The sequence below is a fragment of the Lontra canadensis genome, unplaced genomic scaffold, assembly GCF_010015895.1.
Source record: "Lontra canadensis isolate GAN:19392208 unplaced genomic scaffold, GSC_riverotter_1.0 scaffold7, whole genome shotgun sequence".
NCBI classification, from domain to species: Eukaryota; Metazoa; Chordata; class Mammalia; order Carnivora; family Mustelidae; genus Lontra; species Lontra canadensis.
In genome coordinates, this window is record NW_022631001.1 from 23667949 (window position 1) to 23809894 (window position 141946).

The window sequence follows — 141946 nt, forward strand, 5'->3', positions numbered from 1 at the left end:
AGCTGTGCTAGCAGAGACTGGAAAATCCCCAGCCCTGGTTCCCCCCCCTCAGCAACCCCAGTTACATTAGGCTGGGTCACCACTCTTGCAGGTCCTGTGGGACCAACGTTTTCTCGACCCCATCCGCCCACCATTCAGGGAAGAAAGCAACAACCCCTCCCCACGCCCCCAACTCCCCTCCAACTCACGGGCTGCTCTGCTGGGAGTTCTTCCATCTGGTTTCCTCCACCAGGCTGGACTCCTCCCCCAGGCACTCTCCTAGGCCCTAGGACCTGGTGGGTGTGGTGATTCAGCTCTTTGCGGTCCCCTCCCCTCCAGTACCTGGGCACCCCATTAGCTTGTTCCACCCGGTCTCAGGCCCCTGGGGTTGTTGGACTGCTCCTCCTCCCCTCCAGGGTATCCCACCTGTAAATGTTGAAAGGGTGGGAGTGTTTGGAGCTCTAGAGATTTGGAGAAGCTAACAGATTTTGAACATTGGGGGGGGTGGTCTCAGAGGGGACCAGGGCCTGAGCTGTTTATAGGTTTGTTTTGTTCTGGATTTTTTTTTTTTTTTTTCCAGAACCGGGAAGCTCCAGACTTGATTTAAAGAGATATGCTCCTGAGAAGGTAGCACTCCTGGTCTTGGCATGAATTATTCAGGCTGGAGAGGCTGACACTTGATCCACAGGCCATTCTGGTATCAGCAGAGCTGGTTGGGATGGAGGCTCCCCCCTCTTACCACCCCCCCCATAACAATCAGTCAGTCTTTTTCCTGAATTAGGGACAATTGTTGGGTTGACTTCTTCCCTGAGGTTATATTTAACAGATTGACCAAGAGATCAATACCACTTAAGGAGAAGAGGCAGACCCTGTGGTGGCCTGGGCCCCAGGCAAAGACCAACCTCACAGGCCAGATCTGTTGATGCTGGGGTGGGGGGCAGGGGCTCCTCTCCCCCCTCCCTTCCTTCTCTCTCCCCATCACCGTCATCACTCCTGGGTATTGGCAGATGAAAACTGTAATTTGCTCCTGCAGGATTGGACGTGTCTACAAAGGTGTACACGTAGGTTGTACACGCACACACGTGCCTGTATATGTGGAGGCATGTGTGACACATGAACAGTTCAAGATGCATCCACATATGAGGAAACACAGACTCCCAATTCCTTGGATGTGCATACACGTGCATGGGCCGGTGGGTACAGGCCCACACAGGGTTGTAGGCAAGCTCAGATATGCCTCACACAGGTATATGCAGGCTCGTTCATACAGGTGCACATGTTAACACAGATTCGAGTCCATCCTGGTATGTGTCTATACACTCATAAGCACGTAAATACTTGAACATCTGTATTTCTGGGACCACGTAGGTTCCTGGGGACATTCCCAGAGGGGCAAGCTTACAGACGCATGCATGCAAGCACGTGCATCCAGAGACTAGACGACATACTCTGAGCCCATTCCTGACCTCCACTATGCCCTTGGTCTGTATAAGTAACAGGCTGAGCTACCTTTGCTCGTATGGACTCAGGTGCTCAGACAGCCCCTGGGGCTGTGCCCTCAGCTATTGTGCTCCCCCCGAGCCCTGGCCCATGTCAGCTCCAAGCCCCAGCTCTGACATCTCCCTGGCAAGAGGCACCGGCTCCTTTTCCCTGTTGTTTCCAGCACAGGAACTAACATGAGTGAATGTGCAGTAAGTGCTTGTAGAAGGATGGATGGATGGATGGATGGATGGACGGACAAATGAATGGAAAGGTCTCTGCTTTCCTCTCCCACTGCATAGAGCCCCTTCTGCTTTCAGCATCCGGAGAATCAACAGACCAGCTGCCAAGGCCAGAGCCCCCTCTCCAGGGCCCCTTGTTGGCTGGTTCCTGGTGGGCTAATGGCCTCCTTGGGAAAGTGCTGCAGGGCAGCAGGCAGCCTTGACTGGGGGGGTACTAAACGAGATCAGGCATGTTCAGGGTGGTATGGCCATAAACTGACTGGGGGGTACTAGACATCTCAATTGGAGAAAGGAGATCCAGAGAGAACCTAGAACCATCAGGTACCAGAGAATAAGGCAGTGACTGTGTTTTATAAGTGGGGAGTCTGAAGCCAGAGGGCCAGGGAATTGCCTCAAAGCCAGTGGCTGTCAGGGCTTAGCCTAGCCCCAGGCTCCTTGCCCAAGGCGTTTTCCAAGATAGTGGCTGCATCTGAGAAGGGCCAGTGCACCAGGAAATCTCATCCTGACCCCAGGAAGCTGAACCCAGCAACAGATGCCAGGGTGAATGTGATGTTGCGTTGGACCTCTCTCCACCTCTGGGATGTCGACTTCTACTTCTGGAAAGTAGATGGGCTTCTGAAATCCTATCCTTCCTAATCTTCTCAAGGCCATCGTGACAAAGTGAATGGAAAGTGCTTTGAAACAAGAAAGGCCATGTCATCTGTGGTCTGAGGGCCTTTACCATGTCACTGGATGAGGCATTAAACTTTTCTGGGACTAATTAGCTCCCATGTCATTTTGTTCTCTGTTCCATCTTCCTCCCTCCCCCAGCATAGCAAGTTCGTGGTAGATGGTACAAAGAATAAGTCTCTACTCGCTGTCCCTGTGAATGCCTCTTCCCAGCCTCCCTGCCCTCCCTTCTTCATGCAGCTGTTCCCCTTCTCTGTTCTGGTTCCCCTGGAACAAAGTCTGTAAGCCATTTAGGGGTTTCTGTTCTCTGGAGAAACTTCCCTCAATCTTGTCAGTATTCTGTATGCAGTAGGTGTTCAATAAATGTATGTCTAATTGTGTCTGGGGCTGTGTTCATTCTCTGATGCATCCAGTGGAAGTATCTTTGCTCAGTTTGTTTGCCCCGCTTGGGGTTCTTTCTCCCCTTGACCGTTTCTTCAGCCCAGCCCACTGATCCTCAGGGCTTGGCTTGAGTTCTGTCCCTTTCAGGAAGCTTTCATGGCTCCTTCTTTCTCCTTTGAATTTCACTTAGCAACCAGAGGGCTGGAACTCCTCTGACCCCTCTAACTGTCAGCACCTGGGACTCAGGGCTGGCTGCTCTCCTGTGTCGTCAGCCCAGAGCTCAGCATGGAGAAGGTACCAGGGAACATTTATTGGATGAGACAACATTTTAAAAATCTCTGGCTTGCTCCTCTCATCTCTTTGAGGCAGACTAAGTGAGGAGCTCCTGTCTATACTTTATACCAGGAGGCAGCCTCCCAGAAAGGTGAAGTGCTTTCCTCAAGGTTGCACAACTGAGTGAGACTCAATCCTGACAGTAGCTCGGGTTTCCGGCTCATCTTCTATGCTGGAGCCCTCCCCATTCTAGGTTCTCTCTCTCTCGAGAGTGTGGCTGGGTCAGGCCCCAGGGGACCCTGTGCGCAAAGAGCTCAGGGCCTCAGGGCTGCCTTAGTACTCAGCAAACTAGTCACCCCAGCCCACCTAAGCAGAGTGATTTTCCTTTGCTGGGTTGAGAATCACCCCCATGTCAACTACACTAGACCCTGTTTTTCATTTGTTTGTTTGGTTTGTTTTGTTTTTCAGAGAGAGCACATGCTTACAAGCCGGGTGGGGGAGGGCAGAGAGAGAGAGAGAATCCTAAGCAGGCTCCACCCTCAGTGTGGACACAGGGCTCTGTCATGACCCTTAGATTGTGACCTGAGCTGAAATCAAGAGTCAGACACTTAACTGATTGAACCACCGATATGCCCCTGAACCCCAATTCTTGAATTTATTACCCCTCCTAGGTTCCAGAGCCCCTCTCTAAGCTTTCCAAGGTACTGCCCCTCCCTTAACTCCAGCTCCTTTGTTGGGGTCCTTTTCTCTCTACAAATGCCCTGCTTTCCGTAAGGTCCACTGAGCATTGACAGGGAGCCTGCAGAGGTCTGACAACTTCCCTGGGGCCACCCACCAGGGATCCCTTTCCCTATCTGCCTCCAGCTCCAACTTGTCCATCAGAGGTGCCTCAGTATTCCTCAAGTCCTTAGGCAAATCTGCTCTCCCAGATCTGTTTCCTGTCTGCAAAGACGTTAAATTGTGTGTAGACAGGATGATCTTGGAAGGCTTTTGGTCCTGTGCCCCTTGGCCTTTTAGGGATGGGGATCATGGAGGGGAAGGTAATACTGTGATTTGCTCCAATTGGTGTCCCCATCTCAATATACTATGACCTTGAACTTGGCCCCACCCCGACTAAAGTGTTGGTAGCATAGTCTGGTGGGGGAGGAGGGTCCTTCTGTCTATAGCAGCCTGTGATACCCAGGGTCCCTTTTTCTTGGCAGACTCCCTTTCCTTCTGACCCCCCTTCCTCTGAGGCCAGTGGAGGAGCAGCTGGACAGGGCTGACATGATGAAGCTCAGTTATTAGGTAGTGGGGGAGGCTCCAGGTTCTCTCCTCTAGTGTAACTTCTGCACTGGCAGCGAGGGGAAAACTCCACCACAGGCTTTGCTGCTCCCATTTCTCACTTCCCCTTCCCCCCTGCTGCACCGACCATGAGACTCAGGAAAATCCATAGACCCAAGATTCATTTTCTCCATTGAGTCAGCAGAGGCCACACCCTGCTTCTGAGGGGCCAGCAACCGGCTTTTAAATAACTCTCTGATATTTAATACCCTCCTCCACTCTGCAGCCTGGGCCTCTGGGGGAAAGTCTAGAATAAATGAGCTGGATGAGTCCTCTGAAAGTCGTAAGTGCTCCTGCCTCCACTTCAACCCACCCTCCCCCACCCAGACTCCCAGGCCATTGGGAAAAACCTGATTGCTTATTAGTTTTGCACTGTGCCTTTTGGTTTCTAAGTGGTGTCCCAGTCTGGGTCTCTTATCTCCAGGTTAGAATTGGAACCTGAAGTTTAGAAAAGAGAAGTGACCCCATCTCATTTTTGGTCTTGGTCTACTAGTTGCTGGCTCTGTGACTGTGAGCAGGTTCATGTCCCAGTCTGGGCTTCTAATTCCTTAACTGTGCTACAAGGTGGTTCAGCTGGTGGGTTGTGGCTGGTTCCTCTAGCTATAAAGTTTTCATGGGTTGCTGCCCTGATCTAGGTCCTCTCTCATGCAGCTACTTTTCAACTCCAATTCCTCTTCTTGGGGAAGCTGAAGGCAGAGGAGACTGAGGCTCAAGGCCAGGCAGGGTTTGGCTCCAGGGTTCCAGTGTAAACTCAGTTGAGTCTGGGGCAAGAGTTGATGAGGGAAAGGGGAAGGAGCAGCATTGGGGAATTTTCCTCTCCTCCGCTTCCCTCCTTTCCAATCTCCTTCCCTTCCTTCTTCCTTTCTTCTGCAAGTAGAGGGCAATAGCCTATTTAAATTTTGGCTTCCTTGAAAGGGTCTCTGCAGCTGTAGATGCAGTTTGAGGTGGTGGGAGTAAAACTCTAAGCTGCACCAGGTTCAGGGTCCTGATAATGGAAGTTGGTGGGCCCCGTTCTCCTGGATTTACCACTATTCTTGTCTTTCAGAAAATAGGAATTGATATCTCTGTTGGTTGTAAGAGAACATTGGGAATTTAAGAGTGGTGCTTGGGGCTACCCCAAATTCATGATGGAACAGGGCTTATATTTTAGGTTTTCTGATTCCCAATTTGGTGCTCATCCCACCATCCTGCTGCATGCAGGAATTTGGGGGCTGAGGGATGGGAACGGGAGAGGCAGGTGGGTTCTTGCTCAGGTCTGGGAGTAACTTTGAGATTTTTTTTTTTTTATTTGACAGAGATCACAAGTAGGCAGAGAGGCAGGCAGAGAGAGAGGAGGAAGCAGGCTCCACTCTGAGCAGAGAGCCCAATGCTGGGCTTGATCCCAGGACCCTGAGATCATGACCTGAGCCGAAGGCAGAGGCTTTAACCCACTGAGCCACTCAGATGCCCCAGATCTGGGAGTAACCTTAGTTTGCTTGACTTCCTTAGTATATTCTTGTTGAGTCCTCATGATCCTCCTTAGCCTTCTACTCCTAGAATTAACAGAATCTTGGAATCCAAACATTGAATTATAAGAACCACAGAGTTGGAAGGCCATAGAACCATGGTCTGTTTGAATAAGAGCCTAAGACTCTTAGAGTGGTAAATGAAACACTTAGAATTTGTGGAAGGTTGTTATATTAGTGTTCCCCCAATGAATCCTGTGTATTTGCATGTATACTTTTAGGCTGTCCCTTCCCATACTGACTGGTTTGGCCAAATGAATTCCTTTGGCTCATGAAACATCTGCAAATGTCATGCAAGCAAAGGATTTAAAAGTGCTTGTGCGTTGGGGCTTCCCTCTTTCTGTTCCCCTGAGATCTCCATGTGTAGAAACCCAGACAAGCTTCTTAGAGGAAGAAACCAGAAGTGAGACATCCCAGCTGAAACCCTCTAATCCAACCAGCTCTCAGGTGATCTTCTAGATGATGTCAGCTGCCTGAGTGACCCCAGAAAAGATCAGGAGAACTATTCAGCTGACCCAAGCTCAAAATTGCTGACTCACAGAATTGTGAATAAAATGGTTGGTGTTTTAAGTCATTAAGTTTGGAGGGGATGTGATTTGTTACACAGCAGTAGATAACTGACTCAGAGGCTTAGAGTTAGAATTGTTCTAATTAGTCATAGTTTCCATATACCCCTATGAGATGAATCTTGGTTCTTGGGACCAGAGACTGGAATCATTGATGTAGTTAGTACCTGAGGAATAGAAGGGCCCTTACTTCTTTAACTCCCACCCAGTGCTACAAGCTCTTTTACAGACTGATTGCTAGACCAATTGATCCACTCACCTTCTTCTAACCTGGAGCCCTCCCCCACCCACAGCATCCTTTATTCTTTGGCATTTTGTCCATTCTGTCACAAGGTCATCTTGCCCCACTCCTCAGCTGGCTTTTCAATCCCTTCCTTCCACTTTAGGAAGCCTTCCCATGTTGATCTGCTTGTTTTGGTCTTGGGAGCTAAATGTCGATGTGGGGATAACTTGTCTTGGTATTTATCCCAGTTCCTGGCACAATACCTGGCACAGAGTGTGGATTAATGAACATAAACTGAAGAAAACTACCACCACCATCAAACAACTAATTTTTTCCTGCTTTTGTACCGCAGGTGTCCCGGATCTGTCCATGGTGCTGAATGTCTTTTTCCTTCTTGCCATGGTCTGCCTCAGAATGGCTACTTCCAAAAGGTAGGAATCATTTCTGTGTCCTAGAATTAAATCAATGCCTCCACTTCTCCTTCCCTTCCTCTTCCTCATTCTCTGTCTTCCTCTCCTTCCTTCCTCCCTCTGCATCTCCCATTTCTCCCTCCCTGCAGCCCCCCAATCACTTATACAGATCTTTAGCCTGGAACATTTAAAGAAAGCCAATATGTAGTGATATACACTAATTAGGATTAGGTTCAGGGGTATGCATCAGAATGTCTTGAACAACAGTCTCTTAAATGATAAAAAATAGAACTTCATTTTTTCATAAAAAAATCAAAATGTAGCAGTTTAGAATCTGAACGGTTTCTACACAGTCATGAGAAGCCAATACTCCTTCCCACCTCCTACTCTGCCGTCCCTAGAAACACACCTCTAGAGTGTAGTCCTCATTCTTTGGTACAAAATGGCTGCTAGAGCACCACCCATCACATCAGATGGCAGATGGAGACACAAGATAAATAAGGGTGCTACTTCCCATAATTTTATTTAGAACTTTCACCTATATATGGCCACATCTAACTAACTTCAAAGAACATGGTAAATAATAGCCTTTGAACTGGGAGGTGATGTGCCCAGCAAAAAGTTGTAGTCCTTATTATTAAGAATGAAGGAGAAATAGCTACTGAAAAGTAACTAGAAATCTCCGACATTAGTAATAGAACAATGGCACTGATGGAAAGGGTGACTATGGTGTACTAGCTGTGGCGTTGATGGGACAGCAATGGTAATGGTGGTGTTGGTGGTATTAGAGGGGATAATAACAGTAGTGGTGGCGATGGTAGCCGTGTTGGTGATCAAGAAGACGGTGGTGAGAATGGTGATGATAAAACTGGTGGTCCATGTAAGCTCTGGTCCAGGAACACAGACTCACTCCAGCATCAGCCTGGACCAGAATACCAGAAGATGGACTCAGTGACACAAGGTGTTTGGAGTTTGGGGCCTTCCCCAAGCCACAGGGGCACTGATGCTTTGCAGTTCGTCAGCCTTGAGCCTCTTGCTGTCTTGAGTCCAAGTCACCCCCAGCAGAGCATGAATCAGATTCCTCCCATTTAGGCTGGAAATCACTCTGGAATGAAAACTTAAGGCCTGAGGGTGGTGAAGCAGCAAGGGAAGTCTTGAACTTCCATTTATTAGGCCGTAAACAGTGAGGGAATTTGTTGTTGCAGTCAAGGAAGGCTTTGCTGTGAAATACAGAGAGAAACACATGGACACGTAGTCTCAGAAATAGAGATAAATGGATACAAAGACAGACATACAGAGAGAGTTAGAGATATGAAGAAAGAAACAGCCCCATAGTCATGGAGACCCATAGACATACTTTGTCTCACAGGGAGGTACCAGGCCAACCCTTCTCCCCAGAAACACAGGACTTCCAGCCATCTTATTCCACAGGACAACTTTCATATTGTCCTGGTTCCCATGGCCTGAAGGTACCAAGGGCCAGAAATGCCACTGCTGAGGGGGCTTAGAGCTCAGTGTGACCTCTGATACTCCTCCCCGCTGGAGTGAGGTTGCACTAGTGCTCCATGGCCCACCCTAGGCCAGCCCAGGTTCTGCTGCTGAAGGTGACCAGAGGGGTCGGACTTAGGTTGGATAGGGTGTGTCCTCCAGGATGTCTCCCCCCAGGGGCCCAAGGACACACCTGGAAGCCATTAGCAGAGGAACCATCAGGCAGCAGTCTCTGGCTCCAGGTGAGAAGGCGTGATGAGAACATGTGGCAGACTCCCGCCCACTGGAGCTGGAGGGTGGAGGACACCTTGGCCTGAGTAATTTCCAGCATCACTGCCCTGGCCCCCACCTGGTATGCAAAGGTAACCCTGACCTTGGCGCTCAAGATGGTTGGCCTTCACTTCATCTCCTGAACTTTTGAGGCCAGGTTTCTTGACCTTCACAGTGATACTTTTCTTCCAGGAAGCCTTCCTGATGACTCCTCTGCTCTCTTTATTCTCTCCTTCTTCTCAAAGCTCCTATATTATATAACGTCGCCCTGACATGCCTACCCTTTCCATGGATCTGTGCTTCTTTGTAAGGGGCAGCCCTGCCTGGCTTCAGCCACTGTGGTCCTCCTCTCTGTGCACCTAGAGCAGCTTTATTTCACTGTGGTTTCAGTCTTGTCTTAGCGATTGAAGATATTTGGGTCCCACCTTGGGTCTCAGCCCCCTTGGCTGCTAATCCTTGACCCTGGGACTCACACCTGACTCATTTCCCATCTCTGGAGTGCAGGAGCTCCCAGCCTATGAAGGAACATGCAGAGAGCCCTGCTCTTTGTACTTAGATCATCTTTTGCCGCCAGACTAGACCTCAAGAACGGGAGGTTCTTGCCACCCTAGAGCTACTTCTTGCCTTTCTCACCTTAAATTGGCCAGGATGATCAAGTGCTGGCTTCCCCCAGCAGGTCAGGTTCTGAATTCCTAGATTTCCCCAGCTGTGTCCCAGAAAACATTCAGCTTCAGGTGCATTGGGGTAGCTCCCCCCAACTCTAAGGGCAAAGTTCCCTGGGAATCTCTAGGGGCTTATCACTCTCTGGAAGACCCTGGGTGGGTAGGAAGATATGGAATGCTAGCCAGAACACTGATTATTGGATGTCCCACATATTCTAAGACTTAGGACAGAAACCTCAAGACAGATGTGTGGACAGCTGCCTGAGCAGTGCTGTGCTGGGCCAACCCGAGTCTGTGCCTCATTAGCTCCCATGGCACAGCCGACATAAACTGCCCTCACCCCTCCTCAATGCACTGCCTGCTGTGGCAGGGGCTTCAGCTTGGCCTGCCAGTACGTCCCAGCCCTGCCCTGGGGAAGGAAAAAAGAAGCCAATTGGAAGTTCAGAAAAGGAAAGGCTAAAAAGGAGCCCACAATTGGCCCTAATTAGCCACTGGGAGAGAGAAAAGGAGGTCAGAGGCCTGAGTCTACTTCTGAAAGAAAGCACCTGGCAGGCAGAGCCATGGCTGGTCTGCACCCCCACACGACACAGCATGGGGCTTGGCCCCACACAAGCCCATCTGATCCTCAGCTCGGGGTGGGCTCTGCAGCTGCCCATAGACCTGTCATGGCTCTCTCCTCCAGAAGAGGCATCTGGCTCTGGGGAAAGAGGGAAGGGTATGGGGGAGGGAGGGAGGGAGGGACAGAAGGCAGAAAGACTCAAGTGAGCATCGACTGTACACAGTGTGCTAAGTAGAGAGGTTTACATACATGATTGTATTTAATTTTCACAGTGGTCCTGAAATGGAGGTACTTTGGCCCCAGTTTTTAAATTAAGAAGTGAACACTCAGGTTAAGTAGTTGACCCAAGATCACACAGCTTAAAAGGGGCCGAGTGGGAAGTCCAGCTTAGGCTGTGTGCTTGACAGCCTGTGCTCTTGGTGCTCAAAAATGAGCGCTCGGAGGGCAGAGCCCTGGCCTGCATCATCGCCTGTGTCCCAGTGCACAGCCTGGGGAGGGGCAGGCATGCGGCTAGTGCAAGGAAGAGCTGTTCCACTCAAAAGGCAGGACAGGCTGATCCAAGGAAGGACATAAAAAGAAGGGGACGGAGGGAAGGTGGAGGCACGACAGAGAAAGATCACTTCTATCCTCTGGGACATCATGCAGGGGACCCCTGGGGCAGCTTTCCTGGGGCTGAGGACAGTGCAGGCCAGAACACAGTTTGTGCCCGGCTGTGGGGGAGGCAGGGGAGGAAGAAGTGCAGGAACAGTGCATTTCTTCTCCCCTTTTTGCCACTCCTACTGTCCTCCCACCCACCCCAGATGGTTAAGCCGAAGCAGAAAACAAAATGAAGAACCTTTTAGCCTTTGCTGGAGCCAAGCCACCTCTGCTTAGCCTGGGCCCATCCCCAGCAGGCCAGCTGGGCCAGGGCCAGGCTGTGGTCCAAAGCAGGGCGGGGGGCACTGAGGAAGAGAGGATACACTGGGCCTCAGGGCAGGGCTGCTGTGGGCACAGCGCTCCCCCACACAGGCTGAGCATCCCTAACAGAGGAGAGAGGCAGCAGGATGGGGAGAGGGAAGGAGACCACCACCACCCACCCCGGCCCTGCTTATGATCAGCCCAGTAGCACCTGGGAAATAGGAGAGAAAACATTTTGGGTCAGATAGACTTCACATAGCCGCTGTCTTTATAACCGCTAGCCTCAAAGGTAGTGATTCTCAGTCGTTATTTTATTTTATTTTTAAGAACTTTTAGAAGATTTTATTGATTCACTCAACAGTGAGAGAAAGCACAAGGGGTAGCAGCAGAGGAAGAGGGAGAAACAGGCTCCCCACTGAGCAGGGAGCCCGATGTGGAACTCGATCCCAGGACCCCAAGATCATGACCTGAGCCAAAGGGAGACACTTAACTGATGGAGCCACCCTGGTGCCCATCAGTCCTGATTTTAAAGATGAGGAAACTGAAGCACAGATTGGCTAAGTAACTTGTCTAAGGCCATGGAGTGAGTAGGAGGAGGGCTGGGATCCCACCCTTGGCTCTTTGGCTCCAGGCCTGCCCTTCGTCATCATCATCTCCTGAGAGCAGCAGCAGAAGCTTGCCTGTCTGCACCCACCAGCAATTAGGGGCCCCTCGGCATTGTGAAGAATGTCAGTGGAGTGTGTCTGATTAGGCTCATCAGTGCCCAGCATGGGACACATGTGTTTTTAAGATGGATCACCATTAGCCTTGGTTGAAGAATTGCGTGGGGTTTTCTAATTACAAATTATTCCTGCTGGATTTCATTATGCTCCCTCTTGTCTGGCTTTTTGTGTTCTCAATCTTACAAAACTTTGAAAATCACAGTTGGCCAAGCTTGTTTTCTTGGTCTTAAAATACACAGCTAAGCTTTTATTAAGATACAATGTTGTTATATTTTTAACGAGTGAATGTTTAGCTCAATATTACAAGAAGATAGCCATTATTTGAATTTAACCATTCCACCTTTATAATGAGTCAGAAGAACAGGGTGGAAATTTACCTTCTTATAGAAAACCTTCATTCGTTTGGAAAGCAGATTTCCTGTGGAAGCGGGAGGTTCTCATTTAAGTGTTTTGAACTGTTTGTTGTAGGCAAGTCGCCTGTGTTAATTCGTTCACCTCTAAGTGAGACTTTTCACTGAAGACTAAAAATTCTGCAGATTTAACAGCACTTGCAAAGATGGTGGAAAGAGAATGATCTGTGTCATTGAAAGTAGAAGAAAATGTAGGGCTTCCCAGGACCCAGCAGAGGTTTACTTAAAGGAAGTCAGGCTAATTTCCCCCTGTCTTCTCTGGGGAGAACCTGAGTGGTGGATTAGGGGTCTGTCAGAGTCCTGAGAATCTTGATTCCAAAAAGGCATTTGGAACACCTCCCAAAGTATTTTTATGGCAAGACGAGGGGCAGGATCAAATAGTGATACTCTAGGGGAATCCCTAGCTGCCTGGACAGCTGGTGGAGAAAAATTGATTGGTGGATCAATGGCAGTCTGGAGGGCAGACTACAGCCCTGCTCAGGACTCAGTCTTCTGTGCTGATATGCTTGGTCTGATGTCTTTTTGAAGGACTTGGATGAAGCCAAATAAAAGATGGATATCGAATCTGTAGACCGTGTCAGGGGCAGGACTGGGATTCAAAATGATCTGGATTGACTTGATGTATCGGTGACGATCGTAGGTTCAAGTTCATGGAAGTAAATGCCAACTTCCTATTGGAACTCAAAGGTCGGGGTGGGGAGAAGGAAAGGGATTATTGAGCACATACTGTATGCTATAACTTTTGCATAAGAGGACTCACTTAGTTATGAAAACCCTCAGAGGAGGACATTGTTCTCATTTTATAAGGGAAAGACACCGAGGCCCTGAGAAGTTGAGCATTTGTTTGAGGTCGCAGCTGGTAAAGGGTGGAGCTAAGCTCAAAATTGAGGCTGATCAGACTCCTAGGTCCACCTTTTTGCATAATGTTCAAGACAAAGGAGACAGAGTTTAATGGCAGTTACGGGAAAAAACAAGACAACACATATTTATGGGATGTTAATTCCAAATTGTAATGCCAAGCGTATTCTAAGCCTCTCTTTTGGGACCACCCTGGAGCCAGGCTTGGGGTAAAGAGATGAAATCATGTGGCCCTGAAGCAAGCTGAGTTGTTTGGGGAGAGAAACCCACACAACAGGCAAATTTGATAGGGCTGGGCACACAAATGCCACGGGAGCCCCGGGGAAAACTGGGCCTCCTGCTTCAGGGAGTCCTGGCACACTGCACGGAGGAGCCAGTGCCTGGCCTGAGGCCTGAAGCTGGCTGGCTTGTTGGGGAGCCCAGGGAGCGCATGGCTCACGAGTCCAGGTGGGATGCAGCAGCCTGGACACTTCGTTTCTTTTACCCTTTAGCTGCGGCCCCCACTGGAAGGCCCAGAAAGAAACCAGGCCACAGAGATGGGGAGGTTGTCCATTCTTCACCACCCCACCCACTCCAGCTCACAGCTGAGGAATGGAAGAAGAGAGCAGGAGAGGAGTGGGAGATCTGGAAGGCATCTGGGAGCTGGAGTCAGGAGTTTTCCTTTGGGAACGCTGGGAGGTTCTGGAACCTTGGGCTCCAAACCTGCCAGTTACTTTGTAACCACTAGGCTGCGGCCATAGCTGTTCCTTTAGGGGCCTGAGACTGATGCTCAGGGCCAGGGAACGTGCAAAGAAGAGATGTCCTGGGAGTCGTTTGGAGGAGAGAAGGAGGGCAACCCAAATCTTTGAAGCCATGAGCCATCAGTGTGAATAGCACTTGCAGAAGTCTGAGCTCAGAGCATGGGCTTGGTGGGCCAGAGACAAGTGGTCTGGAGATGGAGGTGGGGCGGGGGGTTGCTGGGACACAGTTAGAGAGGTCTGTAAAGGCCAGGCCATGCAGGTCTTGTTCAAGATTTTAACCTTTATCCCAAAGGCAAGAAGAAGCCACTGAAGGCTTTTAAGCAGAGAGGTGACAATTTTCTTTGCTTTTCGGAGAGATCACTGTCACTATGTGATTGAAGTGGGCCCAAGTGTGAGAAGACAAAAGAAGTGCTTGCGGTATAGGTGGGAGACAGTGGAGCTGGGGCCGGTGGTGGTGTGGAGGTGGGAGGGGTGGGGGGCTTGTTGCTGGGGTCAAGGGAGGGATGGCTCTGGGATGTCTGGTTTGTGCATGGTGGCAGGAACAGTTTGGGCAGAGAGGGTGAACTCAGCCTTGGTGCTGCTGCATTAGAGACACAGAGGCATCCAAGTTGAATGGGCTGGTGGATATTTAAGTCTGGACTTCGCAGCCGTGTCAGGGCTGGAGATGCAGAGCTGGAGTTGTCAGTATGTAGGGGCCAGTTGAAGCTGCCTGCTTACCGAGGCCCCCTTGGGTCCATTGCCTGTTCCGAGAGGCAGTACCTGACCCCCCAAAAGCCCCTTCTGGGCTTCCAGAGCTTTTTCACTGCTGAGGGTGGTTGGCGTCTGCCTTCTCCTTTAATGGCAGGCTCCATGAGGTCAGGGACCACATGCATCTCTGCATCCCCAGAGCCCAGCACGGATCCTGGCACAGAGGAGGCGTTGTGGGGGGGGTGCAGTTTGATAGTTGGTGCATGAACCGACTCTCAGAAGAAGGGACTGCTGTAGAAGGGAATGAGCTTCCTATTCCAGAAGGCACAAGAGCAGGGGTTCTATGGGCCCATGGGGGAGTAGGGGAGATTCCTGTTCCCAGCAGGTGTCCTCTGGGGACCCTCTCAACCCTGGATTCTAGCTTTCCAGGACCTGAGTCATTTCCCCTAGGGAGTCCAGTTTGGGCTGGGACTCTCTGTGGTTTCTTCCTCCTCTGGAGAGGTTTCTGGAGGCTGTGCTGACCTCAGCAAGCGCTCCCCTCCCCCTCAAGCCTCTCCACTCTGGAGCTCCACCAAAGTGGAGATGCCTTGCTAGGGTTTGCAGAAGCTGCTGAGGTAGCTTTGGCTGGGGCTGTTGGGGTTGGCTGCCTGCCCTGCCCAGCCTCCTCGACCTCGGCCTTGGCCTGAGCCCTCCTCCCTCCCTGGCCACCTCTGCTCTACCTACTGCAACATTTACTGCAGCGGCTTGGCCACTGCAAGAGCCAAAGTGGGTCTTAGCCTGGAGGCTCTGGGGGCTTTGCTGGAAGGGGACGTACCTGGAAGGAGGAGGAATGGGAGCAGATTAGATAAAAAGCTGAGAAGGGAGAGAGAAGGTCTGGGAAGGGGCTATCAAGGCACAGAATGTCTCCACTAGGTTGGAAGACCTTTGAGAGTATCCAGCTCCCTCACTTTGGCTGGGGAGAAACTGAGGAGCAGGGGTGGGGTGGGGGGGACTCTTCCAGGGTGGGGATTGGAGTGTGACTTGCCAGAGGATATAAGGGCATAAGAAACCTCCAGGTGATTGGGGAGGTGGGGAAGGTGGGGGGAGCAGAGGGCCACGGAGGCCGGGGAAGGCCATGGCAGTTGACTATCCCACCTGGAGGAGGGGTTGGAGAGGTATGGGAGTCTGGGACAGAAGGTTCTGGAGTCAAGGTTGGCTGAGACTGAATCAACCCCACTCTCTCATCTCTTCTCTGCATCACACTGGAACTCCTGGAAAATAAGGACTGCCTCTTGCATCTGATTGAGATGTTCCTAAGGCAGGGAATAGTCTGGAATCTCCCTGAAATTAGAAGACAGACTCCCCCACCAGACAGAGGCCAGGCCGGGACTGAACCTCTATCCTCTGTTCATCCACGGCCCTGGGGGCTAGGGCACTGCAGGCAAGAGAAGGGACTGGGGACTTGCCGGTCAGAGGGGCCTAAACTTTGACATGACTGACCAGCCCTGCCTCATTCCCAGAGGGGAAGGTGAACCTTGGAGCCTGTGAGGTGAGAGAGAAAACCAACAGAGAGGAGGACTCCAGCTTCAGGGGCCTAATCCTCACAGCATAGCAGAGCCTGATCACATACACATTGTTACAAGAGGTGGGAATGTTGGGTTTTTCCCACCCTGGCTCAGAGCATCCCCCTGAGATAACCTGCGGTGGCCGAAGTCCAGGTTGAAAGGGCCAGATGCTGCCAGGCACCGCCAGGCTACCCCGGGAAACCCAGAACTGCCTTGACTTCCAAACCACTCTACACATGACTACGGGAACCTAAAAGGACCCAAACATGGCAGCACTGTCTCCTTAATATCATTTCATGCTTGTTTTTCTAAAAAGTCATTTTGCTTTTTTTTCAGAGTGTGCTCACTGGAGAAATTTTGGAAAATGGAAGTTGAAAGAAACATAAACACCCCCATAATCACACTATGCAGAGAACTTTTGGACAGATTTCCTTCTAGTCTTTTTCCTATGCGTATTTTCTCCATCACTGTGTTAACACTGCTTTCCTCTTTAAAACTGTTTTATTACTTTTTTTTCCCCCCTTAGGATTTTTTAGGTAAAGCATGCTCTTAGTTTTTGTTTTTTTGTTTTTTTTTAAAGAAAGTATAGGAGAACATTAAAAAGCTGGAAAAAATTACTCATAATCCCATTATCCCATTGTTGTGTGAAGACACTGAAATATTTACATCTAGTTATTTTTCTTTGCCCTCACTTTTTTTTTTAAAAACACGTTAGTAACCCTAAGTACAAGTGCTCTGTTTACAGTGTGGGAGACAGCATAAGGTGTTTATAACAACAACAACGACAAAACCCACCTGAGGATGAACTGGTGGCTCAGTCAGTTAAGCTTCTGACTCTTGACCTCAGCTCAGGTCTTGATCTCAGGGTCATGAGTTCAAACCCAGTGTTGGATTCCACACTGGGCGTGGAGCCTACTTACACAACCAGACCTACCTGTTTTCAAATCCTGGCTCTATCACTTAGTAGCTGAGTGACTTTGGGAAGGTTCCTTTCACCTCTAGAACCTCAATTTCCTTTAACTAGATAGTGAGATCAACCATCACTCCGTTAGAGAATTGCTTCACAGATGTGTATAAGTGAAACATCCGAAAATGCATCTAGCACTCAGTCCTCTATGAACATGTAGTAGACTGTTGTCACATTTTTTTGCTGCCTAAAATGAATAAATTTTTATATTTTGAATGAATCTCCCAGGAGGTGAGTTCTTATGGAAGGTGGGACCCCACCTTCTACTTCGACCCCCAAAGGGGGCCAGATACTCTCCCACTGCCACCCCCTGGCAATTTGGCCAGCCGTTTCTGGCTCAGGATTTTGATGCGACAGTTAGTGAGGCTGCAGGAAGATTCATTAGAATGCATTTGTGCTTGGGGCTCCTGGGTGGCTCGGCTGGTTATGCATCTGCCTTTGGCTCAGGTCATGATCCCAGCATCGGGGGTGGGGTTCCGAGTCAGGCTCTCTGCTCCTTCTCTGCAGGGAGTCGCTTCTCCCTCTGCCCCTCCTCCCGCTGTTCTCTCAATCTCTGTCTCTCAAATAAATAAAAACATTCTTAAAAGAGGTAATTTATTTGCACTTATGTCATGCAACAGTGCCATATCTGGGTGTGTGGTGCTGTGAAGAAATGCATAGGCCATACTGTTAGAGGCATCGGGACCAGCTGTCCCTATGGTATGACCTTGGCTGTGAATTCAGGTGCCCACTCATCTGATTCTCCAGCTTTCTCCTCCATTCTGAGCTGCCCAGTGGAACTGCTAGTAATTTCTTTTCTGTTTTGCTTAGTCTGAGTCAGTTTCTGTTGCTTGCAACCACAAAGGTTAGATCCTAAATATTTCAACAGTGAAATAAATTTTAGGCACTCGCTTTAATTACCAGCCAAAGTTTTAATGCAGAAGGTCCTGAACGTGCTAGACGTGGTGTGCTGACTGCTGGCCTTTTGGACAAAGAACAGGGTGATCCTAGATCTGTGCCTCCCAGCTCAGCTCTGACAGAGCCAGCCTGGAGAGAGGACTTACTCAGAGCTGCTGAAAGAAAGAATTAAAAGAGATAGTGTGTAAGGGACAGATTTCTGTATGTTTGCTTCCTTTAGGCAACTTGTGTGTGGTTCACTGGAATTCCTCAGGCTCCTTGGACCTCCACCAGGTGAATCCTGTGACTTAAGCAGCCTGAGACCTTGGCAGCTCATTTTCTTCCCCTCCCGATCTGGGTTTCCCATAAGATGGCATGGCCCAAGAGAAAAACCCTGGTATGTCTCTCCAGTCCACCTCCTAAACATTTCTTCATCTATACCTTGCCTCCATCCCCAGAATATCATCTTAGCCCATCACTGGTTCTCTTTTTCTGAAGTTGCTTATGGGGACTTTGCTCATCATAGGACTCATCTTCAGGAGGCTAGTTAGGCATCCAGGAATGGATTCCCAGCAGCCAGCTCAATTTTGGCCAGTAAGACTGCTTGCCTGGGTGTCTCAGGCAGGGGACTGCAGGTAGGACCAGCCAGCAAGTGGAACTCCAGAGAGACCATTCAGGCCTGAATCCTGTCTGGAGCCAAGCTAGGACTATATAAGGGGGAATATCTGTGTGTCCTTCTAGAACTTCTGGAGGGCAGTGCCCGAGTCTCGTTCATCTCTGTTTCCCCCACCCCCACCTGCTCCCAGTTCCAGAACAGGGCCTGGCATAATGTCAGTGCTTGGGAAGTGTGGATTGGTCAGAGACTCTGGGATTATTGCTTCAGTCCTTTCTTGGCATACCATCAGAAGTGAGACCTGGACCTGGCTATGTCTCCTGCCTCATTTCCCCAATTCCTACCTCATGCTGTAGGCTCCATCCACACCAACTCGTTCCCTGAATGTGTGCCAGGCAGTCTCACTGCCCTGCCTTTACACATGCTGTTCCCTCTGCTCAAGGCCCTCCCTCAACCAGGTCAACCTGAAGAACTCCCACTAATCCATTCTTCTTTTAAGGCTCACTGAGGGCAAGTACTGCCTCCTCCAGGCAGCCTTCTGGCACTGGCCCTGGGAGGCCTCCCTCACTGTCTAGGTCCCCTCTGCACCCTGCCCATGCAGCCCTCTGTGATACCACTTGGCAGAGTGTTGCAGGTGTGAGTCCTCCTACACAAGGCAACACTTCTCAGGGAACTGGACCTGTTTCACTCTGTACCTTCAGGGCCTAGCCAGGATCGGGCACAGAGGGAAAACCAGGACATGTTGGTTTCCTCTTTACCCACCCCCACCTCTCAGAGGCAGGACATGTTGCAGGAGAGGTTTCAGGGCCTTAAATGCCAGGCTAAGGAGAGAGGCGTGGTCAGATTTTCATTGTTGAACAATCCTAGTGTCTAGTACCCATCTCATTTGGGGTAAGAAGAGTGGTTTTTCACTTCGGCTCTCTCTCAGCCCAGAAAACAGGGGGTTAGTTCTCAACAGGAAGATGGAAGATGGGCCTCTGCCTGGGGTTATCACTCCCCCTTCCCCTGGACTCCCTTGCCCTTTCTGCATTCACTCCTAAATCCTGAAGTCTCTTCTCAGAGGATTGGGGTCTAGGATCCACTCCCATTACTCAAGGGCCAAGTCTAAACCTCAATCCCCTGTTACGTAAGTGAATTATCCTCTGTTCCCAACCAGCGCCAGCCAGATCTCCTCCTCCTAATTGATTTAATCTTCTCATACCAGAGAGCTGGGCGGGGTTGGGGAGACAGCATTGATCAGAAGCCAACACGTCAGTGACGTAGGCTCATTAATTACAAGGAATCTAGGTCATGGGTTGGCTCTGAGTGGCTCTGATTCTCCCCCTCCCCAGTCGTCTGGGTCTCTGAAAGGACATTTTCATCTCCACCTCGTTTCTCAAACCCCAGTCTTACATGAGGAGAAAGTTGAGGGTCCCATAAAACACTATCTTAAATTTCCCCCATTCCTCAGCTCTGGACAGAAATTCCCTGCATTCCAATCTGAGCACAGGGTATAGCAAAACATAATTTATTGAGAAATGAGGGATGAACAGATGATATAATTTTGGGGTAGGAAGAGACACTGGAGTTGTCTTTATTTACTTTCTACACCAAGCAAATCTTCACTTTGCAGCTTCTCTGATAAAGGATGTCCAGATCTTGTGTACCCCCGGAGATGGAGAGCTCACTCCCTTAAGACAGTCCTTCCCTTGTATGATGGCCTTTCTTGCATGGGGCTGAGATATCAGTGTTGTGACTTCTGCTGGGACCCAGCTTTGCCTCTGGGGCCACAGGCCATGCCCCAGGACAGCCAGCCAGATCCCGAGATATGATGGTTGTTCTTCAGGATGAACACCCGCCTCTTTCACCAGTTCCTCATTTGGTAGACCTTATATATTATTCCTCACTGTATCTCTTATGTGGACAAGTCATGGAGATCATCATCTCTCCAGATGCACGGAGCAGAATACAGACTCCAGGGCCATGTGAACAGCTCAGGTCAGAGCAGGACTGTCACATTTTCTGATCTTGATATTAGAGTTCCACTGATAGAGTCTGAAATTGCCTGAGATCTTTTGAGGCTTTAGCACACTTTTGGCTCAGCTTATGCACAGCAGCAAATCCCCATTGTCATTTTTGTGACAATGGAAAGTCTCCATGAAAATGATCTTTGTGATATTAGGAACATCTCCATCTTTCTTCCCCATAATTCTTTTTACCATCTACTCGAACATTTATCTTCTTACACAGTCATGTAATTACTATGTAATTATCCATCCACTCATTAACCCACACAACTATCCAACTATATGTTAATCCATCCATTCACCAACCCCACTATCTGCTAAATACCATTCCACTTAGCTGCCCATAGATTCATTCAGGCACTCAATCTTCTGTCCATCCACCTACCTATCTACCAACCTATTTACCCATCTATACATTTCTCTCTCCCTATCTGAGCATGTACTTAACTGTCCATCCATCCATTCATCCACCATCTACCAATAAAAGTATGCACCCATACATACATACATACGTGCATACATCTCTTCATCTGTTCCCTCTCCTAGTCATCCATACATCTATATTCATCATCCATCTATCCATCCATCCATGCATCGAGTACTTTCTGGGATTCTATTACATTTCAAGTCTGTGTTGAGTATTCTGAGAGATTTAAAAGTGAGTAAAATATAGGTGCTTACTTTTTGGGAGCCTGCAAACCAAATGATGGTGAGTACTGTAAAACAGGGACAAAGAAAATTCTTTGGGGATTCAGAGGAGGGAGAAGTGGCATCTGGATATGGTTATGGATGCCTTTCCACCAGGATAAACTTTTGGTTTGGGTCTTAATAGAACAATGGTGTTTGGGCATACATAAATGCATTACATATAATTCTGAGTAGAAGAAATAGCATATCTGCTAGAGGAGAGATGCCATATCTTATTCTTTATACCCCCACTTACGTACCTAATACAGAACTGGGCACACTTTAGTAACTTAATACATACTTAGTGATTAATATTTTCCGTTCTCTTCTCTGACAGGGATACCCCCAACACTTAATCAGGATAAGAGTTTACTCTTTCTCTCTAGGAGGATTCTGCAGTTGCATTGCTAGATGGCCTTGGAGAAGTAACAAAACTTTTCTGGGGTTCTCTGAGTTTGGGGTTGAATTTCTGTCTCTATCAGGTGGTCCTTTTCCCCTAATTTTAATTATTTCTACTAAGTTCTCTGCTATCTACAGAGACATCAACATTGCCACATATCTTAAATTTTATTTTCTTTTGTTGGCACCAATAAACTCAATCCCAGCTGTCTTCAACCTCCCCAGCCTCATTCCCAGGCAAGAAATTCTGTAATATGGATGAAGGGGAAGTTCTGTGCAAGGGGAATAGAACTGAAGTAGAAGTCAGGAGCCATGAATTCAAAACCAACTTTGCCATGAGCTTGCTATGCACCCTGAGGCAGGTCTCTTTCCCTCTCTCCTTTTTAAAGCTCCTTCCACCCCCACGTAGAATCTTAGCACTGAACACAGCATTTGAGATCCTCCAGCCCAATATCCTCATCTTATAAATGGAGAAATAGGCTCATAAATGGCATGTGACTTGTTCTAGATCATATCTAGATTAGCAGCAAAGCCAGAACAGATTTCCTGACTTTCAGCTCAAGGTTTTTTTACCCAACCATTTTTTAGTCTCCAGTCACAACCCTTATATATCTCAGAAAAATCTTCCTCTCCCACCTCCATTCTCCAGGAAGGAACATGTGTCTTCCAAATGTTTTTGACTGTGTGTTACTGGGTGGGGGCTGGGCAGGCAGTATTTAAGAGCAAGTATTCCCAGCCTGACGGAGTTAATTATGTTCATCAGGAAGAGAGAAGAGAACGGAACAAGGCGCTCTGGTTATCTACTGGGCTTTAATCAAATTGAGAAACGAGGAAATCCATCACCCAGAGGCTAAGGGAGTTCGAGAGCTTGGCTTCTGCTCCAAGAACTGTAATGGGTTGGGCGCTGTCCAAGGTGCTGACATCTTCACTTACTGCTCTGAGTTGCTGGGAGGAACTGGGAGGGGTCCATTCTGGGCAGAGGGCCGGCAGCTGGCTTTTAGGAGATGGCCTGGGATATAGCAAGAAAAGGTCAGGACATGTTGGGAAGAGGCTTGAGTTCCTATTCTGCCTTCTGAATCTTCCCTTTTCCATTAATTTATCTTCTTTAGGGAAAATATCCTTTCTTATGGCCAGAGTCCTCAGCTAGGATTGAAGAAGTAGGAAGAGAAGGGAAAGCCCTAGACTCTTTGCTTTCAGGGAGATGGACCCCAGTATGAGGGTGGAGGCTCAGTTCTTGGCCTTGGGGACTTCCCCATCTTAAAGGGAAATGTGACTTCCGCTTTTATAAAATCCTCAATCCAATGATAGAGTCATGAACTGTCTTTGAGGATTTATTAATCTGGTGGAGGAATGTCACTCTGTCTTTAAATCTAACTCAAGTGTGATATAAGGGAGGCATGGCCCATGTCTAAATGGAGCCTCTAGTCTTATAGGGAAGACATGGTCTTCCTCTGGAAAAATTGGTCTGGCTAAGGAGACATGTTCTTGGTTTAGGGGGAAACCTCAATTATAATCAGGGAGACAGGATGGACAGATGAGTTAAAATATGCACAATAACCAACGGAAGAGCTCAGATCTTCATGCCTGTGATTGAGGTTATTGGTGCTAGATATTGTTAATCAAGGAAATTTTTCTGGTAGAGGTGAGCTTGAGCTGAGCTTTAAGGAAAACAAGAGGCTTGGATCCCTAGATCTTAGGCCTCCTGAGAATTATGACCGTGCCTTCTCATTCCCTGTATCCCCTTTGGAGTAAGCACAGACCTGGGCACAGAGAAGGTCCTTGTTCAATGAATAATCACCAGCAGATAGAGAGTGAATGTACCTACTTGGTGTTTGCAAAGATAGCAGAGTGGGGGAGGTGTAGAGATCAAGGAGGAGGGTTGGTTGGAATGGAGAGCCTGAAGCTGGGATGGGGGGATAGCGATGGAGTGATAATATGGTCAGAGGGAGTAGCCTCAAGTATGTCCAGCCCACTGAAGCACAGAAGCACAGCATTTGGATCAACTCCTTCGTGTTTCTGGGGCGGGTGAGAGATTCTTTATTGAATCTGGGATTGTTAAAGCTAGAAACTATTAGGTTACAAACTCATAGACTGCTCAGCTTCCAGAGCCACACAACCATGGATAGTTAGACTATTAAAACCGTAGCATCTTAGCAGGGCAGAACACAGTGTGTTAAAATTGTAGAACTGTCAAATATTAGAGCCAAAGAGCCAGAAACCCCAGTTTATGGACTCCCACTATTTGTATCAATTATGGTGCTGGAAGTATCAAGGATATTATTCCATTTAATTTCTTCCATAAGGTTTAAGCCATTTAGTCCCATCTCTACTCAGTGGAGTACTTCTGTCAAAGGTTTATCAAACATAGGCTTGCATGAGCTTCATGACAGGAGAGTCATTACCTCTGGGCCTACCTCTACCCACTGCTGAATGGCAAATAGAAAGTTCCACATTATATAAGCTGCACTTTTTCCCTGTAGTGTCCCCACACTGGTCCAGTTCTTGTCCTCTGAGCTACACTGAGTAAGTCTAATCTCCCACTCACATGACAGCTTTTCAGTGGGCTAAAGACAATCTTTATTTCTTTCTTCTCTAGGATAAGCTGGTTTGTTCATCATGTAGCTAGAAATGGGACAGCAAATCAAAGAATATTTGAGCTGGAAAGGCCCTTAGAGGTCATTTTGTCCAGAGAATTCCTTTTACTGCCAGGCAGTACAGCACTATGGTCAGGAGCCTGGGCTTTTAGAGAGAGAATGAGCCCAAATGCAGAATCCAGAAGTCCAGCACTAAGCACTAACTTCGTATGTAACCTTGGACAAATTACCTAATATATTGGGCCTCAGTCTCTTTATCCATAAAATAAAGAGAATAATAGTCGATGTGAGGATTGAAAGAGATAATGCAAGGGAAGCTCTTAGAAGAGTGCTTGGCACACAGTAAGCAGTCAATAAATATTAGCTATAATTATTGGAGGTCCAGAGGGGCAGGGAGTTGCTCAAGATCACAGAGCAACTCACAGGCAGAGCTGGGGTTATATCAAGGACTCCTGCCTCCCAGGCCAAGTCACTTTCCTGTTTATATTTCCACTCTGTCTTCCTTGGGGGAAAAAATAAATAACTCCAGAGGGAAATGGAATACTTTGCTCATTGAATCAGTTAGAATGCAAGTGAGAGAATACCTGATTAAGAGGCTTAATTAAGGGCGCCTGGATGGCTCAGTGGGTTAAAGCCTCTGCCTTCGGCTCAGGTCATGGTCCCAGGGTCCTGGGATCGAGGCCCGCATCAGGCTCTCTGCTCAGCGGGGAGCCTGCTTCCTCCTCCTCTCTCTCTGACTGCCTTTCTGCCTACTTCTGATCTCTCTCTCTGTCAAATAAATAAAATCTTAAAAAAAAAAAAGAGGCTTAATTAAACCTTTTGTTTCTTTAATAAGGAGACCAAAGGAAGGTAGATTCAGATCTGTCTGGTGACTCAACCATGTCTAACGACCTAGGCTTTCCCCATTCTAAGCTTTGAGAGGGACTCCTCTGCCTCACAAAATGGCTGATGCGGCACCAAGCACATGTCTTCCCACTCAAGAAGAAAGGCCATGGGGACATAAAGGGTCTTCTCCTCTCATGCCCCTGTCTTATCCAGGAGGGGATCTTTGCAAGCAGACCATCCCCTTATATCTCATTGACCAAAATGAGGTCCCATGTCCACTCAGACTACTCACTGGTGAGAGGAAGGCGTTTCCATGAATGGTTTGGTTATCCCTGTGGCTAGCACCTTGCTACTAGAACACGGAAGACGGAATTGGCTGTGGGAAGGCAATCAGGAGTGCTTGCCATACTTACTCTGTCTCCTCTCTGGATTGGCCTCCCCTGTCCTCTTCACGTCTGCCAGGGAGCCTGACCTGGTCTCCACACTTGTCCAGCACACCCTCTTCTACCATGTAATGGAGCATCACCCAATTCAAGTCTACTTTGCCGAGCTCTCTCATCTTTCCATGTTCAGATCTTGTCCCCTTCAGTCTAGAAGCGTTGGGGGAATAACAGCAGCTACTAGGGACTAAGTACCTATTGTGCACCAGGCACTGCTCTGGCCGCTTGTAACCAGCTTCCAGATGGCTTCCAATGATACGTATCTCCTGGTATTCACACTATTTTGTGTTCCCCTCCCCCAGTCTGTGTGACTGTGGCAAAAGTGATGGTCTCCCACTTCCAAGATTACATCATAAAAGACACCATGGCTTCCATCTTGGCAGTACACATTCTCTTTCTTAGATCATTCATTCCAGGGGAACTTAGCCACCACGGCAAGAGTACCCTTCTGGAGAGGCTTGCCTAAAAATTAAACCCTTTGACCACCTTCCAGCAAAGAATGGAGTCCTGACAGCAACCACAGAGTGAGCCCCGAAGTGGATCCCAGCTGAGCCTTCTGATGACTGCGGCCCTGGCTGACCCCTGACTGCAACCTTACGGGAGGTCTTGACTCCACAGTCTCCCACTTTATTCACTTCCGGGTTCTCGATCTTCAGAAATTGTGTGAGATGATGAACACGTATTGTTCTAAGCTGCTGAGGTTTGGGGTAGTTTGTTCCTTTGTAACTACTGTAATGCTATATTGTCATATTAAATCCTCGCAGCGTTCCCGAAAGGTGGAGTTTGCTTTTCCCATTTTTAGGATGAGAAAACTGACGCTGAGATGAGGGCAGTGACTTTTCACACCTGGAAAGTGGCAGGGCTGGGATGTGTTCTCATAGCTATTGGATTCCAAAACAGAAGGAACCTGGTTCTGTTTTCTCAGCTGGAGTGTCTGCAGGGTGAAGGTAGAGGAACTGGGAATGGGAGAAGGTGGTCTCTTTCTTTGATGTGTTTTTTCTCCTTTTTATTTTTCATTCCAACCATGTTAGTTAGCAGCCGCTCTATTATCTAGTATGTATATGTGATTCCAGGACAAGAAGTTGTATCAGAAAAAACAGCAGAGTTTTGAGAGGCTTTTGAGTGACCTTGAACAAGTTCCTGCACTTTTCTCGGGCCATGGTTTCTTTGCTGTATGGGGAATATAATCCTCCTTCCACGTGTCTCACCAGGAAACCTCAAAGATCAGGCATGAAGGGATTTTGGAAAATGCCAAGGGTCCTGGTCATGGAAAGGTCTGCTTTGAGTATGGAGCACCCCTGACCCAGGGCTCTCACAGTCTAGAAGGGAGGTAGCCCTGCATAGCGATCTCTGCGTAAGTGGTAAGTGCTCCCTCTTCTCTCCCACACCAGTCTAGCTTCAAGAGACAGAGAACACAGAGAGAAATTGAAGGCCCCGACCCACTTTTTCAGCCTCATCCCTCACCATGACCTCTCTGTTAGGCCACACCACAGCCCGGCTGAACTAGTGGAAATTCCCCAAGCCTTCCGGGAACTTTCTGTATGCTGAGACTTTATCTGTGCCACTCTTCTCCCTGGACACCCTTCCCAACTTCTCCACCTGGTGTGTTCCTACTCATCTTTCAAGACTCAGCTTAGATGGCCCCACTTCTACGATGCCTCTTTTGACCCGGTTCAAGGCCTCCTACTTCTCCCCTTGATTAGTGCACCAGACTCCTGCCTGAGCTCTTGGCCTCCAGCTTCCTTTTTCCACTCAAAGCCCCCATGGTGCAGCCAGCCGCCTTTCTAAAACACAAATCTTGTCCTGTCACTCCCTGCTTAAAATAACCAGTCAATGGAATAATCCATCAATCAATGCTTCAAGGGCTCCTCCTTGCCCTCAGGAAGATATCCAAAGCCTTCAGCAGGAACTCAAGGCTTGGTCCCGGCTGGTGTCTCCAGCCTCAGCTCTCCAGTCTCCCCCGATTGCCCTGCACACATGGTACACCCCTGCCACATTGCTCTCATATCGTGCCTCAGATGCACCTTACTCTCTCGTGCCTCCCTGTCTTTGCTCATCCTGGTGTTTCTCATGCCCATTCCCATCTTCTCTACCTGCAGACTTCCTGCCTAATCTTCTACGTCAGCTCTGATTTAACTCTTCTGGAAGCCTTTCCTGGTGGCCCCAGGAAGAGTTCATGGCTTCCTCTTCTTCCTTCTCCTAAACAACGAGTCATGCTTTTGTTACCGATTGTCATTTTATCTGCTTACCCTGGGAGTTTGCTGTATCCGACCCTGGCTGTGTCCCCAGCAGTGCCAGTGCGGGCATGCAGAGCAGCCATGTAGGATTTGTTGGTCAGTTGGGTCGTTGAATGAATGAGGCAATGGTGGCTGAATCCAGCCTTGAACCATCACCTCTTGGCCAGCCCCCGACCTGCTGTTTCCCAGGGTAAGCCCATTTTATAGCAAAAGGAGAAGCAGAGGAAGGGACTGCTCTGGAAGCGAGAAAGAAAATCAATAAAAATGTAAATCTAGTTGGGAAGAGCTGTCCCAGGCTGGCTGTGGGGAGAGATAAGACTGGGCAGGCTGAGAGCCCTGGCTGACAGTGGAAGGGAGATTTAGGGGACAAGCAGAGCTGCAGCCGGGGCAGCAAAGGGAGTGTGTCTCCCCTCAGTGGTGCCTCCTCCCTCTGTCTTCATCCCTGGTCCCGCCCCCATGCTCTCTGTGCTCCTTAAATTCTTTCAGGGACAGAAGAAGGAAACTTACAAATATTGGTCATTCGGTGTGCTGCCTCTGAGTGAGTGTGTTGTTACTCAGTCTTCACAACTTTTGAGAGACAGGAGATAGGAATGACCAGGCTTACTATACAAGTGAAGAAACAGAGAAGTTAAATCACTTACTCAGTGTCACACTGTGAATAAGCGGGAGTCAGGATTTGAACCCAAATCTCTGACTCTAAACCTCTGTTCTTTTCACTCTGTTCCACTGGAGGTCTACAGCCAGGCCTCAGATGGTCCCCAACCTCTGAAATCAGAGGCTCAGGTGTTTATATGACTGTGTCTGATTTTTTTTTAAGATTTTATTTATTTATTTGACAGAGACAGAGATCACAAGTAGGCAGAGAGGCAGGCAAAGAGAGAGGCAGAAGCAGGCTCCCTGCCAAGCAGAGAGCCCGATGTGGGGCTCGATCCCAGGACCCTGATATCATGACCTGAGCTGAAGGCAGAGGATTAACCCACTGAGCCACCCAGGTGCCCCTTGATTGTGTGTGATTTTAATGCAGATCCATCTTTCATCATTCTTTAAGCTGATTGTCATCCACTCTCCCATTACCTGTACCAGGCTTTCTCCCTAGAGGTGGTGGCCTTTGAGTTGGGTCTGGAAGGTTGAGTAGGACTTCGTGAAGTGGGATGAAGAGGCCAGAAGTGGGGGTGGGGATGAAGTCCCTTCAGGTAGAGGGAAGAACACACGCTGGGGCCTATTAGGGGGAAAGGATTCATTAGGGCCAAAGAATGGTGAAGGTGCTGGGTTCTTTCTCTTCATTTATTTGCACTCCACGCATGGCGCCTGGCTCCAGGCTCTGGAGAGGCATGTCCCTGCTGCAACTCTCTAGCATGGGTCTATGGGCCGAAGGGCCTCTGAGCCAGGCATCAGGATGTTCATTCTTTTTTTTTTTTTTTTTAAGATTATTTATTTATTTATTTGACAGAGAAAGAGAGATCACAAGTAGGCAGAGAGGCAGCCAGAGAGGAGGGGGGAGCAGGCTCCCTGCTGAGCAGAGAGCCTGATGCGGGGCTCGATCCCAGGACCCTGAGATCAGGACCTGAGCTGAAGGCAGAGGCTTAACCCACTTAGCCACCCAGGCGCCCCAGAATGTTCATTCTGATTCCAGGAGAAACTGCTGGATTTTACTACCACTCAGCTCTAGCATGGAGACAATGCCTTTCTCCCAGCTTCCGGATGCTGGGTAAGAAGAAAGTGAGCTCACAGATGCAATTGCTTACGGGTCCTCATTGGCCAGAGGCCATAAGAGGGCTGCTCCCTGGACTTTCTTGGTCACTGGGATCCCCTCCCAGCGGAGCTGACCTACTCCACGCCTGGCTCTCAGCCCTATGTCTCTCTTGTGATGACTTCTCACCCTGACCAGCCTGGGAGGTTTTAAGCACAAGGACCTCACCCTCTCCTTCAAATCTCAGCTCGATCCAGAGGCGGACTCAGCATGAAGCTCATGTTGCTTGAGTATCATCGTCTCTCCTCAGGCCCAGGGAGGGGCCTCTGCAATGTGTTCACATTGTCGTGTTCTTGGGAAATTTGCAAAGGTGAGGTACTTTAATCACAAGTAGTTAAGATTGCTAGTTCTTTCTACTCCAACTACTTGTGTCCCAGTTCCTTTTTATGTGAGGTGGTTGGAGAGGCCAGTGGGCATTTCTGGGATCTGACTAAGGGGCAGGTGAGTTGGGGATCAACTTAATTTGGGTTTGTTGGGATATATTTATATGATTCCCAGTTACCTCTCTTTCTAGATAACTCATTGCTAACCACCTGCATGTAGAGAAAGGCCTCTAGGAATCTTCCCACCCATGTCCAACTCAATCAGCATTGTGACATCAATGTGTCATATCCAGAGGTCATTTGGGGGCATGAATGTGTTTTATGTGGCCTGGCCCTGGAAGTACCTGGGCAATAGAGGGAAAAGAGGTTTGCAATGACAGAACCAGAAGCTAGGCTACAGAAAATCCTGCCAGTCGTCGGCGGAGGAAAATTCCGTCTTTTATTTTAGACGTGTGTGCAACTGTTGGTAGAATATATGCTATTTTTCTGAATTGTGTGATGTATTTGCCTTGACTTCTTTTCACGTTCTACATAAATATTCACTTTCTGACCAAATTTTGTGCTGCTCTTCTTTTTTTTTTAAGATTTTATTCATTTATTTGACAGACAGAGATCACAAGTAGGCAGAGAGGCAGGCAGAGACAGAGAGAAGGAAGCAGGCCCCCCACTGAGCAGAGAGCCTGATGCGGGGCTCCATCCCAGGACCCTGAGATCATAACCTGAGCCGAAGGCAGAGTCTTTAACCCACTGAGCCACCCAGGGGCCCCTTGTGCTCTTCTTCATAAAGAGGGCTCCCCAAAGTGTATAAGCTTCCATTCCCACAAAACCCTGGCTCCACCATTTATGTTCTATATGATCTTGGACAAGTTGCTTATTCGTTCTGAACTGTTTCCTCTTCTGTAAAATGTGAACAAGAATCTGAACAGGTGAGGACTCGGAAAGCTTCATGACCTTATTCCATTTCTGAAACCATTATTAGAGGAAATAACCCAGTCAAATGAAAATTAGACCAGAATATACAGCTAGGGAACGATGTCATATGCAAGAAATAACAGTGAACAATGAATCCAGTAAAACTTAAATCTAAATAACTAGAAATAATGTGGTTGCTGCAAACTCTAATGCACTTTGTAAGAAAGGAATTTTGTAATATAAGAGACGTTATGCAAGAACAAATTTAATAATAAGCCGTGTCTATAATTTCAGACTATTTCTGCAAAACCTGGGAAACAGGAGCAAAGGAGAAGGAATATACACATGTGAATGGCCTCATCTTGTTGGAAGAAACCTTGAAATTCTTGACATTGATAAATACAGGCTCAGATATTTATTAAACATTTGAAGGTAACAACCAGTAGAATCAAAATGGGAGTTAGAACTTCTGTACCTTCATCTTCCTCTTCTTTCACGTGGGAGAACCTCACAGTCCAGCCACAGGAGCTGTTCAGAGGGCCAGAGCCACATGGGCCTCCAGTGCCCTCCTCCTGCCCCCCAGCTTCTCCCCTGCCTCCAGCACAGGGCTGGACACCAGGCTTGGGAAGCCATGGCCGAGAGCTCTGTCTCCTGCTTCCCACGCAGCAGGTCTCAGCCAGGTCAGCTGTGTGGTGACAACAGAATGGGCTGGGGTACATCAGAAAACTCTCTCCCCCTCCCCAGAGGGACAGCCAGGCCGGAGAAGACTGGCCATAAAACAAGACAAGGCCCACTGAAGGACCAGTTGGTTCAGACCCAAGCATTCCACAGACCCCCTCCTTACCCAGAGCCAGACGTTTCACTCCTTGGCCCTGCAAAGAACAGGTCCTTATACCAACTCAGGCATCACAGAGAACCAGGTGTTGCCCCCAAAACATGGTTATCACAGAACCAGACATTATCTACAGAGCGACAGGCAATGAGGATTGGGGCACCCGAAAGGAAATGGTGAAATCCGGATTCTAGTCCACAGGGGTCACAGTGATTTTGGTGGGCCCTGGTCGGTGTGAAGCCTTGGCCATGCATAAGTACCAGTGAATGTGTGTTGGGTGTGTTTGGTCTTTGAAGTCAGAAAATGCCCAGATGTAGGGCCTGGATCTCCTTACCCCCTGGAGCCCCTAAGGCAGAGACCAGGCCCAGACTATGGCTCCCTGAGGCAAAGACTAGAATTTCCTGAGTCTACAGAGTTAGCCGCCCCCTCAGCTAAGTGCCCCAAGGGGCCCTCACACCAGGTTTGCTGAAGGCCTTGACTGGCCTGAGTGTTCTGAGTGTGAGGCCGGCTTCCTCCCTGGTGGGCACCCCTCAGAGCTCAGAGCTCTGCCTCCAGGGGGCGCCAAATGGATATTTCTTGACAGAGGCTGTCCTGGCCCCGCCTCCAGGCTGAGCCGGGCTAGGGAGGAGACATGAGTGCATCCTGACCACAGAGATGGCCATAGCTGGAAGGGGCCGAAAAGCTGGAAAGTCCATTTCTACCCATCAGAGATGGTGCCTGAGGCCCAGAGAGGGTGGGCTGCTCCCGGCAAGCGGCAGAGCTGAGCTAGGGCCAGGTGTGTAAGGCAGCCGGGCCTGCTATGGTCTACTTCTTTATTCTAGGGCCTGGGGGAAAGAGATACAGCCCTTCTGCCAGCAAAGCCTGGTTTCAGGTCAGCCTGACCGGCTGGCAGAGGAAGAGGGAAGACCATCGTGCATGCTTTACAAGTGGCTAACACACCAAACCCCTAGACAACTCTTTGGTTCAGATGAGTTACAAAGGCCCAGAGAGGGTGACTTGCCTGAAGTCACAGAGCAAGTTAGCAGACGAGTTGGAACTGGAAAACAGAGTTCCTGACACCCAAGATTGGGCAAAGGGCCCGGAGAACGCATTCCTGCCCCTCTAGGGCCAGCTCACACTCTGGATTCCTCAGGCTTCTTTTCTGGCCCTGACGTTAACAGCTGCTGCTGTAGGCCAGGTGTGGATACGGTCACCTGGGTCCCCTCATCTTTGTCCTGCTGCCTTAGGATGGCCAAAATTAAGGCAAAGCAGGCCAGGGAGCCTGTCTTGAAGAAGACCTGGAGGCCAACGAACCTGGAAAAGACCAAGGGACCCGTGAATTCAGGACCTCCCTGTTTAGGGGTTGGATGTCCTTGGGGTGAGGCAGAGCAAGGTCAGCCATCACCACTCGATGTGTGGTCAGAGACATTGAAGCCCTGTGGGGGGAGGCGGGGAAAGAGGCCTCCAGCCACAGGCCAGTAGCCCCATCACCATGGCCTTTGTTGGGGAGTCAGGGAAGCCCCTGGAGTTGACCTCTATGGGCGCCCTTCCCAGATAGAGGGGGAGAGGCTCTGCAGAAGAAGCACTGGGTGGGGGGCAGAAGCCTGGGCATCCTCCCTGCCTTGTCCCTAGCCAACTTGTAGCCTGGGCCACTCCTGCTTCTCTCTGACTGTTGAAGAATTCAGGGGGCCTGACAGTTGCAACTTTAGATCACCCCACCTGCCACAAGAGGATTCCCTCTCCCCTGTTTGCCTAACTCACCAAGGCTCTTATTCGATTTTTCTTCCTCTAGGAAATGCCCTGGTCAGTCCCAGCCCATAGAGCCATGCCCTCCGCAGAGCTGGCAGTGACCAGCTCCCTGCTCCCAGCCCTGTCACCAAGTCCTCTCCAACCTCCTATCCCATCCCAGCAGCCTCTTGGTCTTCAAGTTCCTTTGGGCTCCCCATTACACAGATGGGAAAACTCGATTCCAGAAAACGCAGGTCTCCTGATGGACAGACAGATCTGGGCTGGATACCAGGCCTCCTGTGTCCTAGTGAGGCCTTCTCCCAACCCCACTTCAACTCCTTGTTTCTCTCTGACATCTGGGCTGTTCCCTTAATTCTCCCCACACTCAACCATGATGATACATTTCCTGCACAGACCATGCTTAGACCACTTGGGTTCAAGACCCAGTTTTGCCAGTTATCAGCTGTGTGACCTTGGGCTGCTTTAACTCTCCCTTTCTTCATCTGTAAGAGTCAGGAACCATGGCTGGGTCATAGGACTTGTGAGCTCAGTACAAGATAGAGACCTGCTGCCTCGCAGTGGGATATGAATGGGCCTCTTGTCCCTGCTGCTCTCCCACCTGGGACCCCAGGAGTATTGCCAGCAGCCTTCCCAGAGGCCCTGGCAGCCCCCACCCCAGGTCTCACCGGTTTCGGAGCAAGTCGTGGTCATAGTAGCGGCACACGGCCCGACGCCCACAGCTCTGGGCCCAGTGTACACAGGTGGTGTCAATGGCGCTGCCGTGGATCACAGGGCTGGGCATCCAGGCTGCAGGAGGAGGTGGTCAGGGGACAGTGGGGGTCCGGCGTGCGTGCATTACCCACCTCCCTGCTCCCTGGCAGACACAACCCCCCCAGAGCCACTGGGGCCTCTTGTCCCATAAGTCTTCGGCCCTCAAGCCCAGCCCTTATGCTGGTGCTGCCTCACTAGAAGGCTTTACTGCTGTTCGTACGCCCACCTCCAGGGTCCCAGGTCCAATCTGTTGCCAGGGTCCCACGATCCCTAAGGTCAGGACCTGGGTCCTGCTCACCCCTGTGCCCCTGGGCCCAGCACACCATGGGTGTCGGAGCTAAGGGTCCCAGGAAGGTTCTTTACCCAAAACTCTCAGGAGCATGAACTGGATTCCCACAGCCAGAGTCTTGTCTTCTTTCTTCACTCCCCTAACAAGCAGAAACACAGCAACATGAGGATTGAGAGGGTCCCAACCCCCCAGGGACTCTCACCATCCCCTTCTCTCTCAGCACCCAGGGCCAGCCTTCCCCAAGTCCAAAGGTCCTGGGAGCTGGGGTGGGGGTGGGTTCAGGCTCCCCACTCCATTTCCCTTCAACCTGTGGAGCCCAACACCCACGTTCCAGGCACTCCCACTAGCCATCAGGACTCTGCACTGACTTCCCTGTGTTCTTGCTCACAACACCCCCCCGACCCCTGGGCCCACCAAATTCCTCCTCCTTCCTCCTACACTCGGCAAAACCTAAAACTAGGTAGTCAGACATGCCTTCTAACTTCTCAAAATGCTTCGAGGCCCTAGCCTAGGATTCCCTGGGCCTCCTTAGCAATACCAGCAGCTGCTGTTTACGGAGTGCTTACTACAGGCTCCGTCATTCTACAGTGCAACCCCTACTGCACCTCGCATGACGTAGGTTTTATCATTAGCCCATTTTACAGATAAGGAGACTGATGAATGTTGACACAGCTTAAGTGACTTGGCTAAGATCCCACAGCAGGTGGGTGTCAAGGGTCGGTCAGAAATTGCAGCCCACTGCCTGAATTAACTCTTCTCACAGAGGCTGCCTGCCTGCTGGGACATAGGAGTCCTCTACCTCCTCTCTGGAGGCCAGCCAGTTTTATAGATCTATGTGTCTTCTCGTATTTGTGAGGGGTGCCATCCCCCTTGTAATTTTCCAGAAAACAGATAAGGAATAAAAATAATCCCAGGGACGCCTGGGTGGCTTGGTTGGTTAAGTGTCTGCCTTCGGCTCAGGTCATGATCCCAGGGTCCTGGGATCGAGCCCCAAGTCAGGGTCCCTGCTCTGTGGGGAGTCTGCTTCTCCCTCGCCCTGCTCCTTTTCTCTCTCTCTCAAATAAGTAAATAAACAAAAATCTTAAAAAAAAAAAAAAAGTGGTTTAAAAAAATAATCCCAGCACAATGAAATATCCTGTTCTTGGAATTATCCTGTTCTGAGGTCCCCTTATTCCGGCCCCCACCCTAGGCATACGGACTTTGGCCTCAGGTAACGATCTATCAGTCCCAGCAGGCACCCTTAGGACAATGGTCGGCAAGATCAGGGAACAAGAGGCAGTATACTCTTGTGGGCTGGGTCCATGGTGGACCTGTAAGGGCTCATGGACTTGAAGAATCATGAACCACATGGACAGGGCTGGGTTTTCTGGCTGTACCCTCCTTCAACCCGACCCACACTCTAGGGGCAGGGTGGGGGGATGGGCCGTCAGGCAATGCTCCGCTTTGTCCTCACTGTGCCTGGGTGGCCTCTCCTCTCCTGGGGCAAGTAGGGGCCTGGCTCTGGGCCCTGGCCCTAGTTCTCTCTACTCAACACTTGCCATGAGAGCTGGGGCTGGCTTCTGACTTCCTCTGAGCCCCAGGTTTCTTACCTATAAATGGGGGAGGATGACGTCACTTTAGTAGGTTGCCATGAAGACGGAGACGGGGCAAGGAGAACCTGGTCTGTTATGGGGGCGGGGCGGGGGGCAGGACACCCGAGTGGCCTCCTCCTTCAAACCCTGCCTCTAGGATCCCTTATCCTGCCTGGGTTTAAGGACTTTTTGGGATCCCCTGGGTCTGGGCTCGCCCGCTTTCACCTTAGGATGAGCATGAAGGAAGGTGTGTGGGTGAGACTGGCCAGGGCGGCCCCCAGGCTGACCAGGAGCATGAAGGGCAGCACCAGGTGGCTGCAGGACGATTCGCAGGAGCCCGCGAGCACAGGGCCGCCCCCCACTACGCAGCTGCAGTTGGTGTAGAAAACCTAGAGCAGGAAGGGGGCAGAGAAAAGCCTTCAGGAGCCTCCAAGGGCAAGCAGCTGGCCAAGTGCCTGAGGCCCCCAAAGGCTTGTGCGGGACCTGAGGGCACCAACCAGCTGGGGCAAAGCTGGCTGGAGGCTAGGCTTTCTGGACCCAAGGCGAGTGGGAGGGGGCAGCCAGGCAGGTACGCAGCCCACATGCTTTCCACACACAGGGGCTGAGGCTGTGGGGAGAGGGAAGCAGAGGACAGAAGAGGGCGAGGGGCTGGGAGAGCCTCACCCCCTACCACACCACACACACTCCCATACACGCCACTGTCACTCTAACGCACACACAGCAGTCCCACAGCATGCACAATCATACACACACGTGCACACGAACTTGCTCATTCTTTCACCTGGTGATGTCAGAATGTTCCAAATTCCTGACTGTGCCAGGAATCAAAGTAACCAAGATTGTTTTGGGGATCTCTTTCAGGCTCGCTCTCTCAAATAAATAAAATCTTAAAAAAAAAAAAAAAAAAAAAAGCTATGGGGATAAAAGGGCACCTGGTTCGCTCAGTCGGTTAAGCATCTGCCTTCAGCTCAGGTTATGATCCCAGGGTCCTGGGATCGAGCCCCGCATCGGACTCCCTGCTCAGCGGGGAGCCTGCTCTTCCCTCTGCTGGTCCCTTGTGCTTATGACCACTCTTTTTTACATGCTCTCTTGCACGTGCTCTCTCTCTTTTTCTCTCAAATGAGTAAAACAATCTTTAAAAAAACCAAACTATTTAAGAGTGTTTTGGGGAAGGAACACAGATTTTCCAGCTCAGTGTCCCTCCCTTTCTACTTCACTGAGGTCCTCCTCCAGGGCACTGGGTCGCAGAGGAAACTCTCAAGGAGAGATTCCAGCACAGGAGAGAGGGACCCAGACAGCACCATGGGAACCAGGCTTCAGCAGGTGAAGGGCAAGGACGACCTCCGCGGAGAGGGGTGCTAGATTTGGCTCTGGAAGAATGAATAGGAATTTGCCAAGAGGAAAACTGAAATGAGGAGAGGGAAGGAAGGTCAGATGTAAAATACAGGAAAGTGGCAGGCAAGAGCGCTGCAAGTCTTTGTCTGCCTGGGGCGGAGGGCAGAGGGGAGGCGCTCGGGCTGCACTTGGCTGCGCTGGGCCCAGCTGCCTGCTGAGCTTGGGACATAAAAGAGGAACCTGGACTGCTGTTTCCAGAAACACAGTGGTCCAGGGCCCTGCCAATCATCTTGCTGACAACAAAATGCTGGGTAAAGTATTGAAAACATTGTCCTGAGGGTACCCAGGCACTGACAGAAATGGAAAGCCGTTTAGAGAGGCTAGAACCCAGCAAGATGGGCAGGGTCCTGAAGCAAGCTTTGGCCCCAGCAGGGTTGCAGAGCCTACACAAGGGAGTACAGCTTTCTGAGGTCTGGGGGCTCCAGGGCCAGAGGACAAAGCCTAGCCCTCCATCCCGCCAGGGTAATGTCCAATAGGAGACTCCCCCCCAAAACTGGGACCCCTCCAGAGGCTGAAGTCTGCGAAAAGCTGACTCCTTTTCAAGCTGCGAAAAGCTGACTCCTTTTCAGGCTGGCCCAGGGGCATGCTTGAGGACAGCCTGCATTCTCACCACCACATGGCCTGGAAAACTTCCAGCCCTGGATTCCTTCAGAAGTGGTCTCCACTGCCCGTGTCTTTGGGTGCCTCCCAGGAGCAAAGCCAGCCAGGAAGCCTAGGCTTTTCTTCCTCAGAGAACAGTTTCTGACCAGTGTGTCCCAGGGAACCTTGGCCTGTGCTGAGAAACAGGTATGCAGGGCCAGGTGCCATCAGCCCTCGGGGTGGTCCGCTCGGCCTGGGGCAGTCTGTCACCTCCAGCCGTGGGCAGCCTCAGACACTTCCTGTTGTGAAAAGGGTTGGGAGTCCCTGAGGCGGTCTCTGGGAGCCTTGGGAAGCATTTAAGCACAGGAGGGAGGGACGAAGGGATGAAGGCTGGCAGCACCAAAGTCACTGTGGCTCCTTCAAGAGGATGGGCCAGACTGGGGAGGCAGGCCAAGAGGCCCACCTCGGGAGAGAGTGGTGGGAGGGGGAGGAGGGTGGGGAAATGAGTTTTGATTTGAGAGATACTTAGGAGGTAGAATTAGGGCAAGGTGAGAGAAAGAGAGAGACCTGGTGTGTGACCTGCTGAGCACACACCATGTGGCCCTTTCCCTCCAGGCTGAGCAAGCCACTGGGTTGGAGGCACAATGGAGGGACAGGTAAGGGGAGAACTAGGCTAGGCAATGTTGCTAGAAGAGAGAGACCCGCCCTCATGCCTTTTCTGAGTGGCAGAAGATGGCTGGGCTGGACAAAGAGCTAGGGGCCTTCCTCTTGGAGTTTTCCCAGCTCTCATTCCCATCCATCTAACTCCAGCAGCAAGTTCTTCTTATGGATGACGTCAATCTCTCCAGCTGCCTCTGATTCTTCCTCCCCAGAGGGGCTTCAGCCTCACCCCCTGAGCCTCAGATCCCACCAACCGCCCGACTTTCCCCATCTTTTCCCTGGTAATTTACTCCTTCATAAATGGTTTCTGAGCACAGTCGCGCCGGCTGCTGAGCGACCCAGCCCCGGGCCCGCGAGCTCGCTCACGGTCGGCCTGAGGAGGCAGGTTTGCAGCGAGACTATTCCAGGCCAGAGCGACACTTCCTGAGTGCTGACCAGTGCACCTTCCTCCAAACACTATCCCCAGACACAACCTCTGAGGATGCTCTGGGGAGGGGGCTGGGCTGGGAGGCCAGAACCCTGGGTTATAATCCCAGCGCTGGCATTAAGACTGTGGGCAATGCCTGGTCCTTTCCTGAGCCTCCATTTCCCATCTGTATAATAGGCATAACAGGAGTGTGTACTACCCAGTGCAAAATTTCCCAGCCACTGTTTTAAGTACTTTTCACGGGCTTTGTCGTGTGACCCTTTACTCACTGTTTAATGAATTTGCCTGAGGAAAGCATTCAGCACAGTGCAGCCATACAGTAGGTACTCAATATGATCACCTCTGTTTTATAGGCCCAGAAATGGAGACACAGATTAAATAATTTGCCTGAGGTGACAGAGCCAGTTACAGGGAAGAAGGGGGTGGGGTTCGAACCAGATGACCTGGCCGCGGCACTCAGGGGCCCACATCCGCAAAAGTTCACTGTTCCCTGGGGGATCTTGCCCCAGCCAGCAGGAACTGGGGTCCCCTGGAAGAGTATCAAGGAGATGAAACCAGGTAAAGACAGTGAGAATTAAGAAGGCCCCAAGGCCGGGATTGCGATTGCAAATGCAAAGGGTTTGCACAGCCCCTAGGTGGCGCCTGCTGGCCTGAAGCCCCATCAGCCAGCAGCTTTCCAGGGCTCCCGCCCATGGGTCCCAGGTCCCTACCGGGAGGACCCTTGGGCTTGGACACTGATGCCCAGCAGGATGTAAAGGCAGGAGTTCCCCATGACAAAGGTAGGGAACTCTGGAGAAGGGACCCCTTATAATGGCCAGTTTGATACTGCACACCCCCTTCCACAGGCTCTTCTACAGTCTAGGGTTCTGAGGAAGGCAGGTGTTCTCTTCATTTCTCATTTGGGGGACTGAGGAGAAAGGCGAGGGGTGGCTCGTCTTGGAGACCTGTTTAAGGTTCACACCGTATGCATTGGGGCTGCTTATTCTGCCTCCTTCACTGCTGGGAGTTCCTTGAGGGTAGGGTCCCCTGGCTCTGGGTCCTCAGTTCTCCCTTCCCCCCACACACAGGGCCCAGCACAGAGGAGGAGCTCTATGAAGGTTTGTTGACTAAATGACTGACTGACTGGGCTTACTGGGCCAGCCTCTGCTCACCTTCCTCCAACCTACAGCCTCAAGTGTGATCACATACAGATCTGACACTGTTGCCAGCCTAACCAATGCTCCCCAACACTCTCTTGGTGAAGTCCCTACTGGTGGCCCAGCATTCAAGGCCCTTCTTTGCCTGTGCCTCACTCTCCCTCTTTGATACGTTATGCTTCTGCTCCAACAGTTCTTTCCAGGTTCTGGAAACACTGTGTGCATGGGTGTGCAGACTCTGCTTCTGCAGTTCCCCCGCCTAGAAAGCCCTTTCCTAGTTGGCTCCCTCATCCTCGAAGACCCAACACAAATGTCACGTCCCAGGAAGCCTTCTAAGACCCCAGAATGAGAATGTGGAAAGATGGAGAGCGTGATGGGTACACAAAGACAGGGAGGGGCAGATCCCAGGGGAGGCTGAGGGAGTGCTCAGAGCCCTGACCCACCTGACTTTTGTCCAGAGCCTCCTGGACCGTCTGGCCTGTGCAGCCCGCCTGACAGGGCGTGAGGTACTCCACATGGGTTCTGGGGTCACAGACAGGGTTAAAGTCGTCCAGTGGGCAGAAGCAAGGCTCTGTGCAGGCTGTAAACAGCTCCGGTCCAGGCAGGTGGCTGGTGGGAGAGAAGGCAGCAGGGTTGGCCTGGCTTTCCAGCTCTCAGATCCTGAACTTCTCAGCCCCACAGCCCAGCTCCCCACCCTGAGAACCATGACCAGAGATCTGGCTCCATGCAGAGTTTTTTACTGTCAGGGATGCCCCACATGGGGAGCTCCTTGAAATGGGGGTAGGGGAGCAGGGAGATGGGCTAGAGGCTCCCAACAGGAAGAGTGGGGGGTAGAGTTGGATGGAGGCCTCTGAGACCCCTTTCAGCCCCAAGATCCTACTAGCCTTTGAACTTATGCAAATATTCTCCATCCCTCAGTGGCCCTTCTTTGGGGAACATAAGATAAATTCATCCCAGAATGTAGTCTCAGATGAAGAGGGCATTTTTCTTGATGGGCTGGATTGCTTCCTTTTCTTAGAAAATTCAAGTTATGTGTGTTAGAGCAGGCAGGACACCTGATTAGCTGTGGGATCACCCGGCAGTCTCTGCCTGTCTCTGGACGTCAGTGTTTCTGTTGATCAGCTCGGCTGGGGCAGAAGAAAAGGGGAAGAGGCATGTGTGCTAGGCTGACTTTTTTCCCTTTACATTTAGGGGAAAAAAATCATTTAAAGGCCCTGGCTTGGGGCGCCTGAGTGGCTCAGTCAGTTAAGCAGCCAACTCTGGATTTTGGTTCAGGTCATGATCTCAGGGTCCTGGGATGGAGCCCTGCGTCCGGCTCTGTGCTCAGCGGGGAGTCTGCAGCAGGGAGTCTGCAGGAGTTTCTCTCTCTCATCCCTCTGCCCCTCCCCACCTCATGTGCTCTCTCTCTCTCTAAAACAAATAAATAAATCTTAAAATAAAAAAAAAAAATGAAGGTCTTGGCTCTCCTCAGACCAGGGACTTCGGAGGGCCTGGGTAAAGCTCCCCTCTGTGCCTAGAACAAGGGCTCCCCAGACAGGAGGCAGCACAGCACCCTTGCTGTTTGGGAGAAAGAGGGACAAGGAAGCAGGGGAAGGGAAAAGATGATAGGGGAGAGGTTGTGATGTGGGGCCTCGCCAGAGAGAAGCGCTAAGCTTCCCTCAGGTGGGGAAAGCTGGTGTGTGGGTGGAGAGAGGAGATGCCCAGGGAGAGGTAGGAACAGGGACAACTGGGGAATTCTTGCTGGGTCTTGGGCCAGCCTCAGCCTGGAGCAGTTCCCAGGAAAAGTGAAGTCATTCTGGAGGAGAGACAGTGAAGTAACTTCCAGCATCCTCTCGAAGACGGCCCCCACCAGAAGAGAGCATATGTGTGAGGGTGGGATGAGGGAGAAACGAGAAGGGAGACAGGCATGGGAGGAGGCTGTCCTCCTGGTGCTCCCTCAGATGTGGGCAAAGAGCCTTGGATTTTAGGGTCATGGAACAACACAATTTTAGCTGCCAGGCTCTAAGAACCACAAGTTAGACCAACCCCTTCCTAGGGCTTAAGTCTCTTCTCCAGTGTCCATGATAGATGCCTTCCAGCCCCTGCTCACCCCTTCTCTCTACACCCCCACCCCTGGGGATGGAGACTGAGCAGGCTCCCAGGCATGCCTTTCCTCTGCCCAGGAGCGAAGACTTCCTCGCGCTGAGCTGGGCCCTGCTCTCTGATGTGGCCTCTGCCTTAACCTCCACTTGGCCCACAGGGCTTAGCCTCTCTGGAGACGCCGGCCACACAAGCGGTTTGCCCTGTCTTGGCTTCCATCTCTCCCCAGGCCTGAGCTGTCCTGTCTGCAAAGTTCGATCCTTGCCCCTCCTAGTAATGCCTGACACCCTCACTGGAGACTCGGAGACGGAAGTCCCACTGATCAGAAGCCAGGTGGGGAGGGGAGGAGAAGGTGCTGGTGGAAAGTGAGCTTTGAGGTAGACGGGTACCCCCTTCCCCTGGCCTTGTCTAGGCCCCCTTCCTGAAGCCCTCAGCCACCTGCTTCTCATACACTCACCCGGGTGGGTGGGTGATGCCTGCAATCTGGTGGGTAGAGCAGCCCATGAAGAAGAGGGGCAGGCTGAGAAGCAGGCAGAACAGCGCCCCCAACAGGCAGAGGACGGCACAACGCACAGGGCCCAGATGGAGGCGCTTGACCAGGACGCCCCCGACTACGATGCCTACGATGGCTGACGGGATGGTGAGGCAGCCGATGAGCAGGTTGGCGTAGGACGCTGTGACGGAAAACTGGCGCTCCAGGAACTTGGGCAGGAAGGTGGCCATGCCTGCCACCATGGACGACATGCACACCTGGGACAGGACCACCAGCAGGAAGATGGGGTGGCGCAGGGTCCTCAGCAGCACCCTGGGGAACACTGTTGGGGTGAGCGGGGAGCAGTCAGAGTGGGCAGGCCAGCCTGCCTTTTGTTTCTGTCCTGTCTTGTCCTGTTCAGTTTAAACTGGTCTATTCCTTTCATGCTGTCTCATTTAATTCCACTGCGCCCAATTCTATCCCGTTACATTTGACTCCTCTCCATTTAATTCTGTTCCACTTTTGAAACTCAGTTTTGTTCCCATCCTTTGAGTTAGACTGCACGCTACTCAATTGTGCCTCTTTCCATTCGATTCCGTCTAAAATTCGATGCCACAGAGTTCTATCCCATGCCTCCTCTTCCATTCATCTCATCGCCTCCCACCTCGTTCCATTTCTTCTGTTCTGCTTACTCATCTCACTTTCTCCCACTCAGTCCTTTTCATCCTGTCCTGCTCTAGCTCTTTCTAAGCCACCCCATACCTGAGGCTTTCCTCCCGTGTCCCCAGCATGGGACAGCAGCCTGCCCCTGATCTTCCATCCCGTTTCTCTTCTCTGCAGCACTCTACCTAACATACCACATGTTTCACTCCCTTAGCCATTTTACGGTCACCCCACCGGAATATAAGCTTCATTCAGAGCAGGAATTTTTGTCTGCTCTATTCATTCCTGAATCTCCTGAGCCTGGGGCACCGCAAGAGCTCAGGAAATATTTAGGGAATAAATGAATGGAGATACAGGCCAACACGTGATCCAGTATTACGATGTTGGGGCAGAAGGAAGACCTCCAGAGAAGGTGAAAACCAAGCAGGCTTGGTGCTGGGGGGGGAGCTTCTTGAGGTAGGACCTGAAGAATGGACCTGAAGGAAAAGAAATTTCTAGGAGGGGCACAGCAAGAACAAAAACACATAGAGGGGCATAGAAGCGACAGGTCTGGCTTTGATGGCCGCCCCAATCACTCGTTATCTCCTAACCTGGTGCCTCATGTACAGGTTTCCTCTTTGCAAGTCTGCTAACCTGAAGGGCACGTGACCACATGACATGGGGGAAGTTTGGAAAGGGCTTCAAGGGCAGCCCGGGTGACAGCCAAGAATGCTTTCTCTCCAGACACGTGCAATTCTCTCTCCACTGACGTCAGGAGAGAAGGGCATGTGTTTCTGCCCGCAGGAGGTGAGCTGGAAGTTAACGTGAGGTGTGGGGAGGGCAGGCGAGGAGAGGCCCTTCAAAGAAGACACATCAGAGGAGCAAACCGCCTGGCAGTTGGGACTGGAGGGGAAAGATGGCACCGGGGCTCCTCTGGGCCAAGTGGGAAGGTCTGTTCCTGCAGTGGCAAGACCAGGGTCTCTGTTGCTGGAGATCTCTGTCCGCCCTCACAGTGTGGCCAGAGCCCAGTCAGCTAGTTCTCTAGCCCCCTGGGCCGGGCCAGGAACCATTTCCTTAGCAGCCAACAAATAAAGACAAACAGTCCCGGCAGGGTGGGTAGGAGCTGGGGCTGTGGAATTCCCCATCTTTCATGTCCCAGCCCTGCCTCCCGTCCTGAGTCCCTTGCCCTACATACGGCGCATTCAGCCAGTGCGCTTGACGTGAGAAGGTGTGACATGTGGCCTTTACCCCACGTAGCTGCTCCAGCTCTTGGAGAGCATCGGCCCAGGCCAGATGGGTGCCCTCACCAGGTGGGGCCCAACTTCATCTAGAGCGGCCGGGTCAAGGCCAGCAGTTGCCAGGGCTTTCCTGACTCTCAGCGTAAAGGTCATTCCTCCTACTAGACCCCATGCCACCCACATTCCTGTGCCTCTCTGGCAGCCAGAGGGCTCGATCTTGTTCCTTGCTTCTATCTCCCATCACAAATGCACTTTGTACACACCGTCTATCTCTTCATCATCTTTCGCCTGTCCTTAGAACAGATGGAAAATTCCTGGAGGGCAGGGCTATGCCTTTCGCTCAGATAGGGATAACTTCTGGGGAAGAGCCACGTCTGCTGGATAGCTGCTTCCCTTAGCTTAATGTCTCTTCCATCAAGTAAGCTAGGGCTTCTCTCCACTCAGAGACTGTGTCTCCCCCATCAGACAGGGGCCTTCTCTAACTCAGGGACTGTCTTTCGCCAAGAATTTAGGCCTCCTCCAGCTGAAGGGTCCTGGTTCCTCTTTCTTTTGGCTCCCCCATGGCCCCATGTACTCAAAGCCAAGCCTCAGGTCATCACTGATCCCTCTGGAACTCAGCAGAAAGGCTAGAAGCCAGGCTTGCAGACCAACTACAGGGCCTATGGCTAGCCCCCGCCCAGATCTCCTCTAGGCTCACAGAGAAGCTGAAACCACCAGAGACAAGCTGCCCAGGACACCCACTCCAGGATCCAATTTCAGTGATTGGCCCCAGCTTCCCTCTGGGCAGAAGCCAAAGCTGTGATTAATAAACTCTCCCTAGGAGCAGCCTGCTGGGGCCTTTCAGCAGCTGGGGAGTGATCTGAGGTTAGGGAGTCTAAGCCCCTCCTGCCTCTGGGCCCAGCCCCATGTGGTCCAGCCCTCCCCCCTTACCCCAGGGAGGCTGGAGAACTGGAGGCTGGATTACTGGTATCCCAAACAACAAGTCGTAGGACACACTTCCAAGAATTGGCCTGATTAATTTCCTGTTTCAAGAGTCCTCAGTGGGGGCAGGGGTGGGCGCTGAAGCAAAGCCTGCAGTCATCACCTTCCTAAACCACAGGCAGCTCAACTTACTGTCCTGGGACATGGTCAGCCTAATAGTCGGGCAGGGGTGATAATTAAAAAGATAATTATACCTTATATAAGTAGGGTGTTTTTTTTTTTTTAATAGTATACGAAAGGCTTTCCATTCATCACCCCATTTGAGTCTCCTAATAGTCCTTCAGGGAAGCAGAGCAAGGATTATTGGCCCTGAGGGTTTGGAGGGCTGAGAGGAGGGAGAGCCAGGCTTGCTGTGGGGGGAAGGAGAGGAATAACACTTGTGCTTGACCTACGGGGACAAGAAAGATTTTGACAGATAGCAATAGAAACTAATGTTGCAGGCAGAAGGGTTCAACTAAGTCAAGACTTATGGAGTGTATGGTGCTGATGAGGGGTCTGTAGGTGTGAAAGAAAAATCAAGAAGGGCAGGAAGGGGCTGGGTCCTGGACGGCCCCACATGCCTCTCTGGTCCCACTTCTCTATATCCTCTCTTACCTTTGATGAACTGGATCACTGTCAGGTCTGGTGCAATCTGAGTGAGGCTGTCCTGCTTCTCTTGGGACTCCGCCGGGCTCTCAGAGGGAGAATCTTCACCCTGGGAGGACACACAACCAAGGGCCGTCAGCTGGATGCCAGACATTCTGCTCCGAGATGCCCGTGGGCTGGGGAAACACTCTGGGAGAGAAGAGGGCATGGGGCAGTCACCTCATCAGAAGCGATAGGGGTCAACAGTGTTCCATGCGTTTTGGCCCTGAATGAGCCTGGGTGGATTGATGCCAACATGTGCTGGGTCGGGGAGAGAACTGGTCCCTGAACGCTCTATAAGGACCTTTGCTTCACCTTGGCTGGGGAACTCCAAGAAAGGCTGAGGTCGAGTGTCTTGCTAATCCAGGAGGTGGGCATTCTGAGCAGAAGGGAAGTTGATTTTCAGAGAAAATCACTATGCTCCATATGCACATAGGTCTGAGTCAAACGTTGTTCAGTGTCTCTGCCCTGCTGGGCTCCCAGCTCTGCGAGAGCAGGGATCGTGCTTATCTTGTTCTCTGTTGAAACCCTGGTGCCTAGATGGCCTGGGGTGGAATAGTGGGTATCTGATAAGTATCTATGAACAGAAAGAGTGGAAAAGACAGCTGCCATAGGCAAAGAGTGCGGCCAGGCTCTAGGAAGAAAAAGGAGATTGACAGGACAGGCGATTGCGAAGCAAGTGAGCTCCTACACAGCTTCAGTTCGGAATGGAGCATGGGGTCCACACTGAGTACCCCAGGGGCCTGGCAGAATGGAGATTCCAGGTATCCCAGGCTACCAGTATACAGGCTGGGGGCTCTGTCCTCATGTGCACCTGCAAAGGAAGGAGACTTATGCTCTGCCCAGGAGCAAAGCAGCTGCAAGCTTCAGTAACTTGCTCAACATTGCCCAGAACTATGATCTGAGCTCAAGCCTGCCTGTGCCTAAAGCTCATGCCTTATCCCCTCAGCACCCATGAGTCGGAAGCCCTGGTGCAAGACAGGCAGAACTGGGAGGCACCTTTGTGGACTAATGTGAAGGGACCCTAGAGCCCACAGTCTAAGTCACTGCGTGAGGCACTGTGGGTCTGTTACTCATTTATACCTCGAAGCTACCAGGCCTGTGTGGCCACTGGGCACTGGAAATACAGCCAGTCTGTGATGTGCCATGAGTATCAAACACAGGGGGCATTTCAAAGACTTAACATGGAAGAAAAAAATGGAAAACAGCCCATCATTAATTTTTTAAATTGATGATATGCGGAAATGAGAATCAGAGATCTCCTCGCACCTTTCCCTGCCCTAGCCAAGCCATGGAGAGTGGTGCGGGAAGGCTACAGCACCTGAGGGAGGGGGTGCTGGGATCGGGATACTGCCCCAGGAACAGAGGGAGGAGGGGCTGAGATAAACTAAGAACCTTCCAGTGTTCTTATCTAGTATGGATGGACGGACGGGATGCCGGGCTCGGCTCCGCCCTTGGACGGGCAGAATCTGTGAGTTCCTTCCTTGCTTGGGGTTCCTTGTCCTCATGTAAACAGTGAGGATGACTGCAGCGTCTGCATGTCCAGCCCCCTGTGGTCTAGGCAGCACTTTCACATCTGCCATGTCATCTGATTGCCACAGCAGTCTGGTGAAGGGGTCCTTATAGCACCTATTTCGCCGAAGAGGAAACTGAGGCCCCAGAAGAGGACGTGTCACCCAGGGAGCAATGGGCAGAGCAGATTGTTGAAGGCAGGTCCTCCAGGACCACCATCTCACCCCTGGGTCATGCTGTGAAAAAGAGCATGGGGCAGGGGAGGGGCAGAACTTCAGGGGCTGGGGTGAGGGGGTGGTCAGGAAAGGCCTCTAGGAGAAGTGAGGTTTGGGATTTGGAAGGGAGGAAGGAAGAAGTTATTGGAAGCAAGGGCATAGGATAGCAGGAGTGAGGGGGCGGTGGTGGGGGGCGGTTGGGGAAGGACCTGTCTGTGCAGTGGTTTGTGGGAGCAGGTGATGGGGAAGCCATAGTGTCTGGGGCAGGAGCTGGGCAGTTTGGAGGGCCATGCTAACAGACTTGGGCTTTATCAGGTGGGTGCTGGGCACTCCTGTCCTGGGCTCTTCACAAGTTTCTGCCTCTCTCCCCAGATCTGCTTTGAGGACTCCCGACCAAGCGCCGGCTCCGGAAACTAGAAGCCTTGTGGCTAGCTCAGAGCAGGGCTTGGAGTCAGACATATCACATCTGGCTGTGGTTTGCCCTGGTCAGTAGGCCTGTGCTGAGAGAGCTGATTAGAACTTCCCCTCCCTCAGGGCCATGTGCTGACAGCTGCAAGCTTGTGGGACCCAGGGAGCCGTGTGTGGTCCGGTATGTGCAAGGGCCCTGTATCTGCTGGGCCTCCAGGGCTCCAGAAGCTGTCCTTGGGGGAAGTTGGGTTTCTGGAAAGGTCTGAGCAGGCCTGTGACTCCAGCCCCACAGAGCCTCGCTGACCCTGGCGGGTGATATGGCATTCTCTGCCAGCCCTCAGCTGTCATCGCTCATGGCCACGGCAAGTGGCCACAGGGATGGGGTGATGTGCTAGCCTTCCCACCACTGTGGGAGGGAGATCATGTTTCTAGCAGAGCACCTGGAGATCTGAGCTCCGTGGAGGATTGCGACACACTTTCTCCAGCTTTCTTGTTGAGATCTGTGCGACTGGCCATGCCTCCCTTGTCCCTTTGGCCACCAGCAAGCCCAGAACCAAATAAGGGGTTTGGTTTTATCAACCGAATTCATCTTTGTGGTCCACGCTCCTATGTTTCCCCCTCTCTTGCTGATACCCCTTTTGCTGCTATTTCTATTTTCCTGCTTCTTGGTCCTGACTTGGTGATTGAGCCCACATCCCTCCTGCTCTTCCTGGATCTGAATCCCAGCTCCACCCTCCACTAGGCCTGGGGATGAGTTGTTTAATCTCTGTAACTTGACCCTCAGGTGTAAAATGGGGGTTATAGCTTAACCTACTTCACAGGTGGATTACAAAGATTAAATGAGATAATATATACAAAGAGTTTAAAACAATACACAGTCCAGAATAAACTATAGATGTCAGCTTAATTTCCCACTTTTACTAGTTTGGTACTTGAGTTTGGTGTGAGCTGTAAGAATATTAGAAAAAAGGTCATTTTCCCATTGTTTTTGCTCTTAAGAGCTGGCTTGATCAGAGAAAGATATTAAGAATAAGCACTTCCGCTGGTCGGGTACTGAATAATCCACTTTCCATTTTGCTGGTTTCATCCTTTTAAAAATCCCAAGGTGTGAGGCGCCTGGGTGGCTCAGTTGGTTAAGCAACTGCCTTCGGCTGGGATTGTGATCCCGAAGTCCCAGGCTTGAGTCCCACATCAGTCTCCCAGCTCCATGGTGAGTCTGCTTCTCCCTCTGACCTTCTCCCTTTTCATGCTTTCTCTCTCTCTCTCTCTCTCTCACAAATAAATAAATAAAATCTTAAAAAAAAATATATCCCAAGGTGTGGATATTAGTGTTGTAACCATTTTACAGATTTCAGAGTTCCAGGTGCAGAGGCGGGATTCATAACCAGGCTGGTCTCATACAGACACAGCGTGTCTGGCTCCTGCTGGGGGCCTTCCTGACACCGGTGCAGATGCCTCAGGCACCGAGAACCCCAGCCTCCCAGGCCAGATCAGCTACTGATCAGCTCTCTCCATGAGCCTCAGTCTCCTCCTCTGTCAAACGGGGGTATTGGACTTGATCAGTGTTTTCAAAACAGGGTTTTGGCAGCAAAACCCTTTCTCCAACTGAACCTCACTCAAAAGACTGATATAAAAACACATAAAACTAGAATCTGTCTGATAGGTGTGTGTGTGTGTATATACATGTGTTTGTGTGCAGGGGGGTGGAAGACCTTATTCCTATTGGGGGACATTCTCTTCAATCTCCCTACAGTAGCACCCTTGGAGTTCTGTGGGTACAGTTTAAAACCACTGAAGCAGATCGCCCCAAAAAGTCTTCCAGTCCCAGTGTTTGAGGAAGCTCTGATCTACACCAAGCTGTGAGTAGGGGTGAGGTTCACTATAGCCGTGTGGAGCCAGACTTGGCTTGGTACAGACTGGTACATAGGGAGGTGGTGCTGGCCAAGCTCTGGGCACAACCTTGACCCTCTCTGGACCTGAATCCCTCCATCTCTAAGACAGAGTCGGGGTTGAACTGGATGATCTCTCGAGACATTTTACCTTAGAGCACTGAGGAGGGGTAAAGGTGGAATCACAAGGCCTGGGTTGCTAGGGATGAGGAAGGATGCATGAGGGCTCCTGGGCTGGCTGGGAGGGGTCTGGAGGCAGTGCCTGCAAGGGAGAGGTACCAGGCACAAGGGAGACCCGAGTCACCTTGGACCTCCCAGGGGCTGCAAAGGAGCACGAAGTCCAAGGGGAACAGAAGCCTCCCAGCTGGCCCTAAGTCCTGGGTTTTAAGGGCCACTGCCACTGCCCACTCCTGCACCCATCCTTGATGATTCTCCCAAAAAAGCACATCAGGTCAACGATCGGGAGAAAACAGATTTCATGGACTCCTAGACTCATGGGCCAAAACTGTAGCCATATAGAAACATGAATTTTGGGAGTCAAAGACCATTTGAGGCATAGAATCATAGAATCATAGAACAGAACTACTTGAGAATCTTTGCTAGAAACATAGAACTTTAGAACTGTATAATATTAGAATCCCAGACTCTGGGAGACAGCCTAGAATAACAGACATGGAGACTCCTGGCAAATAGGAACTGAGAGAAGATGACAGAGACCAGTTGTGCTCAGAGGCCAGGCAGGGTCAGGGGCTCAGGGGCTCTCGATGGATGAGACCTTTCTCAGCCCCTGGTCCAGCACGAGGGGCAGGCATTCAGCGGGACCTGAGGGTATGGAGGCCACAGGAGGGTTGCTGCCTGAATGGTGTCCTACAACCATAAGGACAGATGGGGCCAGATGACCTGCTAGGGAGCCCCTAAGAGGCCATCTCTACTCCATAGGCCCTACAGAGCCATGTGCCACAAGTCCTACAGGACCTTAGAAACTGGCTAATTATGGAGTGGGAGACTGAGGCTTACAGAGGACTAACACCTGCCATGGTTCACTCCTAGAAGGGTGTCTCCTGGCCACGATGAGGTCAAAGATTCGTGGGCAGAACCAAAGACAGGAAAGCAGAGCTCCTCCCCTCCATGTCCTGTAGGGCCTCTCCCATCTCCCATCTCATAATCTTTTCTGTGGAGACTCTTCATGCTCCTCCCCTGCAGGCAGAGAACTCTAAGCACTGGCCATGGGAGAAGCATGAGCTGTCCGTCAGTCATCCCCCTGTCCGTCTGCATCTGGCCTTCCTTCGTTATCTGAGAGCTTCTTGGGAGCAGAGGCTGAGGAGTGCACCCTTTTCTCCCACAGTGGAAGGGCTCGTGTACTGCTCCATTTAGAAAAGACATCATTGAACCCGTCAGAGCCTGTAGATCCTGTCCAATCTGCCCATTGTACAGATGAGGAGACTGAGATCAAGACCTCCACTGGATAACAAAACCCTGATATTACATGCCACCATTAAAAACTGCATTTACTTGTAGGAGGCTCTTTAGGGAAACTCTGAGCCTGGGAGAAGATACCCAAAGGGATTTCAGAAAGAATCTCCCCTTCACTTCCCTCTGGCCCCCACCACCCGTGCCTGTTCCCACTCTCTACAGAAGATACATCCCCCCATGTCTGTGAGCCTGGACCTTCTGGCTGCCAATTCTGCCTCATTGGGCCCTTCCTCCCTGTCCATCTACCTCTCCTTCAGTGGTCTGAGTGGGCAGGGGCCGCCCTTGTCGCTGTAAACAGAGCTGGCCCAGGCAGAGCCTCAAGGAGGCGGGTGGGGGTGCGGGGAAGGGGGGAGAGAACAATTCCTCCCACATCAATATTTATTGCCTGCGAGCTGCTGCAAGCAGATCTTCATGTTCTCAGCCTTCGGTTCTTTTTTAAGAACCTCTCACTCCCTTCCTTCCTCACTCCCCATCCCCCATGTGCTGACAGAATGAATCCAGACAGCCAGACAGGTTCACAGCTGGGGAACCAGGGCTTCCAATCATCACAGAGATGCTGCTCTTCAAACCCAGATGTCTGCCCCACAGCAGCTTGGACGCAAGAAACTGTGCATTCTTAGACTTCCAGGCACACAGACTACAGCTCCCCAGAATTGGTCCTTGGCACATTACCACATAAAGGGCTGCACAGAATGGGGAAGCGTCTTGCTCAAGGTCACCCAGCGGACACATGACCAAGCCCACCCACGCCTCCCACTGGCTTCTTCACCTAGTCCGCCCCCTGGCTCAAGCGGCTGTCCTCTGTTCAGATGTGAGGCTCAACCTGGACATTGCCCATAACCAGAAACTCCTCACTTCCTCTGTGACCACCCCTACTTCTAAGAACTGTTGCCCCAAGTTCTAGGAATTCTTACCTCATTCAATTTCTAGCCTGAGCGAGGCAGAACCAGGAAGGGCCATCTGTGGTTTCAAGCTGCCTTCTTCCCCTGAAACTGGTCGCTCTGCAGGGCCTGCCTCCCCCTACCTCTGAGCCCAGCACCAGCCCAGGCTTGCACTGTCCTGGGATGTCCCCTAGCAGAGAGGCACCCGGGCCCCAGCAGTGTCCCTCCTGGGTGGCTCCTGGACTCCTCCCCTTGTCTCACCCCACTGCAGGTGCACTGCTTCCCACCTGGACCACAGCCAGAGTGGCTTCACCAGTCTCCCTGCACCACCTGCTCCCCACACATGTCCTCTGTCCCTTCCTCTACTTAGACCCTATGACAGAGCCATGGGACCCCCATTTACCCTCCTTCCAGGGCGACCAGCTGTTCTTGAAGCTGGCAGGCAAGCCCTTTCCTGTTCTGACCTCTATTGGCTGTTCTAACATCAATTTTCATTGGTCTCCCATATATAAAACTTCTGCTCCAGCAGGGGGTGGGGGATGGGTAGTGAGGTTCACAGAGCAGCCATATTTGGGGTTGGACAGACTTGAGCTCAAATTCTAGTTTTTCTAGACGAACACATTTTCAGCCCTCTCTCCTAGGCCCAGACTTTCATGCCCTAAGGAGGACGGCCTCTCTCCCATCACAGCCAGCATATTCAAATGCACCAACACACCTCATTAAATAGAATTATTCTTGCTGCAAAATATTCGACAGGCTTTTTACAAATCATCCCTTTGAAACTAGAATTACTTAGCAACAAATAAGTTATGATCGTGATTTCTCAACAATTACTTTGCTGTGAAATACTAAGAAATATATATTTATGCAAATGTATATATTCCTGACACAGAGCTCATAAAACTCTTGTAAATAAGAGTGCTTAGGAAAATCTTCTAATATTTAGTCTTTGACCCCAGTTCCTGACACAGAGCTCCGAAGATCTGTATAATTCCCTGTGTGCTAGGAAATGACAACAAGCTCTTAAATCCCTTGCAATTTCCTGGGTGAGAGGAATATCCTTTGTTCTAATGAGATGACTCTCAGTAGGCTCTTGGAAGGGAAATGGTCACCAGAAAGAAGACGCTCCCCTGCTCCTCCCCCAATTCTCTAGAGGGGGCAAAGGGCTGGGAACGGAGTTAAGGATTGAGCATGTCTATGTGGAAAAAGCCCCCCCCCAAATCCTAATAGTATAGGGTTCAGTGAGCTTCAAGGTTGGTAAACACATCCATATGGCAGGACGGTGACATATCCCAACCCCACAAGGACAGAAGCTCCTGCATTTGGGACCTTCCCAGTCCCCTCCCTATGTGTTTTCTCATCTGGCTATTAGTCAATACCCTTAATCAGATCCCGTATTGCATAATTAGCAGGTAAACATGAAGTAAGTGTTTTCCTGAGTTCTGTGAGCTGTTCTAGCAAAGAATGGAATCCAAGAAAGGGTTTGTGGGAACCCCTGATTTGTAGCCAAATAGGACAAAAATTGTGGGTAACCTGGGGACGGGCCTACTACCCGTGGCTAAAGTGGGACTGAGCCCTAACTGTGGGATCAAACGCTATCTCCGGGTAAACAGTGTCAGAGTTGAGGGAAACTGTGGGACACCTAGTGGGTGACACAGAGAATCGGCCAGCTTGAGAATCACCCCACACACGTGGTCACAGAAGTTTGTGTGTGGGTCCTCAGGAAAAGAGAAAATCGAACGTGCAAATTTTCAGAATGTAATGAGATGTGTATGAATGCTAAAGAAAATTCGATAAAGTCAACATTGATGATGCATTGAACTTCTATAAACCCTTCCTGTTTTGTCATTTTGTTGTGTACTCTGGAGCCAATCGATTGTTTTAAAGGCCTCTGGAAAATTGGAGGGCCCCACCCCGAATCATCTCTCCTGCCCAGCAGATCTCTGAGGAAAGACCGCCCGCCCCTCAGCTGAGCAGGGGGTTTCAGCTAGAGATCCTCAAGCACCTCATAGCTTGTTACTTATCCATCAATCTTAGTCCCTCCCCTCTAGGAAGTGCCTGTTTTAAGAGTAGAGGCCACATACTGAGCTCCTGTGCCGGCCTGACACCTGGTCCAGAGGACGCACTTCACATACATTTGTCCCCCTCCCTGCTTCTGAAAGGCTGGATTCTTTTCTAAAAGCTGAACCCTTTGTCCACCCTATGGCCACACCTAGAATTCCCCCTCTCCCCTCTCTAGGCTTCCACCATCTGTCAGAGCCTCGCTCAAGTCCTGCCCCTTCAGAGAAGTCTTCTCAGACCCCCCACCCATTCTCCACCTCCTCCTCCTTCTCAATATTGCTCCAGCGTGGCACGTTTAGAAGTCACAGAAAGCGTGAAGTGATGAGCAGAGAGACAGCATGATGGTGAGACAGGGGGCATGGGCTCGGACAGGCTGGGGTTCTCCCCGCAGTGCTGCCCTCGCTGGCCATGTGATCTTGGCTAGGTCCCTTCCCCCGGCCCCTGATCTCCTCAGCTGTGGAAGGGGCAGGACATATTCTTTGTGTGGGACTGTTGGGGGATGCAGCGGAGCCTGGACGGAAAGGTTTTGTAAACTGCCGAGTGCAATGCCCAGGAGGGATGAAGTCTAAGGTTCCAAGGGAGGAACTGGTTGGTGGGGGCTGGAGGCTGGACTAGGGTGGGCTTGTGGAAGGGACTTACTTTGCTGACAGATGAGGCTGTGGTTTCCAAGATCCTTCGCCGAAAGCGGAGCTCATGCTTCTCCCTGGGCATCTCCCTAGGGAAGAAGAAGTAGGGCACCGAGGCCAGGGCCACTGCCCCCGCAGAGATGAGGAAGCCCAGCCACCAGGCACCCACCCATCGGGGGTCCTTTGAAGTCAGGCTGATACCACCTGGAAGAGAAGACCAAGGTGATGTTAGGGTCAAGATGGGCTGTCCCGTCTTGGCCACCATCCTGGGACTGGCCTTTGAGACCTGAGGTGGCCTGGGCCAGGAGTCAGGAGACCTGGACTCCAGCTGTGGCTTTGCCAGTTACGTCCCATGTGACCTTGGGCAAGGCCTTGATCCTTCCTGGACTCAGTTTTTCAACAGCTGGGTCATGGTAGCAGTCAAGGCTATGGACTTTGGAAATGGACTGCTGAGTCTGAATTCCATTACTAACATATCCTTGGGCAAATTGCTTGACCTCTTTGTGCCTCGGGGTCTTCCTCTGTAAAATACGGACAGAAGTAGTACCTACATCACAGGGTTGTTGTGAGAATCATAGAAATCAACACAGGTAAAGCACGTAGAATGTGCTGCACAGATGTCTCTTCTTCTTCCTCCTCTTACTGTTACTGTTATGAGGATTATTATCATTAAATCGATGGTTAGGACCCTTCTTGTGCTTCTCAGACCTGCATCATTAAAACCACCAGGTGTTTGTCAAAAATACCTCAGACCAACTTAAAACTACCATGGGGTGGAGTGGGAAGGTGACCAAGGAGTCTTCCCTTTAACAAGTTCCCCAGGTATAATTAGGACTAGGTTATTCCAGATGTGCCTCCTGGCTGGAGGGCCTGCTTCTCCCATCCAAGCCCTTACCTCGAGGCTGAGTCAGATACCTCCTCCTTCAATTGCCACAGCATCCACAAACACTTTCTAACCACACCGATGCATAAACACAGCAAGCCCAGGAGTAGGGCTGGTGTCCAGGTGCTTGGGCCTGAGCGCTCCTGGCCAGGGGCCAGAGTACACAGTCGGCACTCAGCAAATGTATCTGTAAAGCTGGGGCTGAAGCTGGATTTTGTACTAATTCCCTCCTCCGGCTATTATTCCCCCTGCTTCTGTGCCAGCCTGGTGAGTGCGAGCACAGGCATCTCCCCGACTCCCCCGCTTCTCACACACTCATCTGTGCCTATAGCACACCTGATCGGCCCACCCCATGAAATCCCCCATAGAGAAAGGGTAGGAAGATCAATCAATCTACAAGAATACATCGGCCCGTGGAGGAGCCACGTCTGCCAGGATGATGTCAACAGAGCCCAAAAACATACCACCTTCCCTGAAGCGGGGGCGTGTCCAGGAAACGTGAGGAAAGCCAACCAGAGCTGGCACTGGAGGGCTGGGCCCCTGCTTTCTAGAAGGAAGGAAGGTGGGGTGGGGCTATACCTAGTGAGTCTTGTTCAGAGCTGCCTAGGAGGCAGCCTGGTGCAAAAGCCAGAGAAGAAGCAGAATCGGCACGTCCATCCATTCGCACGTGTATCCCCTGAGGTTCCTAGGGCTTGCTGGAAATCTCCAGGAGAGAGGGATCCTTGCCTTGTTCCTACAGAGTATCAGAGCTCAGGGACCCTCACCACTCCTCACTCTGGCTGACTTCAGACCAAGCTTTGGTCCCACTTCTTGGCCCACCCCTACTACTGCCTGGATCTAAGACTACGGTTCCCTGAGTGGAGCCCTTGGCACAGGTTCCCAGACTCTGAGATGGTCAGAAATAGAAGGGTCCTGAGAGGTCACCCAGTACATTTCCCATCTGAGGTTGGCCCAAGCTCACCGAATCCTGCTCCAAAAGTTCTCTCCTGCAAGCTTCTCTATTTGACCTGGGTCTTGTTGCCCCTAAAGATGGGAGCACCCTACAGGCCAAGAACATAGGTGGTCCTGTGTGCCCTGCAGCGTATCCGAATGCAGGCTGGGGTCAGGGGGAGCTCGGGGACAGGACTGGGCGAAGAGTCATCCTAACAGCACTGACAAGACAACTGCCTGTCTGGTGGCGGTCTGCCATTTCTCTTCATCTCTCACTGGATTCTGATTGCAGCTTGGGGAGGTGGGCAGGGCAGAGAGTGTCTCAAAGACGAAGAAGTTGAGAGTTTAAGAGGCATGTCCAAGGTCAGTGGGATGGCTAGGATTTGAACGTGACCTCTCTGGTTCAGTGTCTCCTATGAGGCCAGCAGACAGTGAGCTAGCCGCAGTGTGCCTCCCAGGGATGGCTGTGTGCTCTTTGAGGCTCACCTTCTGGCATCCTGTCTATGTCCACATAAAGGCGCAGCATGAGGCCGCCCAGCCCATAGGCCATGCCCGGCCCCATCATGGTTACTGCAAACAGGATCCCTGCAACACAAAGCCTGGGTTAGGTCCCCTGGCCCCGGCTTCCCTCTGCAGATCAGTGCCTGCCCTATCTCCAGCAGGCAAGAGTGGCCCAACATCCCCCAAGCAGGCCCAGAAAACTCCAGGGCTTCTCCAGACCTTTCCTGGCCATGTGCGGCAGAGGTTGGGAACTCACGCCCAGCCCCTACCTGGTCCTCTCATCCTCTGACCTCTGAGCCTGGCCTTCCCTCCAAGCCCGGTTCTCACCAACGTAGAGAGGTGAATTGCTGTTGTGGGCAAAGTCATCGATGTAGGAGATGCCGAAAGGCTGAATGGGCACCGCGCCCACGCCGAGCAGGGTCTGGGCCGTGAACATTATCCCCACCACGGCCAGGTGCTGGGCCTCCGTGTAGCTTGAGCAGCTGCTGTTGGAGGGGTCTGGGGTGGGGGCTGGGACCGAGGTTGTGGGCTGGCACAGAGAAGCCTCAAAATCCTGTGGCATGTCCACTATGAGATGATAAAAAATATTATGACGAGAGCTGAGACTCTTAACACAGCATGCACTGGACACAAAACACCATTTTAGGTGCTGTGTACATCAACCATTTTCCTCCCTTCCCCCAGCAACCCTAGGGGATGGGCACTCTTGTTATGCCCATTGCACAGATGAGGAAACCGATGCTCAGGCAGCAACTAGCAAAGGCAGAGGCAGGATTGGAACCCAGGCAGCTTGGCTTCTAGTCCTTGCTCCTAATGTACCCTATGCCACTTTTCTGAGCAGAGGTATGTGGAGGTGCCGTGGCAACTGTGGTTCTCAGGTGGGGCGGGCTGTCAAAAGAGACTGAGGTAGAACGGGGCCAAAAAGGACAAACGAGATTTTCCAGAAAGAGAAGTTGGGAGGGGTACTCCAGGGAGAGGTCAGAGCACATGCAAACCCAGGGGCTTAAGGAGTTCAGCAGGGCAGACTCACAGAGCCTGAGGGACAAGGTCAGGGCTAAAGGCAGGGCCAGGCAGGGGAGGGAAGCTGGACTGAAGACGGCTCTAGGGCCCTTGGCCTTCATTTTGGGTGGGCTCGGGTCAGCTCAGGACACAGACGCAGAGTTCAGTGAAGGGGGATTTCTTAATTTAGTACCAGACAGTCTCTCCCTGTAGCTCACCAATATTTGGTGAGCAAACTTAAAGAGACCCTCATGCTATTATTATCCCAAATGTGGATATAGATGCGGCCTTCTCTCTGTGGCCGATCCAGCCTTTTCTGGGAGCCGGGACACTCAGAAAAGCCATGTGAACCAGGGTCAAGGTCCTGGACCATCAACCGAGGTTGTGTGAGTTGAAACCTGGGAGACCTTGACAGAGGCCCTCAGCCCATCTGGGCCTCAGTTTCCTCACCTCTCAAGAGTCTCCTAGAATGGAAGTTCTACAGAAATTCAGAATTCACAAGCAGAATAATTCAGTGGTTCGGAGCAGGGTTGTGGGACCAAGCTACCTGGACACGTCATGGCCCCACGAGCTGTGGGCCTTGAGGAGAACCCCCCTCTCTCCGAACATCCATCTCCCCACCCGTAAAATATGATGCTGCCAACACCTGCTTCAGGCCGTAAACATGGCATGTGTGTACTGCCCACGCACAGAGCCTACTAGACGTTACGGACAATGATTGTGATAGGGCTCTGTATTCTTTTCGCTTCCCTGTGATGCCAGGGCCTCGCAGGGGGCCTGGTAGAGAAGAATTAGCAACAAAGAGACTAATTCATGTTGGATGAAGAAGGGTGAACAGAAAAGTTGGGGATGCCAAAGCCGGCTGCGTGCCTGGAGGTCACCAAGCCTAGCATACTCATCCGAGACAGGCCCAGGCAGGAGAATGGCTGCCCTCAGGCTTTCCTGGGGCACCCATGGCAGAGGGCTCTTGTGTGGCAGAGAGGAGGAAGAAGAACATGTATGACCCTCACAGGAAAAGCTCTGAAGAGAAAACTCTAGACCCAGAAATGTGTTTCTTTCCCCCCAGCATTCCAGTCAGGCCTTTTGACAGCTCTCCACTCGGGGCCTCGATAAGCCCCCTGAGCTGCTCACCCACACTCTACTTTCCCACTTCCTGGCTGTTGCCCCTGTGGCTCCCGGCACTCGAAACACCCACCTTCTCCTTAACCCCCACCCCACTCGGGGCTCTGCTGGCTCCCTCCGGCTGACTCCCAACGAGCTGGAGTCTCTACCCTGCAGAAAAGCTGCCTGAGCCTCTAACCAGTACCTCCCTGGGAGCTTCTCGGGGCTGGTCATGCTGCTCCCTCTTTCCACCCTGGCACCTGGCACAGAGTGGGAGTGCTGGGGTGTGAGCGAGGGAGGCGATGCTCTCTGACAGCCCTCTTCCCCTGGGAAGGTTTCCATGCCAGGCTGGTCCCAGTGCTTCCTTTCTCACACAAATGACTCACTGCAGGGGTTTTGCTCACCTCTGTCTCCTCTCCCAGGCTGGAAGCTCCCTGGAGGCAAGACTGAGCTCTCTTAGAGGGTCTGACACTAAGTAGGCTATACTAAGGGTTGTTGGGCAGAACACTGGATGGATGGATGGATGGATGGATGGATGGATGGATGGTGGATAGATGGATAGATGGATGGTGGATAGATGGATGGGTGACAGATGGGTGGGTAGCTGGATGGGTGAATGGAATATTGAAGGAATGAAGCTCAGACTGCTTGGGTTTTCTCCACGGGACAGGCATCTGCCTGTGCAATAGGCCTTCACCAACATCTCACTAGGCCTCACAACTCCTGTCTAAAATTCTTTCATTTTTTAATTGGTTCATGCACTCATTCATTCTTTCATTAATGTCATGGCTTCTTGTGAGGATTAAAGCACTAATACACATAGAGTACTTAGAAGAGAGGCTGGCACACCATAAGGGGTACGTGGTGCTATTATTATCATTCCACAAACATTTCCTGAGGACCTACTCCATGCCAGGCCCTCAAGTAGGCTGAGTTGTAAATTCCCCCCACCTCAAAATGACACCCAAGCAATCCCTCACCAAGGGAGGCCCAGAGGGTTATACCCCACTGCCCCCAGAACAACCCCACTCCCCAGGACTGCCAGAAGGACCCGCCCATGCTGGGAGCGAGGGAGCGGGAAGGACCCACAGGTGCCCTGGGGAGCCAGGCCCATCCTGACCCGGGGGCCTGGGAAAAGGCCATGGTAGGTGGTAAGGCGGCTCCTGGCATCCGTCTCCAGCCCAGCCCTTCTGCTCTTACCGGAGCTAGTATGGTCGTAGCGGTATGGCTCGGAGATGAAGTGTGGGAGGCTCATGAGCAGGCCTGCCAGGGCCACAAGGACAGCCCCATAGCCGATCAGTCGGGGCCGGTGTACCCGGCTGCCAAAGTAGCTCACAAACACAATCAGGGCTGTGTTCCCCACCTGCCAAGGGATGAGGGGACCCATTCAAGCAGAGCAGAGTCACCAGAGGTCAGCACTACCCCGGCTTCTCTTGCCAGCCTGGTGCTCCCCTCAGTCTAAAGGACTAGCTGACAGAATGAGAATCATCCGGGCCCCTCTAAACACAGAATCTGGGTCCTCTGAGGTGGAGGGGGCCCCACAGCCCCCATTAGGGGGAGAGAAAGGAGGGCAGACTGCACAAGGCTAGCAGTTCCATTTCATTCTGGAAAGCGGGTTGGACCCCACGTTAGAACAGGGAAGAGTCAACGGAAGGGTTTTTAAGTGTCTGAGATATGGGGGAGAAAAAATCTCAAGCCAGAGAACTAAGGCTTTGGAATTTTAAGGCTTAGAATAAAAAACTGAGGCTGTGGGCACTGGAGGGGATTGGAGAGCTCGCAGGGAAAGGACAGTCTCTACAGCCAGAAGCTGGGGTGCGCTGCCCACCCCATTGCTCCTGGGCCGTTATACCCACCCTGAGCCCCAGGTTCCTTGCTGCTGGAGGGGGCCAGCAACCACAAGAGAGCTGGTAGGAGGACCAACCCTGAGAAGGATAACCACTCTCCATTTTATAGGCTGCACACTGAGGCCCAGAGGTGGAGAGTGACTTCCCCAGGTCCCAGAGCTCGGTAATGACATTTCCTTCCCACCTCTGAGATCTGGAGGTGGGGTCTGAAGACTATCCAGGGGTGCTGTGTCATTGGCAGACCAGGGGGAGATAATTGCCTTGAAATCTCCAGACAGTGGCCTCCTCTGAGGTGGAGAACATCTGGTGGGGGGTGCTGGGGCACAGCTGGACCCTGATCTCTAAATCCCCCCAAAGCAGCTTGTCTACTCCTCCCTGCTTGGCTGCGGGCCCCAGACTTAGGGTTCTCCAGGCAACTCCGAGGGGACATGCGTGCCATGCTATCACTCCCTCCCCCTGCCACCCACTGGTTCCAAATTTCTGCCTTCGATCTCATTTAAATCTATCACACTACTATTGAAGTGACTTCCTCTGACTCCTTCCTGGGACAGGCAATAACCAGGTAAAGGAGCCAAACGGAGAGTGGGCGGTATGGGAATTCTGCCTACCTCTACAATACCCCCCACCCAACCTCTAGAGTGTCCCCAAGGGCAGGACCACCCGTGCTGTGACGTTACAAGGAGGCAGAGGTCAGTTTCTCTACCAGGACATGATGAAGGAGCTGGCTAAGGAGATTTGGGGAAGAAGCTGTGGTGGGGTTGCCTGTGGACAACGGGACGGGAAGGGCTTCTGTCAGGCTAGTGAGAGAGGGGGTGAGGAGGTGGGGGCAAGAGTTTCCCTCAATCCTTCCCCCTCCTAGTGGCTGCACCAGGGCCGGTACCTCGTTGAAGGCAGCCAGCAGCCCTGAGGTCTGACTGGAGAGGCCAAAGCGCTTCTCCACAGTGGAGATGGAGCTCTTGAGGTAGCCGGAGATCATGAGCTGGGCCAGCTGCAGCAGGCTGTGGCACAGGACGAAGAACTGCCAGGGGAGCCATGGCGGGGACAACCGGCGGGCCAGCCGGCGGGGCGGGGGGGCGGGGGTGGTGGTGCAGGGAGATAGGTGGGGATTCAGTCAGAGGGGGCGGTGATTGGGAGACAGAGATGGAGTCGGGGAAAGGGAGGAGCAAGGAATAGAGATGGGGAAACAGAGTCAGAGGAGACAGACACACAGGAGAGAGAAAGAGAGAGTGTTACTAGAGTGGCCATTGGCTTCTCACACAGGCCTAAAAACTACACAAACTGTCCTGGGTACATTCAGGGGTCTTGGTGCCACCTGAGACCCACATGACTGAGAGTAGGGTCTTTCTGGGGCCACTCTGACCCTCACAGCTCCCCTGGGCTGGACTGCACCTTCCTCCCTGTTCCACCACCCTGCCCTTTTCTCCAGGAAACTCTTCCAGATCCTTCTCCACCCCAGCCCACCCACTCCTCCCCTACAGTTCCCTTGGGAGACGACTTCCATACCATGAATCCTCAAGCCACCCACCCCACCTAGCCCCACCCCAAACATCCTGGCCTCCCTTCTGATGAGCTGGAGGAATTCCCAGGAGAAGAAAAACTAACTTCAAAGAAGGGTGTTTATGCCAGAGCTTAAAAATGTTCTCTCTGTTCTTCTGACTTGGTTTCCTCTTGTATACAACAAGGACCATGTCCTTACACCTCAGGGCTACCGTGAGAATCAAACAAGACAGGTCCTGGCCCCCAGAGGATGCCTGGAAGTTTAGGGCTGCCCCTGGAGGAGCCAGAGCTCCCCCAAATTCATACAGATTCAGGATTCCTGGGGTCCTTCTCTTTCTCTCTAGGACAATGGGGGACGGGGAGTGTGGTCCCCCACTGCCCACAGAGTAACCCTTCTTTCTTCTCCGGAAGGAGGGAATGTGTGCCCCAAACCCAACTAAATGCTTTCATAGATTATCTCTTGGATTCTCGTGGCCACCCATCCTACAGATGAGGAAACCGAGGCTCAGAGAAAAGCAGCAGCTTGCTTAGAGTTACATAGCCTTCCCTGTAGGCCCGGACAGCCCTGTTCCCAGCAGGCCCTGAGCGATACCTTGATGCTGTAGAACACGCTTCGCCTCAAGTCCTGAGGGTTTGGGCTGGCTTTACCTCCAGGTGTGTCTTCTGCACCCATCATGGCCTTGGCATCCTTGCCTGACATCTGGGGCTCCTCACCCACCGGCCCTGTGAGACACATCCAGGAGGTGAGAGTGGCAATGGAATCCCAGAGAATGGTCCTGCCCCAGGTCACCCACAGTGTTCCAGGGGTTGGAGGCAATCTGAAAGTCTGAGCACCCCCAGCCTTCCTGAGGCCCAGTGATGGGAGGGTCCTTCCTGAGGGCTCTATGTGCCCACGCTAGCCAGATCCCAGCTGGGACCTCCTGTCTCACACCATCATTCCATTCCCAGTATTAACCTTCCTTCTAGGGAGAAGCTGCTGGCCACACTCCATACCCTTCAAGCAGGGACTCCGGCAGTAAGGCCGGAGCCCCTCTTGGGTCTGTAGCTGTGAGACATCCAGTGCCTGGAGGCTGAGTCTGGCTGTGGGTCTGTCTGGCTCAGGGTAGGATCTCAGATTCAGGGTCAGTGCAGGGTCAAGGCTTGTTCTACAGTCAGGGCATAAAGAATTTTCCTGGGAGTCGTTCAGAACAGATAGCAATGCCCCCACAGGGGACCACCCCTCGTGTAATCCCAGAGCTACCTATCAAACCATGTTGCTGGTTGGCACAGAAAGGATCCTCAGAGACATCCCACTTAACCACCTCCCTCACCCTGGACAAACTGAGTTCCCCAAGTGTGGCAATGACTCAGGAGGCAGAACTGTGGTTAGAACCTGGACCCTGGGTTCCCATGTCTGGGTTCCTCCATGGAAACCATGCCTGTATCCCACTCACTGCAGGGAGAGGAAAGCTGAACCCCTTCAGGGGCATCTCCTAGGGTCTTCTGATGTTTCATCTCAGTGAGATCTCAGTGAGGAGCTCCTAAGTCTGGCCTTGGGAGACTCCACCCTTCCACTTACATGGAAAACGACCCTTTAGGCCTTCCTCCCCTCCTGGGGCCCTGGCTTCCCGCGGAAGCCTCCCCCATTGTTTCACACACTTCTTAACCTGGCAGGAGTTTCCCTTCATTCAACAAGCTCCTTCTGGAGCATGGAACCGGATGCAAGGACACCCCTGACCCAGGCAGGGACGTGGGGACTCTCCATCTACAGACCCCGAAGGCAAACTCGGGGAGGGGCCACAGAGGCCTGGAACCGCCACAGTGAAGGCTCTGTGCTCCTCAAATGAGGTACCTGGAAGCCTGAGGAATTTTTTTCAGTTGAGGTATAATTCATAGGCCATAAACCTCACCCTTTTAAAGCATACAGTTGTGTGGGTTTGGGCATATGATAAAGGGCATCACCACTCATTCCAGAACATTTTCCACCATCCCAGTAAGGAACTCCATACCCCTCAGGAGTCCTCCCTCTCCCCAGCTCCTGGCTCTCCAGCTTTGCCTATTCTGGATATTTCATATAAATTCATACAGGCGAAATAGTCCAATGGTAATTTTTTGTCTCGCTGCTTTCACATAGCACACTGTTACAGTGTGCCTCTGTACATCATTCCTTTTTATGGCTGGATAAGTCCCTTTGTATGGACATACATCACATTTGGTTTATGTTTCAGGTATGGCAAACATTCAGAAGTTGTACACATTTTTGTGTCAACGTATGTTTTCAGTTCTCTTGGGTATGTAGCCTGGAGTGGAATTCCTGGGTCATGGGGCAACTCCATTCAACTTTTTCAGAAACTTCCTGTTTTCCAAAGTGATTTGGCTATCTTCTGCTCCCACCAGCATGGTCTGATGGGTCTAATCTCTCCCCTTCCTTGTAATACTTAGTACTGTGTCTCTTTGATTCTGCCCCCCCCCCCGGGTATAAAGAGATATCTCATGCGGTTTTGATTAGCATTTCCCTAATGACTAATGATGTTAGGCATCTTTTTGTGTACTTATTGGCCATTTGTGTATCTTCTTTGGAGAAATGTCTATTCGATTCGAAGATCTTAAGGAATTTGACTGAAGAAATGGGAGTGTGTGTGTGTGGCCAGGGAGGAGTGCCTTGGGGGAGGGGCATAAGGATTCAGGGGAAACAAGGAGATATTGAAACCAAAGTGACACCTGTCAGGGAGAAGATAAGGGGTTGGCCTAGTGAGGGGATGGGCTCTGCAGAGGTCACTTAGAAAGATAAGGAGGTGAGGGGGAGCCCGAGCGAACTCTCCCAGAAGGGACTGATGGGAGACTTCTAAGCTCTGGTTTCACTCACCAGCATAGATGGGTCACTTCCTAGAGCACAGAGGCTGTTACACGCTCTAACGCAGCTAAGCCTTTACATGCATGCTCTCCTTGTTCCCGAAGCTTCCCCACGGCTCTGGGCCTTGGAGTTTTCATTATCTCTATGCATCTGATGAGCACACTGAGGCTCTGAGGTAACTAGCTCTGCTGGTTAACGTTGGTGAAGGGACTCAAGCCCAGCTGTTAACCTCAACATGACTCCATGCTCCTTGTACAGGTTTGACAAGGGGAAGAAACACAGTGCTCTTCTCCACCATGGTCCAACCAAACCTAACTGGGCTAGCTGAAAGCTGGTAGCACCCACCCACCAAGGAGCCAGGCCAACCAGGTGATGAGGCTGGAGTGGAGTCTGTGAGGGCAGAAGTCACTGACCAGGAGGCCCGGCTCTGAAAGAAGTCCAGGATGTAGAGAAGGGAAGGGGACAGAAGATCAGCAGACCGACCTAGAATCTTCCATCTTCCCGTGGGCTAGTCCTTAGCTTGAGCCTTCAAATGAAGGAGGGAAGCCGTGGCCCCTGGGATCAGTCTGTGCACTGGGCAGTCAGTTGGTCACTGAATGGGGTTGGTCAGGCCGGTAGCCAGGTCTCTTCAAGCTCTTCTGGTGGACCGAGGCCTCCAAGAAGGCTGGCAACAGTGTGACTCTCTAAGTAAGGGCAAAGCTCCCTTCAGAAGGAGCGTCCCGAGTCCAGTAAAGTATGTTCTCCTTGTGTGACATCTCCAAGGGCTTTCCCATCCTGTGAAGATTTTCTCAGGGGTCACCCTGACAGGAGACAGGGTTGCTGTGGGGGTGAACCTGGACTGGGCCTGGGGGTGGCCTTGTGGGAATGAGGGGAAAGACAGGGAGCCAGGCCCCACAGAAAAAAGCCCAATTGCTTCTCTCCCAGGTTAGGGGCTCCAGGTAGGCCAGGTGGTTCCCAGGGCTGGAGCCCACTTCCTCGGAGAGGGCAGGCAGGGAGTCTGGGGGCCTGTCAGTTGGTGACATGGCCGGCTATTCACACAGGCCCAATCAAGTCCCTCAGCTGCTCAGTCATGAGTCTGGCGGTCTCTCAGGAAACTTGTCTGTTCAGGCAAACTGAGCTAGCTAGCTAGTCAGTCAGACAGTCATCCTGAACGTCTGTCAGCCGGAGGCCTTCAGTCCACTCAGAGACCCCAAAAGTCTGTCTAGCGACCCCCTCCCTGGGCAGGAATCAGCATTCTTCACACCAGTTGAATCCAGGGTGATGAGGACCAAGGTTTCAGAGAGCAGCCTGACAGGGAAGGATAGATTTCTCTGCCTGCTTTTTGCTGGAAAGGCTCAAAGTCCTACAGCCTCCACCTGAGGGCAGTTACCCTTCCCTCTTCTCATAACATTCAAGCACCTCTCAGACCCCAGGGCCCAACGGAACCCATTCCCTTCCACGTGCACCTGGGCCCCCCAAGTTAACACTTCCTTCTGACAGCACCAAATTCCCTCCCTAGATTATCTCTCCCTGTCACCCAAGTCCCAACTTACCACAAGGAGGACCCGAGACCCCTTCCCCCCATGCACACTCCCAGCTCCAGAGACAATTGCCCAGGTTTGAATCCCCACCAGCTGCAATCCTGCTCTGTGGCTTGAGACCAGGGACCCCTTTGCTTCCTCATCTGCAAGGCACGGACTGTAATCCCGACATCCCAGGACAGAGAGCGCCCACGGAGAACCAGATCCTTCCACCCCATCTTTGGCCTGGACACTGAGAACCTGAAACCACTCCTTAAGATCCGCATGAACTTGGCCTGGCAATTCCACTGTCTTCATTCGCACTTTTTCTTCTGACGCTTCCCAGACTGATCGCCTTAAACAAATCCCTCCCCACAAAATCCTTACCTTGTTGTTTCCACCAACAAACTGTTGAATCATGATTCTTACCCAACCCCAGTCAAGCCTCCCTCCTGTCCTTCCCTCCCCACCCTAAAGGACGAGCCTTAAAACGAACTTCTAATCCTCAGCAATTATTGACCTTACTTCCCCACTCCCAATCATCGCCAAAGCTTTGAGAAGTGGTCTTATCCCTGCTCACAGTAAATAGACATTGTCTTCCTAACAGGTTCTGTCAGTAATGTGTGGGGAGGCAGCCCAAACACAATGAGTAGCAGCTGTGTGGTAAATGTTTATTCCCCATCAGGCAGCCAGGCTTTCTGTCAGCTGTCTGTCCTGGCACAAGTGCCCCACTGGTTTCCATACTTGCTTTGCGACTGTAAGGACCACTTCTGGAACTCGAGAATCCAGAGAAAGTTCAACCCCGGAGGGCTGAGAAGGTGGGAGGCTAGGAGACCCAGCTCTCTGGCTCAGCCTAAGCCCCTACAGGAAGTGTCTTGGAGGAGTTTGTCCTGGGGGCTTGTGTGAGGAGCTCCCACAGACCGAGCAGCACTATGTGCTGGGCTGGGCTGGGCTGGGCTGGGCTGGGCTGGGTTGGGCTGAGCTCACTCATCAACCCTCCTAGCACCGCTTAGAGGTAGCTGCTGTGATTCCAGGGAACAGAGGAAGAAACCAAGACAGAGAGGGGAAGCAACGTACCCCAGGGTCCTGGGGCTGGTAAATGGCAAAACCTGGACTGGAAGTCAGATCTGCCTGACTCTTGGGCCCCCAAAAGCAACCACAAGAAGGTTGGCTGCAAAGAAGGCCTTAGAACAAATGACACTTAATCCCCATGTAGCCATTTCTTATTCTAGCCTGGCTTCCCTTCTGTCCTTTGTCAAAGGTGGTTTTATGGCAAGAGCCTGCCCTTCTACTAGCTTCTTGAGAGAGTCAGCCATTCGCTGGTAAGTTAACACCCTCTTCTAATGCCTCAGAGAGTGCTGTCAGGGCAAGGCTGGAGAGACAAATGAGGCAGGAAGACATGTGGGGACCTGAGTCCAATACTCCAGGGGACCTGAGCATGGTGGGAATTCAGAACTCATAACCAAGGCCCAGTTTTGAACTTTCAGAAGGGACCTGCTGAGAAATGCCAAGAGAGCCTGTGAGGGTTCTCACATCCTGAGAACCAAGGAGGGACAAGACAAGGTCACTTTCTCTCCAGAACATTCCAGCCTGTCTCCAGCAGAGAGGGCAAAATGGAAGATCACAGAGATGCTGTATGGCCTTGGGCCAGCAATTAGACTTCTTTGAGCCTCAGCCTTGAGAATACTAAGCCTTGCATCTCAACCCTGTGGGAGGGTCACACAGGATAATGTCTTTTGTCAATATCAGGAAATCCCGCAAGTGGCAGTTTCATCAGCCTTTGCTCCAAACTCACCAGGAAATCTATTTCCAGGTGTGGCCACCAGGCCCCAGAAAAAAAACGATACTCCTTCCTGTGGGAGACTCAGCCCCGGCCTCACTCAGTCACCTCCTGCTGATCCCTGAAGCAACACAGACCGCTCTAGAGCCCTCCCTCAGCCATTTCTAGTCCTCTCCCAACCCCCACCCCATCCACCAGCTGCATTCCAAGGTCCCTTTTTTTTTCTTCTAATAACTTCCCTGTACGAGAGAATGAAAGGCCTCTCCCCCACACCCTTTGCCAAGGCCATCACAAGAACTAGGAGGGATAGAATATAAGGCAGAGGTTACAATGGAGAGGCCCCGGTCAGTGGCCCCATGGGCAGTTATATGGCCTGCACAGCCCAAAGTGAATGGTGCCTTCTGGAGTTGGAGTTGTACAGTGCGTGGAAGCCCTACCTGGTGGTGCATCTGGCTTCTAGATGTTTGGGGGGGGGGGGGCTTGCGCAATGCTTGCTGAGTGTTTTGAAGTTAGTGGCCAGCAATTAAAAACAGGAAATTTCACATAAAACTCCAGATTTTTGCTTTTTCCTGAAAGATGAGCAGATCTGGCAATCCTGGGCCCACATTCTCATACAGCAGCACCCAGCTGCCCAAGATGCTGGGCCTACACGTGGCAAGTTGCCCCATTGGAGTCTCTCTGTGGGGGGTGGAGGGGGTTTGCCTGCCTGGTGTGTTTTCAGGGACCCTCTTCATCAGCCGGTGACTCCACGGCCACACTGGGCTGGGGAGTCCCCTGGATAGGAAGCCAGGGCTGGGTTAAGTAAGCCTTTGAGGGGCGAATAAACAGGGCCAGAGAGGACCTTGACTTGCCCAGGGGCTTTACATGAACTGGTCTCTGCTGCTTCTAGAAGTAACATTGAGGATTCATTCCGCACATCCTGACAGCTCTCTGAGGCAGGCTGCTTGGGACACAGAGGCCAGCAGCCCCCATCCTTGCCCTCAGGATGCTCCCAGTGTCCGGGAGTGGGAGTGGTGGGGAGGGGAAGCAGACATCTAACACAGAAGCCCAGTGACCTGAGCTCACTGATGTAACACAAGGAATTTCAAGACTATAAAAACACAGCAGAGGCCCTAGCCTAGATTGCAAGGTTCTAGAAGGCTTCCTAAAGGAAGAAACATCAGAGAAAAGGGCAGCCAGATCAAAGTATAAAAAGTGCTCAGGGAACGAATGGTCTGGCAAGGCTGGAGCACTAGGGCCACGGTAGGGGTGCGGTGGGGGGTACTGGGGCTGGAGCGGTTGGAGGAGCCAGTCTACAATGAGCCTGAATGCCAGGTTGAAGGGCTGGGCTTTGTTCTGAGCCCAGGGATGAGGTCTGATTTGACCACCTGGACAGACCTCTGTGCCTGTGGTGGTGGGGAGAGTGGAAGAGTCAAGCAATGGGCAGGAGCCAGGGAGAAGGCAGGGGTGGGGTCCAGAGTGGCGAGGGACCATGGGTCCTGGGTTAGGCAGTGGCTGTGGGAAAGGAGAGTGATGAACTGAGGTATCACAGTGGGGAGGTAGGACTTGGTGGAAGATCAGCTGTGGGGAGTGAAGGAAGCCGAGGAGTCGTGGGGGCAGGGGTATAGCCGAGAGAGGTGCAGCTCTGCCTATGCGCGTGCCATGGTTGAGGGCTGGGACTGCAAAGGTGTGGTGAGTTCAGCCTTGACCATGAATGAGTTTGGGGTGGCAGGGCTGGGGTGGGGTGTGCGCACCAAGGGAGAGATATTTAGGAGGCTGTGGGCTCTAGGAGAGCCCAGGAGAGGATACGGGCTAGAGCCAGATCTCCAGCTGTCTGGAGACAAGAGCAGAAAGAAGGTAACAGAAGCCACAAGTGGGCAGGCAACTTGCCCAGCGAGAGTGAGATGCCTCTGCCATGTGTACTGTCTGAAGAAAACAGAGCAAAAAGAGGAACCTACCTGGGAACCATGTTCAGGTGCCAAGGTCGGGGGAGGGGACAGTGTCACAGAGGTGCCAAGATGTTTTTGGAAAAACTACCAGCTTCCAGCACAGATACACCCAGAGCCCGAGCCTGGGAAGGGAAATATTCCCAGCAGCAGATATTGGGTAATCCGCCCCTCATAACAAATGACAGATACTTCTTCAGAGGTGCTGGAGTAGAAGGAAGCCTACGTGGCCAACACCTTCCTTGAGCCCTTCTTACCTCTGAGATTGCTCTGTATGCCCTCAGCTTGCAGTTTCCCTCACTGTTTACGTCCCTTGATGAAGCAGTGAGCTCCTCAGGGCAGCACCTGTCCCATCCTGTGTCCTGATGGACCATGTCCCTGCTGAAATCCTCTGGATTAAAAGACTTTGGATTCAAATATTTGCTTTGCCCCATTGGAGCTCTGTGACCTTGGGTAGCGTCGTTAGCCTGTGTCAGTTTCAGTTTCTCTGGGAGCGAGGGAAGAGAGCCCATCTCATGGAGGGTTTGTAGGATTGCAGGAAAATGTCATGCTGGGTGCACTGCCATCCTCAACAGCAGTTGCCCCCTCTGCACCACATGAAAACAGACATCTCAGCCTCAAAAGGTCAAGGCCCCTGGGAACCGCACCTGTCTCATCTACCCACCCCTAGCAAACAGTATTCTCGGGCTCCATCGATGCTTGCCCTTCCCCAAATTCATCCTATGCTTTTCACCCCTCTGCCTTTGCACACGCTGCACCCTTGGCCTGGATTGTCCTTCCTCCCCAGCAAAGCATTTCTCATCTTGCAAGGCCTGGTCCAGGTTAAGTTGAACCAAGCTAAGCTGAGGGAGAAGACAGGACTGGAGCATGGGAATGTGGGAGGAGGGGTCCAGGTTGGGGCTGGGGAGGAGTGGGAGCCCTGGAGGCACAAAGGGCTTGGCTGTCATCTTTGGGAAATTCCTCCTCCCAGGGCTTTGGGTGGTCTGTTGGGATGACAATAGCATGCTTGAGGTCCAGCTTTTATAGGCCTCCCAGCTGTTGCTTCTTGAGGGAGATAGTGCAGGGTGGGGGAGGAGGCCAAGCACTTTCTGGTGGTTTCCAAGCTGGGTCAGGCACCCTGTGCTGGGACTTTCTGTTCCCAGTTCCAGCCCTGGCTATCGCATCTAGACCTAAGATGACCTTAAAAATAGTGAGGAGGGCCTTGGGGGAAGGGTGAGCCCAGAGCCCACAGGGAATTCAGGTCAGTCTCCTTCTGCCTAGAACACGGAGCCTGAGGCTCAGAGAGTGGCCATTGGCTTTGGCCATGCCACCTCCCCTGATCATGAGCCCCAGCTCCTCTCTCTGTGCTTACGTTTACTCCCTGGGGCCCTATTATAGCCAACCTCACTCCATATCACGAGGCTCCAGTCCTCTTTACAAACAGGTTGGAGGGAAGGAAGGAATGTCATGGGGGGAGGCATGGAGTGGAGGGAGGACAGCTTAGACACTGAGACTTTCCCAAATCCTTGCATTTGCCAAGCCTGTGCTGAGATCTGGGGCCCCAAGAATGGATCAAATCTGGCCCCACCTCTAGGGAGCTCCGGGTCTGGTGAGGCGGCCATTGTTCTCCATCCTTTCCAGCATGAAGGCTTGGGGCTCTGGGCTGCAACCCCTGAGGGATGGCAGGGACCAAACTTCTTTACTTTTTCCTGACCCCCAGTGCAGCTGAAGTTCAAGCTGACATGCTGGAGATAGCCAAGCCCCCTTAACACCGATGGGGAGCTCCGACCCTTCCTCTACAGAGGGCTTTGCTGCACTGCTCCTTCCAGAGACAGAAGACTGAGCATCTCAGGAAGAGACCAGATGACCACCTCGGCCCTCCATCCACCACACAGAGAAAGTGAGTCCCAGGAAGGGACAAATGCAGACGGGGACAAATGCAAACAAATGCCTGGCCCCTGACTGTAGGGTCCAGGCAAGCTTCCCATCTGGTTCACAGCTGCCTGAGCTCTGGCCTAAGAGGCAAGGCCTAACCTGGGAGGAAATAACTACCCCCCAACCCTGCCCACTCCCTAGTTACTAGCACCCAGAGAATAGTTTGCTTTGTCTAGAAGCAGTGGAGAAGTGCCCGAGTGGGTGGAGTCTCCCTAGTGTGGGGTCTGCGGAAGAGAGAAGGGAGTCCTGAGGGCAATGACAGAGAGAGGAAAGAGCTTTGGCATCAGGACGACCTGGGTTCTGGCCCCCATTCTGCTGCTCCCTTGCTGGGTGACCTGGGGTGAGTCACTTGCCCTCTCTGAGCATCTGTTTCCTCAACTATTAAACAGGGTGAGAGTATGTCACTGAGTTCTCATAAAGCCAGTGATGTGGAGCTCAAATTTTAACCCAGGGCTGCTAGTTCTCTCCTTTGTGTGATGTATCTGCACCAGATCAATGCACTTTGAACCCAAGACAGCTAAAAAGCAACAGAAACAATATGAGGAACAAGAAAGAATCATCCTTGAAGAAGAGAAGTCAAGCAGCATACGTGAGACAGGTTACTTCTAGCTGGAGAATCAGTCTGGAAGGCTTCCTGGAGGAGGTGATGTTTGGAGAAGTTGGCAAATGGCAAATTTCACCAGAATCGGTAAAGAAACGAGGGCAGATACCTCCCTGGTAGAGAGGTAAAAGCTGTGAGCAAAGAGACAGAGGTAGCAAAGAGGCTTTTCTGAAATCACAAAAGGAATGGCCTTGGGAGATCCTTTTCTCCAACTCCTCCCCCACAGACAGGGAAATCTGCCTGTGGCCTAAGGGCACGTGGTGAGTTGGTGGAAGGCCTGGGCTGAGAGCCAGATCTGACCCTGATTCCTCTCTCTGCTGCCTGCCCCTGGCTAGGACCGCTGACCCCTCTCCCTCACATCAGCTGGCCCCTGCTCTTTTCCCAGGCTCCAGGCTCTGTGCCCTGCCCCACCTGCATTCCCACAACCCTCAGATGTCCTCAGACCAGGAAGAGCTTGGGGGAAGCCAGGCCTCAGCTCAGGGTGGGGCCTGAAGCAAAGCCAGAGGCGGCTCCTGGTGGCCCAGCAGGCAGATGCTGGGATTGGCCTTCTGCTGTATGTGCCAGAGGTGGGGACGGCTGGAGAACAGTCAAGACCTGAGCCCTGCAGGAGTCCAAATAACGGTGGGGCGAGGGGGTCAAGTACGATACAGCCAAAGTCACTAGTTTCTTCCCATACCTGTAGGGTCACCCACCCTCCCCTCCTGCAGCCAGCCAAGGCTGATGTGGAATTAAGGCTGTCAATGGCCCATCTCCAAACCAGCCCGCCCAAGTCTGACCTCATTGTCATCTCTCTGGCGAGGTCCCCAAAGGAAACATCCACCCCGCCCTTCCTGCCACGCCAGGGTACCCAGGCTGCATCAGCCTGCCCACGAAGCCCTCCGTGTCGCCCGCACAAGCCAGGGAACAGGTTCACTCCTGCCTGAGTGGGCGTGAGGTTAACACAGCCGCGGAGGACAGACAGCTGGAAGGAGGCCGGAGGTGATCACTGCAGGGCACCCTGACTGAAGACCCTTTGTTTTCTTCCCACCTCCCTCCTCTGTCCAAGAAATGCTCAGCGGGGGACCCCATTCCCAGAACCGCCGCCCTCTCCACGTGGCGCGTGTCACACTCCAGGCTGGGCTCTGCAAGTCTCCCTCTGAATCCCTTTCTCTTCTGTGCTGAGCTTTCGGCTTCTTTGTGGCGGGTCTGCCTGTCTCTCTTCTCTCTGTCTCTGTCTGCTTCTCTTCATTTCTCCATCTCTTCTGCAGCCTTCTCTCTGGGGCGGACCTCCTTCCCTGTCCCTGCACACTCCTGCAGACACCTGTCGGCCTTTGTCTTCTCTGGCCCACCCTTTGTCTGACTGCGTATCTCTGGACTTGTTCTGTCTCTGACTCCACTTGCAACCGTATCTTTCTCTGCCTTGTCTGTCTTTATCTCTGCCTGCTTCAGAGAGAAAGCAGGGCTCCGCGAGGGGCTCTCCAGTGGCCTGAATTTCCATTGTCCTCCCAGTGTCTCTGTCATGGAAGGTAGGTTGGGTTCCCCGCCTCCCACTGAGTAAATAGGATCCCTTCCTGCTCCTTCCATCAGTCACTCATTCATTTAACACACTTTCTCTAGGTCTGGCCTTATGGCTGGCTCTGTGTGGGGAACTGTGAGGCCCCCCCACCACTCCATCCCAGTGGGCTCCCTAGCCTCCTCACCCTCCAACACTGGGAACATGGCCCGCAGCCTCCCTCCCAATGCCCCTTCCTTAATTTCATCCAAGACTTACCTATCCTGGGTCCCATGATTTTTGGGGTGCAGTGAGTTCCAACCCCTATTTCAAGGTCAAAAGTGGGGCTGAGCAGGAGAGAGAGTGAGACCTTATCAGGGGCCCCTGGAGATAGCCGCCGTGAGCCACAGAAGGGAGGCAGTAATGTAGAGACTCTGGCACGTGGCCGGTGCTTCTCGGGCCACACTGGACAGCAGCCGCCTCTTCTGAGATGGATAGGAATTCCCGTAAAACTTGACTCCACTCTCCCAGTGCCTGCCTCATCCAGTTACTTGTTCCTTCTGTCTGCCTCTCTCTGAATTCCTCTGATTTTCGGCTGGGACAGCCCAGGGCCAGAGTGGTGCAGGAGGCTGGGTTTCATTTCCACCCAGCCCCGCTGCTGGGAGGAGGCTCCTGTGGTCTCCTCCCCTTCAAGCCTCTGTCCACGTTCCCCTGAATATTTTCTCTTCCTCTGTCAGCAGTAAAGAGGTAGCAGGCAGAGGGAATGTGGACGGTCCCCAAGCCCTGGTCTCATTTCAGTCCCGATTCTCCAGTCTCCTCTTGCACTCCCATTCTCAATCTGTCCCCCACCAAGCTCTTGTCCCCCATTTCAGAAATTCTGTCACCCTCCATGAGCCCCATAGAGAGCCCCTGCCCCTCCAGGGTCCCCCTTCCCAGAATCCCTGGCCCCCTCTCACTAAACCCCATCTCCTCTCTGAGCTCCGAGGATCCAGAGCAAGGAGTAAGTCCATTCACCAGGATTCACAATGGCCAGCCTGGCTCGAGGGACTTCTGGCAACAGTTCTATAAAGTGGAGCTCCATCTCAGCAGAAGGGGTTGGTGAGCAGGAAGGCAAATCTGAAATTTCAAGAGTTTTCTGGACTGAAGGCTGAGGATGGAGGCCTTAGAGCCAGACAGACCTTGGTCTCATTTCAGCTGGCTCCGTGGTCTCAGACAAGTTTCTGCATCTCTGAGAATCATTTCCCTCATCCATAAAGAAGGGAGAGCTGGCCCCTCACTTGCAAGGCTGCTGGGCAAGTTCAGCGAGCAAGGAAAAAGCCAAGCCTGAAGGCCTGGACCTCAGAGAAGGAAGCCACAGAGGCAGGGCTCAGATCAGGACAGCAAGAGGAAACACACTGACAAGTTCGCCTTTTCCAGCTGGTTCAGCACTCTCACACTGGAGGCCCCCTGGGTCCTCCCATCAGCCCTGTGGGCCATGTATTTATTCCTCCATTTTACAGATGAGGCACTGAGTCTCAGTAACTGCTCCGAGATCACCCAGTCAGTAGAAGGTGGGGCCATGAGGTTCAAGAACCTCCTATGCTGGACCCAGGCCTTTTCCTCCATCCAGGCTGCATTTTCCGAAGGAGACCTCCAGGTTTCCTGAAATCCAAGATACAGAAGTGAACTTGACCCAGTTCCAGGAATAGGGTCTTTGCATGAAATAGGGATGTGGATTTCAAACCCAGCTTTCAGGGTGCAGTGATAAAAGAAATATACATGGACCCCGCTTGGCTCCTGGGGGCCGTATGAGGGAGCAAGTGGGAAGCAGGGAGTCTTTGAAATAATCAGTGTGCATCCTGGCACATAGTAGCGCCCAATAGATACACGTTGCCTGGCTGTCTTTGAGAAACCAGAAATGTGAATGCGTGACCCCCATTCTAGGGAAGGTCAATAATTGGCTCAGACTGATATAAAGACCAGGTCCTGCTCCTGCTCGAGAAAACCAAGAGGTGGCCCCTTCAGACTTCAAATTGCAGGTGCCTGGTTAAGAAGGAGAAGGTCCCTTGAGGCTTTCTGGAAGTTCAGTTGCCTCCATCTTGGTTTCAGAGGCTGAAAATGTTCTATACATGGATTGGTCTGGGTACCTGCTGCGCCCAGCTTGGCTGGCTAAGTTCATCTCATCAATCTTTGAGTGAAACAGTGCACAATGCCCCACGAGGCGTGGAACATACAATAACCTCAGGCATGAGCGCTCTTCCTTTACCAGCTGTTGGCAAAGCCCCTCATGGCTTGCAGAGTTTCTGAGACCCTGTGATGTGTGCACAGTCTTTCGTCTCATGCAGAGCCTGATGCTGTCCGTAAAACCTTGGGCTGTTTGCAGAACCCAGGCCCTTCCCTTCTTTAAGTTAACCCATGGAGGGCATTTGCGCACCCAGAAAAATAGGACACTCTTCATTTTATAGAACTATCTGAATTGGGGTGTAACAGAATAGTGCCAAGCCCCAGACTGGAGAACTTAATTCTGGTCCCAGCTCTGTCACTAACCAGCTATGGGACTGCAACAAGTCCTTTCTCCTCTCTGAGTCTCAGTCTCCTCATCTGTTAAATGGAGATCATGACGTCAAACCGCCCACCTTCAGGACCGTCATGAGTGTCACTGTGAGAATGTCCAGAAGATGGGGAGGCAGGGGTGGGAAGGGGAAGAGTAGCCAGAGGCTCCTTCCTGAAAAAGTCTCCGAACTGCCGTCTCAGCACCTTTGCTCCCACTTCCCTTCAGCCTGGCAGCCAAGGAGCGGATGTCTATAAATGAGACCTTGGCTGAGCAGACAAGTGAGGAGCTTGGTCAGAGTTTCAGCCTTCCCCACCCCCCAGACGCTGCCTGGGGTCAGAACCCAAGCTACACAGACATGCTCCCATGCATGGCTCATTTGATCTGCTCACAGAGGGCTGTGTCATACTTTTTTCACCCATGTGGACCCTGACACTCAGAGAGAGAGCCCATGTGACTTGCCCAGAGCCACAAGTCAAATAAACAGCAGGGGCCGGGATCTGCGCCAAGGACAGCAAAGCTGGACGCATGGTACCTAGGAGGTCTGAGCAGGAAGGAACCTGGAGCACGTTTAATTCAATCCTCCCCTTTTCCCAACTGGGAGACTGAGGCCTAGCGAAACAACAACGACAGCACTGACTCTCCTTAGGCTTCAGTTTCTCTCTCTGGTGGATGAGAAACAGACCCCAGCCTGCCAAGGCTTTAGGACCTCATCCCTCTTTGTTGACACCACTCTTGGATCAAGACACAGGAAATTTCCCAAGCATGTGAGGAGAAGCACAGGCCTGCAGGAAGGTGGGTACACAGCCTGGCCCTCAGCCTGGCCCACCTTGGCTGAGCACGGCCTCTCTCTTCTCCAGCCCACCCAGCCTTGCATAGCCTGTGCTGTGCTCTTTCTTACTCTCCCCCTGGAGGTTCCTCCTTGGGAAGCCCTTTTGCCCCAACGGGTCCAACAGCATCCACCTCCCACCAGGTTCCCCCTCCAGGCTGCAGAGAATAGGTACTCTGCTAGAAATTCTACATCCCTCCCTCAAAGTGGCAGCCCAGGCCCCAAAAAGCATGAGCAGGGGCATCAGACGGGTCAATTTTGACCCAGTAAGAAAATCACTGAGACTTGATCTTCTCATCTAGTAAATTCAGGATAACAGGATCCCTCCAGGCAAAGCCACAACAAACCCCAAACATCTCCCCTGCCCTATCTTCAACTTGGTATGTGCATAGCTTCCCTCTCTCAGGAGATTGTAATCTCTTCCAAGGCCTAGCTGGGTGACCTGGGGCTAGTCACTTGCCCTCTCTGATCTTCACTGTCCTTGTCTGTGAAATACCATCTCAATGCTGTCATACGGCTCAGATGAGCTAATGGATGGATTAGTGCTTGCTAAGTTCTTAGAGCTGAGCAGACACGAGCCATTATTAATAGGGTGACGATGGTAATCGAGTGACTTATAATTCTGCAAGCAGAGGATGAGGAGGAAGTAAATTGTGGCAGGTACGTGCCAGGTCAGTCTGACCTGACAACTCTTGGGAATAAATCACCAAGAAGGCCCCCTGAGGTGGGAGGGAGCTCAAGGGGAAAAAAGGAATCTGTAAGCTAGCTGGGTGAGCCTTGTTAGCAGTTGTCTTACTACGGACACTGCGGGGCTATGCCCTCTCCCAGGGTCCAGACTGGGTGCTGGCTGGCCCGTGGCTCCCAGCCCTGGCTCTGCCACCAACACGCTGACATTGGTCAAATCCCATTTCCTGCCCGGTCCTCAGTGTGCTTATAAAAAAGTGGTCGGGGATAAAAGGAAGGGTCAGTGTCATTCTGCTCCACCCCAGTCTTTGGGGAAGAACCCTGTGAGCTAATGGATGTACCACTGCTTTTGTAAAGTGCCAGGTGTGGGACATGAAGGATGATGGTTATTAATAATTTGGATCGTGGGAGAGAAAACAGGGGTTGGGGGGTTGGGGGGGATGCAGCAAAGGCTGGGAGAGGAGAGGGAGCTCACACCAGCAAGGGCTCCAACTCTCAGAAGACTTTGCAACACTGCCCCCTAGGGGCCAGAGAGGAGGTCTGTGCCGGGGCTTTTCCTCCCAGACTCTTGCAGTCAGGGAAAGGGGACAGAGGCCCACTGTCCAAGGAGGCTGAAGCAGACAGGCCAGGGGGAGCCCAGGGAGAGCAGTCACAGGCGGCCCCTGACTCTGCACACTTGCCTATGTGCTCCACAAGTCTTTCAAGCTGGCCCAGTTCTTTCCATCCTGCCATCCCCGCCTTGGTCCAGACCACCAGCCGCCCTCGCCTGGGGCCTGCCCCAGCCTCCCCACCACCTCCAGTCCCCAGTGCCCTCAGGAGCAAGTGCCTCTGTCCCTCAGATCAGTATCTCCGCTTGCAAATGAGACAAAATAGCAGATGGTCAAGGACAACGCTTTGGGGCTGGACTGCTGGGTGGGACTCCTGGCTTTTCCAGTTGGTAGCTATGTTACTTCTCCGCTTGTTTGTAAGTATTTAAATAGACATAGCATACAATTTACCCTCTTAACCATTGTCCGTGTGCCATCCAGGGGCATTTAGGGCATCCCCCTGTTTGTGCAACCACGACCCCGTCTCCACAGCTGTTCCGCCTTCCCAAACACAAACTCCATAACCATGTGCTCCTTAATTCTTTTTTTTTTTTAATTTTATTTATTTGACAGACAGAGATCACAAGTAGGCACAGAGGCAGGCAGAGAGAGAGGGGGAAGCAGGTTCCCTGCTGAGCAGAGAGCCCAATGTGGGGCTTAATCCCAGGACCCTGGGATCATAACCCAAGCCAAAGGCAGAGGCTTTAACCCACTGAGCCACCCAGGTGCCCCCATGTGCTCCTTAATTCTTGATGCCTCTGTGTTCTCATCTGTAGGATGGGGCTCATAAGCGGCTGTCCTCACACAGTGCCTGGTGGGTGGGTAACAGCTGCTCCATCGATGTTACTAGGATTTTCTTCTCTTGAGGAAAGCGCTCTGGAGGGCACATGAGGAGCACGGCTCGTGCAAGCTACAGAAATCCGAGGGCCCGTTCCTCCCTGGGCTTCATTTCTGGGACTTGGGCAGAGTTTATGACAGCTGCTGGGGAAGCATACCGCATGCTTCATCTAGGAAGATGAGTCACTTCCTCCCTGATGGGCTTGCGAGCCTGCAGATGGGGAAGGCAGGAAGCCGAACGCACAGGCAGCTGATCTCAGCCCGGCAGGCCCTCCGCAGATGCCCTGGTGAGAATTACTGGGGTAAAGCGCATTCTGTGTGGCGTTAGGGCCCAGTCTAGGACCACGGCAGGACACAAAATTGGCCTTGGCTCTAACGCCCTTGGGAGAGGCTGGAACGGCTGACTGCTTCCATCAGTGCCATTTATCTGGAGCCTTGTCAGTTTACATTTTGTTTGGTTCTCTCCTTCTCACGTTCCAGCCAAACACACCTACCCCCACACTCTGCACACACTCCTCCTAGCTTCGCTCGCTCCAACTGTTCTGGCACTCATGCCTAAAACACCTTCATTATCAAAGTGTCGCTGCCCTTATTTAAAGGCCTGCCCTTTTTTGTCTTCTGGGTGAAACACAGATGCGTCTTCCTGGGGGAGGGGAGAGACCAGGCCTGAGCTGTTCCAGATGGAACAGACCTGGTCTCTGGCCAGGGCAGGGGTGGATCTTTCCAGCAAAACTGAGCCCAGGTCCATAGAATTCGAGGGACTTTAGTTTGCAGACTCCTGTCTCTTGAGTTGGAAACATCCAACCATCTTCCAGAAATAGCCACAAGGGAAGGCAGTTCGTCGTAAGCAAACCAGTCCAGTCTTCGCAGTCACTTAGGTCTGAGCTCTGCCAACAACAAGCTGTGTGACATTGGACAGCCACTTCATTCTTCGTCTTTTATTTTTGAAAGATTTATTTATTTTAGAAAGAGAGAGAGAGTGAGAGAGCAGGGGGGAGGAGCAGAGGGAGAGGGACAGAGAGTCCCAAACAGACTACGCTCTAAGCACAGAGCCTGACACGGGGCTCGATCTCATAACCCTGAGATCATGACCTGAGCTGAAACCAAGAGTCGGAGGCTTAACTGACCACATCACCCAGGCGCCCCATCCACTTCATTCTTTCAAGCCACAGTTTTGTCAACCATAAAACTGATACAATAAACATGACTGGCATTCATGAATCACATGTCCAACATTGTTCTAAGTTCTTTATTTGTGCAAGGACTCAGTTAGTGTTCCCAACTACCCATTAGAGCTCCCAGTTTACAGATGGGGAAGCTGAGGCCCAGAGATGTAAGGAGACTCGCCCAAGGTTACACAGCTGTTAAGAAGCAGAACCAGGATTTAACCTAAGAGTCTGGCTCTAGAACTTGTACCCAGAATCGTGGCATTTAACTGTCTCAGAAAACTAGTTTGAGGACTCAGTCATCTGTCCATCAGTCCCTAAACCATGGGCTTGAATAGAGTTAAGTACGGAGCTCAGCGCTTTTGACAGGGGTCCAGGCCTGTTCTACCGATCACCATCTGAATGACCTTGGATGTGTCACTTTCCTCCTCAAATCTCAGGTTTCCATCCCACAACAGAAAGGGCTTGAGCCCCAGTCGGTGATTCCTCGATTCTGCTCCAGCCCAGGCTCCCTCCTGATGTCCACCTGTTCTTGGGGGCCCCCCAGGCACCTCTGGCTCAGCAAGAACTCATTGCTGGCCTGGAGACCCTCTTAGGCCCTTCCTAGGACCCTGCTGAGCCCCAGTCTCACTGGAGTCAAGTCCATCCCTGACCCACCCTCCTCCTTCCCAACAGCCCATGGCAGCTCCCTGTCCTTCACATTCCTGTCTCCTCCTCCCTGTTCCCCTTAGCTCAGAATCCGTTCCTCCTTCTTCCAGACTCTTGCAGTCCCTTTATTCTTCTGTGACTCCAGATTCCCTGTTCTAATTCATCTCCTCCGTTCTCCCAGAGTCATCTTTCCAAACTCCAATCTCATGGCACCCAGCCTTGCTCCTCAGAGCAAAGTTAATTTTTTAGCTAAAAATTGATGTTTGTCATCATATCCCTACGATCTACCTTACCAGCCTCTCCGCCTGCCCTGGTCCTCTGCCCAGAGCGTACCCAACACACTCATGTCTTGGTACCCGTACACACATGGTGTCTCCCTGCTCAAATGCCCTTCCACCGTTTGTCACAGGATTAGCGCTCACCCTGCAAGGACCACTGCCAACCCCCACCCCACCCCCTGCCCTGGTCAAGTGTTTCCTGACTCTTCCAGGAAGAAAATGGAAAAGGTCAGGATTACATCCTAGTTCTCCATGTGACGTTGGTCAGTGAGCGTTGAACAGGCTGGCCGTACCCTCTGGGAACTTTCCATCAGCCGGTTCCTCTGCGTCCAGCCTTCCAGGGTGAAAAACCTCAGAGGAGAGGACATCCAGGGGTGGTCTTTCTGTGGCTGAGGGGGGGACAGCTCTAGAAAACTCCTTGATAAACCCTCACATTTTGCAAAGTACTCTCACCTAGAGTCTCTCACTAAACCACTGCAGCCACTGTTGCTGGTGCTGTTACCCCCCATTCATGCAGGGGAGACAGAAGCAGAGGGAAGGGAAGTCCTTTGCCCAAGTGCAGCCGGTGGTTGGAGGAGCTAGGATTTGAACCCGTTTGCATTTGACCCCCAAAGCTGATGCACCACCGCCTCCTGGTGGCGGGAAGGATGGTGACAGTGATGAGAAGGTTGGAGGCCCCAACCCTGGACCCTGATTCTGGACTCACCGCCCTGAGTGGACTCACTGCCCACAGCTGGGAAGGCAGCCTAGGTTCTCCTTGAATGTATTTATAATTTCCCTTTCCTCCTTGGCACTTTCCGTTTCCAGCCTCTCGAGTCTGCCGGAGCATCGCGCCGGTGAGGGTGAGGAGCTGTAGGGGCGAGACAGGGAGACAGAGCATCACCAACTTTCCAGGGCGGAGCGGGACAGCTACCGGCCTCTGCAAGGGTGGGAACTTCAGAGGGGGAGGGTTGTTTTCTCTTCAGAGCTCAAAAAGTTCCTGAGATGCACGGGCCCCTCCTGGAGACACGTCTGGACCTCCCCACTTCATAAGGAGGGAGACGCCTGGCCTGTGAGTGTTCCAGGCCTCCCCGTGGCCTCAGGACAGAGGGACAGGGCTTGGGCAGTCTGGGTGGAGAATGCTTCTGACCTCAGCTGGCACCCTTCACCTCTTCTCAACCTGCACCGCATGAGCACAGAGCTCGTACTCAAGAGCCACTCGCTCAATGGACAAATCCCCATTGTACGGAAGAGGGAACTCAGGCTCAGGAAGCTGAATGCCAGGCTTGAAGCCAACCGGTCTGGCGCCGAGATCTGAGCCTGCCCTGCTATATGCGCTCCAGGTCCCACTGGGTGGAGAAAACAACTCCCAAAAAATCCACATCTCCGCGGAATTCGCCCACCATTCTGGTCTGAAATGAGACTTGCCCTCCCCTCCCCCGCCCCACCACACCACCAAATCTGCAAACCTGCTTTTACACCCCTCCTTGTTGTACCTCCCTCCCCTACCTGACTCACCATGGACTCAGAAGCTCCTCTTCTTTTCTGTCAACCTCCTTCCTCTGGTCCCTCTCTGGGGCTTATTTCCACCAACGAATGCTGGGAATTCTGCTCAGGCATCTCCAGTTTAAAAATACAACAAAATTCTCCCTGACCCCAACCACACACCTCTCTTCACAGCCAAGCATCTTGAAAATGCTGTCTACACCCCTCTCCATTTGCTCAGCCCCCAGTCTCCCACACCTGCTGTTCCTCTGGACCTGTTCACCCCAGCATCACCAGTGACCTCTTCCTTGCTGGGCCCCTGGACACTCTCCACTTCTCAACCTTTGGTCCCCTCGGCGGGTCACTGCTGCTGGCCTTGCGTGCTCTTTGATATCATCATGGCTGCATTCTCTCTGGGCATTTTTTCCCTTGGCATCTTTTGCAGACCCTTCTTGTTCTGCCCCCATGGAGGCTGGTTTTCTCCAAGGTTCTGTCCTTTTCATGCCACACTCTCTCCCTAGCTCCATAAAAACAAAGTCTCCCACCTCCACCCCAAGTCTTGGCAACTCAGCTCTCTCTCAAGGGCTCCAGACTTAAACCCTCAAATATCTGCTGGACATCCCCACTTGGATGTCCCACTGGCTCCTCAGATACAACATGTCCAAAATGGAGCTCCTTATCTTCCTCCGAAAATGTCTTTCCACATGCACTGCCCACCACCCACCTCCATCTATCTGCCTTGTCCCCCAAGCCGGGATGCTTGGACTCCTCCAGATGCAGTTATCACATTTTTGGCCAGTGTGCACCCTTGAAGATTTCTCCGATCCTGGGTAGTAAAAAGGTGTGGGCCTTGGAAATGTTAGAATTCTAACAGTGGCTTCTTGTGGGCCCAGAGGAGGGACCAAAGCATGCTTAGTGACAACTTTTCTGAGCTTCATCAACTATGCAGCAAGGGCAATGAAAACCACCGCTCAGACGAGCTGAGACGAAGCAGGTGACCACCGGGGCACATCATTAGCACATGTAAGCCCTCAGGAAAGACAGCGGTTTCCATTGTCGGGAATATGGTTATTTCTCCCTATTCGTCTTTTCCCTACCCAATCCCCCACTGGCCTCCCTGCCTCTAGCCTCTCCCATGAGAATCTGCTCTCCACGTGGCAGTGGGGGTGATCTTTCTGGAACAGGCAGCCAACTCTAAGTCCCCTGTCTGAAGGCCGGCCTTGGCTCTCCCATGTCTCGTGCTGAGATCTTGTTCTGTGGTCTGAAATTCAAGCTCCTTCTCTCTCTGGCCCCTGCCAACCTCTGTATCTTCCCTTTTTGAAACTCCCAGTCTCTCCCTCTGTTCTGCATCACAAATACACCTCCAACTGCCAGTTGAACATACCTTCTGCTTTTTCAGCCCTTCCTGACCCTGTCCCTGCCTTATTGGCCTGGAGGGCTCTCCTCATCTGCTTATAATTCACAGTCAGCCCACAAGATGTCTTCCATGATGCAAGCCTGCTTTGTTCCCTCCTCCGAGCCCTTCAGCTCTCTAGTAGTACACATCACACTGGCTATGACTGCCGGCCAGTGTTGACACTGGCTCTCCCCACTAGACTATGTGATTCATTGTGAGCGGGCAGCCAACACACAGCCAGCTTCACTCAATAGGGAATGAATTGTCAGCCTTGGTTCTCCTAATTTTAAAAATGAGCAGCATAGGCAGCCAGGCCTGGTTAATTCAGAAGAAAGCAAGAATGCGGGGGGCTAGAGGAAGATAAATCACAGAGGGCTTCCTGGAGGAGGTTGGACTGAGTTATAAGGTGTCTAGCATAAAAGAGTAAGCGTGAGGAGGAAAGGACAGGTGAGTGTGAGTGAATGAAGATCTGGCAAACTGAGTGGCTCCCTGCTCTGTCACACTTGTTCCTCTAGCTTCAAAACACTCAAAGCCCTACCCCCATCCCCTGGCCGATAGCAGAGGATAGACTTCACACTTATACAGAGAATTTTCACAGACTTTTCCCTCTATGTGTGGTCTCAGAGGCTAGCCTGAGAAAACGTGAGACCTCAGATCTGTCCTGGCCCTTGGCTTGCCATGAGATAGGCAACTCCTTCTGCCTCCGAGCCCCTGTTTCCTCATCTGTCACCCGGGGCTCCCAGTTGTTTCTCCATGGCTGGGAAAACATGCACAGACCACAGAGTTCTGAGCCCCAGTGAGGACTGTTCCTCTTCCTGTTCCTTATCAGCAAAACCCAGTGGTAGCTGTTAATCAGCCACCTGGGAGTCCCCAGAAAAACATTACTCAGGGCCTCAGTAGAATGGGATCTCAAGGGGGAGAGCCCCAGACGGCTAGTCATGGGCAGCCCTGGAGGTTTCATGGGACCAGGCTCAGCCCCAACCTGGTTCTCCCCTTGGAGGCAGCGCTGGCCTGGGGAGAGGAGGGAGCAGCTGAAGTGGCCTGTGTTGCAGGTGAGCTGGGCCACCCTGCAGAGGTCTTGGGCACAAAGGCAGTGCCCGGAGCTGGTCAGAGCCCAAGGAAGGACAAGGTTCTGGGAAGGCAGGCTTTAGGGGGGCAAGAAGGTAGAGACTCTCACCCCTATGAGAAGGGCTCTAAGAGAAGGGAGATAGGCTAAAATGTTTCTGCCCCAATTTATAGCATCCTGGGCAGGCTGGTTCTGCCTGTAATTTGCTGTGTGATTTTAGCCAGGTCATAGCCCCACTCTGGGCCTCTCCTTTGCTATCAGCAACAGAAGGCCTTCATAAAGTCAAGTGTTGTCTGATTCTGCAGGAATGCTGGAGAGGATTCCCTGAGATTGTGGGGACAGCCACGCTCCAGTGTCTCTCTGTGGAATCACCGAGAAGCAAGATGGGTCCCACTGAGAAGCTGGTTTTCTAGGAGAGGGCTCAGAGCCAATCTCCAGCCCCAAGGAACCCACAGACCAATGAGGGAGACGTGGATGACAACTCCCAGAATGATCTGGGCCTCCAGACGGGGAAGCTGCGGTGCCTCCCTGAAGGTGGTCCCTTTCGGGGGCCTGGGCAAGGAGCCAGGAATGTGGCTGCTAGCGTGGTTTTGCCACCAACCCCCGTGTGATCTTGAGCAAGTCACTCCCTTCTCTGGGCTTTTTTAGTTTGAAAGACAAGGAGAAATGGAACTGGGGAAAAGATGAATGGGGATCAGACAGTCCTAATGGGGTTTCAGGAGGCTTCTGGCTCTGAGGCGCCGTGATTGCCCAGCAAACCCGGCATGCGCAGCTCCCACGGGCCCAGTCTGCGGAGGGCACAGCCGCTTGGACTCACAGCAACTCACAGGGAACGCGGTTTGGATCAATTTCAGTGCTAAAAGAAAATAGAAAACCCTGCCGACGAGTCCATTAGGGGAAAAAGTTGAGTTTCCCTCAGGTGAACCATTTCAGTCATAAATTCATTTATTAAAAAATATTTCCTGAGGCTTTCCGATGAGCTGGTTTTACCAGGTGCGGGGTGTATAACATTTCCGCTCAGGACATGGGGCCTGGCTGCCATGACTTTCTCCTCACAGCTGGGCCAATCCATCTCTTCCCTAAGGCATTTCTCGAAAAGAACATTTTTCTAGACATGTAGGGCCTCCGTTTGGTAACCAACCCATCTGAAACTGTTGGAAAACACCCTCAGAAGGAAATAGAAATTTATAGTTGTCTCTGACATCAGCCTAAGAAATCCAGAGGAAAATCAAACCTTTGGCCTAATTTTTCCCTAGGTGGAAAGCAGAGCTTCCCAGTTCTCCAGGTGTCCAAGCTTGGTGGACGGAGGCCAAGACCAGAGCCCGGAGGCCTGCTTTCCAGGACCAAGTCTGGCAACGAGCTGCTGTTGACCTGGGCTTGTTCCCCACCCCCAGCCCCACAGATTCGCGTTTGTGAAAAAAGGACCGGAGACTGGCTTCTCTGCAGGGCCCTTTCCACTCTTACACATCCTGTGACATGAGAAGGGTTTTGTTAAGAGAGAGAGAAGCAGGAGGTGGTCTTGGAAAACCAGGCAACACTGCTCATGCCGTGGTTGGGAGAGAGAGGCAGTGATCTGAATGTCAATATACCCTGGCCCCAGATCACAGAGTCAAGGTCAAGGGCGAGCCCACACCTCCTGCAGCTCAGTTCCGGGGGTTGCAGAGTCTCCCTTCAGGAATCGGGCCAGCGGCCAGGGTTGAGCGATGACCTTCTTCAGTCGCCTTCGGGGAGCAGGGTGCCTCCCTGTGGAGCGATCTGCCAGCTCTCCTGACACTGGTTCTCTGCAGTGCCCTCTGAACTGGGGCCAAGAAAGGAATGCTCCGGGGTGCTGGGCATAAAATGGCTGATGACTAACACCTGCCAAGCTGCTGCAGCCAGGAAGGGGAAAGACATATGGAAGGTCCCTGGAGGCCGGGTTGTTGTTTTTTTTTTTTTTTTTCCCCCTGTAGGGAGAATTCATCTTCAATTCAGGAAATGACTCCCTCCCCCAAAGTCATATACAGTACCTCTACCCTTCTGGGGTAACCATCATTCAGGTTTGCTGGGGACAGAGCGATTTCCTGGGACATGGAAATTTCGGGACTAAAAACAGACAGTTCTGGGACAATTGGGAAAATCAGTTCTGGTTGCTCCCTGGATATGACAAAATAGCCAGGATACAAAGACAGGTCACAGGCACCCAGGTTACATGGGGATAGACGGAGCGCTCCACTAGCGGCTCCAGAGATAAGGAAGCCAATCTTGGGCTAAGGAGACAGCAGTCTGTAGTGTTCCTCAGAGGGAGCCACTCTCCCTATCCCTCCCACAATAAGATGGCCCAGAAAGGGAATCCTTAAGGGAATGGAAATATAGGGACAAGGGACACTGATTCAAGAGACACAACATCACAGCCCAGATGGAGTGAGACAAGAATGAGTGGGGTATAGAGGAGGAATCAAATTCAGAGCTGTACAGAAATGGTTATCTCAGTGTCCCCAAAGAAGTGTTCTCACCAGTTCTGTAGAGCTCATGATCTGTAAGCCTCTATCAGAAACCACTGACAATCCTAGGCTCAGAGGGAGGAAGGTAGAATCAAGGGAACCTTATGGCAAATTATGTCAGGTTTTCACTGCAGACCTTACCCTCGTCATCCTCAACCAGTGAACTTGTTATCTTCCCGATATCTCAGATCTAAAAACTCCATCCAGGAATTTCCATGTAGAGATCTCCGAACCAGATGGGCTAGTGCCGAATGACTGCACTCAAGGTTCTAGTGCTAATGGTGGGCAAAGTCTTGTAAGGGTCCATCAACATCACCATACCCAGAATGTTCCTTCACCTGTGGTGGCAGGGACTAGGCTGCCAGATTCCAGCCTCCACAAGCCCATGGACTTCTTTCTGATCAATCTCTCAGCCCTGGACATCCTCTGCACCACGACCACTGTCCCCAAGATGCCATCCCTCCTCTTGCTTGGGGACCGCTTCCTCAGTTTCCCCGCCTGCTTCCTGCAGATCCACCTCTTCCACAGCTTCCCCTGCTTAGAAGCCTTCATCCTGGTGGCCGTGGCTATGACTGCTATGTGGCTATCTGCCGCCCCCTGGCCTATACCCTGTCCTCATGACCTGCACACCGATGCCACCCTGGCAGCCTGAGCCTGGCTCACTGCCCTCCTCCCGCACATCCCCACCGGGGTGCAGACTTCCTGCTTGGCCTTTGACAATGCAGCTCACATCCCTAACTGCTTCTGTGACCACCTGGCTGTGGTCCAGGCCTCCTGCTCTGCCACCACGTCCCAGACCCTCACGGGCTTCTGCATCACTGTGGAGGTGTCCTTCCTGCCCCTTCTCCTGGTGCTTCTCTCCTGTGCCAACATCCTGGCTTTGGTGCTTCGCATCAGCTCCTGAGAAGGACGTTTGAAAGCCTTCTCCACCTGCAGCTCCCACCTCTTGGTGGTTGGTACCTACAACTCACTCATTGCCATAGCCTCTGTGGCCTACAGGGCTGACCTGCCCCTCGACTCCCACATCGTGGGCAATGTGGTGTGTGTTCTTCTCACATCTGTCCTCAACCCTCTCATCTACACCCTGGGGAACAAGGATGTCAAAGCAGCCATCACCAGCACAACAAGTGTCTGGGACCCAGGGCATTCTGGAGACCGTTTATCCTTAGATGTAGCTAATTCTGCTACCAAGATACCAGTGTGCTAAAAAGAAAGAATGCCATCAAAAAAGTTTCTTGACAGGAAGAATGACGTAGAGTAGAACCCAAAATATACCATCGAAGATTCCATTTCCATTAATGATAGACTAAGTTATAAAATCAACACTTCTGTGGAAAGAAAAATGTCAGATAAAATAGAAAAATTATCTTCTTTTAAGTGTCAAAATTATCATTTTCATAGTTCAGTGGGCAGTGTGCCAGTCTCATAAAAGTATCAAATAGATTTTTTAATATAAGGCTAAAATAGTAATAAAGATGAGAACACAGAAAGGTTAGTTATTAAGACATGAATGGGTGGCTCAGTGGGTTAAAGCCTCTGACTTCAGCTTGGGTCATGATCCCAGGGTCCTGGGATCGAGCCCCACATCGGGCTCTCTGCTCAGCAGGGAGCCTGCTTTCCTTCCTCTCTCTCTGCCTGCCTCTCTGCCTACTTGTGATCTCTGTCTATCAAATAAATAAATAAAAGATCTTTAAATTTCAAAAAAAGACATGAATAGACATATGGGTCAATGGGACAGAAGAGAAAGCCCAGAATCAGACCCTTAAATATATGAACAATCAATATATGAAGGGAATGACATTGCAGATCATTGTAAAGACAGGCATATAATAAATGGTATCAGTACGATCAGGTATCCATATATCAAAAAATGAAATTGCCTCTCAACTCAAGCAAACACAAAAAGCAATCTCATTCAATACCTGAATATGGAAGGCAAAACTACAAAACTATATAGGAGACTACAGTCCTCATCTTGGGATGGAGAGATATTTCTTAAGCAAGGTTTTTTTAAAGCTCTGAAGCTAGAAAAAAGCAAAGGATACATTTGACTGCTTTAAAATATAGAATCTCTGTTCATCAAAAGACACCAGGAAGAGGGTAGAATGCCAAACTACAGAACAGAAAGTTATTTGCAATGCATATGACCAACTAAAGGACTCGGGATTCATCCAGAATATATAGAGAATTCCTTCAGGTCAATTTTTTAAAATAATCAAGTCATTAGGTAAATTAGCAAATACTTCACAAGCAAATGTTCAATAAATCTAAGAAAACAGGCTCAACCTAGCAGTAACAGGAGAGGAGTAAGTTACCACAACAAATACCACTGGAAAGCCATCAGACTGGCTAAAATGTCAAAGTCAGCCAAAGCCCAAGGAGGCAAACATGAGGATTGACGGAGCACTCATACTCCGATAGTAGACGTGTTTGTTGGCACAACTACTTTGGAAAACACTTTATCACTATCTTACAATGTTGAAGATACACATATTCTATTATTTGGCATAGCTAATTTCTTCTCTAACTTGTAAAATGTTCATAAGACATAATGCTGTACACCAAAAAAATATGAAGGAATTACATATACACACAACATGAGTATCTCCCAGAAAGAGATGAAAGAATCTAGTGTTGAGCGAAAGAACCATGACTCAAAAGGATATATATAGCATGATTCCAATTATATGAAGTTCAAAGACAGGCAAACCTAAACTATATTTTTTATCAATAGATAGAGATGACATACACTGTGAAGAAAAGAGAAGACATATTTATTATAAAAACAAAAATCAGGGGTGCCTGGGTGGCTCAATGGGTTAAGCCTCTGCCTTCGGTTCAGGTCATGATCTCAGGCGTCCCCTCAGGCTTTGCCTGGGGAGCGCCTTGGGGCGGTGTGCCTCCGGCAGCTCAGGACCTGGTGCAGACCGCGGGGAGGACGGATATGACCTTCTCCTGCCTGGAAAATCTTAAGATCTGAGAAGTTTCACTGCATACCTGAGAGAGAGAGAGAGAGAGCAAGTGAGCATAAGCAGGAGGAGCAGCAGGAAAAGGGAGAGGGAGAAGCAGGCTCCCCATCAAGCAGGGAGCCCAATGCGGGACTCAACAGGAGCTAAAGGCAGATGCTCAACCGACTGAGCCATCTAGGCGCCCTCTATATTTTTCCAATCTGTTTAGAATCTCTGTATTTTTCCAATCTGTTTTGGAATCCCAAAATCCCGATCCTGGGATCGAGTCCCACCCACATCAGGCTCTCTGCTCGGCAGGAAGCCTGCTTCCTCCTCTCTCTCTCTCTCTCTCTCTCTCTGCCTGCCTCTCTGCCTACTTGTGATCTCTCTCTGTCAAATAAATAAATAAAATCTTAAAAAAAAAATCAGGGTTATTGCTGTAAGAGAGGGAGAGGGATGTGAATCAGAGAGCTGCACCAAGGGCCTTCTGAGGAATTGTCAGTTTCATTCTCCCCTGAATGGTGGTGACACGGTTGTTCACTTTACAATCAAACTCTCTGTATAGACTTATACACTTATACATTGTGGCTCCATATGAATACTGTATTTCATAATAAACTCTTACAAGACATCATGCCATCAGGCAGAGGCTGCAATGGTAGCTCTCAGTGTTCAGTCCAAGTGTTTCCATGGGTAGGATGGTTTGTGGTGGTTTTTGCATTCGTAGTAAGCATTGAGCTGCCCAATATAATTTTCCCTGTTTGTCTATCCATTTAAGAAGATTTTGATTAACCTTTGGGAGGTGCATGACCATGTGGTAAAAGCTAGAGACCCACAGAGAGAGATTGGGACAGTCACTGCCCTCAATTTGCTTAAAATCTAGTGAGGAAGATGGACTCGAGGAGGAATAGCACAGTGTGTTAGGTGCTGTATCAAAGGGAAGCACAGGGGATGGTGGGAGCATGGAGGATGGTGTTTAATCCAAGACAAAAATGTCTCCCGTAAATATATATTAACCTACGGCACCTGCTACTGCTTGTTTAGGAGTCTTCATGGAGTTAACAACATGGCAGATATGGACTGACTGAACAGAAGCCCTGAGCTGCTCCCATCAAGAAGGAGAAGTTTCGTTCTGGAGCTGACCAGAATGCGGGATGGACTCCTTGTCATGGGGTGCTGATTTTTTTAGCTTAGACCCCCACCTCAGTCAAGAAATGGAGTTCTCACTCAAGCAAACACAGAAGACTTTGCCACTCAGTCTTCCTCAGAAATCCCATAGGTCAAAAAAGGGTGGACAGAACTACAGTGCCCCCTGAAAAAGGCAGGAAGGAAAACCACTCTCAGAAAAGTGAATGGCTCAGGCGGTGACATTCTTGTGGCATGTGTTAAAGAAAGAAAATCTTTCTTAGCAAATTGTGATAAAGTTGCAGCGTGTGATGGGACTTGAAGCAAGGGCATTAGCAGAGAGTGAGAATTTCAGCAAACAGCAATGGGGTCTTTTAAAGCCACGATGGTAGCAATTTTAAGTCAAAATTGTGAATCAAGACATTTTTAGTGAACTCCTGTCCCCATTTCTGCTCCTTCCACCTGTTGCATTCCCTTTACAAAAATTATTTTTATTCATTTTTTTCTTTCCATTTTTAATGTAAGCATATCCATAGACTTACACACACATATACAACATATAAATACAGCTATATTATCTCTTTCTTGGAGAAATAGTAACATATTAGAAGACTGGTCTGCACCTTGATTTTGAAAAGTTAATCAACAGTTGGTGGAGATAAAGTTTTTGTTCGAGCAAAAAAAAAAAAAAAAAAAACTGGTGGTGGGAGAAGGACAGGGTCATCGCTGGAGAGACTGGCCTTAGGTAGGAGCATGAAAAGTTAGTCCAGGGGAATAGGCTGGAAGACAGAAGGAAGGCAGGCATGGATGCCGGCAGGCAAGTGAGCATGGGATGGGACTCCGTGCACTCCTCTCCTGATTGGCTGGAATAACAACAGAAGAGGTATTGGTGAATTGAAGAGAGAAAAAAATCGTCAGGAAGAGGAAATGAGGGAACAAACCAGGGACATATCAGATGACTGCCTGCCAGAATTAAGGTCTGTGAAGAGCTCTTACATTAAGCTTGGATAAGATACATGTACACCAGGAAAATGCTTTCTTAAAATCCATCTCACTTCTCCGTAAGGGTGCAGGGCTCATCCTGAGTCAAGGTATGTGGGACTGATGTCCCAGTGTTACTGATTCTTCCCAGTGGAGGTTTCTTTTTTTATCCAAGCATTAGGATAATTCCATAAGCCAACTGGTTTTCAGACAGCAATGATCTGATTTTTTTTTTAATCTGATCATTTATCTGTCCTCATAAGTGGCTACCTATGCTTCTTGTCAAGAAAATAAAATCTGTCTGCTAAGTGACATATATCAAGTACATATATCATGAGCCTACTATATGGTATATTTTATATCTCAATGTTATCGGGAAAGGAAGGAAGAAAAAAAAACACTAAAAAATGAATTCTGAAATGTCAAATGCTAGTTTAAAATGCTTCTAAACTTGGTTACAACGTTGAGTTCTAAAGATGGTTCCACTTACCACTTACACGTAGTGAAAATACTTATGTAGTCATGAGATTATGATTCCATTACAAGAATGATATTTATGGTAATACCATTTCCTCTGCATTAATTTCTTATATTCTTGATGCTAAGTAAAATGCGTATAATATGCTAAATTCTTATTTTGTGCTTTCTGTTTATGTTTCAAACAGCATGGTTCACTTTAATTTCTTTTATCCTCCTCTTACATGTTCTTCAAATATATTCCCAGCATTGTCCACAGTACCCGGTCTAGTTCCATCTTTGAAGCCATCATTATTACTAAACTAGATATTTTGGTCCCAAGCCATATATATTTTAAATAACCTGCCCATTATTCTATTCTATATATCTTTAAAATAATAAAAACTCTATCACTGAATGCTGCTTCCACAAATATGTGGAAATTAAACAGCACACCCTTAAAAAACCAATGGGTCAAAAAAGAAATCACAAGGAAAATCGGAAAATATCTTGTAGAAAATGAAAACACAACATAGCCAAAATCAGGGGATACAGCTAAAACAAGTGCTTCGAGAGAAATGTAGACCCATAAATGCTCATATGAAAAAAGAAGAAAATCTCAAGTTAACCATCTATTATTATTAGATTATTTATTAATAATCTAATTTTTACTTTAAGAAATTATTCTTTTATCATTTTTCTTTAAAAACAAACTCAACTCAAAGCAAGCAGTAGGCACGAAATAACAATAAAGATTAGAATGGAAACAAATAAAAAAAGGATGGGAAAAATTAACAAAATCAAAACTGGGTCTTCGAATACATCAATAAGATTGATGAACATTTAGGTAGATTGACTAAGAAAAAAAAGAGAAAAGACCCCCAATTACTAAAATCAAAAGTGAAGGAGGGAACATTACGACTGCACCGCAGAGACATAAATACAAAATGTCAAAGGCAGAGACCAGCATGCCACACCTGAATACAGAAGGCTGAACTTACCACCAGCTTAAGCATTGGGAATGTTCCAGCATACGGTTCTGAGGAACACGGGGAGCTGATCTCACACAGGGCTGGGGACGATGTGGAGGGGAGGGGCTGGTGGACCTTCAGGGGTGCTGGTATTGAGGGAACAGTTTGCCTTCGGTGGTGGAAGTGTGGTTACTGGGGGGAGGGTGTTGCTGGGTGGCTGACTTTTAGACTGGCTGGCTTTCAGGAACGTGAATATTAGTGCAAAGCTGTCATTGAGCAATTAAACAGGTTTAAAACAAGTTCTGAGGACTATTTGTTACCATGGCTATCGAACAGCCCATCATTTCCTAGAAGCCTGAGGACATTTTCATTCTCAGAGGTAATAAAGTAAATCATATTTTATCCCCTAATGTTATACTAGGAAGTCTTAAAGTGTTGGCTTTTTGCAAAGAAATCTCAGCCACCAGATTAGTTCTATTTTGGCTCATTTTTGTCGGTAAAACGAAATAAAATTAGAAACCTGAAAGGGATCTAAATCTTGGTTTCGGTTTGCTTTCTCTGACCTACCGTAGTTCAAATGATGGTTGTTTTCTCTGTGATCCCTTCCTACCAATAACCGAGTCTTGTCATTAGTTTCATTCATCACACCCCAAAAAGACTTTAGTCTTTTTCATGCTGCCAAAAGCTGGCTTTGGGGGCTTTGGGGGGTTGTTTTCTTAAAGATGTTATTTATTTATTTTGAGAGAGAGAGAGAGAGAAGGGGGAGGAGGGCAGAGGTAGAGGGAGAGACAGAATTCGAAGCGGACTCCCTGCTGTGGCAGAGCCCAACGTGGGGCTCCACCTCATGAGCCTGAGATCACAACCCCACCAAGAAGCAAGAGTCTGACACTTACCTGATTGAGCCACCCAGGTGCACCTGTTTTTGTTTTTGTTTATGTACAAACCTGGTTTTTAATTTTTTTTTAAGTGAAGTATAGTTGATGCACAACATTACAACATAGTGTTCGACAAAGTCTAGATGTTATGCTGTGCAGCTACCTTCTGTTGCCATACAACACCATCATTGCAATAGGTGTTTATTAAGGAGCTCTGTCGTGGGCAACCCTGTCGGGGTCCCCTCTCACTCTTGAGAGCTTTTTCTGTATCTTCACTTAATAAACTTCTATCGTTTTATTCACACACACACACACACACACACACACACAAGGAGCTCGATCATGTCTGAGGAACAGAAAACAGAACAAAAATCCACCTAACAGTCCAGTGATTCTGCGGGAATTCTTTGCCTTTAACTTGAGAGTGGTTAGATCTCCTCCCCTAGAAAAACCCTCAGCTTTTACCTTTGTGGCCGTGAAGCAAAGATCCACATATACAAATTTATCCCAAACCAAAATTCCTCTCTTCAGTTGGAAGGAGTAGATCTGGAGAGGAGGAGAGACCAAAGAAAGTTCTGGTTTGTTCTTCAACAAAATTTCCCAAACCGTCTTCAGTCCCCTCAGAAGTTCCTTCTATCAGAAGGGGCTACAGCCTCTGCTGTACTATTCTTTCGGTTTCCAGGAAGCTGCCAATGGCTTAGTAATCTTGCATCCCGCAGTTGTAAATCTACAGTTGGCAGACATCGCTTCTGGAAGTCTCTACTGTGGGCTGAAATGCTTTTGCCCTGGGTCCGGGCAGCAGCAATAGGTCCAGGTGCAGCGAGGTCATCTCAGTCATTGCTGGAGTTCATGTTCTCGGAGTCTCTGGGTTTGAAGCTGGGACGTCCCTGCTGCAACAGGTGAATCCTTAAACTCTACCTCTGACCCTAACAATGCACTATATAGTAATTAGTTGATTTAAAATAAAACAAAACAAAATAAAATAAAACAAAAGGTGCTTGCTGCTTGGCCCAGGAGTTCTACTTCTAAAGACCTATCTGAGAGAAATATCTGGGTACCTATCCCCAAAATGCATGTTAAAAGGACATTAATTATAATAATGTTCAGAATAGCAATAATTGTGTACAACCTAGATGTTCATTGGCAGGGAAATGATGAAATATTTTGAAATCTGAAAATACATGAAATAATTGGTGTCATATCCATACTATGAAATACCAAGTAACAGATTAAAAGAATGAAGTATGTCAGACAGAAAGGTTCCAAGATTCAGTAAGTTGGAATATAAGTGACACCCTAAGAACAAAATGACTCTATGTTAGAGGAAAAACGAAGCAGTCCCTCCAACCGCCCCACCACACACGCATGCTTAGGGAAGGTGTGGAAGAAACACCAAATCGTTACCTTTGGCAGGGGGAGGGGAAATATGAGGAAGGGTTGGTGTGAAGAAAGCATTTACCTTTTACTCTATAAATCTCCATATTGCTTAAACTACTTTACAATGGGATCTATTTATTACTAGTGAAATTTTAAAAATTGCTTAAATTTTATACAGATTAGTGGAAGCGTGACAGAGTCAGAAAGTGAGAGCTATGGAGCCACAGGAAAGAATCTGACAGACTGAGGTACGAACAGGCTGTGACCCAGCTTGGGCCCTGCCTGAGGCTGGGGCACAGTCCGCCCTGCCCCACGTTCTTCCCACAGAACCTTAGCAAGTCCCTCCTGGAACAGCTGTGGTAGTGTGTCCCGGTGGTACAACAGGGTTTTCCTATTTTGGTTCATCCAAATAACAGCTCTCCCTTACTGAACGTTTACCATGTGCTAGACCCGAGCTCAGCACCTAAACCTTCCCAGAAACCTGCAGGATAGGCAATGCTGTTATACCCTTTTCACAGGTAAGAAAATAAAGGCCCAGGGAGGTTAAGGGATTTATCCAAAGAGACATCACTGAAAAGAACTGAGGTCTATGCCATTGGCCGATGTGCTGCTGAACAGCTGAACTGCAATGGGAATCTTGGGCCCAAATTCCAGCTCTGCCAGCAGCCCCTCATGTGACCCTGGGCAAGTCATTTCCCTTCACTGGATTTTTCCTCAGCTCTCAAATAATGGGGACAGTCCTGGCCCTGCCTGTCTTCCCTGGCTGTTGTGGGGCCAGATGGGAAAAAAGAATTGAACTCTTACATGGGTGATAAAGTTCTGGGACCCATGAGGGTTGTTAATGACACTATTTCCATTACCTGCAAAGCCCAGGGCCACGTCCCCCACTCCACCCTAGGGAGGTGGTCCCAGCTGGCGGGTGTGGAGTCCTTTAGGGGAGCCAACTTGAGGGAGAAGGCCCCAGCAGGCCCTGACTCCAGGGTTTAATGGGCCATGGCCCAGCTCCTTCCTGGCTCTTCCCCCAGGGCCAAGTGTGGTGACTCTACAGCAGACAGCAATGTGGATCAGGCCTGCAGGTGAGCTGAGCCGGGGCTGGAGTTTTCCAGAAGCACACAGGTTCAGAGAGGCCAGGGATGTGTACAGCCATAGTCAGGGGCCCAGGGTGCACCCCCGGTCCGTGTGGCTCTGGGACAGACACCCCGACAGGAGGGGCAGGGATAGGCAGTCACAGGCAAGAGGCTGATGCTTTTGTGAGAGTTTCTCACAGAGAGGCAAGGCCGATCACAGTGAAAGAAAGGGAAATATTTAGTGAAGCATCTGTAACACTGTGAGTCACGGGTGAGGGAACTGCAGTTCAGGGGGAAAGTGGAAAGCGGTGAGGCCAGAATGGAAACCCAGGTTGCTGTAGCTCCAATTACTGAGCCCAGACTCTATCACGTGCACATATCCTGCTCTTGGGCTACGGGAACGGCACAGGATAGTGAAAATACTGTGGGAGGATGGTGTGGATTTGGGAGTTGTGGTGAAGCGTGATGATGCTGTGACCATGAGGGGCAAGCATGCCACAGGGCCCTCGCTCTCCCTCCTCAGAGGCTGGGGCCGTGAGACGGCCATTTTGATCCCTCACCGGGCCAGACACGAGACGTGCTCCAAGACGCTCACTCAGCCAGAGGAGACTATCTCTTCCAAAGCCCTCTTTTACAGGTAGAAAACTGAGGCTCAGGGACCCAAAGTCACAGCTGGCAAGAGGCAGAGCTGGTCCAGGAAGCACCGCTCTTGGTCACTAGGCAGGATTCAGGCTTTGGCTGCAGGCTAGCCCCAGATCACCCTCTGCTCTCACCCCAGAGAGATGGACCTTGGGGCCTTGGGGATGGACCCTCATTTTCTCCTTTGTTCAAGAGACATAACCACTCCCTGGCAGGCTTGGATGCTGAGAGGAGAGGATGTATGTAAATTGCAGCATAGGGCTGAACCTTCTAGTGAGTGGGTTTTTTTCTGTCCTCTGTCCCCCACCAGTGCTGTAATGTGGTTCACAGATATTCCTGACCAAGGAAATTTCCCGAACAATATCTTCAGTGCCCTTAAGCACCAAAAACACCCCTGTAATACATATTCAGCATGAACTCCCTTCATCTAAACCACAAACTAAATGTAAGGAAGTCCAGAAATTTCTGATTATGAGCACAATGCTACATTGGGGCTTTTCAAAAATATCAGATACCAAATTCATGCAAAAACGTTTTTCAGTGTTCTTGTCTAGTGGTGCCCAAGCTTATGCTCTATCTGTTGCCTAGGTGCATTCTGAGAAAACAGGAGTTTAGGGAAGGGAAGTGCCTTAGTGCTTTTCAGGGGGAGCAAATCAGTCTCACTGGTGAGTCTGTTTCGTGGCCCCAGGAGGGAGGGCAGCCAGGGCTTCTCCTGAGGGATCCTCAGCTCCAGGGGAAATCCAGCCCCGTGGAGAGTCTAGTTTTTGTTCTGTCACTGGCTTACTGTGTGACCTTGAGCAAACCACAGCCCATTTCTGAGCCCTCCCTCCCCACCCCCATTTGTGTGCCCTAGCTGTGTGAGAAATGGTCAAACTAAAACTCTCTCCTGCCTAATGACCCCTTCATGCTGACTGCATGATTCAGCAGCCACTCAAGGCCTGCTGGGAAAGCTGCGTTTTGGCTCCCGTCTCTGGACCACCGAGCTCCTGGTAGGGGTGGTGGCTCACTTTCCAATAGAAACAATTGGGCTCCGTGATGGCCCTGCATGTGCTCAGGCCTGGTGGACCCACGGAAACAGAAAGAGACAGAGACATCCCCCACCCCCAGTATGATCGTAGTGATGACGAAGGAAAGCACAGGGACCCTGAAAGCCAGAAAAGAGGGCCCAAGCCAGCTAAGACCAGCAAAGCCACTTGGGAGAGGGAGCATTTGAGTTGAGGCAGGCAGAAGAAGAAGAAGGCAAGAGTAAGGAGTTACCATGTGACTAGAGTAAGAAGAAATAAGGCTGCGGGAAGATCGATCTTGGACGGCAGGCGAGGGGGTCATCTTCTCTCATGAAAAATCCTTATGAACACCACATAGAAGCCAGAAAACTGGTCTCAAGACCCGCCTTGGCTGTGAACTTGTTGGCTGACCTTGAGAAGACGCTCTGTTTCCCAACTTCAGACAGCATTTGCCCTCTCTACCAGTGTTGTTGAGTAGAAGCAGGACAGAGGAGTGAGGATAGGGGCTACTGATGGACTTGCTGGCTCTGAATTATTTCACCTCACACCCCAGCTCTACTTAACTCAGTGACCATCAGTCCCAAATCATCTCCTCTGAGCTATAATGACATGTAGGCAAATGCAGCTGGCACCATTTGGGGTTATGAGGAAAACCTGGTCAGCTGGCCAAGGCAGGTTGGGTCTGGTGGTCTTTTTAGCTGAGAATTAACTCTTTTCAGCTGAGGTGCAGCAGCTTTGCTCTCCTGCCTGGGGACTGGGGCCTGACCTTCAGAACACAGTATTTTTTTTTTTCTTTCAAGGCAGCATTCACAATGAAGTGGTTTGTTCCATGTGTCTTTTGGGAAAGGCATTTTACCAGCCTTCACTCCCTAAGGAGAAGCCAGGCCACCCACCACACACACTAGAGATTAAAGAACAAATTGAAATTACTTTTTTCCCCCAAGTTAAAATTTCTGATTGTGGCTGCCAATATCAGCTTAGAAATGGAGAAAAAAAGAGGAAAAAATTTTGCCCCAATCTCTTCCCAAATGAAAACTTCCAGATTGTCCAGGAGACATGATCTAGAGAGAGCCCCAGTCTGGGAGTCTGAGACCTGAGTTCTGGTCCTCGTTCTGTGACTGACTGGCCCCATGTGATCTTGGGCAAGCCTTTGGCCTTTCAGTCTATAAAGAAAAAATCTGGCAACCATTTTCAGGTTTGGTATTCTTATGATTCAATGACATGAGAGAGGTTTTAGCACGAGTCAGAGAAACAGGACAGTTCTGGAAAAATCAAGGAGGGAGTAGTTTTAGAAATCATCAAGGTTAACGAGGCCATGATATAAAGTGACCATGGACTTGTTCCTGTGTATGAAAGGAATCCATATGCCCAGTCAGTTGAAGGCCTCCAGGTCTGTGAGTGCTCAGAAGCACACATCTCTCCTTCCTTGACAAGGGAAGCCCCTGAGGTAGGGGCTTGTGCCTTAGGCACTGTCACAAGAATATTGTGTTTTTCTCTGCAACAGTGGCCCCTAAGACCCCTAAGTTTCCTTCTTATCTGGGGCTAGGGAAGTCTACAGGCTACCATTCATCAGGAAATCCTGCTCTCCTGCAGCAGCAACTAGCAGAGAGGGAACAAATCATATCACACAGGAAAGCCTTCCAGTCTTTCTTTCTGCCACTGGATTGAATATACCTTTAACCCTGACTCCTATCAGCAAGCGACTTCTCCAACATAAGGCTGCCTCTGCCATTCCTCTCACTGTAGTAGGACAAAAAGCCATACACACAGAGGCAAGATTTAAAATATTCTGTTGGTTTTGTTTGCCTGCTTGCTTGCTTGTTTAAATAAGGTATAACTCAGGCGTAATAAAGCCTACAATATTAGGTACAGATATAGATCTAGCTATAAATATAGCTATAGCTCTAGATTCAGACATCATAGTCACAGACACAGATACAGATATTGATATACATACAAATATAGATCTATAGGGGCACCCAGGTTGCTCAGTCAGTTAAGCAGCTGCCTTCAGCTCAGATCATGATCCCAGAGTCCTGGGATCAAGCCCCGCATTGGGCTCCCTGTTCAGCGGGGAGTCTGCTTCTCCCTCTGCCCCCCAGTCCTGCTCATATTCTCTCTCTTTCTCTCTCTCTCCCTCTCTCAAATAAATAAATAAAATCTTTTTTTAAAAAGACAAATATAGATATATAAATGTAAATAGATCAGCTAAAGATATAGCATATTTTCAGCAACCCAGAAGGCTCCCTTGAGCCCAGCTTAGTCAAATCTCCCCACAAAGTTGAGCTAATCAAGGCTTGAGTTAGGTTCAGTTTCAGTTTTCATAAGATTCATTTTCTAACTTGGACTTGCTCTTGTTCTTAAGGTATGGCCTCCTGGGCTGTGGATTGTTAACATGGCGGATCTCTGTCTCCTCAGCCCTGAAAGATTGTAGATTTGCTTCTACCCTTTGGAGGTTTTGAACTTAAGCTTTAGCAACCTTGACACCTACTCCCTCAACACACACACACACACACACACACACACACACACAGCTTCAGATTTTTTTTTTTTTTTTACAGCTTCAGAAATTTTGAAAATGTTTTGAGGATAAGACCTTTATGTTTTGGAGGCAGGCTCTTTCCCTCTAATCTCTTAAGCATCATGGGATCTACCTTTTAGAAGTCTCTTTATTATTTTTTTTGGAAGCCTCAAGCCCTGCTCTTTTGCATACCCCCCCAGATTCAGAAGCTGTTCCATGGGGAAAACCTGTTAAGCATTTAGATTGTCTTAAATTTCCAGTATGTTTTACAAAACTTTTTTGACTGCCAAAAAGCACTCCTTTTTCCTTCCGTCATCTGTGTCCCTCTGCCTGGGCCAAGTCCAAGCCACGCAATGGTCCCCAAATCAAATATTCCCAGGAAGGATAAGAACCGGTGATTGGCAGTTCACTTTGGAGAGTCCCTCCTCTCTGGAGTTCCAATTCATTTCATCCTCATGGCAGCCATGTTTCTCCAATTTATTTAAAAAAATGTTATCTGTGTAATTTCTCCAAGTTTTCCTAGTTGTTGCCATGCAAGAGTTGGGCCACCATGACCTATTACATAGTACATAGAAGTCCAGATACGTAGCTTAAGAGGTATATGGAAGAAAACGCTACTCAAGGCATACAAGCAAGAAACAGGTTTAATAAGTATATGAGCAGAAGCAGGTTGTGGAGAGCCTTGGAGACAGCAGCCCTTACAAGATGGCGGCGAGATGGTAGAATTTGAGTGAGTGCAAAACTAGAAACACAAGCGTAAGGACTTGGTTTGAGAGAAGAGACATCCCAAGCCAGACAACATGGGACCCAGGATGAAGACTAGAAGAACTCTTTCCAAGCATTTTTCACAATTATAATTCTGTAATCAACTGTTAAGATCTGACTTTTTCAGTAAGACGTGATCTCTCAGGTAGGAATTTCGTCTGCTTTCCTCACTTTCGTCACTGTATCACGTGAACACAACATAATGACTTCCGTCTGGTAGGTTATTATGAATTAGTAATTAATATTTGACCAAGGAAGAAAGGGAGGAACTTGGGGTTCCCATGATAGATATCAATAAATACCACAATTTACAATCAGTCTACTAGAATTGGCTGTAAGTGATTGTGCTTATGTTAACTATAAACATTAAAAAATGTCATTCTAGAGTCCTTTGTTTCTATGGTTTTCAGATATCTCCAGGATCCAGATGTTCCAGCTGCCTATCTCCCAGAAATCCAGCTCTGCTTCACTATGGAGGCCACAACCTGCAATGGATCAGCGGATGGATCACCAGTCTTCTACCTGGTGGGAATCCCCTCTCTGCCAGAGACCTTCTTTCTCCCTGTGTTCTTTATTTTCCTCCTCTTCTATCTTCTCATCCTTCTGGGAAATGCCCTGATCCTGGTGGTTGTGGTGGCAGAGCCCAGCCTCCACAAGCCCATGTATTTCTTCCTGATCAACCTCTCAACCCTGGACATTCTCTTCACCACGACCACTGTCCCCAAGATGCTGTCCCTGTTCCTGCTTGGAGACCACTTCCTCAGCTTCCCTGCCTGCTTATTGCAAATGTACCTCTTCCAAAGCTTCACATGTTCAGAAGCCTTCATCCTGGTGGTCATGGCCTATGACCGCTATGTGGCTATCTGCCGCCCCCTGCACTACCCTGTCCACATGACCCCACAGACCAATGCTGCATTGGCAGCCTGTGCCTGGTTTATTGCTCTCCTCCTGCCCATCCCAGCAGCGGTCAAGACCTCCCAGATGGCATATAACAACATTGCTCACATCTACCATTGTTTCTGTGATCACCTGGCTCTGGTCCAGGCCTCCTGTTCTGACACCATGCCCCAGACCCTCATGGGCTTCTGCATCGCCATGGTGGTATCCTTCCTGCCCCTTCTCCTGGTGCTTCTCTCCTATGCCCATATCCTGGCTTCGGTACTTCGCATCAGCTCCCGAGAAGGACGTTCGAAAGCCTTCTCCACCTGCAGCTCTCACCTCCTGGTGGTTGGTACCTACTACTCATCCATTGCCATAGCCTATGTGGCATATAGGGCCGACCTGCCCCTCGACTTCCACATCATGGGCAACGTGGCATATGCCATTCTCACACCAATCCTCAACCCTCTCATTTATACGCTGAGAAACAAGGATGTCAAGGCAGCCATCACCAAAATCACGTATCTCAAGATCCAGTCTTGGATAAGAATCCTTGCGCTTTAGACGCAGCTAATTCTGCACTCAGGACACCAAATAACAGCACCCGAGACAGATTAGGAGCTCAATAAATATTGTTGAGTAAATAAATTAATGAATATAGAATGATAAAAGAGAATTCAACCGAGCAGACGGTTCCAACAGGCCAAGTCAGGTAGACAAAATGACACATCCATGCATTTCAGTCAGACTTCCCATCAAAATAAAAAGTCTACACCATTGGCATAAAGGGCTGAGCCCTTGAGGACTGTTAATGATACTCATCTCGTTATCAGCAAAGTCTAGGGACAAATCCTACCCTCCCCGTATATGTCCTAAGAGATGCCAGGGAGTTGATCTCTGAGGGATGGAGTGTACAGTTCCCATAGGAGGACCATCTTGAAAGAAAGTACCCAAGAGACCTAGCTAAAAAGAGAGAGCTTTGGGTCTAATGGGTCATGGCTCCATAGCAAAAAGGCCTTGTATGGAGATACCACAGGAGATACCGTGTGGACCAGGGTTAGCCGGTGAGTAGGGCTAGGGATAAAGTGCCCCACGACAGGCAGAGAATGCTGGGGTGGGAAAACAAGGCAGAGAGGCCAGGACCTATAAACCAGGACCAGGGATGAGGAAGAGAGATTGGGTGCACAAGATGGAGGCAACCAGGATCTAGGCTGGCTGTGGATACACGGGCTGTGGGACCTTAGACCACCTATCCTGGCAGATCTGGACAAGGTGCGCCTCTGGGTGGGATTGCAAAGCAGCCAAGCAGAGGAGGGAAGAGAAAACTGCTGGACTCAGTGACCCTGAGGACCTCTCTGGCCTTGACCCTCGGCGTTTCTGCCTCCCAGATGTCCTATTCTGCCTCACCCGGGACTGTTGGCCACAACTCCCTCTCTGAGTGCAGAAATGCCCATGCTATGCAGTCGCATCCCTTCAGGTGTGAGAAAATCCCAGAGGCCCAACGTCTCAGGGTGGGGTTCAGAGAGTAAGGGATAAGCCTCTCAATTTGGGACGGAGGACTTTCACTCTTGGGCAAGGTCCTTGGGTCTGACTTCTGGAAGATTTCAAAGAAACTTTTGAATTGGCAGATACCATGTCTTGTTTCAGCACTCGCCAGAGGGAGACTCAGAAAGAAATATGAAATATAGATTTCTCTCATGTTATCAATGGAATAAAAATGGAAAGGGAAACAGAAAATCTTGGTCCTGGTATTTTCTCCTCAAGTTTCTTCCCTGGAAACTTGAACTTCTGGATCCTCCAGGAAACATGACATAGAAGAAAGAGCCTGTTTTTGGAAACAAAGGCCTGAGCTCTGGTTGGGGGCCCTGCAGGTTGCCTGTGGCAGCTGGGAAAGTCCCTTTCTTTCTTTCTTTTTAAAAAATATTTGTTTATGTATTTCAGAGAGACAGAGAGACTGGGGGGAGGGGAAGAGGGAGAAAATCTTCAAGCCAACTCCTCCCTGAGCGTGGAGCTTGACATGGGGCTCAATCCCACGACCCTGAGATCACCACCAAGTGTCAGATGCTTAACTGACTGAGTCTCCCAAGTGCCCCAACCCTCTGCCCATACTATGCTCACTCTCTGGTCTTTGGGGAGAAAATTGTTGCATTTGAAAATAAAAATGTTTTTCCAGTTTTTACATTGCTGGTCTTCCACACAGAGGTGTTGTGAGAAGAGAGAAAAATTGGAGGTGACTCCAGGAAAATCATGGGGACACTGCTCATGGAGTCACTGGGATTAGTGAGACAGGAATACCAATATCTATATAGATTTCTCGGGGCCCTTTGTCCAAGGGACAAATCCAACAGAGAGGGCAAATCAGTATTTCCCTTAGCTCAAAGCCCCAGATCTGTGGGTTGAAAACCCAGAATCCCTTCTGGTTCCTCTGGGAGGGGTTCTTTCACCTTTGAGCAGCTACTGCAAGCCAGTTTCTCTCTATGGTCAATGCCCCCCAAGTCACATGACAACTTCTGCCCAGGGGCCAGGGGCCTGCTGGGTAGTGGACATGCAATGGTTAAACAAAAGCCCCCTGCTGAGCCGCAGCAGTCAGCAGGAAGCTACAGAAGATACCTATGTCCTATGGAGTCACACAGATGCTGTCTTGGATTCTTTGTTGCTGCCAATTGTGGGAGAAGCCACCATCAGTTCTGACTCCAATCAGGTCCCATCAAGGGCATTTCCAATGTCACTTTCTTCACTGTAACCTGACAAAGAGCCCCACACCCAGAGACAACAGAATCCTTCCATAACATGTAACACAACTATAATTAAATAATTATGTGATTCGTTGCTTAATGTCTCTTTTTTCCACTAGAAACATCTCCATGAAGTTAGAGACCGTCTCTGTCTTGTTCAAGTATTTACTCGATACCCAGCATGTGACACATGGTTGCATATTGTAGACACTTTCCCATACTTGATTATAAAAGAAAAGAGTGTAACCTTAATTATGCAGTGATAATCACAAAATTATCATTCCAGAAGCATTGATTGTTCTGATTTCCAGATATGATTTGTCCCCAGATGTTTCCACTCCCTATTTCCTGGGCATCCATAGTAACCCACCACAGAGACCATAGCCTGTAATAGATCAGAGGAGTCCTCAGCCATCTTCTACCTGGTGGGCATTCCCTTTCTGCCCACATCCCTCTTTCTTCCTATCTTCTTTGTCTTTCTCCTGCTCTACCTGCTCATCCTAGTGGCTGTGGTGGCATAGCCCAGCTTCCACAAGCCCATGGACTTCTTTCTGATCAGTCTCTCAGCCCTGGACATCCTCTGCACCATGACCACTGTCCCCAAGATGCCATCCCTCCTCTTGCTTGGGGACCGCTTCCTCAGTTTCCCCGCCTGCTTCCTGCAGATTCACCTCTTCCACAGCTTCTCCTGCTCAGAAGCCTTCATCCTGGTGGCCGTGGCTATGACCGCTGTGTGGTTATCTGCCGCCCCCTGGGCTATACCTTGCCCTCATGACCCGCACACCGATGCCACCCTGGCAGCCTGAGCCTGGCTCACTGCCCTCCTCCCGCACATCCCCACCGGGGTGCAGACTTCTGCTTGGCCTTTGACAATGCAGCTCACATCCCTAACTGCTTCTGTGACCACCTGGCTGTGGTCCAGGCCTCCTGCTCTGCCACCACGTCTCAGACCCTCACGGGCTTCTGCATCACTGTGGAGGTGTCCTTCCTGCCCCTTCTCCTGGTGCTTCTCTCCTGTGCTCATATCCTGGCTTTGGTGCTTTGCATCATCTCCCAAGAAGGACGCTCAAAAGCCTTTTCCACCTGCTGCTCCCACCTCTTGGTGGTTGGTACCTACTACTCACTCATTGCCATAGCCTCTGTGGCCTACAGGGCCGACCTGCCCCTCAACTCCCACATCATGGCCAATGTGGTGTATGCTCTTCTCACCCCTGTCCTCAACCCTCTCATCTATGCCCTAAGGAACAAGGATGTCAAAGCAGCCATCACCAAAACGACAAGTCTCCAGGACCCAAAGAATGTGAGGAACCCTGATTCACAGGTGTAACTTTACCTACTCACAAATGCCAATAACAATAGAAGGAAAAGTAGAAAATTCAGATAGCCAGGTAGAAAAAAAATCTCAAAATACAGCTCTAGGTGTTTCTCCTCCATTATAATAAAATAATGATTTTCTTTCCTTCTTTTTTTTTAAGATTTTATTTATTCATTTGACACAGAGAGAGACACAGTGAGAGGGAACACAAGCAGAGGGAGTGGGAGAAGCAGGCTTCCCGCTGAGCAAGGAGTCTGACGTGAGGCTCGATCCCAGGACCCTGGGATCATGAACTGAGCCGAAGACAGCTGCTTAACCACTGAGCCACCTAGGCACCCACCTTTCCTTAATTCACAGATAAAACATAAAGGATTTTTCTATTCAATTTTTAAGTTATGAATCCCAAATCTCACAAGACTATGAAGATAATTGTGATCACAATTCCATTAGCTCCAAGAATTTTGAATCTCAGAGACTTCAAGCCTTTGACTAGCAAGAAATTCCATCTTTCCCCTTGTGTCTCTTCTTCCTGTATTTCTAGATGTCCCCAGGATTGCCAACAGATAGTGCGAATCAGCCTTGCCCTTTTCTGCTGTGGTAGCAAGTCAGAAATCCCCTTCGAGAAAAAAGTCTGACACTGCCACCCTCTCGGTCCTCGTTGCCTGAAAACTCACTGCCACAACAAATACTATAATACCACTCACACGGGAAATTTTCCTCTGGTTTCTAGACACTCGTGTCATAAAAGTAGAGCAGACCCTTCCTCTAGCTTCTGCTTAGGTAAAGGACGTTCCTTCCCAAACCTGTGTGGGCATCGAAGCCTTACAGTTCTTTTATTTCCCAGCCATTCCACAACAATGGGGAGCTAAGTAGAGAAGTCTCCCTTTACGGTTACTATGTTGTGTCTACAACCTCTAGTCTTTCTCTTTTTCCTCTTTCTGGCCCTAGCAGCCCAGCCGGGCTCCTTATTCTTTCCCCCCCATGTCAGATTGCCTCTTGAAGACCTGTCTAGCTTGTCCAGACAGGGACAGACAGACCGTACAGTGAAAGTATCTGGGGGACCCGGGTGACAGATAACCTCATCTCTGGCTCATCACAGATACTGTCATTCCAATTTCCAGGGTTCAATGTTCTGCCACTCATGGCGCTAATTTTAACGGTTTTCCTGTTGCATAAAACCCAAGGTAGCTGGGAGTTCATCCAGTGAAGCAGCTCAGCCAAGGGGAGGATTTGTTCCCAGTTTCCGTGTTCCACGGTCTCACCAATCCTGTTGTGGTCAGAAAGGGTTTCTGGAAGCAGAATGACAGCAAGGCTCTCAGTCTCCTTGTTGACTGCCCCTGAGCAACTGGAATCTGGACTCATGCTCTTCTATCTAAATCACATGCACTCTCCAGCACTTGCCTTAGTCCTTGAAATTGGTCTCTAGACCTCTATCGGACCACAGTCCTCAAGGTCTAAAAAAAGACAACTTAGTAAGTTGCCTTGCCTCTGAGCTCCATAAGCTCTTAGAATCTAACCTGGGGACGTGGAAGGGATTTTTTTTTTCTCTTTACTCCACTACCACCAGATAAACAACTCCATGAGTATCACCAGATTACTACTGAAGTTCTGTCTTGTGCAAGTTCTTTTCTGGTACCAGTTTCAGATTCAGTTCAGGGCTGTCGTTTCCCGCGTGTTGGCAGAACCTCATGACATCTTTTCATCTTCAGTTCCCCTTCTAGAAGGGACATTGACTGAATCACAGTGGATTACGGTGCTACGGAATCCCAGGCTGGTTCCACCCCACTCACTGTGTCCTTCTCCTAAACATTTTTCAGGAGCGGACCTGAAACAATAGCAGCAACAATGATAATGGTAATAACATTTCCCGCCTGCAGCCTCACCCACCACGAGGCACAGTCAATGCGTATCTCCCAGTTAAAAAAAATAGTTTCAACCTTTACGCATCACAGGACACTATCAAGAAAGGGAAAAACCGATCCCCAGAATGGGAGAAAATACTTGCAAAGCATACACCTGACAAGGGATTAATATCCAGAATATATAAAGAACTCCTACAACTTCACAACAGAAAAATTAACACAATTCAAAGGTGGGCAAAGGAATTAAATAGACATTTCTCCAAGAAGATATACAAATGGCAAATAAGCACATGGAAAGACACTCAACAACATCAGGAGAATGCAAATCAGAACTAAAATGAGAAACCACTTCGCACAAATTAGGATGGGCGCTGTTAAGAAACACACACATGCGGAAAATAGCAAGCGTCGGTGGGGTTGTGGAAAAATTGGAATGCTCTGGCATTGCTGGTGGCTGCTGAATGCAAAGGCCTGGCCTAGGGTATGGCCCCTAGTGAGGGCTCAGTGTAGGACAGTGCTACCCAGCGGAGGGTGATTCTTGTGATAACAATGAAAGACCTCACACAGAGTTAGAGGATGAAAACTCTTCTGTGGTTATGTGCTCTTGTATTTTTCCTGTAAGTGGACGGTTTGCCTCTGAGACCTGCTCTCCCCAAGAGGGATGAAGCCCAGCACAGGACAGATGGGCCTGCCTCCAGCCCATACACACGTACCTCCCTTTCCTCTTCCAAACTTCCAGTTGCCCTAATTGGCCTCCAGCGGGGAAACCATTCTCGCTGAAGGGCCCTAATTAATCCCTAGGAATTCGGTTCCCCACATTCTCCTCTCGGCTCCACTCCAACTCCCTAGTTACTTGTTCCAGACAGGAAAGGAACTTCGTAGACTCCCCGAGGAAAATGAGGCCTGGGAGGGGATCATATGTGTGGCCTGTGCCAACTATCTTAATGAGACCCCAGGAGACCCTGCCTCATCAAAGCAGACCCTGAACTTAGAAGGTGAATGCTCAGGCCCCTTCCCAGCCCCTGTTCTGGCTTCATGTCCACACCCACTGTGCCCCATGTCATAGGCATTGGTGTTCTCACCTGGCTCCCTACGAGCATCTCTGTTTATACAGCTCTTTCCATCCCATGGCTCTCAAGACAGGGTCTGGGTCTCTGCCAGACTCAGGAGGTCCTGTCCTCATCACATCTGTTTCCATCACATACTCCTGCTCATCCTGCAAGGCTCAGAGCAAATGCTCCTCCGTGAAGTCTTAGCCCAGTGCTAGACAGGCCACTTTGCCCTCTGTGGGGCACCCATGGTGTGTGGCTCCTGGCAGAGTCCTTAGTGCTGAGGGCCTGGAACAGAGCTGGTTGTGTGTATGTTTTCTGGCCATGACCCCAGATCCATAAGCGAGCAGAAGCTGCATCCAAGGCAGAGGAGGCCTCAGTCTTCGTTCTGCTCTGTTATCATCTTTAATCCAAGGTGGGTGATTCTCTGCATTGTGTTTGTAACTGTAACTTAAAAATGGCTTCTGCAGTCAAAGAAAATTATGGAAGAAGACCTAAAGCTTTCCTTAGGTGCAGGACTCCTTAGAGCCTTTACTAGGTCCGTATCCACTGGGAATCTCTGAGAAGGTCATTGAGGATGCAGCAGTTCCTAGACTTTCTCACGACAGACCTTTTGACTCCTAAGGATCTTCTGGGGCCAGTATGCTATTGAACCACTCTGGAAAATTCTGATGTAGATCACAATTCACAGGTACTCAGTCTAATTGGAAGAAAATTATTTTATTTTATTTTTAAAGATTTTATTTATTTATTTGACACACACAGAGAGAGAGAGAGAGAGATCACAAGTAAGCAGAAAAGCAGGCAGAGAGAAAGGGAGAAACAGGCTTCACTCTGAGCAGGGAGCCTGATTCCAGCGGGGCTTAATTCCAGGACCCTGAGACCATGACCTGAGCCAAAGGCAGATGCTTAACCAACTGAGCCACCCAGGCATCCTGAGGAAAATCATTTTAAAGCTTCACCTTTTATCATATTCCAAAATAAACCCTAGACGCATTAAAGAATGAATGCAAGAATGAAACTATAAAAATGAAAGGAAATGCAGGCAGGGAACTGTGGCTTCCCAGAGCCTGAGCCTGGCCCCCCAGTGTTCTCTGATGATCTGTGGGATAAACACGGGGACTGCAGTGTCACTGACAGACATGCTATGGGGGTAACAAGCAATTGGGTGTCTTAAACAGGCTGCTTCAGCTGCAAGATTGATGAGGGTCCATTTGGGCCATATTCCTCCTATGAAATTACATCTAGGAAACTAATAACCTCACACCTGGAAAATCTCCCTCATGGCACCACTTAATGTGACCATGACGTTGAGCCCACCCGCATAAAACAGCCTTTCTTCCGAAGCAGTGACTTCAGCCCTGAGACAATGGTTCGCTGAAATTGGAGAGGGACGGGGAAGGCTCTCCCGGCCCTTTTTCTGGCAGGGGCCAGCTTTCTGATCAGGACTCAGTCCTCTGCAGGGCCCTGTGGGTCTGAGACACATACTTGGCATCCTAGCTCAGGTCTGGCCACCGTCACCCCTGGGCACCCAGGATCCTGACAGCACAGGTCCTCTTGTCAACACCCCCTCTCTGGCACCCTCCCAATCCATCTCCACCCACCACCACGATGATTTAGCCTCATCTTCTTTCCCCTAAAGGGTCCCTGTCCCCGAACTCCAGGCCTGTGAACTGCGAGGGCAGGGACCAAGTATCCCTGACACCCAGCCGAGGAGCTCGTTCCACTGAATGGGTGGTTCCCACTGGTAGAGAAAAGTCTTGTCCAGAGATGGGAATGATGTTAGCACAGCTAGGGAGGGAGCTGGGCGCCTTCCAGTGTCTAGGTGCTCACCCCCCCTCCACATGCCCCAGAGTGGGAATGTGGTAGGCTGGGTGGGCTCCTAGGGTCTTGGATTCTGGTGTCAGGCCTGGTCAGACCTAACATTCTGGGGCATGTGGGCAAATCCTACCCTACCCTGTGTCTCGGTCAGCTAAAGCACTGAGATCTACAACCCCTGATGTGACAGAACCAGCAAGGGGCCCAGTAAGGATGGGAACTCGGTCAGTAGAAGCCTCTCCCCATCCTTGAGTCTCTCCGGCTGAGCTCACCTAACCACTAGAGGAGAGGCACGGTGGCCAGGAGGTCCCTTTTGCTCAATCCCCTTTCTCTGTCTCTCCTGCAGTTCTGCTCCAGCCCTGAGTCTCCACCCCAGAGAGCAGGCACTGGAGGAGACCCACCCCCGGCTCTACACTGACTTGCCATGTGGCCACCGCCCCTCTCTGTGCCTCCATTTCTCCATCCATACGATGGGGGACTAGAGGAGGTCACTTCTGGGACCCCTGTGGCTCAGACATCTTTGCAGGAGGGAGAAAAGGCGGTATCATTCATACCTGAGGCTGTGGGGACTCTGGGGAACGAGTCCTCTGTAGGGCTCGGAACTCCAGAAGCTTCTGGAGAGGCTGGAGCAGGGACCAGTCTGGGAAGATCCTGTGTCAGAACGGAAGAGAGGGCAGGGGGAAGGTCTGGGAGAACAGTTTGAGCAAAGGCACTGAGGAGACAAGTGAGGAGACCAGCCTGAAACATGCAGTTAGGTGAGGCACAGAGGACAAGACTGGGCCAGGTCATCTGGCATCTTCAATGTCAAGGAAGATGAAGTAGGGTTTGGCACAGGGTCCAATACATGCTTTAGGAGGGTCACGTGACCGGAGTGTGGAGAAGGGTGGGCAGAGAACCTTTATGCCAAGGTTCAGGCTGGGATACCAGCCAGAAGGCTCCTGGGTTGGTCCAGGAGAAAAAGATAAGTACTGAGGGGAGGTAGTAGCCCTTATAGGAGGGGGGAGGGGAGGACTGGGACACTTGGAGGGAGAGATGACAGGCCTTAGTCACTGACTGGCCCTGGCCCTGGAGACCTTAATTACCTCATAGATCACGTACAGAAATCTTACAGACAGGGAAAATGAGACTGGAAGCCGGTCAGAGCCCTGCTGAAGGTCACATAGCAAGATAGTGGTAAGACTGATCCCAGGCCTCCTGGCCCCCAGCCCCAAACTCTTTCCCCACATTGGTACCGAAACAAAAAACAAAACAAAACAAAACCCAGAGTTAGAGCCTTGAATTCCAAGCCTGGGAATTTGGATTATTTCCATGACCCAGTGGGAGCCAAAGCAGATTCTTACTATTTGGCAACATTTCCTGTTTCGTTGCCTTCCCCAACAGGGAACCTTCTAGTGATATTGCTAAAATGCAGGACTCTTGGTTGCTTGTAGATCGTCCCAAACCCCTGAGCCTTCACACGGAAGACAGAGGCATCGTCTCGTCTTTACTGGAAGGCACAAAGATCAGGGGTCCAGAGATTCACCTAAAGCCTCACAGGGAGTTGGTAGCCTGGATTTTCCCCAAATCCAGGGACAGCTCTCCTATCCCCTGGTAATAAGACACAGAAGGCTGAAATGATGGGCCTGGAGGAGGAAGAGGTCTGACTCAAGGTCACCACAAGTAGATGGTAGAAGTGGGACCTTGACCCCTCATGGGGGGTACTCCCAGGGCCGGTGCAGCTGCCCACTAGCCGCCTCCCCTTCTCTGGCCTCCCCTCCACGGCTGCCATCCCGTGAGCATGTCTGCATTCTGTCGCCCTCCCTCAGCCGGCATTGTGCCCCCATCTGTCTTGCCGGGGGCCAGTGCTGGGACATCTCCAGGCTGCCTTCAATTACGAGCCAATAAATATGAGATGCGCTGTGCGAGGAGCCGCCGCTTGGGCCGCCGCACCCCCCCCCACCCGCCCACCGCCACCTCTCCCAGCCTCTGTGCCAAGGAAGATTGGATTTTGTGCCGTTCATTTTTTATCTCTCCTCCATGTCGGATGGGGAGATATAGGACGTGGGCAGTAGATAATTTTATCCTTCCCCCACTTACCGAGTGCAGCACTGAGATGAGTGTGTGTGATGTCCCCAGGTCGGCTGCTGCCATCGAAGGGGGAGATCCACCACCCAAGCAACCAGCTCCGGGCTCCCGCTCTCTGCTGGAGCAGAGTGACCTGTGTGGTGGAAAGAGTCCTGGGCAGGAAGACAAGGGACCAGGGTCCGAGCCTAGGCAAGCCTTGGCAAGTGTCTGAAGACATTCTGTGAGGCCTTTATGCCAAGCCCTACGCAGGCAAGCAGGGGTCATAGAGCAGAGTCAGACCTGGCCCCTGCCCTCCAGTCAATTTCAAGTATATACACAACCCCCTTGGAAGGGTGGCAGGTGTTGGCTCTTGACACGAAGAGGGAGGACGTGTCAGGCAGGGAATGACGGAAGGGTGGGAAAGGAAACCTTCAGGCAGAGGCCAAGGGAACTGAGTGAGTAACGTGCTCTGAGACCTGTGAGTGTGGCTGGGACACAGATAAGACAGAATGGGGGAGAGAAGAGTTTTAAGCAAGTAACTGTCTGATCTGATCTGCATTTTATTTTATTTTAAAATATTTTATTTATTTGACAGATAGGGAGAGAGAGAGCACAAGCAGGAAGAGAGGCAGAGGGAGAGGAAAGAGCAGGCTCCCCACTGAGCAGGGAGCCCAAAGCGGGGTTCGATCCTAGGACCCTGTGATCATGGCCTGAGTTGAAGGCAGATGCTTAATGGACTGAGCCACTTAGGCCCCCCCAGATCTGCCTTTTCGAAAAATCTCTCCACCTACTGCCAGAAAAGCAGATTTCGAGGTGGTGATGGAGAATGAAGGCAGGGAGCTCTGGGAAGAGGTTGATGCCATCAGTGGTCCACAAGAGAGAAGATGAGGCCCTGGATTAGAGTAATAACATGAATCCAGAAATAATAATAATCACCGTCATCATTATGATGAGTACTACCAGCAAGTGTTAGGACCGGACAGGCACAGGGTAAGGATGTACATCAGTGTTTCTAATCCTCAAAACAAGTCTTCAAAGTAGGTTATTATCCCCATTTTGTACATTAGGAAATTAATCCTTGGGTAAATTAAGAGAGTTGTCCAAAGTCACATTGCCAGTAAATGGCAGAGGCAGGATTTCAACCCAGGTCTGTCTAACCCTAAAGCCCATACTCTTTCAACTGTGTTCTACAGTTTCCAGAGAGTCTATGAGGGCATAGATGCATCCGATTTCTGCGTGGCTTGGGTGTGGAAAGCAAAGAGCGGAGGACTCCCGAGGACTGTGTGTGCTTCTGGCCAGGGAGGCAGGGGTGGGGAGAGGGAGCCCAGGAGGAAGGGCAGATTTGGGAGCAGCCCATGGGCTTGGTCTTGGCCATGGAATTAGAGGGCAGTTCAGTACATGGGTATGGAGCCCAGACCTAGCGTGGATACAGAGATTCGGGAATGGCCACTGTTGTGAGAGTGGATTTGGTCATTAGAGGGAATGTATACAGGAAATGGAGGATCAAGGTTGGAACCTAGAATTCCAGTCCTTAGAGGATGAGCAGCAGAGGAGAGATAAGGAATCAGAGTGGTATAATGTGATGTCGGCCTAGGAGGAATGGAATTGCTTCCTGAACGTCAAGGAGTCTGAGGCTGCCGGGTGACCTGGGCTGACAGTCCAGCAGGCTGCAAGGGCGGCAGAGGAACTCCGTGGAGCAGTTCTTGGAAACCTTGGCAATGTAGCCTTCCTGGGCCCAGTGTTACTGAATGGCTGGAGGGGTCTATCCACACCAGACCCATGACCCTGAATTCTCTCTCTTCATTAGGTCTGGGGACATCTTTTGAAGCTTCTTTTTAATCTCGATTACATTGGCCATGAAAGTGCTACATCTGGAACATGTTTTACAACTTATGCAGCTGATCCCGTGTTTGGCTGACAGGTTTTTTCCAGCTGTGGATGGGCACGCCGTTTTCCCTTCGGAAGGAGCGGGCACCATCTCCATCTACTTAGGGCAGAGAGGGAGGAGTGGAAGTCAGTTTGGAAGAGGAGTGAGGAAGTGTAGACAACACCTGGAGAAACTCTGGCACATGGCCTGTGAGTGGGGGAAAGGAACAGAAGTCGCTGCAGAGTAACGTGGGACAGAGGATGTCATTGGCAAGGGAAAGTCGCAAGTGGGCTAGGTGCTAAGGAGCCCACGGAGAGACCTTAAAGGGGTGTGTGTGTGTGTGTGTGCGTGTGTGTGCTGGGGAAGGGGTGACTGATGGAGCCTTCCCAGAGGAAGTGGACAGAACATGGGCTCCAGGGCCTTGAACTGGAATGCGGGCAGCTCTGTGGCTGCTATGCTGTAGCACAGTGGTCTGTGGTGTAGCCGTACAGCTATGCTGTAGCCAGGGGTCTATGGTGAGAGGGCGGGTCTGTAAGCCGGGGATCTATGGTGAGACCGCCAGGCTGTGAAACCTGGCTGCATCAGGATGACACCACTGTGGCCCACTTATTGAACTTGAGGCAGAGCTCTCAGCTGTTTCCAAAATGGGGATACTGAATGAGCCTGTCTTCTAGGGTTATGAGAAGGACCCAGTAAACTGGTACAGTAAAGTGCTTACAACAGTGCCTGGCATGCATGAAGGGCCTGATAGAAGTTAGCTGTTAGCTACTAGAGAGAAGGCAGGAAGTACCAGTAGACCCCGTGGAAGCTGCGCTTGGGCAGGATTAAGGATACCAGCGCTCACACCAACAGTTTGCCTCGTGAGCTGGGGATCTGCAGTTCCAGCCAGTTTCACCTCCTCTCACCGGGCCAAACCTCCCTGTTTTCACCGGGGCAAAGCCTCATCTCAAGGACTGTAAAGCGTTCATAATGTGAGTGGGTAAATCACCGAGCACCGGGCCAGGTCCTTAGAGATACTCCGTGACTATTCACAGTTGTCACCTACTCCCTTCCCAGGGACAGAGACCTTGCTTGGCTGGAGGTCTGGGAAAGATGGCAGAGCCGGGGTCTGGAACTTTAAGTGGGAGAAGGTTTGCTGGGGTGGGGAGCGGGGGTTGGGTACTTACCCTGTGCCGGGCACCCCATGGGCCTTTTACATGTGTGAGCCTGTCCGGCCTCAACCATCGTCTGCTAAGAGGCATGGCAGTCCAGGGGCCTGTCCCTCCCACAGATCCATGAGGGACTTGTGACCCCCTAATCAGGGCCAGATTCCCTCTGTCATGGGAATGAATTGGGAAGGATAGGAGCATCTGGTAGAAGAAGTGAAGACCAAGGGAGGAACCATGGACTTGGTTGTAGCCACGAGAGGTCATGTGTAAGCGAAAGCTGGACTCAGCCCTCTGGCTAAGTGTCAGAGCTGGAATTAGAATCCAAGGGCCTTCTTCCTCCAGAGCCCACTCCTCCTGCTCCAAGGGCACCAGGGCTGCTTCTCTTCATCCCCAGCTCTCACCCTCAGACCCTAATGCCTCTGAGAGAAGGGGATGACAGATCCCTCAAAGCCCAGCCAGAGTCCTGCGAGTGGGAGCAGAATCAGATCCCAGCAAGAGGCTCTCCCAGAGAGCCTGGAGATGGCCAGACTCAGGACTGATTAGTTCTCTAAGCCCGCCTTCCCCTCGGGGCCTCCTCTTGGGATCCTCCAACCCCTTGGTTTCCCCATCCTTCTGGGAACCTTGACATTAAAGTACCCACAGTGGCTGGGCACCAAGTTTTAGGGCCCTGGGGAGGGTAAGGAAGGGCATACAGGCCCCAGATGGGGGGACAAGGGCCAGACCTGAGCAGCGGGGATGAAGATAAAAGCTTCACCAGAGTGGGTCCCAGGTCTACAGAGGGCCCAATAATGTCCTTGGATCCTGGCAACTTCCTAGTGAAGTCAGCACCATCCTCCCCATTTTACAGCTGTGGAAACTGAGGCTCAACGACATTGTCACCTTTCCAAGACTACAATGCCATTAAGTGACAGAGTTGGGATTTGCCCCTCTGGCCTCCAGACTCCAAGCCCAGGTTCCTCCTGCCCCTGTCGCTGCTGCTTGTTCCCAGGAATGGCCTTCCTCCTGGGGAGCTCCCCTACACTGCATCCCACCTCTGCCATCAAACATGGAAGAGCTAGGGCTCTGGGCCAGCAGCCGGATGGGGAGGGGTCCACCGGATTGCTGAGGTCTAGCCGCCTGCTCTTGTGGGGGGTGAGTCACAGACGCCACTGCCCGGCATCATCCCAGCCACTCCCCCTCCTCCCTAATAATTAATCTCCAGCCAGCAGTCCCAGCTGCAGTGCTTTCATCATCCAATTACCGGGGCTGCTGGCACAATCAATCTTGGTCACACAAATGCAAGCAAATCTGCTGCTATTTGCACGGCCATTACTGTGCATAGGACGTTGAGACTCAGGTCATTTGCCTTTCTGACGTGGGCCATCATTTCTCTGTGGAAGCTGCCTCCTCCCCTTGCACCTCGTATCCGCCTCAGCACACAGCTTCCCTTTACCTCTCCTTTCTGGATGTGGTGGGGTCAAGATCAGAAGACTCTCTGTGACCTTGGCCAAGGCAGTTCACCTCTCCGAGCTTCTATTTCTTCACCGGTAAAACAGAAATAACATCACTGACCTCACAGGGTTTTGTGAAAATAAACACCCCAAGTGTGGCAAACGTAGGATGTTTATCGGTGGTCTCTGCTAATATTCTTAATAGTTACATATTTATTTTAGTGTGTATTAGGAAAAAAAACTGATATAGCAAGTCTATGATTTCATGAGTATTATTACTTAGGAGATAGTGAGATTAGGTATATACATAAAATCTGCTGAAGAAAAATATTAAGAATACATCGATTTAGCAAAAATCATGAAAGAGGCATGAGAAGGAGGGAAGTATGGAAACCCGGAAGTCATAGCTGAGTGGTGCTTGCCTTCATAGACATTTGTTCTGTCCTCCATCCTTCCACTCCCTGCAGAGGGGAATGTGGGGGCTCCAGAGGGAGGACAGCCATCCTGCTCTGAGGGGCAACCCAACTTAACCCAGGGTGTGGGGGGAGATCACCTCAGGGCCCCTCACTTACATGAGAGATCTGCTCAGGCCTACTCCACGCAGGCCTTGTGATGGGTGCTGGCAACGCAGAATGCAAATGGCAGCTCCCTGCCTTCGTGGAGCTCCTAGTTTCCCTCACTTCAAAACGAAACCCTTTCAGTGTCTGTAAATGTAGCTGCCATGACCTTTGCTTGACAGGATGTAGAAAAGGACTTCCCCTGAGGTCACAGGCTTGTGGAACTGCAGGGAAGGCCCCCAGCCGAGGACAGGAGGCTCTAAGACCACACTCTATTGAGACTCTGTGAAGAAACACTCGGAGATCTTAGGAGGGAAAACGGGGGGATGTCAACTTAGGCCTGTGAGGAGCGCTCTGTTCCTGTGGAGAAGTTATTGCCATGATGGAGAATGGGAACTATTCCAGAGCTCCTCAGAGAAACTGAGCATGCCGGCCAGGAGCAGAACCTTGCTCTCTTACCCGGGCAGGAAGCCTGCTGATCTGGGAACCCACAGGCCCACCCCGAGCAGTGCGGAGACTTCGACAAAGTTTCTAGTAGAGCCATCCAGTGGCAGGAATCCACGGAGAGGGTGTGCTGTTCCAGCCAGCAGCGATGAAAGGAATGTGTGAGGTGTTCCCGGAAGGATGCAGAGGTCCCCCTCCTAGTTCCTCCTGGCTGTAGGCAGGCGTGGAAGGAGATCACTGGTTACAACAGGGCCTGGGTCCGTCAGGCTGTCCAGACAGCCTCAAACCCGGTGAGGGTGACCCACCTACAGAAGAGGCTGGGCCTTGCACCTCTCCCAGAGTCAAAGGACAGCTCAGCTGCCACCACGGAGCAAGGCCTGACAACAGAAGGGGCAGAGGGGTGCCGAGGGAATCGGGCCCAGCCTGTCTCAGCTGGTGACAGGGCAGCAGGTTCACCAAATGGTGAACTGGACTGAAGCGGATCCCATGCCCAGGCACACACACGGAACCTCCTTCTCTGGAAGGCCACAGCCCCTCTCAGGGCATTTGAAACATGTTGTTTCCTTGGTGGGAACAACAGTGCTAAGTGATGCTTCAGGGCGGCTTTGAAAGACCAGCCAAACAAAGGCAAGGCTATCAGAGTCTAGGCTGACCCACTGCCCACAGCAACTTGGGGGAGATTGCCACCTGGTGGACAATGTTGGCAGTGCCTCGGGGCTACAGGTGGGAGCACTCCAGCTCCTGACTTTGTGTGACCTTGGGCAAATCACTGCTACTCTCTGAGCCTCACTTTTGTCATCTAAAATGTGGGATAGCAAAGCCAGCCTCTCGGGGCCATGGTGACTTTACACTAAACAATCGTACTGATGTACCCATCTTGGGCAGGCTCTCAGCACAGGTTTGACCCACCCGGATCTTGTTCCAGCAGGACTCTGAGCAAGGGGTCAGCCCCAGGAGATTGCGGGGGGTGGGGGGTGTCAGGGGGCCTGGTGAGGCAAACTTACAGAGATCCCTGCTCCTGGGGTTTCTCTCAAAGCCCCCACCCAGGACTCAATCCATGTTGGGGGAGCCGTTCTCAGCCCAAACCCGGAGAGTTCCTGGGGTTACAGAAGTGCAGAAAAGTGGGGTGCTGACTTCACAGAGCCTCCGGACCAGGAAACTTGGTTCCAGCCTCCGTTCCATCACTTGCTGTGTGACCTTCGGTACTTGGGCAAGTCTACGCTTTTATTTCTTCTTTTATACAAAGCAGGTACTCGCTCCTGGCCCAGAGGAACAGTGAGGACTGGCTGGGCAGCCTGACAGGACATGGTCACTGCCTTCACTAGAACAGCCCTTCCCGTTGCCAGGAGCCCAGCCTCCTCTGTGGGTCACTGTGGTCCCCCGATACGAGAGAGACCCCTTATGGCTGTAGTCTCATTGACAAACTGCCTCAGGCCCCCTGGCACTGCCCAGAGATGCAAATAAGAAGAAAAAATGCGGGGAGCGAGAGGACAAGCTGGCCCATCCCTGCCCCCATTGCACCACATAGACACACTCTGAATCCTCTCGACAACCTGGGGTTCACGTTATTGTGCCCACTTTACAGGGAAGAAAAGCAGGCTCAATGAGTTTAATAAATTGTCCAAGGTCTCACTCAGCTGTTTTTTGTTTGTTTTAAAAAGGAAGAAAAAAAAGAAGGGGGGAAGGAGTGAGAGCTAAAAAAAGAAAGAGGACTAAGAGCCTTTACTGCCATTCCAAGCTTCCTTTTGATTCCCGGCATAACCCTAATTTCCTATCATTTCGCTCTTTTCCGTAAGATTCTATTCAACGAAGTGCCTTCTCCTAAATGTCATTTCAGTGTTACTCTCCCTACTGCCACATCCTTCCACAGTCTGTTACTAATTCCGACCCACAAGCCAGAGGACCCACTGTCAAGTACATAGGCCTCTTTCGAGAATGGTCTCGAAGAGCTACCCTGTACCTCTATCCCAGGCTCAGGTCAACCTCTCTGACACAGCAAGAAAAGAGGCAGCTCTTGTTCCCGGCACCTCCCAGAGAAGCCAGACGTGGGTTCCCCAGTCCAGAGGTCTCGGGAAGTCATGCTTAGTTTCACCTGAGGCACCCCAATCCGGTGCTTTTCCATGGTCTACCCAGTACTCATGGGAAAACGGGCATTTGCTGCCTTACAGGTCCATCACTGGGGAGCTCTGCATCGGCTGGATTTCAGCTGGGCATTTTAGTACGATACACCAAAAACAGCAGCCTTGCCCGGACACATTACCTACCCGAGCTCCTGAATCTGGAACCCAACTCCACAGCTGGTGGGATCAGAGTTAGCTCCTGAGCAAGCCTAACTGTATGCAGCTGTGGATGGATCCTTGTCAGGCTCCACTGGGCTCAGGGAGGTCTGAGGAGGGAGGATCTGGCCCTACCTCCTGACTCTGGGTGGAATAGGAGGCCTGTACCTTCCGTTTGCAATTCTGGAAGCATTGGGATGTCACTGGCCTGGAAAACAAACATGGCACCCTACTCCCAGCCCCACCCCGATCCTCCTGAGTGTTCCAAGGAAACTGTTACTTTCCTGCAAGGTGGAAACTTGACAGGAGGGGTGGAAGGCAGCTGACACACCAGACTCTGGCCTAATGATTCAGCTTCTCCTTTAGGTCTTCTCTCACTGGTTCCTGCTACTGTCACCACACTGACCTTGGGAACCTCATTCCCAATTTTCAGGATCCAGGCCAATGGCACTCACCCAAGCATCCCTCAGTGCTTGACAACACAGCAGATGCCAAACTACGGTGTTCAGACTGGGCGTTAGGAAAGGTTTTCCAGTAACAACACAGACCGTGATGCAGACCCGGATTACTGGGATGACAAAGAAGGTGTCCCTCAGCTCCGGCCTGGGAGCCCACTCAATAACACCTCCCTGAATCCAGGGTTCATTTTAACTCGGGCTACCATCTTCTGGGTCATTTAGATGTCATCAAGTCTCAAAACAAAGGAGTAAGGTCAGGAAAGGCAAGCGTGTCCTATCCTGCCTAATATCCACCTTCAAGTTCCCAGTTTTGGAGGATTGAATATGGAATGGCCATTCATTCATTCATTCAACAAATGTTTATGGAGTATCTACTATGCCAGAGGATGGATTAATATGGAGAGCAAATGGACATGGTACCCTCCCCTCAAATCTGCCCATAGGACTTGACCTTAACCCAAACTCCCTGGCCTATAACCATCTTTCAATTTCAGCACAGAAACCTCAGCTTTCAAATTGGGCACATAGAGCAGCAAAAAGGGCACCATACATTCCTGACCATTTTCCAAAGTCTCGATCCAAAGATATCTGGGCCTGGGGCCCCTGAGGGGAAGGAGCTAAGGAGAGGGTTATCAGGAGACAGCAAGGATTACCTTTGCCTATGGCACACACTGTGCAGCCACCAAGGGCAGAAACTGACAATCTAAATCAGAGACTGAGTCAGATTATTGACCTTAGACCCTCATACTAATAGAGTTCAGCAATCTCTAGCTTGGCAACTCTCCAGGCTTAGCTCATGCTCTGTGCTAAACCTCACACTTCCCTGCGCAGGTATGAAAAGCCCCTCTTCACGGAGCTGGGTCCCCAGCAGCCCCACGAACCCAGGGCCTCTTTTTCTGCTGCTTCCTTGGTACTCACTGAGTACAGGAGTCTTGTAAATCTCTTTTCCAGTCAGACAATCACCCTATGCCCACAGGCCCAAGTCTGTGCCCAAGCTGTGGTGTCCCCTTTAAGCTCCATGAGATTCGACAAGAAAATCAATAGGAATCCCAGGCAATTACCATGCCACAGGAAAGCCAAGTTTCTGACCCAGGCAAGATGCTGCTCATTGGCAGCCTAGAGATTGAAGGTAGACACCTATTGAGGAAATAAAACGGGCTTCACACAGATGTTAGTAATAGCAGGCTATGCTCCTCCTACACCTGGAGCTGGCCAGGGTGTGAGTAAGAGGCAGCTGGGGCAATGGATGGAGAGGGGAGCACTGAAACATAGAGCTCGCTATTCAGAGTAGTCCATGGACCTGCAGCATCAGGGATGACCTGCGGGCCTGTCAGAAATGCAAATTTTCAAGCCCCACCCAGATCTACCAAAGTAGATTCTTGGGGTTGGGGTGGGGAGGCAGGAATCTATCTTTTTTAACTTTTCCAGGTGATTCATACGCACACGTAAGCTGAAAAGTACTGTGACCCCACTATGCACACTTGATGGGCTAGTGTAAGAGTACTACAGGGAAAAATTGTAATCACAGCCGATCCCATTCTTTGATGATCTGTTTAATTTTTATCTAAGTTTAAATACACATGGATTATTTACACTTAACCCTCACCACAACCCTATGAGGTACTTTTAGTATCTTAGTTTTTATGAATGAAATTATAGTTAAAATACTTGTCCGATCATTTCTCTTTTCCAAGGCTCGGTTTCCTCGTCTGTACGCTGGGGAGAATAAGGCCTCGTTCCCCCGGTTGTTGTAAGGATTAGAGACAATGTAGGGTGGACTGTCTCCATCGCATGACAGGCTCAGGCAGGCCTGGCCACTGGGTACAGCTCCAAGGACCTGCCCTAGGTGGTGAAAGGCAGAGGTAGGGTTGCTCTCTCCAACCTGTGGCTCAGTCTGAGGCCTGCCCTGCGAGTGCTGGCCCTGACCTTCTCACTCAGTACTAAGAAGGCTTCACCTGCCATCCAAGTTCTATGTTTACCCCTCAAGAGAATCCATGCTCTCACCCTGATTCTATTTCTGGTTGATGACAACACAATCTATGTTTAGGATGACGCTGGGTTGTTGGAGGCAGCTGTTCTGAAGTTTGGAGCTACTGGAAAATAATCTCCAGCTAGATCTGGGCTTCCAAGGAAAGAAACTAATGCATTACTCTTTTTTTTAAGATTTTTTAAAAAATTATTTTTAAGAGAGAAATTAAGCACACAGGCAGGGAGAGAGGCAGAGGGAGAAGTAGGCCCCCCACTGAGCAGAGGGCCCAGTCCAGGACTCGATCCCAGGACCCTGGGATCATGATTTGAGCCAAAGGCAGACACTTAGCTGACTGAGCTGCCCAGGCGCCACTAATGCATTTCCCTTGAGTGAAATAAAAGGGGAAGAAAAACCTTTGGTCTGAGAGGCCACTTTGGTACAACTATGAAACATGTCATTACTACAGGGGTCATCATCATGAGCCTCTTACTGGAGACCGGATGCCCACCATGTTCCAAGGGATTAAGAGGCACTATCTCTGCCTCATGTCACCCACAGCTCTGCCTCTTATTTGCCATATGACAAAAATATGTTTGGAATAGGATCTGACTTCATCACTTACAGGTGTGTGACATTGGACCACATCATGAAACTTTGTTGAGCCTCAACTTTTCCAGCTCTAAAATGGATTGTTGAAGTAAAAGAGATAATGGATGTATAACTCAACCCACAGTAGGCACTTTACAAATGCTATTTCTCTTGCATCCTTCTTTCCTGTATGTGCTATGCCTGGGCTTACGATGGGCAATGAAAACTGAGATGACTCAGACCAAGTCCCTTCGTACTTGAGGCTGAGAGTTCCCTCTTTTATACCCAGGCTGGATCATTCTTCATAGAATGGTCTGGGGCAAAATCGGAAGGTTGGGCAAAACCATGAAGGCTGCAGTTTGTTAAGGATAGGACAGAGGTGAGGTGAGGCAAGATCGCTGTCCAGCCTTGCAGTGCCTTCCTCCGTGCACCGCCCCCCACCGCCTTCTCCTCCTTCCTTCTATCCATCACCTTAATTTTCAGCATTTGACTGTCAAATGTCGCCAATGCTGATGGATAATGGAGATAAAGGAGTGAAAGGTAATTTGTCCTCTATTTACACGACATTGCACCAGCTCCTAAGCCCTCTTGAGGATTCACTAGCTCCTCGACTTAACTCCTGGTGGGTGGGAGGGCAAGGATTATCCCCCTGCTGTAGCTGAATAAATGGGTTCCCAGAGAGGGCCAATAGCTGGCACAAAGTTGCCCATCAGATCAGTGGCAAGCTCTAGGACAAAGACCCGGGACCCTTAGTCCGGTCCTTCCTCCATTCTCTCCCAAGGACTCTCCTGGTAGTGTACTCTTTAGGGAATGCTGTTAACTTCAGTAACTGCACTGAAAGGTAATGCGGTTCTGTTTCAGGTAGTGACTCACACACAGGTTGGGGTACCAAGTAACCAAATTTCCCGTGACCATGGATAGTCTTACTCTTTTAAGTTTTATGCTTTTACCAGCAAGTGTATATACACCCAACTCAAACTGGCTTAAGAGGTAAATAAAAATCAAAAAAAGTTTGGGGGGGGGTGCAGCACCTGGGTGGCTCAGTAGGTTAAAGCCTCTGTCTTCAGCTCAGGTCATGATCCTGGGGTCCTGGGATTAAGACCTGCATTGGGCTCTCTGCTCAGCAGGGAGCCTGCTTCCTCCTCTCTCTCTACCTGCCTCTCTGCCTGCTTGTGATCTCCGTCAAATAAATAAATAAAATCTTAAAAAAAAAAAAAAGTTTGGGGGATTCTATGTTCCCTTAACAGGGAGAAGCCTAGTAGGGACCACTAGGACTGTTTCAGCATGGCTGCATTCCTTCAGGCTTCTCCTGCATTCAGGTATTTTTCCACCCATGGAGAAGACAGCTGTGGTTCCAGGCCTCCAACCTCCCATGTTAATGCTCCCAGTGGAAATGGTACTTGTCTGAAATGGTACTTTTTCTTTGGATCTGCTATTACTAAAGAGCTAGGAAGGTGTGGCAGTGGGGACAGCCTGATCAACACAAACTCTGGAGAGGTTTTAAAAGTCAGAAGCCTCAAAACATGTAATAACAGGGGCGCCTGGGTGGCTCAGTGGGTTGAGCCTCTGCCTTTGGCTCGGGCCATGATCCCAGGGTCCTGGGATCGAGCCCCGCGTTGGGTTCTTTGCTCGGCGGGGAGCCTGCTTCCTCCTCTCTCTCTGCCTGCCTCTCTGCCTACTTGTGATCCCTGTCTATCAAATAAATAAATAAAATCTTAAAAAAAAAAACATGTAATAACAGTAACTAACAAATTTTAATCTATGGCATCAGCTCTTCTGTACTCCATTTTGGTTTAAGGGTATCTTTTATAGTCATTGGACTTATTTATGTTTTATCTACTATTTATGGTGTTTGAAATTTCAAAAGGCTCAGCTATACTAAATTTGTAACTGGTTTTTCTATTGAAGGCAGTTTAATCAAATTTGTTACTGCTTAAGTATTCAAGAGGTTTTCCATGTTTTACCGAATAGGAATTTAAGAAATTGAGCACCAGGGGTGCCTGGGTGGCTCAGTCGGTTGAGTGTCTGCTTTTAGCTCTGGTCATGATCTCAGGGTACTGGGATCAAGTCCTGTATCAGGCTCCTTGCTCCACGAGGAGCCTGCTTCTCCCTCTCCCTTTGCCTACCACTCCCTTTATTTGTCCTCACTTTCTCTCAAGTAAAATCAATCTTAAAAAAAAAAGTTATGAAATGCAAGAAAAGGTCTCAAATCCATTTTTCGAAAGAAGCTGGGTACAAACTAGATGAAAGTATTAGGATGATAATCACCTCATGGTTTCACAACAACGAAACACACAAACAGCAGTCACCAGAATTAAGCTCTTTATTCACCTCCCTTGTTCCCAAGAGTTCTGGTAGTTTCTATAGAAGAGAGGGCACTTTCAGCACTTGGGATCACAGAGCAAGACACACTCAGAACACTGAACCACGGCGTCAGTCCCAGAGTCCTGGAGGAGGGGCAGTTACAGAAATGCCAATTAGGGACAGAGGGGAAATACCACTGACATGAAAACCCAAATCTTGGCTTGGCTTTGGGCTTGGGCTGTAATCCTGAAACACCCAGGCAGGACTCAACTGAAGCCAGAGAAGAGCTCTTTAGGGACTGACCTGGAAGCAGGCCAGCAGGGCGAAGACCCATTTCAGGTGCATGTTCAGCGGGTTTAGAACGCTATCCAACCCGCAGAGGGAGGCAACCTACTCCTCTCTTTGCGGGGGCTCGCCCCGGCCCTCTCACTTAGCTCCAGAAGGCCAAGGATCTTTGATTCCTTGATCCATTCAGCAGAGCCTTACTGCTGTCCATTCTGTGCCAGGCCCTATGCCAGGGGCAGAGGACAGAGAGAGGAATCGGGCACAGTCCTTACCTTCAGGGAATTCCAAACACAACAGAAAAAGCCTATATTAATAAAGAAATTATTGTAATTCCAGGTAAAAAGGATAGAGAGAGGATTCATACAGACTTGGCCCTCAAGGAATTCACAGCCTAGCGGAGGCCTAGAGGGCACAAGACAGACAACAATAATACCCCGCACCCCATGGTAATGAACAAAGGGGGGCCCCAACTGGGCACTGTGGGAGCACAGAAAGGGATGACTTGACACCTACCGCATAACGCAGTGGGGGAAATGCACAGCCTACTGCAGAAGACTGGAGAGCCTGAGCTGGCTGAAGTGGAAGTATTGAAGCCTACTGCCCTGGAGAGGAGGTGGGGCAGCCTCAGGTTGATCTCTGTGGGTGCCTCGGGTTCCCCAACAGACAGGGCGCTATGTCTCTTATCTACGGCTACTGTTGCATGATATCCCAAAGGACAGGAGGGGAGACTGATGACCAGGAGAAACAGATCCAAGGAAAGCGCCCAAATAAAAGCCCTGAAATGAATACTAGGGGCCTAGGAGTGAGGGCGTCGGGAGGTGGGGAGCCTGAGCGGGCCCAGCAGCTTGAAGGGGTGGGAGTGGGTCTGGATACATATCAGCAGGAGGTGGCCCCTACCTGTGCTTTCTTGCTCTCCCAGGGATGCGCCATGTGTGCCAGATGGATCCATTCTAAGGGCCCAGAGACAGGGTAGAAGCAGGTAGAAGCCTCTAGACTAGAGGCCTCCAGTCTGCTGTCCTCTTTTCTTCACAGCTGCCATCACCTGCCCTGTCTTTTTCACTCTCCCAAGCTGAGAGGGCCTGGAAGAGGCTTGGTTAGGATACCAGGGTCACGGGATAGGTCCCAGGGCCCTGAAGGCCTCGGGGAATGGGCACAAACAAGTCAGGAGTGCCTACAGCTGTCTCTGTTGGTCATCTGGAACGTGAATAAGCTAGGTCAGCTTCCAGTGACAGGGCCGGGGAGGAACCAGTCTGCAGCCTGAAGTGCTGGCCTGTGTGGGTCACACAGCTTGGAGTCAGCTGCCCCAGGGCTCCCCCCACACGTGTCAGGAGACACCCCCAGCCTGTTGTCATTTCTTCTTCACAGCAACCACCACCTACGCTGCCTCTCCGGCCTAGGTCTCTTATCTGGGCCACGTTCTCTTTCTTCCTAAAGGTGCCGGAACTCCTGCCCTGCTGTTTTCTTCATAGCTGCCACTGCCCACTCTTCCTCTCTCAAATCCTCATCCTGCAGCCAAATGCTCTACCCCTGAGCTCTACCCCCATTTAGCCTCATTCTGGATTACCTCTGTCCCCAATCCTCTTTTCTTGCCAATCCTGAACAATGCACACAGGCCCTCCGCCTATTAGGAGTTTCACTTCTAATCACTAAGGAGAAGCAAACATAAAGCAAAGGGGAGGGCAATTCAGAGAAGGATAAGACATCTTTTGAGTGCTGGTCCTGGGCATCTGTGGTCCGCACTGGCATGTGACTTCCTCCTTTAGACCTTGTTGGAGAAGGAAGCCATACCTGCTATTCCTATCTATTTGGGGGTACGATGCTCAGGAAAGATTTGCAGAACATGAAGCTGCTATGACTTAGGAGAGGGCTGCCCTTCCCCGGTTCCTCCCTGTACCACCAACTGCCACGCCCTCCACTGCCAGCTTGACGGAGATCTTCTCTGACAATGGGCTTCATACAAAGAAGCAGAGGTCAGTACGCCTTATCTCCCCCAACAACTGAAGGCCCTACATGCCAGACTAAATGAAAACACCCTCTGGCAGGCAGTGAAGAGCCACAGACGCTTTTCAACCAGGGAATGGCAACAGAAAAAGCACCTTACATTACAGACAGGCTCCCAAGAATATTTAGATAACTGTATAAATGAGTGAATGAGTGAGCAGAACTGCATACTGGGTGGATAACTTTGACAAATGGATGACAGGCTAAGAGAATTTTAAAAAGTCACTCTAAGCCATGGACTTAAGCCATATGTAGGTGAAGTTAATCTCTACTTTCATCCTAGAGGACTCTCCCCCATATGACAGGAGCAACCGCAGCCCCCAGCCTCCTGGGCTATATTCTACAATTAAGACTTGCTCTCTGGGCGATTACTCAGCACCAAATTTAGTTATCTGATACAAGTTGAAGGTATTTCTTCTCCTAAAATAGGCTGAAAAACCAAGTCTTTCGTGATCGAATTTCTGTTACAGCAACAGGCTCCGGGGGAAAGATTCTAAAATAAGAGCAACTCATCTGGTATCATCTGAGACACCCAGCCTTGGTCAATTTCAGCCCCAAACCCATCAGACAAAGGGGCACCCCTACTTCACAAAGAGTGATTGTAATAGGTACAAAAAAAAATTGGCTTGATTCAGAGGTCTAGGGTCTGGAGACCTTCCTCATGGTGAAGACCTTCTCCATGAGTAGAGGAGTGGCTAGGCCAGAACAATATTCTGAGAAAAACAGACGTGGGGGGAACCCAGTGGCCAGCCAAGCCCTGGCAGCTGACTCCAAGCACAATGAAGATGTGACTAAGACAATGCTGTCAGGAGCTACCATAACCCCAACTTAAGGCCCAACATCTATAAACCAGCTGCATCGGTTTTCTTGAATTCTCTCCACTTCTAGCCCCGTGAACTGTGAGCTCTTTGAGGGCAGAGACCATGGGAAGTTCTAGCCAATGCTTTAGAGTCCTAATCTACGACCTTTTCTCATCAGGAACCATTCTAGTACATGAACTTCAGGTTCATCTTTCATAAGAGTAACGCCCTCAGAAACAATAAGTACCATTATCAGGGGTCACTGGCCTTGCATTTCCCATTTTCTCCCCAGGAAATAAGGGTTCTGGAGGAGGAAGGGAAGATTGAGCAGAGCTGCAAAGCTGGAGAAGGAAGGTGACCTCATGATTCTACTGTTCTGCCCAATTCCTCACACCTGCCCAGGTCTCACACCTGGACAAGTGGTGAGTCATTGAAAAAGCTGAGTCCTCTGACTTCCACTTCGAGATCAGAGTCCTATCAGAGACCCAAGCAGCCAGGACCTGTTGATTGTGAAGCATGCGGGCACTCTGCCTTTCCTAAGAATGGAAAGAAGAAAAATCACAGCACCAATCCTCTCATTTTACAAATGGGAAACCTGAGGCCCGAAGAGTTCGGGGGACATGTCCAAGGTCCCAAAGCAAGCCAGGGGCACAACCAGGACCACATTATTGTTTCCCAACTCATAGTTCTCCCCACTGCAGTAGCTATGGCATAATTTTCCTTTTGCTCTTTGTGGGAGAAGAGAAAAAATGTGGAGTGCAGAATATGAAGTTTTGGATTCTCTGTAGACTTCAACCACCTCTGTTAATCCGGCCTCCATTATCCTGGCTGTGGTTGCCTTCTGTGGTTTCCTTTCTATGGAAATTTGGGTCCTAAGTCAATTTTAGCTTTCAGTTGGCTCAGAGCTCCTACCAAGGCTGCAGCAGTCCTCGTGCATGTGGCTCAGGATCTCTCGGTCTGTAAACAGGCGGAAGGCAATCTGCTCACACTCTCGTTTGGTCCCACACTCAAACAAACACCCAAACAAGCCCTCCTTTTCCAAAGCAGCCAAATCAGAGTAGCCACAGGGCCCGCAGTGCAAGATCCACGGGCGGGACCAGCAGGCAGCCCCCAAGGGGGTCTGGTTGAGGTAGATGCCTAAGTTGACCCTCCGCTTCTTACTGGTTGGGTGTGAGTACAAGAGCCAAGACTCGGACAGTGGGCCGGCTTCCTGCTCTAGCCTCGGTGAGCTGTCCAGCAGAGGGCTCTGCTGACCGGTAGGAGCATCTTTGCCATTAGGGTCCTGGCACCCTTGAAGGATCTCCATGGGCCGGAAACTCACCACACTGCCTTGGCAGCCATGCGGGGGCTCACAGAGCTGAGGGCTCAGGGCTGGTCTCTGAAAGTATTCACCATGGTTAACGCTGAAAGCCTCTGCCCGGCACCTGTTTGGTGTCCGGGCGCTGCAATACAGCACAGGGTCGCCCGCCCTCCCAGTCACTTCTGCCACTTCACACTCCACGGTTGCCATGGGCTTAATGAGGCTGCCATGGTGCCAGGTGGCCCCCAGGTCATCACTGTAGATCATCAGGGAATGAGGCTTGGCTTTACATGGTAGCCGGAAGCAAAAGAACCAGTAAGGGATGTAGTAGGCATATGCAGGGATGACCAGCCTCCCCGACTGCAGCTGGATCCCATGACCCGGGCCCACAGCAAATGTGGCCCAGCGCCTCACCTCGGTGCCAATAACCTCTTCAGTCAGGTCCCTCACCTCGCTCCACGAACAGCCAGCGTCCCGACTGCAGATGAAGCAGAGGCGGGCCGCATTCCTGCCTGACACGACCTGCTGACGCTCGGTGACGTGGCCCCGCACACAGATGAAGAATAGGTACACGCAGCCACTCTTCTGCTCCCACACAGGACAGGGGTTCATGGTCCGATGCCCGGGTAGTGTGGCTTCCATCAACGGCAGCAGGGGTCCCCACTAGACGAGGCGAAGGGAGAGAGAGCAGGAGTGAGAGACTAAGAGGAAGACATGAGGCTCACTGAAAGCATCATTTTTCAGTGATAAAAAGTAACTGGTATTAGAACCTATGAAATCATGTCATATTCACCAATAGTCACTAATTCTCAAATATTACAGGACAATTTATAAAGCTGCGAAGAGGCAACACTAGATAATGTATATGCTGTCCTCTGTCTAGAACACTCTTCCACACTTTGTCTAGATGCCCAATTCACCCTCCAAACTCAAAAGTCACCACCTTCGTAAAGCAGTCTATGAAACTTCCTCCCCCCATCCCTCCCAAAAGCAATTGGTGGCTTCCTCTTTGTACATACAGAAGAGTTATAGCACTTATTATATAATAATCATAATTTTTTATGTGACTGACTTCCTTCCTTCCTTATGAGTCTTTTGAGGACAGAAATCAAATTATTCTGATTTTGTATTTCTAGTACCTAGCACATGATAGGAGCCAAATAAATATTTTTTAAAAGTAAGAAAAAAGGAAGGAAGAGGGGGCAAAAAAAAGAAAAGAAAAGAAAATGAAGAAAAGCAAGCAAGGTGGACAAATACAGAATTTAGGCAAATAAAGGGAAATTTTTTTTTTAAGATTTCATTTATTTATTTGGCAGACAGAGATCACAAGTAGGCAGAGAGGCAGGCAGAGAGAGGAGGAAGCAGGCTCCCTGCTGAGCAGAGAGCCAGATGCGGAACTCGATCCCAGGACCCTGAGATCATGACCTGAGCTGAAGGCAGAAGCTTAACCCACTGAGCCACCCAGGCGCCCCAAATAAAGGGAAATTTAAAACAAAGATTTTTTTTTCCTTCTACTATCCTGGGAAGACAATTCATAACACTGTCATTAAAAACTCAAGCAAGGAGTCAGAGATAACTAGGTCGAAGCAGGCTTTATCACTTTTTGTGAGACGTTGGGCAAGTTACTTAAACTTACTTTACTTCAATTTCTTCATCAGTTAAATGGAAAATGTAGTGACATGCTCACACAGTAATAACATGCTCACAAAGGAGTTGGTGTAAGGCTAAAATGAGATAATGCCTAACAAGACGTATCACAAAGAAAGGCCTGATTTCCTTAATATATTTTAAAAACTTTATTAGAAATTGGTAAGAGGGGCTCCTGGGTGGCTCAGTCGGTTAAGCCTCTGCCTTCGGCTCAGGTCATGATCCCAGGGTCTTGGGATTGAGCCCCACATTGGGCTCCCCTGCTTCTCGGGAAGCCTGCTCTCCCTCTCCCACTCCCCTTGCTTGTGTTCCTCCTCTGTCTCTCTCTGTCAAATAAATAAATAAAAATCTTAAAAAAAAAAAAAAAAGGAAATTGGTAAGAAAATTTCCAGAAACCCAACTAAAATGGGCAAAGAGCAAGATCAGGCAACTCACAGAAAGAGGAAAAAACAATGAAAATATGTTTAACTTCACAGATAAAAGAGAAAAGCAAATTAAATTGATGTCATACTTTTCATCTAATAAACTGGCAACATCATGAACACATCATGAACTTTGACACTATTCTGTTGCAAAAATGTGAAGAAACAGGCACCCCCTTACATGGACTGAAGTGCAAAATGGTTCAGTATTTATGTAGGGTATATCAAAATTCCAGATGCATTTATCCTTTTCCAGCATGCCCAATTCTGGAAATTTATCCTAAAATATCTCTGCTCATCTAATTAAGTATATACAAGATTACTCACTGTGGCATTGCTTGGAACATCAAAATATTCTGCATCCAAATATCCATTAACAGGGGACTGGTTAAATGAACACCCAATGCAAAAGATGAAAAAAGAATAAGGAAGGCCTCTGCACATTGAGATAGAAAGATCTCCATAATATATTGTTAAAAGAACAAAGTACAGGCCAATGTATGTAGTATGCTACTTTTTGCATAAGAAATAAGAAGAAAAATCCTTAACAGCAAACTAGGTAATTTGAACCAAGCTTCCCACTGAGACTAGTGAGGACAGATAAAACCTTAAAGCAAAACATCTGGTTAAAAGCACCAGAGAGGAAATAAGACAATGAAAAGTTATAGGCCAAGAACAGAGAGAAGTTCATTCAGACAGATTGGCCTGGTATTTCAAGTCTCTTTTCCTTTTAGCATGTCTCTGCTGATTCTCAAAGAGAGAACTGAAAAGCTGAGAAGCTGAACAATTTGTTTGACAGCCATATGGGGCTAGGAGAACAAAAATTTGGGGGCCCTGGTAAACCCCCGTGCTTTATGACGGAACTTTAAAGAGCTAAATGCACAGATGTATACCAGCTCTCACGACCACCACTCTAGAAAACTAGATGGCATTATCTACTGAAGTGGAACATAAACCTACCCTATGATCCAGTAACATCATTTCTAGATAGAAACCCACCAAAAATGCACATACGCCATAGCAAAAACACGTACAAGAATATTCAGAGTGGCCTGTACACAACAGTTCAGATAAACCTCAAAAATACTGAACAAAAGAAGACAAACATAAAGAATAAAGATGAAAAACAGGCAAAACTGGGGCACCCGGCTGGCTCAGTCAGTAGAGCAAGTGATTGTTGATAAGGTCATGAGTTCAAGCCCCATGTTGAGTGTAGAGTCTACTTTAAAAAGCAACAACAACGACAATCAAAACTAAGCTCTAGGGCGCCTGGGTGGCTCAGTGGGTTAAAGCCTCTGCCTTCGGCTCAGGTCATGATCTCAGGGTCCTGGGATCGAGGCCCACATCGGGCTCTCTGCTCAGCGGGGAGCCTGCTTTCTCCTCTCTCTCTCTATGCCTGCCTCTCTGCATACTTGTGATCTCTCTCTCTCTGTTTCAAATAAATAAATAAAATCTTTAAAAAAAAAAAAAACTAAGCTCTAGAGCTATAAATCAGGATAGTAATTACCCTCGAGAAAGAGAGGGAGGATAAGAGAAGTTTCTGAGGCACTGGTAATATTCTATGTCTTGAGCTTAAGTGATGAGTCCACAAGTGTTGGCTTTCTCAATTCACAGGGATAACATTCATGTATTGTGCATGGTCATTTATGTTTTATGTTTTCTATCTATGTGTTATCACTTCATGTTAAAAAGTTTCAAAGGGGAGCATTAAGAATATACACTCATATTTCTTTGTTTCTGTAAGAAGCAGCACTAGAAGGGTAGATAAGAAACAATCGTGACAACCTATAGGAAGCAGGGCAGCAAGAATGGGATATATATCTTTTTATAGCATTTTATATCATATATGCCACATGAATGTATGTGAAATAAAACATTTAATTCCTGCATAAGTAAATAAAATCTTAAAAAAAAAACAGCAAACATAATGGCCAACAAGCATAATGAAAAGATAGATACTCAGTATCACTAATAATTAGGGAAATGGAAATCAAAACCACGATGAGATATCACCTCATATCTACTAGGATGGCTACTATCAAAAATAAATAATGCGGCACCTGGGTAGCTCAGTGGGTTAAGCCTCTGCCTTCGGCTCAGGTTATGATCCCCGAGTCCTGGGATCGAGCCCTGCATCAGGCTCTCTGCTCAGCACAGGAGCCTGTTTCCTCCTCTTTCTCTGCCTCCTGCTCTGCCTATTTGTGATCCCGCTCTCTGTCAAGTAAATAAATAAAATCTTAAATAAAATAAAAAATAATAATAAGTACTAGCAAGGATATGGAGAAATTGGCACCCTGTACAGCCTTGGTGGGAATATAAGATGGTCAAGTCATCGTGGCAAACAGCATGGAAGGTCCTCAAAATATTAAAAATGGAATCACCACATGACCCAATAATTCCACTTCTAGATATCTACCCAAAAGAATTAAAAGCAGGAGATATGTGCATTCCCACGTTCATAGCAGCATTACTCACAATAACTAAAAGGTGGGGGAACCCAAATGTACATCAACAGATGGGTGGGTAAACAAAATTCGGTATACAAACACAACAGAATATTATTCGCCTTAAAAAAGAAAGAAATCCTTGGGGGGCGCCTGGGTGGCTCAGTGGGTTAAAGCCTCTGCCTTCGGCTCAGGTCATGATCCCAGGGTCCTGGGATCGAGCCCCACATCGGGCTCTCTGCTCCGCAGGGAGCCTTCTTCCCCCCTCCCCTCTCTCTGCCTGCCTCTCAGCCTCCTTGTGATCTCTGTCTGTCAAATAAATAAATAAATAAATAAATCTTAAAAAAAAAATTTTTTTTTTTTCTAAAAAAAAAAAGAAATCCTGTCACATACTACCACACAAATGAACTTTCAGGACATTATGCTAAGTGAAATAAACCAATCACAAAAAGGCAAATACTGGATGAGTCTACTTATATGTGTTATCTAAAAACTCATAATAGCAAAGAAGAAAGGTGGTCGTTAGGGGCTGGGGGAAGAGGAAATGAGGAGTTGTCCAAAGCATATAAAGTAGTGGTCATGCATGATGGAAAAGCTCTAGAGATCTGGTGCACGACAGTGTGCCTCTAGTTAGCAATACTGCAACGAACACTTAAAATGGTTAAGATAGAAAATTTTATGTTAGGTGTATTTTACTATAATTAAAAATTGTTTTTAAAAAACAGCAAAAGTGAAAAGGATTCAGAGGTTTTAGCTGACCATCTACTTGATGTTAGTCACCCTGTGTTGACTAAAGCAGATGCTTCTTTATATTAAAATTGCTTTAAAGAAAGGTTACAAAATGGGATAGCAGCCTCACTGCTGAGCTGGTCAGGCTATGAAAAAAGACACTGACATCCCAGATCAAATCCCAAAGACAGTAATCATGGCTTTCATGGGACGAGAAACCAAATCAAGACTGTGGCCCCACAAGCCACTAAAAGGACTAAAGCTGGTGAGCCCCCAAATCAGAAGACCCGGAGGGTATGAACATCAAAGAGCATTCTCTGGAAAAGAGGTCTCAGGTTATATATAGATGAGATGTCCCAGAAGACCAATGGGTGATTTGAGAGAAGTATAGTTTGTCTCTCTACCAAAACAAAAGTTAACAGTTGCCACAGGATCAAGTTCCTCACTCAAGATGTTGTGTAAGCAGACCCTTTATGGAAGATGACTAATGTTGAGTTCCAACTATGTAACTGCTATTATTAATTACATTTTACAGATGATGAAACAGAGAAGAGTCAAATCCAAGGTCACACGGCCATTAAATGGTTAGGTCTTGCCTGACTTCAAAGCCATGGGCTTAACCCCTAACTAAGCTCTTAGTAGCTACCAAGGGAATACAGAAGATCTCTGCACTGGGCAAGAAGTTAGGCTGATCATTCTTCTAACTTCGGCTGATCATTCTTCTAACTTCAAGATTCTACAATCAGGTAAGTCAGAGAATGAAAGTGATAAAATACAGAGAAGGGAGAAGGATTAAAATGTACAGGTCTGTGAATGTGAGACAGTTGGGCAGTGAGGTGATGGGACAGGCATGGTCTGGTAAGAAGTGGTCATGTTTCTGTGGGTAGAAAATCAGGGCAGGTTAGGGGGATGAGAAGGCCTATTACAAAGACATCTATGTTTGTTTGTTTGTTTGTTTACAAAAGACTCTCAAATTCATTGTCTCATTGATCCACACTTGAGCCAGCTCTGCAGGAGAAAAGACAAATGGGAGTCCCAGAGTCCCAGAGGCAGCAATCACTCTCCTCTAAAAAATTCAGTGAAGATGAGCCCCTTAGAGGTGAGAACTCCAAAGCCAGCTCTGTTGCTTGAGATGCCTGTGCCTGAGGCAAACCACTTTAATCCTATTTCCGCCTGTACTATGGGGCTGCTATGCGCCTCACATAAAACACGCAGGAAAACGAGGATCATTTTTTTCCTTACCCCCACCATCTGCTAGCTGTGGTCTTGAACAAGCTACCTACCTCCTGGAGGACCAGGATCCCTCACCAGAAAACTGGACTAACAGTGCTTACTTCCCTGGGTGACTTGTAAGAACAAAAGAGAATGTGAACAAAAAGCACACCGCGTGTTAGCTGAATCTGAATGAACCGCGGAGGCCCCTGGAATCCGAGATGGAGTTTAAAGCCTGCGTCTGCTGCTTCATTATAGTTGTGTGACCTTGAACATGTGGGAATGTCTCTGTGCCTCAGTTTCCTTATCTGTGAAATGTGACTGACCACCGTTCCTATGTCACAGAGGAACTATTGAGGATCCAAAATGGGCCTGGCACACAGATGTACTCAGTTAAGTGAGAGCCATTGCTTTTACTGTTTTGGGGGGCTTGTTTTTCCTTCCTTCCACACAGGGCTTTTCCAGAGCGGACAGGAAAGGGCAGAGACCCTCAAGCAGTCTAAGCAATGTGGAGAGAGACTGAGGCTCGGAGCCAGATCTGGGATGAGGAGTCACCTGTACCGAGTGCCCAGTCCTCAACCCTCGCCTCAGCACCAGGTGGAGAGCGTCCTCGTCCCTGCTCGTGGAGCGCTTCTCTGCAAAGGCCAGGAAGGTGTGGGTGGGGGGGATGTAGAGCAGGGCTGGGATCCGGTAGGTGACCCCTCTCTTGTCTTCCTGCTGGAACAGAGGGCTGTTGGAGGAGCACGATGTCACTTCTTCCATGACCTCTGTAAGGATAGGAGGCAGCTAAATGTGTGTCCGTCCCCCAAATGCTGCCCTGCGTACAAGTTCCGCTCCATCAACCCATTTCTGGAGATCACACACAGGGAGGGAGAGACTTACTCAAATGTTTATTTTTTTAATCCAAAGTCACATTCATGGTCTCAAAAGCATAAAGCAAGCAATACACATGCTCATGGAACAAATCTATCCTCCAGACTCTATGGAAATCTGACACAGCCAGTGCCTAGCATGTTTCTCCAGAGATTCGTGCATGTACTTCTGCCAGGCGTCCAGGGGTAACACCGGCCTGGACTGTTTCTAATGTCAATTTCTTTGGAGTTCTTAGGCCATTTGGGTAATGTAAATATAAATCCAAATCCACATGTGGAAATGCCCGTGGTTAAGGATTCTCTGGGGAAACTTCCTCCCTCTACTAGAGCCTAGGACATGAGGCAATCTTCTTTGTCATCTCTCCATGTCAGCAGTAAGAATCCTTTTTGCCTAGTCCACCCCATCAAAGGGTGTGGACTTGCAAAGGACCTAGCCTCACGCAGGGATCTTGGTTCCTGAGAACCTAACCTATGTGGGCCCATCGTAGCAATCACTGCAACAGCAGGTCTGTTCAAGCCCTAACTACTAGGTAGGGGAGACTAGCGAACATCGAGGGCAGCTGAGCTCAGGTTAAGGGGATAATTACTCTGGTTTTCAGTTCACTCTTGGTTTCTAGGCCCCTGGGAATTTCTCGTATTTCCTTGCAATTTCAGCTCTAAGGGATTTTATTATATTTTATCCACCATGGTACAGGTTAGCTAGCCATTAATGCTGAAATGGAAGTCTCCACATACACTTCTCAAAGAAAATCAAGTACTCTACTTCTCAGAGGCCCAAAACAGGAGTTAAGCCAGACAAAACCAGGCTTAGAATTCTTTTTTCTTTTTCCCCCCTCTCTCACCATCTGTCATCCCAGCCTTCTCTTTATAAATCACTTGTAAAAATGGTCAGGCTATAAAAACAAGGCTTTATTCATTTATTTAATAAATATTTCTGGGTGCCCACTCCCAGTCGGGCCATAAGGTAGGTGCTGAGGCGACAGAAAGGAATCAGAAGTCCTTGCTTTCAAGAAATCCGCATCCAAGTGAGGGAAACAGACATACACGGACAATTACAACGTCATGCGGTGTGTGCCACTTGAGAGGTAAACGTGAGAGTGTGGAAGAAAACAGAAAAAGAGCATCTGTCCAGATCAGGGCAGCCAAGTGAGCTCCCGTCTCATATCCTACACTCTGTGCCTTTCTGGTACATTCTCCTTTCACATAACCAAGAGCTTACTCCCTCAACTCCTTCAGCTTTGTTCAAATGTCATCTAATTGAGGTGGCCTTCCCTGACAACTGCCCTGCTCCTCCCTCTCCCCTCTCTCTGCTCTCTTGGCCATGCCACTAATCCTCCAGATCATACTGTTTAATACAAACTACAGAACAGAAGCCCCATGAAGGGCAGGGATTAGTCTGTTCTATTCTCCGCTACATCTTATACCCAGGACCATGCCTGGTAATTGATAGGCACTTGATGAATATCTGTTGAATGACTGAATGAATGGGCAAGCTGGATCCTAAAGGGTGGTCAGCCAGTTGGAGGGGGTGAAAAGGGCAGAGGGAGTGGATGTGAAAAGCCTATAAAGGACAGAAAACAGAGTGAACTGTGGGGACTACCAGTCATGAGGTAGGACTATAGTGGAGTGCAAAGGTGGGACTGATCAGGAGAGGCTGGGTATCTTATTAAGGTGTTTATCCCACAGAGAGGGGGCCACTCAAGAGTTTTTGGCAGAGGAATGGCATGATCAAGTATGCATTTTAGACCAATCTCCCACATAACCTGTAGGTAATAAACGGAAAGTAAAAGTTGTACTGCTTTTGGCTATAGCTGCCTAGTGTCAATCAAGACAAACTTATCCACGGCATAGGAATGATTCATGTGTTCACTTGTTCCTAACTTAAAAGAAAGAAGAAGCATGGCTCATTATCATGAGGGGGACTGGGCTGGGGGGTGGCCTCCAAGGTCCAGAAGAAAAGCCTTTCCTCACTCCAATTCTAGGCACTCAGTAGCAGAATTGAAAAGCAAGTGAGAACTGTCTTCTTCCCACGGTGC

The 141946-nt window shown here is 50.2% G+C and overlaps 3 protein-coding genes and 2 pseudogenes across 8 annotated transcripts in view; 3 read left to right on the top strand and 2 right to left on the bottom strand.

Moving 5' to 3' along the window:
- Positions 1 to 30768: 30768 nt before the first annotated feature.
- Positions 30769 to 75386, bottom strand: SLCO2B1 (solute carrier organic anion transporter family member 2B1). Of its 2 annotated transcripts, none has more exons than XM_032853053.1 (14): positions 75042 to 75386; positions 63332 to 63462; positions 62123 to 62260; positions 60599 to 60761; positions 57626 to 57865; positions 57284 to 57382; positions 54998 to 55188; positions 45890 to 45989; positions 42420 to 42777; positions 40327 to 40492; positions 35912 to 36075; positions 34190 to 34254; positions 33742 to 33862; positions 30769 to 32641 (listed from the first exon to the last, which is right to left on the bottom strand). In XM_032853053.1, the coding sequence occupies exons 1-14, from the start codon at positions 75055 to 75057 to the stop codon at positions 32461 to 32463; spliced, it is 2133 nt and encodes a 710-aa protein (XP_032708944.1). In that variant the 5' UTR covers positions 75058 to 75386; the 3' UTR covers positions 30769 to 32460. The 2 variants fall into 2 exon arrangements, with proteins under 2 accessions (XP_032708944.1, XP_032708945.1); XM_032853054.1 differs by lacking the exon at positions 75042 to 75386 and adding an exon at positions 71034 to 71070.
- Positions 75387 to 87011: 11625 nt separating this feature from the next.
- LOC116865267 lies at positions 87012 to 89934 on the top strand (annotated as a pseudogene).
- Positions 89935 to 103927: 13993 nt separating this feature from the next.
- On the top strand, positions 103928 to 104899 carry LOC116865268 (olfactory receptor 2AT4). Its single transcript, XM_032853554.1, has one exon. It carries the CDS (start codon positions 103928 to 103930, stop codon positions 104897 to 104899), a length of 972 nt encoding a protein of 323 aa, XP_032709445.1.
- Positions 104900 to 106819: 1920 nt separating this feature from the next.
- On the top strand, positions 106820 to 108397 carry LOC116865269 (annotated as a pseudogene).
- Positions 108398 to 128199: 19802 nt separating this feature from the next.
- NEU3 (neuraminidase 3) overlaps positions 128200 to 141946 on the bottom strand; it is a 16079-nt gene continuing 2332 nt past the window's right edge. For 2 of the 5 annotated variants that reach the window (XM_032853055.1, XM_032853057.1), the window contains exons 2-3: positions 139594 to 139805; positions 128200 to 133247 (exon numbers count right to left, since the gene is read on the bottom strand). In XM_032853055.1, the coding sequence (XP_032708946.1) occupies positions 132168 to 133247; positions 139594 to 139805 (1292 nt within the window). In that variant the 3' untranslated portion in view covers positions 128200 to 132167. The remainder of the gene's footprint in view (positions 133248 to 139593; positions 139806 to 141946) is intronic. The other 3 variants (XM_032853059.1, XM_032853058.1, XM_032853056.1) reach the window with 2 other exon arrangements.

Coding starts and splice junctions, on each gene's coding strand:
- SLCO2B1 (XM_032853053.1), bottom strand. Junction 42,778..45,889: donor AGTGATCCAGTTCATCAAAG/GTAAGAGAGGAT, acceptor TCACCCCAACAG/TGTTCCCCAGGGTGCTGCTG. Junction 34,255..35,911: donor TCCTTCATGCTCATCCTAAG/GTGAAAGCGGGC, acceptor TCTGCTTGTTAG/GGGAGTGAAGAAAGAAGACA.
- LOC116865268 (XM_032853554.1), top strand. CDS start 103,928: ATGGAGGCCACAACCTGCAATGGATCAGCGGATGGATCACCAGTCTTC.